Source organism: Castor canadensis, chromosome 9 (genome assembly GCF_047511655.1).
Source record: "Castor canadensis chromosome 9, mCasCan1.hap1v2, whole genome shotgun sequence".
NCBI lineage: Eukaryota > Metazoa > Chordata > Mammalia > Rodentia > Castoridae > Castor > Castor canadensis.
Genome location: NC_133394.1, coordinates 17,758,511 through 17,902,689, shown reverse-complemented (window position 1 = coordinate 17,902,689; position 144,179 = coordinate 17,758,511). Strand labels below are relative to the sequence as shown.

The following is a 144,179-nucleotide window of genomic DNA, read 5'->3' as shown; positions in this document are numbered from 1 at the left end:
ATAGTAAAAATGTCGATACTCCCAAAATAATCTACATGTTTAATGCAATTCCCATCAAAATTCCAATGACATTCATTAAAGAGATTGAAAAATCTACTGTGAAATTTATATGGAAACACAAGAGGCCACGAATAGCCAAGGCAATACTCAGTCAAAAGAACAATGCAGGAGGTATCACAATACCTGACTTCAAACTATATTACAAAGCAATAACAATAAAAACAGCATGGTACTGGCACAAAAACAGACGTGAAGACCAGTGGAACAGAATAGAGGACCCAGATATGAAGCCACACAACTATAACCAACTTATCTTTGACAAAGGAGCTAAAAATATACGATGGAGAAATAGCAGCCTCTTCAACAAAAACTGCTGGGAAAACTGGTTAGCAGTCTGCAAAAAACTGAAACTAGATCCATGTATATCACCCTATACCAATATTAACTCAAAATGGATCAAGGATCTTAATATCACACCACAAACTTTAAAGTTGATACAAGAAAGAGTAGGAAATACTCTGGAGTTAGTAGGTATAGGTAAGAACTTTCTCAACGAAACCCCAGCAGCACAGCAACTAAGAGATAGCATAGATAAATGGGACCTCATAAAACTAAAAAGCTTCTGTTCATCAAAAGAAATGGTCTCTAAACTGAAGAGAACACCCACAGAGTGGGAGAAAATATTTGCCAACTATACATCAGACAAAGGACTGATAACCAGAATATATAGGGAACTTAAAAAACTAAATTCTCCCAAAACTAATGAACCAATAAAGAAATGGGCAGGTGAACTAAACAGAACTTTCTCAAAAGAAGAAATTCAAATGGCCAGAAAACACATGAAAAAATGCTCACCATCTCTAGCAATAAAGGCAATGCAAATTAAAACTACGCTAAGATTCCACCTCACCCCTGTTAGAATAGCCATCATCAGCAACACCACCACCAACAGGTGTTGGTGAGGATGCGGGGAAAAAGGAACCCTCTTACACTGTTGGTGGGAATGTAGACTAGTACAACCACTCTGGAAAAAAATTTGGAGGCTACTTAAAAAGCTGGACATGGATCTACCATTTGATCCAGCAATACCACTCTTGGGGATATACCCAAAAGACTGTTACTCCAGAGGCACCTGCACACCCATGTTTATTGTGGCACTATTCACAATAGCCAAGTTATGGAAACAGCCAAGATGCCCCAGCACTGACGAATGGATTAAGAAAATGTGGTATCTATACACAATGGAATTTTATGCAGCCATGAAGAAGAACGAAATGTTATCATTTGCTGGTAAATGGATGGAATTGGAGAACATCATTCTGAGTGAGGTTAGCCTGGCCCAAAAGACCAAAAATCGTATGTTCTCCCTCATATGTGGACATTAGATCAAGGGCAAACACAACAAGGGGACTGGACTTTGAGCACATGATAAAAGCTTTAGCACACAAGGGAGGGGTGAGGATAGGTAAGACACCTAAAAAATTAGCTAGCATTTTTTGCCCTTAACACAGAGAAACTAAAACAGATACCTTAAAAGCAACTGAAGCCAATAGGAAAAGGGAACCAGGAACTAGAGAAAAGGTTAGATCAAGAAGAATTAACCTAGAAGATAACACCCACGCACAGGAAATCAATGTGAGTCAATGCCCTGTATAGCTATCCTTATCTCAACCAGCAAAACCCCTTGTTCCTTCCTATTATGGCTTATACTCTCTCTACAACAAAATTAGAAATAAGGGCAAAATAGTTTCTGCTGGGTATTGAGGGGGTGGGGGGGAGAGGGAGGGGGCGGAGTGGGTGGTAAGGGAGAGATTGGGGGCAGGGGGGAGAAATGAACCAAGCCTTGTATGCACATATGAATAATAAAAGAAAAATGGAAAAAAAATAAAACAAAATAAAAAGCATTGCAGGGACTAGGGGTATAACTAGTGGTAGTGCACTTGCCTAACGTGTAGGGCCCTAGATTTGCTCTCTAACACCACAAAAAACAAGTAAAACTTTAAAAAAGTTGTAATCTTATTTACATTTGTGGATTATCTTGACAGAAAAATAGAATAGATAAATATAAATTGCATAATTACTACTACTATGTTTGCGCTGCCTTTCAGGGTAAAATATAGAATATGTGACATTTTCATTGTAGTGCCTGTTTTTTCCTCTGGTTTACATCTCAAGGGAAACTTTTCCAATGAACTGTGATTTCTGTTGAAAGCTCTTTTCTTGAAGAGGGTAATCAGTCTTATCTTCAAGTTAAGGCTTTTGTGTTACATGTGAACCCGAAGGGAGGGGAGCTAATTTTGCTAATCAGAAGCAGTTCTGTGGCTCAGGCCTGAAAGATATGGACACAGGAGAAGATTGATGAAACAATCTTTCAAGCCATATTTCCCACATATGTTGCCACAAAGCTGCATTTGTGTTCTGATGAATACAAATCGTAATTGACTTGGTTGAAAACCTGTTGAGTGTGTGGTATCCTGGTGAGAATGGCACTGAGCTGTGGAAAAGCCTTGGCTTTTCTGTTCTCACAGTCTGACATTTGTAACAGGGACTACTTCCCTTGTGTCTTTGACCTCTAATGTCAAAGGACCTGGATTTCTTTCCCCAGGGACTCAAGTCTGCCTACTTTTCTTGCCTGCCATTTTTAGAGCTTGGATTCAGAAGGAAATGGACATAATATTTCCAGGGCAAGAGAGAGTCAGGGTAGGGATATTTTTGTCTTCATATCTCAAACTGGGTGGAGGTGTCAGTATGAGGAAGGAGAGATCAGCTCCAAGACTTGACTCTGGGTTGATGGTGGTGGGAGGCTAGAAGAGTGGCTTAAGAGATAGAGCACCTGCTCTGTCACTAGAGTACGCATGAAGCCCTGAGTTCAAAACCCAGTACCACCCTCAAAACCCCTAAAAACAAGCAAACAAACAAAACACTTGACTCTGGGACTTTCTAGCTTTGTGATCTTTAACAAGTTAATTAATTCTTCTGATCCTACATTGTTTCAAATGTAAAGTAGGACTGACAGCACTTACACCCTTATCATTAAATGAAGTGATATGTTAGAAATATCTGGTAGAAAGTAGTTCTTCTTTTCCTCCCTGGTCTCTCTACTTTACTGGTTTGTTTTTCCATGAGCATGTGACTTTACTAAGCCTCTGTGATTTTTCTTCTGGAAAAATGCTTTCCTTTGGCTCTTAGGAAGAATTGCAGAGGCTTACCTCTTCCTTGGACTACTGTGGGAAGACTGAGATTCTAGTCTGGTGAGATTGCGGAGGTGTGTAGTATGGGGTTGAGGGACTAGGGATGGTAAACTCAGCAAATCTCCAACTACCTGGTTCACTCAAGTACTCGAATAGCAAGAGTGGCCTGGAACCAAGCTGATGCCTGTCCTACTTACCATGTAAGGAACTCATAAACATCTACCATAGGATCGTGACTTACAACAGAGAATAGCACGGAAATTGAGTAAAAAGATCATCTTGTAAAATGCTTTAATAATTTAGATAGTTAAGATAATTTGCCCAAATCAGTGTAATTTTTTGGTCTTTTTTTTTTTTTTTTTTGTCAGAAATCATGTTGCTGTGTAGCCCAGGCTGGCCTGGAACTCAAGATCCTCCTTCCTCATTCTCCTGAGTACTGGGGTTATAGCTGTGCACCACCACGCTCACCTCAGGATAAATTTTTAATAGAAAATGAATGTTATAAAAATGAAAATTTTGCATTGTGCTAAAATATTTTAGATCATTTTCCCACGTAAGAATATTACTTTATTGATGATTATGGTTTACTAAATCTACTAAAATAGCAGCCAAGTCTCTGATTTTTGAATTGAGATCACTAAATCTCTCAGATTCTGTGATTCTTTATAAAAGAGGAGAATTGAGTCTCTGTGGAAACAAAGCCACTCCTGACTTGAAATATATTTTTCCTTTTTTTTGGCAGTACTGGCGTTTGAACTTAGGGCTTTGTGCAAGTGCTCTACCTCTTGAGCCATTCCACCAGTCTTCCTTTTTGCTTTTTGATATAAAGTCTATTAGGATGAGCTACCCAGCGAGGAATTCACTAGTCTTAGGTTGAAAACCTGAACTATAATTGGTTTTTTCTTCTTTCAGTGCTGAGAATCCAACTTCTGGCTTTGTAATATAGTTGGATTTTGACTCAAAAAATCTTGGAGAATTTAGGTCTTCCTTAACAAAAGCTGTCCCTGTCCTATAAAGCAGATATGAAAGCTATAAAACATTTGCAAAAACTCATATTTTTAACACCTGTAACAAATAATAACAAAAAAGGAAATCAGTTTCGATTCAATATGACCTATCTATAGTTTTTTTCAAAGACCTCTCCATGGCTTAATATTCAATCTAAGAAACGTAAGTCTTCTCACTAAATCTTTAAAAACTTTCTTTTTGATTTGTCTATATTCTAAAAGTATTTTGTTACTTAATACATTTATAAAGAATCACACAGTATTATATTAATTACACATTTGTTTTTCAAAACTATTTTTGATAATTATATTTAAGTATAATGATTTTTCTTATAATTCTGTGAATGTTACTTTATACATTTAAAACATTATTGGAAAAGATACCTGTAAACATTACCAGGTTGCAAACAGAGCACACAACATATTAAAAAAAAAAATGCTAAGAACCCTGGCTTTGAAACTATGTCTCAGGATAGAAACTTCTGGTAGGCATAATAGGTAAATTTCCACTTATTCACCCAACAGAATTCTAAGGTCTTGGATATGAAAGTCTTTAGTGGAACATTATGTGTGCATTATTCCTGCAAGTGGTTAGGAATATTAAAGACTTTGGAGAAATACAGGCAAAGTTCTATGGAGGGTCAGAAGAAAGAGGTGGCTACTTAGTGAGAATAGCAGGGAATGTTACCAATTCTGAGGGTTCTTGTCTTTACTAGCAAGAGAATTATACAGAGCATGGTGGCATAGGAACCAGTCTCTTTATTTTTATTTTATTTTTTTAAGTCTCTTTATTCTCAGACTCTAGCATAAGGGAGCTAGTACGTGGGGGACAGAAATCTCAAACTGACTCAAACAAAAGAAAAATGTGCTCAGCTTTTTTACCATCTACAGGGTAGGCAGGGTCCCTGTCTCTTCATTACATCTCACACAGTTTTGCCTTCCTTTCCCTTCCCTCCTGTCCCTTCTTTTTTGAGACAGTCTCCCTACGTGACCCAGGCTGGCCTCCAACTTGATATATCCTCTTGCCTCAGCTTTCTGAACACTGGGATTATGGGCACGGCTACCTTTTTTCCTATCATGTGTTTTTATGGGACCCATGTCTCATACTATGCTAATAACATAAAGGTTACTTAGGTGAATGTTTCACACATGTGTTTGTCCCTTACCACCTGGAATTTTCCCCTTATTATCTGGGACAGTTTCTAATTGGGTTTTAGAACAGGACAGATCACTCTCCTGTCTCAGTGGCCTCTTGACCTCCTGTCTCCTGGTGTGTCATAGGCTTGAAAACTTGTCTATTATTATTATTTTTAACTCCCAACTTCTTGGTGTGTTTGTTAATCCCATAGGACTGGGAGAGGAGGGGCCAGTTTACCTGTCTCAGAAACACATGGAACAAGTGGTATTTCTGCTTGCTTTGCTGGGTAAAGTATTAGTCAGTGTTCTCTGGAGAAACAGTCAATAGGAAATACACATATGAGCTGTTTATTATGAAGAATGGGCTTATTTTAAGGTGCAAGGAGAGAAATCCTGTAATCTGCCATCTATAAAATGGAACCTCAGGAAAGCTGATGGTGTAATTGCAGTCCAAGTTAGAAGGCCTCAGAGCCAGGGGAGTTGATGGTGCCAACCTGAGCCTAAGGGCAGGGGACCGATGTCCTAGCTCATGTATGCAGTTAAATAGACGGAAGCAAAATGGAGGATTTTTCTGTCCTCCACTTGTTCTATTCAGGCCCTCAAAGGGTTGGATGAGGCCCACCTGTACTAGGGAAGGCCACCAAGGCTAGGGATTAAAATGCTAATCTGGAAACAGCCTTCTGTGGTCTGAATATTTACATCTCCTCCAAACTCCTATGTTGAAATCTGTCTGGTCCAGGGCATTGAATGAACCCAGGGCTTCATGCCAAGCCCCCATTCCTTCTGTTTTGTATTTTGTTTTTGAGAAAATGACTCAATAATTTTGCATAGGCTGGCCTTTAACTTTCAATCCTCCTGTCCATACTTCCTGAGTGGCTGGGATTAACAGATGTGAGCCACCACACCTGGCCATAAGTTAAAATCTAAACACGTACAGTGATGCTATAAAGAGATAGGGACTTTGGGGAAGGTGCCTAGGTCTTATTTATAAAAGAGCCCAAAAGAGCTTATTCACTGTGGGGACTCAGCAGAAGGTAGAAAAATGGGAAAATGGTCTTCATCAGATGTCAAATCTCCTGGTACTTGATCTTGGACTTCCCAGCTTCTAGAACTGTGAGAAATAAATTCCTGTTGTTTATAACTTCCCCAACCACTAGTTTTTATTACAGTTGCCCAAACTGACTATAAATGCACAGAGACACACTTGGAAATAAAGTTTAATGCAGATACCCCTTGGCTCAATCAATTTGACTCGCAGCTATCACAGATGGGCAAGATCTGGATATTTTTAGGTGGGAAAATTCATGTGAGGTTCATAGAAACATCCAAGCCAACCTCTGGGCCACTCTTCATTTCTCCTTCTCCCTACAATCATGATCAAGTTCTATGTCTCCTTACCATTTCCTACACCTACCCATCCCCCAGGCTGGGGGATAAAGCATGGCTTCAGCCTTATCACCTGGAGTATTAGAGCAGTCTTCAATCTGAGCCTCCACCTCTCCTCCCACATAGGCTATCCTAACTACAGTGGCCATGATAGTGTGTTTGTGTGCAGCACAATGCACTGTTAGGGAAATGTTGCTTCAATTATAGCATTATGTTCATAAGCCCCACATCAAAATACTGAATATTCATGTTAAAATTGAAAATGCTACTCAGGAGGCAGAGATCAGAAGGACTGCAGTTCAAAGCCAGCCCAGGTAAATAGTTCCATGAGACACTATCTGGAAAAAACCCATCACCAAAAAAGGTCTAGTGGAGTGACTCAAGGTATAGGCCCTGAGTTCAAATTCCAGTACTGCAAGAAAAAAAAAGATGCAGTAGAACATATTTATCGACCAGTAGTTAACAGCTATAGAACTATTTAAAAGTCCTGATGTGGAAGGCTTTCCCCCAGCAATTCTTTTTGTTTTTAAGTGTACAGTGGGAGAGTTTATTGAGCTAAAAAAGAGTGAAGTGGGAGCATACACCTCAGAGTTGGGGGGGACCCCAAGGGAGGGTACTCCTTCCCAAGCAATTCTTAATTCCCAATCAGAACAAGCTCCTGAACAAATATTCGTGACAAAATGTGTATGAGAACCTAACTGGGGATCCTTCTCATCAATTATTTAAACAATCCCCTTGGAATCTTTAGAAACACAGCATTGGAATGCTTCTATCAAAGTAGAATTAAACCCAGGTACCAATCTTTTATTTTGCTTTAGACTTTTTAGCAACATAAATGAGAGAAGTGGCATCTGCTACTTTTACACGGTGGTTGAATCCAGGTGGCGGGCTCTGCAAGTGGTTCCTTCAGAGGCTGTGGGAGAAGAACACTCTGAGCTCCCTTTGCAATTCTGGGCAAGATTTGCAAATGGCTTCTCAGTCAGAAGGCTACATTTGCATTCTCAAATTAGATCAATACAAATATGAATGCTTCCAACCTTGGTTTCCATGTCACACCATCACCCTCCAGCAACACACATCTATCCATCTTGCTTAACACTATAACCGCTTGCTTTGAAAACTTAGCCTTAAATTTTATATTTCTCCTGTTCATGATTTTCCAGTCATTAATCATAGTCTAGAGAAAATTAAGTTCTCACTGCATACTTTTATATACTCTGAAGAATATAGACCCCCTCAAATAATTAAACTAGGGGAAACACTTTTAAATGGATTTATTTCCCAAATAAATATTTTGCTGAATCTTTTATTTTTTCTTGATCTCTGTTTTGTCAGTATTTGGGTATGCAGTGTGCTGTAGTGAAATGTCATGATTCTGAAAGAATTCGTCCTTTCCCAGTGCCTTAGAATCAAATGTAGATTCTTGTTCCTTTAGTGGGAAATTTGTACCTTCAACAAGCATCCCAGGTGATTTCTTTGAGTAATAAAGTTTGAGAATTACTGCTTTAAGCCATTTTGAAAATGACATGCTCCAGATCAAATGGCCCCTGTCATTTTTCTGGTTTGCTGTGCACAACTGTCACTTCTGGCATTTTGGCTTTTCATGCTGGGTTGGTCCTATTTGTCCCTGAAGCTCTGCTACTGACAGTCAAGGAATTAATTGCATTCCTTGAGCCCACAGACAGGTCCTGTCAGATTAACTTCATCGCTCGTTGTTTTCTTGTTATTTCTTTTCCATTGACACCTTTAACTTCACATCTTAGGCTTTAGGTGTGGTTATTCTCTTGGTGACTCAGCAGTGAGGATTTTTTAGAAACGGCAAGAACTCTTTTTCTAAAACTTCATATAAGCCTGTGCCTAATGTCTTAATGTCTGTTCAGCCCCTACCTAGACTCAGCTAGAGAATCTCAGGAGAATAATCATAGTAATGTTGCAAGATCATGGTGATTATTCATTACAGAAATTCTTTGATATTCTCTCATTTCTGTCTCTCTCTCTTTTTCCCTTCATCTCCCTCTTTCCCTTTGTCTCTCTCTTTCCTTTTCTCTCCCTCTCTCTCTCTCCTCTTTCCCTCTCTCTCTCTCTCTCTCTTTCTCTCTGACTCAGGGTCTCATTATGTAGCCCAAGCCAGCCTCAACTCAAGATTCTCTTGCCTCTGCCTCCTGAGTGCTGGGATTACAGACATGTGCCACCATGTCTGGTTCTTTGTTATTTTTGTTTTCATAATTTAAGTGACTCCCCCCCTTAACTACAAATGTGTCTATTATATATTTACTAAAGATTTCATTCACCCAGTTTCGTTGTCCAGTATTTTATAAGAACTGTCAAAATCTACAACTATTGAAATATTTCTCTTTCTTAGGTGAACATGGCTGGAATTACATATTTTTAGAAAAAAGACTCTTCATAGTCTTAAAATTACAAATATACTATGAAGAAAAGCTAGAGTATAGTTACCTTGTAAAAGAGCTCTCAAAAGCAATTTTAACATTTCCTGCCAAATACCCTCACTTGTGGCAATTTTCAACTGTTGTATAAAATGACACACATTCCATATATGAGGTGTGATTAAACATAAGACAAGTAACACATGAAAATGGCTCTCGTTACTTTATACTCACACCTCATACATAATCTCAGGCAATCAGTCATGGATATGATTTTTTAAAACCCATACCCATTGCCCACCTACTACTAATCCACTTCCCCTCTGGCCACCCCAAGGTGAGAGAAAGTAGATTACCATCCAGAGCCATCTGGTTTGGAGTATGGGGGAGCTATCAAACATCTTTGGGTGGGATGTCAGCAGGGATCTGCCACCACTGAAAACTCAGCACTTATGTGGTCCTGAAATTATTTCTGGCTGTGTTGTGTAGGGCAGCATTTTGTGAAGTCTGGTTTCTGCACTTCCTCTCCTCATGTTTTCCAGAGCCCCCCTGCTGGGCTGTACACCACAAGTCTTCTTCTGTGGCTTGTGTATCACGGGCAGTCCTGAATTGGTCTGTCTCATCTCAGCTCCTGCTAGTCAGCGTGGAGCTATCATACGTCTTATCCCATCTTTCAGCTTGTTTCAGTTCATAAGAGTTTATGCTGTGCAGCTGTGTGCATCAGCAGTGCTCACCAAAAAAATGAAAACCTAGGATTTACAGGCCATTTAGTCAGACAAGACAAACTAACAAGTCTAATTAAATGGAGTTAAGACATTGGTTTGTTTTGGCCAGTTGCTGTGTTCTAAGAGCTTAAACAAGGCTTGGTGTATAGTAGAGGCCCAAAATGTATCTGCTGAGGAAATAAAGACAGGCTGAATGCTCAGCTAGAGGTCTGCACCGGGTGCCGTGGGAAGCTGGTGTTCAAGGAACACATCCCAAAAAGATGACATCTGAGCTCGGTTGGGAAAGGATGAGTAAGTAATTCAGCATAAGATAGGCAAAAGAGGTGTTGCAGGCCAAGGGAAGGGTATGAGCAAGGCACAGGGATGGATTTTAAATGATGCAGTGTGCACAAGGACATTTAACAACTGGGTTTTACAGGTATGAAGCGAGGAGTGGTAGATGAGGCCAGGGAGGAATATAGGGGTGAGGCTATATTGTATATTATGTGCCATACTAGGAAGCTTGTGTTCTATTTGTAGTCAAGGGGGAGTTGTCATATTTGAATTTTTATAGACTACAGATACAAATATGTTATAATTATAACTGATTGTATGTTGGGAAATAGATTAGAAGGAGACAGGTGTGGGCCTCAAGGTGAGTGAACATGAAGGAGGCCGTTGTAACAAGTGAAGCTAAAAACTAGTAACAAAGATGATGACCTTGATTTAGCTTCAAGGTGATAGCTAGCTAATGATATGCTTATCCTTGTTTGTGTTTTAACAAGACATCATATGTCAGAGACCTTTTCTTTTGGATAAAATACGGACACTTCTTTGAACACGGTTGCCAGAAAACTCAAAACAGACTGCCAGCTGACTGTCGTCTAGGTGGGTTAGAATGATAAGTGGTAAAGTGATTCCAGTTGCCCCAGATAGTATCAACATGTATTTTTAAATTTTAGACTTTTTAGTTGAGATACTTTATGTACAATAAAATGAATGGATATTATGTATACAGTTTGATGAGTTTTTAAAATTATATACACACATGTAAGCACTATTCAGATTGAGATATAGAATATTTTCATCACCTCAGAATATCAGTATCTCATGCATGACCTTTCTACTGAATCCTCTCTGCTCTGGGCAACCACTTTGTGACTCCTCCTACATGGTTTGTACTTACCATGGGTTTTGGACTTTGTATATCTAAGCCTCACAATACGTACCCTTCTGTGTATGCCTTTAGTCACTTGTATTATGTTTGTGAGGTGCATCGGTATGGTTGATTTCTTTGTGATTTAGTCATTTTTTGTTGTTAATAGTATTCCTTCTCTAATTTCTGGACATTTGAATTGTTTCAAATTCTTTTTTTTTTGTTGTTGTTGTATTGGGGTTTGAACTAAGGGCCTCATGCTTGCTAGGCAGGTGCTGTGTCAAGTTCTTGACTGCTAAGAATAAGCCTGCTATGAACTTTCTAGTAAAAGTTGTTCTTTGTGGATATGCTTTCATTTTCCTTCAGGTAAATATCAAGGGGTAGAATTGCTCAGATATAGGTATATAAATATAGTTCTATCAGAAACTTTCAGATTTTCAGAATGGTTGTAACATTGATCTATATCCTTGTTAATATTCATTTATTGCCAGTCTTTCTGATATTAACCATTAAGTGAGTATGGAATTGTATGTATTTGATTTTTCTTTGTTTTTCTCTGATGACTAATGATGTTGAGTAGTTTTTAATTTACTTCTTGGCCATTGGTAAATCTATAGAAGAGTATTTAAATATTTCGTTCTTTTTAACTGGTTGTTACAAAAACTTTTATTTTGATGAAGTCCAGGTTATTTTTTTTATTTGTGATTAGTGCTTTTGATATCCTAAGAAAATTCTTAGAATAGGCCATTTTTTTCTAACTCTAACTTTTATACTCAAGTCTTTGTCTTAGATTAATTTTTTTTAATATGGAGTGAAGTAGTGGGGCTTGGTCCCATATTTTCATATGTATATTTGATCTATCTAGTTTATTGTAAAGATGTTCTTTTCCCTAGTGCATTGTTCTATATCTTTACTGAACTGAAACTTGACTGTGTACAGGTGGGTTCATTTTTGGACCCTCTGCTATTCTATTTCATAACTATTTGTCTAAACTAGCTTTACAGAGATTATAATAGTTATCCTAATGTCTTTGAAGACCTGTTGGCTTGCACAGCTATTCTGTCTGTCCCCACTGGCCTTTGGTGGGCCACTATTAAGTACTCAAGGAAGTCTCAGAGTCGCTCTGGGGAATCTCTGCAAGCTTTCTGACTTGATCCTCCATGTCCACTGGTTGTTCCCTTTTTCTTAGATAATACCCATACACCACAGAACTCTTTCTGATAGCTCTCTTGCTCTGCCCCTGGCTTTCAATTCTGTGCCCTGGATGAAGGTCTCATGGGACAGAATTAGCAAGTGAGTACAAAGGTATTGTATTAATGGGGCATCTAGTCTGTGATGCTCACCATGTGAGGGGAATAAATAACAGAAGTGACTTTATTTTAGATAAGGGAGACGGAAGCATCTTTAAAAAGAACATCAAAAGAGACATGAGAAGCAGGCTCCACAGAAAAGCAGGCTCCACAGAAAAGCAAAACGGCAATCATCTTGCTGAGATAACAAAAGGTAGCCATAAAGAGTAAATGATGGGCCTCAAGGCCAGGATGAGCTGAGCAGACCCTCCTGAAATGTCCATTCAATAAGGATGGGGATAACCAAGTGGTTGGTTTCAGCAAGGAGCCAACTAGATGACATCCACTCACAAGGTAGACTAGGTGGACCTATGTCAGGCAGAGCCCTATATCACTCCTACACTCCAGCTACACTATAGCTTAGCTTATCCCTAAGCCCCTCCCATCCACAGGGGAGCTTTGCTGTCTTTTCAACAAACTTTGCACTTGCTTTTTACTCTTAATTCCTGGTCCTGCATCTTCAGTCATTGACTTAGCCTAGACATGAACTCAAGAAACCAGTATCAATCACAGATAGCTATTCAAAATTAGCAAGGGGCAGGGGAATGTAGCTCAGTGGTAGAGGGCTTGCCTAGCATGTGTGAGACTGTGGGTTTGATTTTCAGCAGTGCAAAAAACAAACAAAACCAACCAAAAACACTCCCAAATTTACTAAAAGTTAGGTTGGTATTTCCACCCCTTGTCAGAGGTAGTCCTCTTGTTGTTCTGCCTGGGATAAAGGCTGCCATAGGTCTTCCTTCTTTTAAAAAGAGTTGTTCTTTTTTGTTTTGGAATTTACTTCATTTAGGTTTTTTGTAAAGTTCACTTAGGTTCATCAGAGAAAACTCTTAACAGTTTGTAAAACCTATTATCTATTTTTAATTTTTAGTTTATCCTTATTTGTTTTTGTGAGTGTGGGAGCTGTAGTTGTTTCAGGCTTCATCCATCCTAACTAGAAGCAGAAATCCTAGAACTTCTAATTTTAGCATCCTCATAATTGGAAACACACATTTTAATGACTAAGCACTAGACTCTTTTTGAAAGTGACAAGTCCATTGATAAATGGTCACATGTGTGCAATTTAGGCTAGTAGAGTGAGAGCTCTTTTCTAGGCATAGTGAATGGGAAGGTAGTTTTTGGCCCAGGGTTTTCTAGCCATCAGGTAATGAAGCAGTATGGTAGGAGAGGGAGAAAAGATAAGATTTTTCTGCTGCCTCATACTGAATCATAGCTATAGCTGTGAATATATCTAAGGAAATCCTTCTATATTACAAGTAGATAAGTTTGTACTGTACATAGAATTTCCCCAGGGGAGGGACAGCTAGACCGTGCTGCCCCAACTCTTGTCCTGTTCTCTCAGAATTGCATGCTGATCACTGCTGTCACCAGGATGGTCTTAGTAACCTTGTACAAGTGTGGAAAGAGGGTATTGTGTCCATCTATCTACCATTTCCCAGGAAATCCATTCCTTGCATACTTCTGGATTAGGAAGCTATAAAAGGACATTTGCATGAAATTTGCATATTCATTTTAAGTTGGAAGGTCAATCCAGGGGCACCAGGTGCTTTTGCCATTCATGCACATGACTGGCTCATTGTGGTGGCTGGGCATGCAGCCAAGCCTACAGCTCCTTCAGTTTCCTCTGGATCCTATTTCAGTTTCTCTGACTCCTGGACCACGTGCATGTTTAGCTCTATGAGAAAGGGCAACACCTTCTCCTAGAGGGCACCACATTGCATCATCACAATAGGAGGCAGGAGATAGTGAGAAACCAACACAGTTGCCTATGGGTTTCCATTTGTCTTTGTTCTCCTTCACTTCACATTTGTCTTCCCTGCCTAACTTCCTGCTTATTTCAGGAGCCATCATCAGATGCGAAGTCAACAGCCTCCCATAGATGATTTAATCAGATCCTGCAATTGTCTATGGTCAAATCCCTAAGGATTATACATACGTAGTAATTGTTTTGTTTTGCTGATCAAACCTTAACCAATACATGAACCTTCTCAGTTATAGTCCAGTTGAGGTAAGGTTACACAGTTCAGTTAAATTTTACCCATGCTGGGGAACAATAAGGGAAAACTAAAACTAGAGTAATATGAATTCAGATACTAGAATCAACTTAGAGATCTTTTCTCCCTAGCTCCAATTCTCCCTGTCTAACTCCTGTTTCCAAATCTCATTTCAAAGACTTAAAATAACCTTGCTTCATAAAGTGTAGGCTAAGAAAAGGACAACAGGAGAGCAAACTTGAATCTTCTTCTATGTCTGCGTAAGGCCTGTTCCCATGGCCTCTAAGTCCTGCTCAAAGTCAGTCTTCCCTGCATGACATGAGAAATCTCAGCACCCTTCCAGAGGGAAATGAGTGTGATCGAGCTCTTAGACAATGCCACATGATAACCAAAGTAATGCAAAGCCACCACAGTCCAACAGCAAAATCTGCCCCTCCAGTATATTCTTTCCCATGAACAGTATTGTATGCAAATTACAAGAACATGCCCTTCTTTCCTCAGGACAGATGGCATCCTCACTCATTTGTGATTTCTTACTACCCTTGATTTTTTTTTTTAGCCCTAGCTTTATTGGCATAAAACATTGGGGGTTGGGAAGAACATGTGATGTCCCAGGCTCTGGTTTCCATGGATGGAAGCTTTGGTGGGGATATGTAGGGTGAGACATCTTTAAACTCTCCCATGGACAGGCTGTGAACACAATGGCCTTCTCCTTCCAGGACTTTGGGAGGCCTTAGCTTGCTTTTGTGCTTTATATACTTTCCCTAGCTCAGTTATATTTAGTGCTTATACTAGGCAAGAATTAAAGTAATAACACCTAGACTTCAGGCAGCTTTCACCCCAGAGGTGGATGAGATCATAGCATAAATGTAGCCCAACCCAGTCACTCTACTGATAAGAAAAATGACCCACGTAAGTACAGACATGTCATGCAGCTAGCTGTGACATAGTAGCAGTGAAGGGGCTGACTACGGATTTTGATTTACCAATTTACTGCATTTTTGGGGGAGGAGTCTGGGGTTAGAACTCAGGGCTTTGAGCTAGCAAAGGCAGTGCTCTACCACTTCCAATCCATTTTGCTCTGGTCATTCTTTTATTTTTATTTTTTGGCAGTACTGGGGTTTGAACTCAGGGCCTCATGCTTGCTAGGCAGGCACTCTACTACTTAAGCCACTCCATAAGCCCTGCTCTTGTTATTTGCCCTGGCTGGTCTCGAACCATGATCCTCCTTATCTCAGCCTTCCAAGTAGCTAGGATTACAAGCATGAGCCACCAGTACCCGGCTCAAAGACAAGTGATCATATCCTCAATGCACAGCACAGTGCCTGGCACATTGTAGGTTCTTAAAAACGTTTGTTGGATGAATAGATGTGAAATGTACTGAGAGGTGACTTGCCTAAAGTCACAGGTTTAGTAGGTAACTGAGCCAGGATGGGGACAGAATGAACATCTTAACTGCTATTATTGGCAAGGAAGTGACTGGTGTGTCAGACTTTGGCCTGTTGGACTTCTCTGCAGAGGTAGAGCAATGTAAGGGCTGCCAGGCAGAGGTCCTGGTGCAGAACAGACCTGCTGAACTTTTGTGCTTATTCTACTCTTTCTCCTCAGCTGCTTCTTCTGAACTCCCTGACATGGCTTTCACATGTTTGTGCCACTTTAATAGCAGGACCTCCACTCAAAATTTTAACTTTAGACCTGTGGTTCTAAGTGATCTTGATGAATGCAAAAATCTAATTTTAACAGCTGTGTTATTAAGACAAATATTTTCTCAATATCACAGATTTTAAATAAAAATTATTTAGTTCATTCAAACTTGGAGACATCAACCATTGGTTGTTTTGTTTGTCATACGCTTTTTAAACAAAATTTAAAATCCTGTGTCACACCCAAATAACAATTACAGTGTTTCCAGAATTACCAGCACAAAGGTGATTATCTTGAAAACCCTTCTGTTTTAAATTTGTTTCCTTAAAGATGTCCTTAATTTAGGGACAAGAACGTCCATATTTTTTTAGCTGACTCTGAATCTATTCTCTCTCTTTCTCTTTCACACACACACCCACCCACCCACCCACCCAACACACCCATCTTTTGAGAGTCTACATTATTCTATCATGACTTCAAAATAATACATACAAAAAGGAAAATAAATGACTTCTTAAAAATTATTCTGTGCCTTTGGAAGCAGTTTAAATAGAGGGAAATTATTTTAAAAGCTTTGTTAGCATTTTTGCTGGCTTCTGTAGTGGGTAAAAAGGAAAGAAGACATATTCCCAGACCTTTAGGAAGTAATTTGGGCCAATCTGTAGTCATAGGCTTGTAGACAGCTGTCTAGTTGAGTGATTTTGGAATCTTCAGAAGAGAAAAGAAGCAGCCAGGGTCTAATTATGGTCTTTGAGAAAAAGAATAAGTATTGGGGATAAGACTGAACTTTGTTAAAAATGATGCTAATGAATGTCGTGACAGCTAATAATAGTGATTAAGCTGTTTGTGAGGTACTGAGCTGTTTGCTAAGCTGTTTCCACTCTATGGATGGGGACAATGATGTCTGGTACCAAGCAGATGACACCTGACCACTTTCTCAGGGGAAGAATAGTCCTGGAAGTAGAAAGGCAGACAGACATATTGCTAACCCTACTCATAATAGGCAGTGGGTCCCAGCATTAAAAAAAAAAAAAAGGGAGAGGGTCCAGGAGCAAGAAGCAGCAAGAATCTTGACACACTGAGTCCTTGCGGTGTCAGCTAATAACATTAGGACAGAACAATGCTGAAATAATGAACGTGTTAAAAAGGAACAGGGTGGCATCTGGCATAAGCCTTGACAGTGCACACTTGTGAATGTTATTTTCCACTTCAGAATCTCATTTGGATGTAAGCTCCTGCCTCCAGAAAGGGCAGAACAAATCATTCTAATTGTGATGAAAATCAGTGTTATAAAGCTAGGAGAGATGGGAAAAAAAAAGAAAACAAATGTGAAGTTCACTTGCTTCTAAAATTAGGTTATCCTGAACAGTGGGGAAAAGCAAAAGAAATGACAAAACCAGCATTAAAAATACTTTAAAAATGTAGACCATTTTCCCCTCCCCCATGCTATCAGTAGAGATATTTTATTAGGAAAATGTAATACCTTTGTACAGAGATCAAATAGTAACTACTTACTAATAACTCTCAGAAAAGGGAGTAATAAATAAAAGATAGTAAGGTGACCGAAGTGTGCCAGACCAAGCTACTAGCTTCATATGGGTTATCGCAGTTATTCTTCACATCTTACAGATATGGATTTAAGATTTACAGAAGTTGAGACCAGGCATGGTGGTATCCACTGTAATCCCGGCACTTGGGAGGCTGAGGCGTGAGGACTACAAGTTTGAGGTCAGCCTGGGCTACATAGTGAAACCCTGTCTCAAAAAAACCATAAAAGAAAAAAAAAGTTAAAAGAGTAATGCCCAAGAATAGTAAACCAGTGTGTACTGGGGCTGGAGCTAAACTCAGGTAACCAGAAGTAGAAATACAGCAAGTCCCCATAATTCAGCAAGTATTTAATTAGTGCCTGTTGCCTGCAGAGCAGTGAGTTGGGCTTTTCTTCACCTTTCTCTGTCTAGTTTAGTCTCTCTCCAGCAGTGTTTCATGACAGAGTTTCATCTTGTTTTGTTTTCAGGTTAATTTTCCCATTACCCCAAAGGGTAGCAGTTGAGTCTCTCACATCGAGTCTATGAAAGTACAATCCAAACTTCATAAAAAAAAGTGTTCGTTAACAGCCTTAAGTCTCAGTGCTTTCTGGAATCCTTAGGCCACATGAAGTGAGCAAAAATGTGTTCCCCAGGCACAACACCTCACAGAAGACTGCAGGTTTTGATTAACAGAATTCTAGTGCAGCACCAAGTGACAGATTCTCTGACCAAACCCTAGTCAGGCTCCTCTGAGCTCATTTTCAGCTAAGCCTTTTCCTTGGGCATGTCCCCAAGAGACAATCTGATCTGGACTGCCTACGATATCTGATCCAATTCTTCTTCCTCCACCACCCTCCAGGGGATGTCTAATTGTGCTGGTCTGCCTTCAGCCAGAATCCTGCTAGGTCAGTTTAGCCACAATCGCTCTTTAACCCTGATGTTTTCTTAGTAATTTTCCATTCACTGACCCTCGCCCCCTCACAACTGCTCTGTGCGTAACCATTCCCAGTTTTTCTTGCTGATTTTGGGGTTGAACCCAATCTGTCCTACTGCAAACTCCCATTGCTGTAGTCTATATGTCTATATAACTCTGCATCACTGACTTGAGTGTCAGAGTAATTCGTTCTTTTGTTGCAGGAAGTTGCTCGCTGAGATATGGGACACTGAGGCAGTTTAGCAGGAACCAATGTTTTATTGTGCCAGCAGACTCATGTCTGAGGCTTGCAGTTCTTTCACGTGGAACCCCCTGCTTTTATACCAGGCCCTGCTGATGTTGGTGAGGAGTGGGAGGGAAGAGCTCTGCAGTCTTACGATGAGGTTTGTGTTGTGGAGAGCTGCGTCCCTGGTCTATGACCGTCACCTGTGCCTCTGAGTCCCTGCTGCCCTGCCTTAGACAGGACAGGAAGAACAAGGGAGGCTGGAGGTGGTTATTTCTCTCCTCCCAGATCCATCCGGCTTCGGTAAAAACCTAGTCCATCGGGCGTTTGTACACTGGTTGGTTTGGGCAGGCCTTGTGAAGGAGAATCGAAATCTCTAGGTATATTTCAAAATTGTTACTTTTCTCTTCCGTGCAAGGAGCCTTAGGGGATTTTTCTCTGTTCTTCACAGTGGGAACCTTATGGAGTTCCTGGAGATAAAACACATGAAAGTTTGGGAGCCCCTCTAACACTGGGTACCCTTGGAGTTTTTAACTGTCAAGCTGGTCTGTACTGCCCCCAGCAGTTCCTCAATTACAGTTTTAACTGTTGCTATCAGAATTGGTTCCAGATGTGGGCTTCACGTGGACTTCAATGGTGGCCTCTGCTCCTGAGGTCCTAGAAAGATGTGACTGTGTTTCTACCTGTCTCTGCAGTTTTGGAGGCACCGGTTTGCCGTATGACTTTAATTCTTTGATGATCTGAGAAGAGCTGTTGATTTTTAGTTTGTTCAGCTTTTATCTTGTTGTGAGGACAGAAGTGATGGAAGAAGTGTTCCACTCTTTACATGTCAGACTGGAAACGAGAAGTCTTCCCAAAAGCAATTTAACAGAAGGCCCTACATGCTTACAGAATCTTAGGAGGGGCTGAAAGAGTACCAATTGGGGAGTCCATTGAATTCTCACCACCATGCATTTGGTCTTGAGGTCAGGAAGCTGCTGCTACCATAACTGCCTCCACCTCAAAGCTGATCCAGGACTGGGTGTGGGATCCGGCCCGAAGTCCACCACCGCCACAGTTCCATCTGCCATTGTGAACATCAGGACAATCTCGTCACAGACCCAAGCTGAACAACAGTACTCTTCTTCAGTTGTGTTTGTTCTTTCTTCTGATTTGCCAGTTTTTTACTTTGTATTCCATTTTCAGTTACTAGGTCCCCCATTTCCTGATACCTTGAGATCTTGCCCTGTGTCTCTGCTCACCCCACACAGGTTCCTGTCTTCCTCTGACCATTCTGCCCAGTCCCTTGAGAAGTGCTCACAACCCATGGCTTACCTGCCAGGATTCCCACCTACTGCTTGCCTCGAAGTTATGTCTGTTTTTGACACTCAATTTGAGTGGAAAAAGATTCACGAACGTGCAAAGAGTATATTACCAAAGAGTATGAGTATATAATTCAATCTCTGTTTATATGTGTGTGTACACACATATGTATATATATGTGGGGCATGAAGACTAGAATTATGCACACACATCAAGATAGAGCATCTTTCTGTGGGTAAAGTAAGACAAGTTTATTTTTCTTTTGATACAGAAAATGTATTTAGAATTTTTCTTTTTTTTTGGAGAGCCATTCCCTCAATTCACTTGAAAATCAGAAAACATATAAGGTATAGCATATGTACTAGGTGCAAGGAACTTTGGCCAACATTTTTCAGGGATCAGCTAATCTATTTCATACAATAGCACTAAGCTATCGTGCTGTTATTGCCCTTTTCTTATGGACAAGGAGACTGAGGTACAGAAAATCATGTTTTGTATAAAAGAAAAACATCTTCATATGTGGGCTTGTGTTTACAATCCAGTTTTCCAAGCCTGGGGTGGGGGGCAGGCTATATCAACTATCCTAGCTCCAAAGTCCCACAAATGGGGGCTGTAACTGAGTAAGGTATCCTGACTTAGAGGCAGCTCCCAATGAAATTCTGTCTTTTATTCCCCCCGGAGGTGGAACCCTTTGCATAACTTACCATTTATTGTTTTTCAGCAGTTACCTCTTAAAATGCCGCTAAAACTAACGAGTTGTTCATCAAGGAGCTTTTGGAGTAAAATAATAAAAATTTTCATTACACCTGGATTTTTTAAAAAAACTTGCAGATTGGAGTTTTACAAATTCTGAAATTATTTCTAATGCTTGTAATATGAATGTGGGTATCAGTGAAAGAACTCATAGAATTTCCATTTCAATAAAATGTTGAAAGGAAATATGCTTTGTAGGCAACTGTAAAAATGACCTTGACCTTCACCCAACTCAAGACAGAACATGTAAAACACATGGTGTTCTTCTCCAAAAAAGAAAAAATTCTGTATTTCTAGGATTATTTAGTTTCTAACTTTTTTTATTCCTTTTCAAAAAGCATAACTTTGTGTTATACTTTATGGAGCCTCTTTGGGGTATATAACTTCCAGCTGAAGGTCATTGTCTACAATTTCAACTCAAACTATTGGTTTTAAGCTGGAGATGAAACATTGTGAAGAGCATAAACCAGTTTCTTTTCTTTTTCTTTCTTTTTTGGTGGTACTGGGATTTAAACATAGGGCCTTGTACTTGCTAGGCAGGCTCTCTACCACTTGAGCCATGCTTCTAACCCATGAACCCATTCCTTGTTAGTGGTGCCCTCTCTACGGTTAGAGCAGTGCTAAGGCACAAATATGAGAGGTAGTGAGTGCCCAGTTGCTTCCTAATGGAAATCAGTGTTATCCATAGAACATAAGCCAAGCAAAGAAACTCTTGCTATTACCAGCAGGGTCAGGGAGTTTGACAACCACCTCTGTTAGTGGTACTTTTTATTTTGTATTGATCACATGCCTCTTTGGTGATCCTTTCATAAAGGATAATCCTACATCCCAAATTAGCTCACCGTGTAAGGCGTTGTAGAGTCTCTTGCTAAGTGCATGTAGTCTTGGACTTGTTTGTGACCTGGGAGAGTTAACTGCTGATGTTTGGATCCTTTTATTAAAGGCTGGAAATTCTGACATTTTTATCACTTCCCTACTCACCTTTTCCAGATGGCTACATAGATGAGTGTAGGCTTTTCAGGCTTCTCTGACACTGGGTATGGGTGTGGGTACCTGAAGAGCCTAAGGGATTTAAGTAAACATTGGCATGAGTTTTCTGTCCCAAAAAATGCCTTGTGTGAGAAAATTATATTGTTCTTCAGTTTCTCTGAGGGTTCAGTAATGGTTGGCTAAGTGCATTCTCTTTTTTTTGGGTGGAACTGAGTTTTGAACTCAGAGCTTTGCACTTGCTAGGCAGGTGCTCTACCACTTGAGCCAGCCTCTAGCCCCTGCTTAAGTGCATTCTAAAGGGGGGACCTTCACATTATCTTAGCCATATGATAAAGAAGTTGTTTCCATGAGAACAATAAAACTTATGCCTCATAGCCTGGAATGAGGCAGACTTTGCATTGAATAATAAGCCAATAGTACATTTATTCAATAAGGTTTTTTTTGGAGCAGGTTACTGTATATAGTCATTAATACATTTATTTGACATGGTAAGAGACCAAAGCATCTTGATTATTGCAGAGTTTATTGGATTTTGATATATACTAAATTAAAAAGACATAGAAGCTGGGTGCCGGTGGCTCATGCCTGTAATCCTAGCTACTCAGGAAGGAGAGATCAGGAGGATTGCAGTTCGAAGCCAGCCTGGGCCAACAGTCTGAGAGACCCTATCTCGAAAAAAATCCATCACAAAAAAAAAGGCCTGGTGGAGTGGCTCAAGGTGTAAGGCCCGGAGTTCAAGTCCCATAGTGCAAAAATAAATAAATAAATAGACATAGAATACCCAGTAGCTTTGTCTCAAACCTACGCAATAAAACCATCTGTCTTTGAGCCAGGTATGTGTTGTTTTAAAAATTATAGTTCTCTGTATTTTACCTCACTTCAGTCATCCTCAAGCAAACAGTCACACAAAGACCACCACAGGTTCTTAGTTTAGCTCTTAGGTTGAACTCCTCAGGTCTTTTTGTGGTCAGCAGGTTCACTCACAGGACGCAATATGAATCCTGGCTTTGTCACCTAACCTGGGTTTACCACTTACTCTTCCTGACCCCCATTTTCCTCATCTGTGAGAGGATTAAACTAATGACACCCTAAGTAATCCCTATACATTGATGGAAATTCATTACGATAATATGCATTTTTAAACTGGGTCTGAAGAGTAAGTTTCTCTAGGCAAAGAAAGGAGAGAAAAAGGGAGAGGAAGTGTTATATGCTATTACATACACAGGGAACAGGGCATTTATTAGTTAAAACTGTACCTTAGAGGTCATCACTTGCCTCGTTTGGACTATGTACACCTCAAAAGCACCTGCACTGCCATTTAATCAAGGGCGAATTGAAAGGACGACAGCAAGACCTTCAGCTGTTTTTCCCCCTTGTTATCACTTTAGGCTGTTTTAAAAAAAGGAATAATACTTGGGAGGCAGAGCTAGGAGGATCCAGTCCAAGGTTGGCCTGGGCGAAACCATGAGACCCTATTGTAAAAACAAACTAAAAGCCAAAGGGATGGGGGTGTGGCTCAAGTGGTGAGCACTTGCTCAACCCCCGGTAAAGAAACAAAAGTGTAATAAATGTTAGTAATGCTGATGTTTTTGAATAGATAAAGAAAATACTTTGCTGTATTTATACCTACAGTAGAATATTAGAGTCAAATCCTGCCATGTGCACTAACACAGATGACCCTGAAAGGACATTATGCTAAGTGAAATAAGCCAGTGAAACACAAATACTACACAATAGCATTTACATGACAAATCTAAAATTGTCAAACTCATAGAAGCAGAGATTAGAAAGGCGGTTTGCAGGGAGATGGATGTTGACTTGTGTGTGTATGTGTGTGTGTGTGTGTGTGTGTGTGAGAGAGAGAGAGAGAGCTGGGAATCAAACCCAGGGTTTCAGGCATTTCAGGTATTCTAGCACTGAGCTACACCACCAACCTATAATGTTGACTTTCATTGGTAAAATTATTGTCTAGCTAATTAGTATAAAGGATATTAGAAATGCACACTTCTGGTCACATGGGTGGTGTTCAAGGTATATGAATTGGTGGATAAACTTCAGAGATACTCCTACCTTGTTTGAAGTGGAATATAGAAATTTGTCAGCTCTCTGTCTTTTACTGTGAGGAATAGCACCTCCGATAAGATCTCTACTCTGTCCTGGGTCTAATGGCTTAGTCTGATTTTTGGTTACCAGAGTCCAAGCAAATGGTTAGCTCACTTCTGCCACCAGAACGTTTTCTCATTTGCCTCAGGGATCCTTCAAGTTGTTGAATATGCTGTTTCACTGTTCTCTGTCTGCTTGCTAATAAATGTTAAGTGTAGAAGAATTTGGTCTCAGTTTGATTATAAATAAGTAGCCGGGTTGAGGGTGAGTAGAGAACTCTCTCCTACTTCAAAGGTTCTCGGAGGCTATCACTCGCTACCAAAAATCACCCAAGAGTCATAACCGAATTAACCCCAGTCCTGTAAATCTGCTTGAAGCCCAGATAAAGGTGTGAGAGCCCAGGAGGCTCAGGGCACAGCCAGTTGAGTCTTACTGGAGCTTGCGGACATTGTGTTTGAGAACTGTAGTAAGAAATGAGCTTAGAGAATAAGTTTGGGGCCACCTGGTGGAAGAGACTTGTGTTTCAGTTTACTGTGTGAGTTAAAGGAGCTGTCAGAACAGAGGCTTTTAAGAAGGGGAGTTACACTGGGCGCCAGTGGCCCACACCTGTAATCAAAGCTACTTGGGATGCTGAGATTGGGAGGATTGTGGTTCAAGGCCAGCTTGGGTAAATAGTTTGAGAAACCCCATCTCCAAAATAACCAGAGCAAGGTAGACTGGAGGTGTGGCTCAAGAAGTAGAGCACCTGCTTTGCAAGTGTGAAGCCCTGAGTTCTAACCCCAGACCCACCAAAAAGAAAAGAAAGGAAAGAAGGAAAAAAGAAAGAAGGGAGTTACACAGGTTCCAATTTGCTCTCTGGCTGCCAGCTGGAAATGCAGTGAACTGTCAGATCAGGAATTCCTAAACTGTGACCTTCAGACACACCCTGCCTACTATCTGTTTTGATGCTGCCTGTGAGCTAAGAATAGCTTTTACATTTTTCAGTGTGTGTGTGTGTGTGTGTGTGTTGGCTGGTGGTGGGGGAGAAGTGTAAAAGAAGAAAAATGACACAGTATGTGAAAATTAGAAATTCAAATTCCAGTATTCATGCAAGTTTTTTTTTTTTTTTTTTCAGTTTTGGGACAGGGTCTTGCAAAGTATCCCAGGCTGGCCTCAAACTCGCAATCCTCCTGCCTCAGCCTCCTAAACTCTGGGATTACAGCATTCCCAGTTCCATATATTGAGTCTTACTGGATCACAGTTACACCTGCTCAGTTATGTATTGTTTATTGCTGTTGAATGGTTGTTACAAGAGTCGTATAGCTCTCAAACCCTAAAATGTTTGCTGCCTGAGCTTTTACAAGAAAAGTTTGCTAGCCCAAAGTTAGGCAAGGATTCCATAGTCCACAAAGGAGTTATTAGATCTGGTGGCCAGTGTCAGAGTGGGGAGGAACTTCTTGTGGAAATGCACAGACTTAGGAATATATTACATTATTTCTCTGGTAATGAGATGAAACCTGATAACTCCTCCATTGTTTCACTCATCTTGTGATGCCATTCAAAGGGAATGAATATTTGGGAGAAGAAATGATTGGTGAGCCAGGTGGGGTATACCTTAATTTGGATTGGGCTTCTGGAATCAGAGCTACCTGTGAGTAATCAAGGTGGAGGAATATCATATATTTTGAGGGATGCTGGGGCTGAGAATAATTCCTTTGATGTCCCTTTTGAATTTCAAATCTCTCTCTCTCTCTCTGGTGGTAGTACTGGAGATTAAACTGCTTTGTGCTTACTAGGCAGGCACTCTCCCTCTTGAGCAGTATCTCCAACCCCTTTTGCTTTAGTTAGTTTTGGGATAGTCTGGTGTTTTTGACTGGGCCAGCCTCGATTTCTGTCCTCCTTTTTATGCTGACCACATAGCTGGGATAATATGCCTGTACCACTGTACCCAACATTGATTGAGATAGAGTATGGCTAACTTGTCATCCAGGCTGGCCTCAAACCACTATCCTCCTGATTTCTGCTCCTGAGTAGCTAGGATTATAGGTATGAGTCACTGTACTAGAATGACCTCAATCTTTTAAAGGTTAGGCCACAAAGACAAGACAGAGTAGGAAGCAGAGGAGGGCAGTGTTAAGTAGAAAGACCAAGAGCTCTTGTTCAAGGAAAGAACAATGTCAAATGCCACAGGATTCAAATAGCCAAATACTGAAACGGATTTCTTACAGTCAGCAATTATCAGCAGTTCTGAGCAGTTTTACTAAACTCAAGGACAGCCTACATGGCATTTCTACTTGGTCTTCATGGGTACCTCAAAGTCAACATACTCTAATTTGAACTCATGTGTTCTTGACTCTGACACCCCACCTGAAAACAGTGTTTCCCCTTTCAGTGATGACACTGTCTAACCAGTTGTCTAGTTAGAAACCTGAGGGTCAGGCTAGACATGTCTTTACTCTCACCTGAGATAGCCAATCAGTCAGAAAGTCAGGTTGATTCTCCTTAACACTTCTTCAGCATGCATTGGATCCTATTTCACTGTCATCTCTATAATGTAGTTGCTATAGAATACTGTGCTGGACTCCTATCATAGGGTCTTAACTGTTCCTTCCCATCTGTCTTCTCTCTTCTAATTTATTCTCTATCTTCAGTCACAGTGATCCTTTTAAAAGCAAAGATGCTCCACAACTGACAAATGGATTAAGAAAATGTGGTATTTATATACAACAGAATTTTATTCAGCCATAAAGAAGAATGAAATTTTGTTGTTTGTAGGTAAATGGATGGAACTGGAGAACATCATCTTAAGTGAAGTTAACCAGGTTCAGAGGGTCAAAGGCCACATGTTTTCTCTAATATGTGGGAAATAGACCTAATACAAACATGAGCAATATTGTGAAAAACAGGTCATGCTAAAGGGAGGTCACATAGGGGCTGGGGCATGGCTCAAGTGGTAGAGCACCTGCCTAGCAAGTGCAAGGCCCTGAGTTCAAATCCCAGCACCACCAAAAAAAAAGGGAGGTCACATATTAGAGAGGGAGGGTAAAAGAAGGAAGTTAAGAAGGTGAGTATGGTTGATGTACTCCTATACAAGAATGAACATAGAATTTTTAAACCTGTTGAAATCACCATAAGAAGAGGACTAAGGTAGAAAGGAGAAAAATAGAGGTGATGAACCAAGTAGGGTTATAATACATATATACATGGAAATATCACAGTGAAACTCTGTATAGTTATCTTAAACAAACAATAAAATTGAAAAAAAAAACCCAGAGAACAGGAAGGTAAAACAGGTTCTGTCTGGGGGTTGGTATCAGTGGGCGTGGGGAGGATATAAGAAAAGGGTGTAGGAGGGTGAATCTGGTAGAAATATTGTGTACTCATGTATGAAGATAGAAAAGTGAGACCTGTTGAAACTACTCCAGGAAGGGGGAGAAGGGATAAAGGAGAATGATGGAGGGAGTGAGTCAACTATGCTATATTGTAAGAACTTTTGTAAATGTCAAAATGTACCCCCTGTATAGTAATGATATGATAATAAAAAAAAGTAAAAAAAAGAAGCAAGTGTGATGAGGTTGCATCCCTGGGTAATGCCACTTTTTGATTGCCTCAGAAGGAAAGTACAAATTCTCAGCATAGCCCACAAAACCCTCATGATTTGTTTACTGCATGCCCACCAACATCGTCTTGTATCATTTCTCCCCATGTCTCTGCAATGAAGTCACACCAGACCTCTTCTAGGATCTTGGAAACACCATGTTTCTTTCTCCTTTAGGGTGTTCTGATCCACTGATGCTTTAGCCTGGAATCTCTTTCCCCTCCCTCTTCATGTAGTTAATTACTGTAAATTCTTCCTAAATCACTTTCTGCAACTTCCTTGGGAAAACTTCTAATTTCCCAGTCTAGTCTGGCCTCTATCTGCACCCTTGTAGCTTTTGAGTGCCTCCCTACAGCCAAGTGAAGGTATTGTTTAGCATGTTTTCTCTCCATGAAATCAGGAGACATGTCTGTCTGTCTCGCCACTGTGGCCCCAGTGCCAGGGACATACAGTGCCTCTTTTCACTCAGTGATTCCTTGGGAATGAGCACATACCACAGGAATGCAGAGATGACAAGATCCATAGTTTTAGTTTCGAATTTTGTCCATACATTTGGGCCCTACGTAGGAGGACAACTTAGTAATTGCAGAAGTAGATTCAAAATAAAGGTTTTTTAAAAAAATTAATAGATGGAAAACTTGAATATTTGCAGATCAAGACGAAGGAATTCAAAAGGAAAAGAGATTGAGAGAGGGGAGTAACTGGTAAAACAAGGAGGAGAGGAAGCTAGATGTTGGGTGGAAGGTGCAGCCATGGAGGGAGAAAAGAATAGCTCTGTGACACTGCAGGGACATGCATAAAGATTAGGTCACCATGGTTAATTGTGGATATATTATGGAGACATTGGGAGCAATTAATGCTTGGACCCATTGCTGTCTTAGAGGCAGGAAGTCTTTATGTGTTGAGTGTCTTCTCCCCAAAAACATTTGTTAAATCTCTGGTAACTGTGCATGTGCCCATGTTTGAAATAGGGTCATTGTGAATGTAATCTAATTAGGATTAAATCATTATGGTAGGGCCTAAACCAATACAGCTAGTAGTTAATTCTGAGAATTAACTAGTGTACCTATAGGAAGAGGAAAATCACACAAGATGACAGTGAAGAGACTGGAGTGATGAGGCTATAATCCAAGGAATGCAAGAAATGACAGCCACCACTGGAAACCAGGAAGAGACAAGGAAGGATTCTACTGAAAGTCTTATAGGAACTGTAGCCCTGCTAACACCTTCATCTCATTCAGCCTCCAGAACTGTGAGGAAATAAATCACTGCTGTTTTAAGCCACTTGGTTTATGGTACCTTGTTATTGCAGCCTTAGGAATCCAACACAGATTTGTGATCATGTTTTGAGAGTGCTGGAGTGCAGTGTTAGCTTAGGGATATTGATGAAGGTTGAGAAGAGTCACTGTGGGGAAAGACCAAGGGAGCTGTTTAAAACCTAGTGACAAGCTAGCTGAGTTCTCCTGAGCCTTCAAAGTCATGACAGGGTGATCAAATAAGAAATAGAAATAAGAAAGACCATGTGGAACAATGGAAAACATGCAGGCAAATATCAGTTTTTAAAGCACTACATTTAGTTATAAACCTTTTTGTCAGCCACATCTAAAAATAAGACAAGTTGGATATATCTCATTATCTTTTTTTAAAAAAAATATAATGCTTCTTAAAAAGAACAAATAATTTCTTGGTGTTTGTTTCCTCTTTCTCTTTCTCTTCCTCCTTCTCCTTTTTCTTCGGGTCGTTGTTTGTAACACTGAGTCTGATATCAAGGTCTCTGAACTAACTTCCAACACCTTCTATTTCAACCATATCAGGTTGCAAGAATGTTTTTCAGGTAGGTATTTCTTAAACCAACGTTTAATAATTGCCAAGTGCGTAACAGTAAAATGTGAATTTGGTAAAGATGGTTCTTCAGGGGGCTAAGTGTCTGTAGTTCACATGCATAGCTTCTAGAGATCTATTTTGATAAAGAAGACAGTTTAGAATACCTAAAGAAATGAGTGGAAAAACTATGTAGCTCCAATGCCACTTCTCTCGGTTGTCTTTTCGACAGTCTGCAGAGTGGTCTGTTCAGATAAAATTCTGGCAAGGATCCTGGAGTGAAAATATCCGGCATTGTTTGAAAGAAGAATACATGCTTTGTATATCAAAATGCATTAGGCGAGCTTGGTATTCTACTGAAAGTTGAAAAGCTTGGCTTATGTTCTTGCTTGGAGAGAGGGTCATTTCACCTCTATGTCCTAATTAAAAATTTATTGAGTATGTTAATATTAGCAATATTAGCTCAGAAATCATATAAAGAATGCTAGGTTGTAGCTATTTAGAGGAACATAATTGTTCCTAGCCTCACTGCTATTAAACATCCGAATTTCATTGCCTCATCTGAAGGTCAAGAACATGAACCTGATGGAAAAAAAAAAAAACCTTCCTTTGGGGAATCGTTAGAGGCAGTGTGCCCTGGTTCACCACCAGCGATCACAGAGGAGAGGATGCAAACGGTGCACGAAGCATGCTTGCCCTCCGGTGACCCTCAAAGCACCCCGTGGCTTCATGAGTCTTTGACCAAGTTTATGGGTTGCACTGCCTTTTGTGGCCATTGTGAAACACCCAGGGGAGAATGATGGTCTCAGGTAGCCAGGACTCAAACTGTGCAAAATTGTCAAGATCACAATCAGCAGTGCTGATTATTTACATGCAATGCCAAGCTCCTGATCTTTATCTACAAGATCAGGAACCACACTGACATAAATCATCCAATGCTGCTTTTTGTATCACGTGTCTTGAGCATTACGATGGGAAGCGATAGGAACTCCCATAAGGCTATGGATTGAGTATCAACAGGAGACCTGAAAAGTACTGTGGATGAACTTAACACTTGATTAAATCAGAAAATTGAATGAATTATTAAAATAAATATCACATACAGGCTCCTCGGTGACTCTGAAATCTTCTCAGCTAGAATATAAACATCTCCTCTATATTTACCACACTTTCATGAACAAAATCACACTGTTAACTACTCTTTCACTGTACCTCTTTTATAATAGCAATAAATTACACTTGAATTTTCAAAGCAAGAGTTTTGACATTTATTTTACAAGTTCACATAACTTTTTTGGTTTCTCTTTCTTCTTGGTGCTGGTGAGAGGCACAGATTAATGGGGAGAACATACAAGAGTCTGGGATAGTCCACTGATACTTTATCCTAAAATGCCAAGTTTATTTATTCACTCATACATGAAATGTAGACATGGAATAAAAAGTAGGCATAAAAAGTGAAAACAAGTGAGAAAGAATACAACAGATTTCTATCTGAATCAAATGTTGCCACCATTTGAAGATGGAAATTATATAAATGAAACTACTCAATGAAAGTATTAATTTATAAACAGTATTGCAAATAGCCATTAAGACATGGATGGAATTATTCAAGTAGGAAATTACTAGAAACTACTAGAAACCTTAAAAAAAAAAAAACTTGGGCAAGAATTTAGTGAAAACAAATTAGCTTTTCTGTTAGCAAAATGAAAATTGGTGAGAGACGTAGAGAATCAGTAGTAAATTAAGGTAAATTTGTTATTATGATAAGAAATAAGGAAAATTGTTAGAGAAAAATATAAAGGGTAGACAAAATTTTCAGTGTAACCTACTGTGAAAAACATTTAATTCAGAGTACATAACCTTTTGACCTTTATTCCCCTGACTGGGTTAAAAAAATATGAACAGGCTAGATGCTGTTATTTTTAACTAGGCAAATACTTACAGAGTCATCTGTTTTGAACAAAGAAGACTGATAGTCCTGTTCTGCATTTTCCCTGTGTCTGGAGTCTGAACTTAGCCGACTCCAAATTAGGAAGAAATACCCTTGACCTCAATGGAACTTTAGAATCAATTAGGAGTTGCTGTTAGCTGTAATGTTTAAATTTTTGCAAATTACATTATTAAGGCATTGGCACATTTTCTAAGAACAAATGGAAGGAGTAAGACCCTAAAGTGTTGTCTGATGAAAGGGACTCACATTCTGAACAAGTATTTTCAGGAAATCAGTAAAGGATATCACCAATGATTCATCCAAAAGTCTCTTCAGAAAGATCTAATTGTCCTGCATTCAGTGTTGGCATTCATTAGCATCATGAGGCTGTCCCTATGTTCGACCCCCAGCATTGAAAAAAAATTTAGCATTTTAAAGAATCCAATAAAATGGCATCATTTGATAAGAAAGTCTATTGATCATTTCTGATCGCTTATATTTTGTGTTTAGGATCTGTAGCTTGATGTAGTAGGTTCATAAAGGGTAAAAATAATATTTTTGGTAGGGAGCTCATAGTTTAAGTTTATACAGATAGAAGCTCTAATCTTTAGCTTAAATTGTTAAGGGATCCTATTCCTTCTACTTGTCATTCAGGTATGGTGTGGTTGGATCTCATTTTGGTATGACTCATCTCTTTCCTTATTCTTAAGGCATCCCTCCATGACTGTAATTCAGAGCTTGCAAGTTCCTATTTCCTCAGCACCAGGAGGAGAGGCAGCAGGAAAGTCAGCTCTGCTCATCAGAGATGCTGGACATGGATTTTAAGTTCTTGCCTCCTGTGTTTGAGGTTCCCCAAAGATTCCAGTTTTGCCATTCCAGCACTGAAGTAAGGGCTGACAGCTCGCCATTTTCTCTGGCTCCCAGAGTAGATCAGCCTGTGGCTAAACCCCCAAATTCATGTCTGCAGCTCCAAGCAGAAGTGCTAAATGCTCTCAGGAAAGAAGAGAGCCATGCCCTCAGCTCACCTCCGAGGCTACCCTCCCAGGAATTTTAGTCCTTGAAGTTTCCTTACTTCCGCAACTCTTGGATGATTTAAAAAATATGAAGTTTTTATTTTATTTTATCTAGTTTTTCTGGTTGTAGGAACATTGGCTTGCCTTGAACAAGTCTGTTTGGTTCCATCCATACAATTCTTTTCCAGTCTCAAAAGTCTTGAGATCCAAAATGTTCTGGGGAGCTGTTGGAGTGGCTCAAGCAGTAGAGTCTAGCAAGTGTGAGGCCCTGAGTGCAAACCCCAGTACCATAAAAAGAGAGAGAGAGAGAGAGAGAGAGAGAGAGAGAGAGAGAGAGAGAGAGAGAGGAGAGAGAGAGAGAAAGGAAGGAAGGAAGGAAGGAAGGAAGGAAGGAAAAAAGGCAGGAAGGGAAGGGAAGGAAGAACATCCTGAGTTACAGCTCATCCATGGTTACCAGACATGGACTGTAGCTAGAAGGAGCAGAACATGGACAGAAGGAAGGGCATGAAGGGGTCAGGCTGAGTTCTCATGCTGACTGTTCTGTCCTCTGCTGGGACCAGAGACAACTGTCATGCAGGGGTTGGGAGTCCCAGCTCCCGGAGCCAATGGCCAGGGCTCTGTGCCCCTTCCATGACCAGTTGTGTGAAATGGCAACAGTTACTTCACCTCCCTCAGTCTCTGGTTCCCCATTATAGAATATGAATAATCATGGGATTTTTATGGCAACTAAGTGAAATTTAATGCGGAGTACTTGTGTCAGTAAAGCTATCTGCTATTCATACTGGCTTGGAAAAGTTATGTATTTTAATAAGTAGACGTTCCTGAAAAGAAACAATGAATAATCACCTGCCTTGGTGAGAGGAGGTAAGGATTAGATAAAAATGGATGTCCATTTTCTGGATGACATTGTATAAGTGACAATGTAATATAGTATCCTGATTATTGTGGGTAGGCAACAATTAGCTAGCATTGTATTTTACAAACTTTTCCTGAGATAAAAAGAGACAGTTTGCATTTTAAATTCTGCTGGTTACTTCATATGGCTTCAGATTCTTGAGACACTGACAGTATCTTATTCATTGTCGTGTCCCTAGCTCATGGCCCAGACTCTGTAATCATAAGAATCAGTGAACTGGGCATACTGGCACATGTGTATAATCCCCAAACTCCAGAGGCTCAGACAGGAGGATCTCGAGTTTGAGGACCGGACCCTGGGCTACATATCAAGATCCTATCTTACAACAAACCAAACCAAAAACAAATGTCATGCGGTGTTGACTGACTACATGAAATAAAAGTCTCAAATAATATAACCTCCCCACAAATGTAAATTTAAAAAATTCCCTGGCTTCAGTAAAAGTGGAAAAATTCAAGGAAAGTAACTTTTAATGAAATATCATGTATTCCACATGTAAAGTCTGTGACTTGATTACACTAGAAGATTTCATGAGGCGGCGGGATGCTATACCCATCTCTAGAATCTTTGTGAATCTGTCAGTTTTAAGCAGAATGCTATCAGGGTGTCATCAGTACTGCAAATACCAGGTAAAAGAGTTTTTCCAAAATGGCTAAAAATTGTGGTCAAGTTTCAAACCAAACCATGGCCAATCTTTCTTCTATTTACACTCACGTTGAATGTCTGACTCTCAGTTTACATAAAATCCTTGCGAAGACTGCATACAAGCAAAGCACAAGCTAATTGTAAGCAGGCTGTTCACGTGTACCATGGCTGTGGGCTTCTGGAATGCTTGAGGGATGAGAAGTCAGTTTTCCGCTTGTGGGGCGGTTCCACACCTGGCCAGGTGCCTAGTATTCCTGGCTCTCGTGCATAATGCCAGGAACACCTTTCAAATTACTGTGAGACCCACAAAAACACCTCCACCAATTTCTAAATTGCTCACTAGGGTGGTCTTAGCCCAGGTGAGAACTATTGCTCCATTGCTCCATTGAGTTCTCAAGGAAGTACATTGCAAAACCAAGAGGATTACATAGTATTGGGTGAACTAATAAAATACAGGACAGGACTTTAATAATGTATTTAATTACGGGGTGATATCCAAGAGCAGACACAGAATTAGGGTCTAGAAAGAATGACATATTAGGAGTGAAGAATAAGCACTTTCAGAAGAAAGATGTAAAGAAGACTTCTCACTCTGTCACCACCACAGGGCCAGGTTCTCTTTGAACAGCCTGTTACAACATCCCGTGCCTCTGCTTAGGACAATTGTCACTACATGGGTAATTACCTATGACTACTTTAACAGTTGTCTCTTCTGTTGGAAGACAAGTTTTCATACCTGAATTGTTTGCTGAGTGCCATTAATACAGAGAGGCTGCTTTGTGCAGAGCAGTGACTCAGTATGTATTTGTAGAATGAATATTTTTGCCATACTTGCTTGAAAGTTTTGGAGGAAGATTTTGAGAAGTTTGATTGATATGGCCTTGACTCTGATAAATATTTACTAAGTCTACAAAGTCTAAGTCTACTGTACTTATCATGATTCCATTTCTAGCAACCTATTCAAAGGCTGTCTAACTGAACGCTGGCTTCACAGACATTGAGCAGTGGTTTGGCAAGTATAACACTAGTGCCATCTTCTACCTTGCAGAGGAATATGCTCAGACAATTTGCATTCTGAGAATCTGGTTTTGACTCAAACAGTTCTTTATGGTGCAGAATTTATTAAACACATTTTAATGGGTGAAAAAAGTGAGAGTCTACAAATTGCCATCCCAAAATGTAAATTTTGGACAATCTGTAAATGATACTAATGAGAGTAAACAAAATTCCTATCTTCAATAGTTGAAATACAGAGTTTTCTTAGAGAAGACTATGACTTCTGACTTGCTGGTTCAATGTCATTGAGGATAGGTTTAAAGAGCAATTATGACAAAGTTATTGCCCCAGTTATTATGAAAGAACGCACAGTTACTTGCTGTAGGGAAATGGCTTTCCAGATAGAAATCTCATTGGCGCTATTGAGAACAGATATCACAGAGAGAACATTGAACTCTAGTATCTCTGAAAATATTTGATTGGAAGTTCTTATGTCAATTAAGTCTTTTGCCTACCTTAAAAATAAAATTGGTTTCTTTATACATATTCATGGTTTCTCAGTGACTTGATTTCTTCTCTTTCCATGACACTTCTTTTGTAATCTGTGTGCTATTGTGCATTTTAAGAATAAACAGTCATATTCCAAGAAACTCATGGGTCTGGGTCATGGTAAGTAACACTGTGATACAGAAGGTATCTTTGTGATGCAAGCAAAGAGGAATAACTTTCAGTTTTGATTTTGAATAGGAAAGAAGATTCCCACTGGCAGAGCTATCAAACCCTATTCTAATAGCTATAGAAGTGTGAAATAAAAGCCAGTAATTTTTTTCTTTAAAATATCACACAATAAATATTTTAGACTTCGTAGGCCTTAAGATCTCTATTACTACTCAGTTCTGAAGTTGTAGCTTACAAGTAGTCATAGATAAGATGTAAATAAAAAAACATGGCTATGTTCCAATAAAACTTTATTGACAAAAAAAGAGTGAGCTGGATTTTGCCTGTGGGCTATTCTTAGCTTTTGATTTCTATAATAAAATACCTGAGATTATCAACTTAAAGACTCATAATTTTGGAGGTCATAGTCGGGGCATGTGGTAGCTTTGGGGCCTGTGGTAAAGTAGCACAGTGGGGTGTGGAGTACAGCGTGGAGCAAACTCTTTACCCTAAGGTTGGGGTGTGCACAGAGAAAAAGAGAAAGAGATGTAGATCCCACCATCCTATTCAAGGGCACATCCTTGTCCCCAACTCTGATTAAAGTCTCCACTGCCTCCCATTAGCACCGCCCTGTGGACAAAAAGCACTTAACTCCCACAGGTTTGGGGGACATTTGGGATCCAAAGAGTAGTCACTAGCTCCTGCACAGAGCATTGCAACTGCAGCTTCTGAATGGAAAATGCTCTCACAGGGAGAAGCAGAGGGTTCCCCCTGCGAGAAGGGCAGAGCTACAGAGTGTGGCAGAGTGACACACTCTGGGCTTTCCCAGATAATGAGGCTCACTGAGGTAGAGTGGATAAGCAAAGACTCAGAAGCACTGATTCAAAACTATAAAATGACACAGATGACCAAATAAGGAAGGCGGAGCCCAAAGAGCCAGCAACAAAGTACAGACAGAGCTAGTGTTAAAATAAACACCACAAAGCTCTGTGCGAGGGAGGAACAGCAGGCTTCCCTGCTCTTGGTCCCCAGAGGTGGCCTCTTATTCCTGGAGACACTGCCACTCCCCAGTTTTGTGTCAGACCTTTGTCAGAATTGGTGGTCTGATTTTCTGTTGAGGAAAAAGTGCCATCATTCATTCATTCACTCAGCACGTCTCGTGGGCTGTCAGACCGTTCCAGGCACTGCAGAGCTGGCTGAACAAATGCTCAGTCTTCCATCTGCAGTGAGGGTGGACAATGAACAAATGAGCAGGTAGGTGATTTTCAGGTCCAGGGAATCTTTGCATGAACATAGTTTTATGTCTGCATCTCATGGCGCTTTAGCAGGCCTTTAATTTGTCGATATGATAACCTAGGAATTATCATCAATGATCTTCCATTTTCTTGGGGATCCATTTCATTTGCCCAACCTCTTACTCTGCTCCTTTCAGTCACTTTTCCTCCCCACCAAGCATAGCTTCCCATCAAGCAAAGTGGTAGTTGTAGGTAGAAGAAAGTTTCACCTTTCCTTTTTCTATCTTAAAAGAAAAATCATTCATTTGGTTGAGTGTGTGCATTTAACTTTATCAAATCAGGTGTGTGTTATTTCCTTATTATTCCTTCCTCTGTCTTCAAAGCCAGCAGCTTGATATTTTCAAGTCAATCTCTCTCTACTCCTTCTTTCTCCTTCCTTCTTTTCTTCCCTTCCCCGTTCCCCTCTCCCTATGTCTCTTTTCTCTTCCCCTCTCTCTCTCTCCCCCACTCTCTGAGTTTTGCTTCCCTTTGATATGGACCCTTGTGATTACATTGGGCCGTATGGATAAACTAGAAAAAAAAATCTCCCCATTTTAAGATCATAAATTCAATCAACCTATTAAATCTCTTTTACCATATAAAGTAGCATATTATCAAATTCCAGGGATTATGATGTGGTCATTTCAAAGGCCAGTATTTGGCCTGGCATGGCCTAAAGTACTGATCCCACATTTTCATGAGACAAAATACTCATACAGTGTGTGCAAGAGTAGTTTTCCCTATCTATACAAATGACTTTTCAGCCAAACTTTCTTAAAAAATATAGGCAGTTAAGCTTAGATTACTCTACTTAAAACTAATTACTTTCTTTCCCTTTCATAAATTTTTAAAGCTCATGAGACAAACGTAATAAATTTCTGTTAAATAACTGTCTTAGGCTAAAATGGGATTTAATTTCCTAAAGGTAAGCTCTGTGGATTTAATTTAAATAAAAGTTGTACATGAATTTTAATGAATGTTTTCAACATGAAAAATTATTGCTGTTGTTGAATAGCAAAACTGCTAATACCATAACTCTAAACAATATGAATAAATGTAGTCTAAGAGAGTTTTTAATCAAGATTTTGAAGAAACAATTTGTTTACTCCTTGGTCAGGCTTAAATATAATTATAAAATTATTAGGACTTGTTATAAAATTGCTGTACACATGTTGACTTCTTGGTTTCTTTCTTATGCCTTTATTTGCACAAAGCAGCATTTTTGAAAGCAAAAATAAGGGTAATATGTTCTCCTTTAATATGACACTTGTATAAAGTGTGACACTTGTATAAAGTGTGACACTTGTGCTTGCTTTTTTGCTACATAAATAATCAATTCTGTGTTGAGATTAGCACATAAATTTCATTGTCAACTGAAGTGAGATGCTTTCTGTCCTTCATCTTCACATTTGTTTTCCTTCTTTTCCTCCTTCTACATCCCTCCCTCTTTATCTGCTTCCTTCCTTTCCTCCTTCCCTCTCTCCTCCTTCCAATCTCTCCTCCCTCCCTCCCTTCTCCCTGTATCCTTTTCTGTTTTTGTTTTGTCCTTCCTTCCTTCCTTCTTTCCTTCCTTCCTTCCTTCTTTCTCTTTCTGTGTTACTTATTACAATAGGATGCTAACATGACTCAGAAGATTGTACCTCTTCACTGTTAACCTTTTGAGAACTATCCCTGTGGCTAAGTCTAGAATCTTCAGGTGTCCCCACATTGAACAATCAGCCATGTTTAGAAAACAAATGCTAACAACAACAAAACCCCAGAATGTAACAGTAAACTAACAAATAAATAAATATATACGAGGCTAAGATTATGAAAACTCTCAATAATTCACCTCTGGTCTGCATAATCCATGCAACAGTCAACCACAAATTGCCTGTGGGAAAGCTGTGTCATGGTCCAAAACCTTCCGTCTTCAGAATGGACATGTCCCTCTGATTTCTTGTGGTACTAAGTGGAGTTTGTTTTCTTCCCTGGGTCACTTGATGAATAAGGGGACTGGGAGATATAATTTGGAAGAAGTTCTGCTCTGTGGTATTCTATGCTCTACAATAATAAATGGCATGCAGTGTCAAAACTAAAACTAAGAAAGAACCTCATCAAAGGAAATGGTCCTATCTGTGCTACCACGTGGGTGGGAAGACTTCCAACAAAGTATCTAACAGGCATGTGTGGTCACCATCCATTACCATAAGAGTTAGAATTGCAGGTGTGCAAAATTCAGAAATCAGTGTTTATATTATTCACTCATGTTTCTCTCAAAATCCCCAGCAGTATTCTATAGAATTCTAGAATTATGTGGACCCCAGTTAAGAACCCCTGCTAAGTGATGAAAAATATAGCAGGATAAGAGAGTAGATTGTGCTGGGTGGTAGTAGAGGTTGCTATTGAGCTCTAGAGAAAAAATAAATCATGAAAAGAAAAAGATAAGCAAAGTAGAGAGAGGAATAATTTCTTTTTATAAAAAAAGTACATGTTGGTTTTGCAATTGAGGGTTATATAGAACACATGGTTTAGATGGTACATATGAGTATCTGCATACATCTGTCCACTCTTTCCTGAAATTTCACCATGGTGGGAGTAAGGCATAAAAAACGTTCAACGAGAGTGGAAGATGATATGACACCAAATGACATAGGCAATGAACCTTTGGCAGACGGAGCTATGCAGCTGATTTAGCAGAGCTAAATCCTTCAGAAAGCTGAAGCCTGATGCACACAAGGAGAGAAGTCAACAGGAAGAAAACAACTAACTTTACAGAGTCCCAGAACTGGAGACAATAGCTATCTCTGAAGAATGGGTGAATGGGGCTGAAACAAAAGGACCATTAAAAATGTATAGGAAGACTGGTACCAAATGTGGCTATCACAGTATAGCAAACCACTGTAAAATGTAGTTTTTATTTTTTTAAGCGATAAACAGTTATTTTGCTTTGAGTTGTGCTGGTAACTGGTGGGCTGGCTGTAGGACAACCTTGCTTATGCATCTTCAGTCATCTTCCAGGTTGGGTACTCAACTGTTGGTTGTGGCTGTGCTCCCTCACTTCTCTGGAGCCTTGACTGGTGCGACCGAACTCATTAAACTTGGGTCTGTGTGGTCTCTCCTGCTCCAACAGGGCATTCTTCAGGTAGCCTGAAAAAGTTCTTGGTGCCGGGGTTCTTACTCATTCTAGTAGTCAAAGCAGGTCATAAGACCAGATGAGATTCAAGGGTTAGGGAAATCATTTTATTTCTTCATGGAAGGAATTATAAAATCATTTTGCAAAGGTGTGGATACAGGGACAAGAATAGTATTGTGGCCATTTTTGTTATCTATTATAGTCATATGCTACTAATGACGTTCAGTCAACAGACCACATCTATGATGGTGGTCCGCATGATGGAGTTGAAAATTCCTCCTGCCCAGTGATGTCATGATCGTAAAGTTACAGTGTTTGTGATGGTGTTGGTGTAAGCAAACCTGCCCTGCAGTCATATGAAAGTAAGCACATACAATTCTGTGCAGTATATAATATTTGAAAATAAGTGACTCTTACTGGTCTTGGTGTTTACTATACTACACTTGTCATTATTTTAAAGTGTGCTCGTTCTACTTATAAAAAAGTTTACTGTAAAAAAGTATGCTGTGTTCTGCCAGCCACATTCTCTTCCATCTCAGGATCTTTTCTTCCTGGCAGTATTAGGGTTTGAACTCAGAATCTTACACTTGCTAGGCAAGCATTCTACTACTTGAGTTACAAATCCCCAGCCCTAGCCTCACCAATCTCTTGTTTACTGAGTCTCCTGACTGAATCAAGAGACCATATTGAGTGATTAATCTAGTCCATTCTAGTTTGTGTAAAGCTGTGAGGTACAATATGGCTGATACTCACACAATGAGGAAAGTACCCAAGGATGCTTTTCTCAGAACACGTCTATACTGTTACGTGACACAGGACTGTATAAAGAAGTCCTCAGATTATTTTCCATCATTAGAACTGAGTACTATTGACATTTAAAAAGTATTCCGAGAACAGCATTATCTATCCACAATTAAATATATAATAAAAATGTAACCTTTATTTTATTTGTTTTTTACACTGCTGAAGATTGAGCTCATGCATGTGAAACGAGCACCCTACCACTGTGGCTCCAAATTTAAACTTTCAATAAAAAATTTGGAAAACAAAATCGAGGAAACCATCCATTGTTGGTTTCTATTGCTGCATAACAAGTTTTGATACATCTAATGACTTAAACAACATACATTTTTATCTTAATTTCTGTGTGATAGTGTTCAGGCAAATCTTAGCAAAGCTCTCTGCTGTAGGGTCACCAGCGTTGTAAGCCAAGTTCCAGATGGGCTGTAGTGTCTTCAGAGACTCCAGGAAGATCCCATTCCAGGTACATTTATGGTGTTGGCTGAATTCATTTCCTGGTGGTTGCGTGACTGTGGCCCCAGCCATTTTTTCTGGCTGTCACTTGGAGGCTGCCTTCAGGTACCACGTGGGCTTCTTCCATATGGGGTTTCACTGTATTAAGTCAGCAAAGACAAGGTCTCACCCCAGTCTGCTAAGGATGAGGGTCACATAATACAACATAGCTAAAGGAGTGGAATCTCATTAACTTTGCCATGCAATGTAATCTAATTAATAAGGATTACGTTCTGAACTCCCATTGAAGGCAGTTGGTATCAAGAAATAGGTTAAACATGTTATTTAGAGATATGGCTTTGTATTAGGGGTCTCCAAAGAAACAGAACCAACAGTGTGTGTGTATGTGTGTGTAGCTGTGTATGTGTGTGTAGCTGTGTTTGTGTGTGGCTCACACAATTAAGGAGGCTGAGAAGTCACAAGCTCTGCAGTCAGCAAGACCAAAACTAAGGAGAGCTGATAGCTTAAGTTCCAATCCTATTGTTGACAGTCTGAAGATCCAAGAAGAGCTGAAGTCAGTTTGAGTCTGGAGGCAGGAAAAGCCCAACAACCTGGCTCAAGCAGTGAGGCAGAAAGAGTGCCATCAACATGTGATGACTTCATATTAAGCAGTTTATTCATCATTTAAAAATGGATCTAAAAGTTTTCCCTTTGGAGGTAAAGACTCTTAGTAAAAACAATAACAATAAAACTCTTCCCTACACCTCACTCTCAAAAGTGTTTCTAGATTTTTTTTTTTAGGTCCTTTACAATTTTGTCATTGTGAAACTAGAACAAGAACAAATGAATGAAAATAGAGTAAAACAAGTTATTTTACAAATTGCTAATACATTTCCCTCTATAAATTCTCAAGTAAGAGGGTGAGATAAGGAATTGAGAAAGAGGAGGAGGAAGAAAGTGGAATGGAATGAAACACCTTGCTTGTAGACTCATTGGTCCCCATACTTTCAGCAGAGATTGAGTTTTTCCTAAATGATTTTCCAGAGAAGACATCTTAAAGATTATTTAAACTTTATTTGTGCAAGGAACCTTGATTTTCCAAAAGTAATTGCCCTTTAAAAAGCCATTGAAATGTATGTTTTAGACCAAAAGTAAAGAAAATTGGTATTGTTTTCACAATGTTGGTGGCAGAACTCAGGAGATTGAAAATAAATCTTTTTTATGCAAAATTTTATTGCAATGCTTCATGCCTAAAATCTAGGCAATTATTCTCCAAGATTTCTTCTAATGTATACCACATGTTAGACTCAATAACGTCAGCTGCAGGGTAGAGAAGACTGTGTTAAAGCTATTCAGATAATAAATAGCTATCTAGGTCCATTTCAGCTGGAGCAAGTCAACTGTATTGAATGTGAGTGAAACATTAATTCTTTATAAGAATGTATGAATTGCAGACACTTTGACATCTAATATACATGAGCCTACTCTTCTGCCCCCATTGAATCATTTTATCCTTTGCTGGAGTCAGTACTGACAACCTGTCTTTGGGGGTATCACTTACATGTACTTAACAAACATACATTTTTAAACAGACACAGGAATGAGAATGGTTCTAGTTTTTCAAAAGTGTTACTTTATCATTTTTTTTTCTGTTTGTTCTGCAAATATCACATGACTTCCTGCCTTCCTCTGGGACCATGTTTGGGTTCTCTTCTGTCCTCTGGACTTTGACAACTACCCTCTCCTCTTTCTTGTCTAAAGTCTTACAAAAACAGAAGAAAGAGAGTATTACATGTTACGGTTGAACACAAAGCACACCTGGGACTTGTTTTGGCTCCAGAAAAAGGAAATCAAGAAATGAGAAGGGAGAGGCAGAATTGTGTCAGAGAGGGCCACCGAGCTACAGGGGCTAGTTCCATGCCACAAAATCTTGCTTTTGGAAGCCAGCTTTGGGAAGCAGCAAAGGGAAATGCAGAAAGGAATAAATCTGTTAGACTCATTTTGCTATCTGCTTTATACTGGAGTTGTTTTTGTTTTCTCCTCCCCCTCTTCCACCCCAGTTTTTGGATGGAAGCCAAATTTTCCTTGACTGGTATGACTCCTTTAATTAGAAACAGTGAATGGTGCAGTGCTCCCCAAGTTCTCGCTAAGACACTTAAGTCTACCAAACACAGTGATGAGAGGATTTCAGACTTTTACAATGTAGTTGCCTCCTTATTCAGCATTTATGTCATACCTTTTAAATCATGTTATTGTAAATGAGTTTTGTTCACACTTCGAAACACACACTCACACACACATACGCAGAAAAAATTATCTTTGTGGCTTCCAAGGGCTCTTGGGGCTGCCTGCCCTGCCCAAAGGGGCAGGAAAGGTCACCACAGCTTTCTCTTCTCCTTTCCAGATCAACACCAGGGTTTACTTGTTATGCTTCTGTGTGACATTTTGGAGGAAAATGGATTCCAAGCCCTCTGCCTTTTCCTGTCACAAAACCTCTATATGACACCATACCTGACAATAATTCGGGTAGCTTCACTATCTTGGCCTTCACTAAAGGAGCCTTTAATGTCTCTCTCTCACTTGTTAGGGACCCTGTGGTCATTTGAAATTTTGTTGAAGCACAAATTTGAATTTTAAGAGCTTAGTGCCTGCTTGGGATCTAACGGGAAGATTTATTTATTTATTTAAAAGATGGGATCCCACTTTATTGGCCAGGCTGGCTCTGAACTCTTGAGCTCAAGTGATCCTACTGCCTCAGCCTCCCCAGTAAGTGGGACTACAGGTCTACTATCACACCCAGCTCTAAAAGCCTACATTAAAATTAGGATTTTGTACCTCATCTTGGCTTTGCTTTTTATGATAAGCTAAGTAGATCTTCATTTTAGGTCAAGGGTTTGCAGTGTATTTCTTTAAAGGGCTAATTAGTAGATAGTTTAGGTCTTGAGGCTGCATGCGATCTCTGTTGAATATTCTTCTTCCTCTTTTTCTAAAACAACCTTTAAAAATTTAAAAATTGTTCTCTTCTGACAGGTGGGTTTTGAAGAACAGTCTTGGGGGCTGGATTTGGCCTGAGGTCAGAGCTTGCCAAGCCCTGTTTCAGGTAGCACTATCTTTACTTTAGGATTAAGCATCAATGCTCAGAGAGGAAGTAATGGATCCAGGTCACCCAGCTCACAGGGAGGTAACTTGGCTTGCCTGGCTCTAAGTCCATTTGTTTTCTGTTATACTACATATTCCTATAGGAGTTCCTTCTATACTCTTCAGAAGAGTAGAGATACCAGTTTGACCCTTTTTTTTTTATCATTATCATTTTTCTCAAACCTCTTACTACAAGAAAAACATCCAAGACAATGGCCCCATTTCTCAGCAATGTGACTAAAAAAAAAGAATGTGAAACAGACTCTTGAACCTAGGTTAGGTTCTAAAATTCTTTGCAGTTGTCAGCCAATGAAGATGATTTTAACAAACATTGCAGACCTGAAAATAAAGTCATTTTAAAGTAAATTGCATCTAATCAATGAATATTTCTGTTTATCAGTTTTTAAGAAACAAATTCAACAATATTAAACAAAAACTCCCAGCAAACAGGTTAAGGAAGCAGGGGTACAATCCCTGGGGCCTCCCAGAACCACTAGACGCTTGCTGAAGCTTAGATTTTGTGGGTCCCTTGTCCCCTCACCTGCAAGTGGAGGACGAGATGACACCAGAATTGATCTTTCCTGAACCTATGAGGTTTCTTCTCCGTGGGTGTGAGACAGTATCACTCAGTGGTTTTAAGCCTGCCTGGCCTGGGTTCACTTTCTGGCTATTACCTAATATCTTTGTGTCACTGGGCAAATTACTTGGGCTTCGTATCTATGTCTTCCCCTATGTAAATGGGAACAACTGTAGTGTAGATGTCATGGACCGTGTAGATTAGATGGGATGATGTGTGTAAGGCACTCAGCCATCACAGGGCACAATGCTGTTATTTTTCTTATTGCTATCATAAGGGGACCAATAGGCCTGTGCCCAGCATACTTCAGAAAGGTTTTTAGCCACATGGTCTCCTTTACTTCCAAGCCTAGTTTCATCTCTTTATTGCTACTATTTTTGTTATTGATGTTGGATTTTCCTTTCTTCCATATTCTGTGATCTCAAGATCATAACGATCTTCACCTCCCCAATACTGACTCTCAGTTCCTGCACTTTCAGAGGGAAAGGGAATCCAGAGAGGAGTATGCTAATTAATTAAATGACCTAAGAGTACGCTAACCAGCAGAGAATGTCATGATGGGTAAAGGAAATGGAAGATTGTTCTACAAATGGTATGAATAGTAGACTGAGCTGGGTGAAATTGTAAGACTGGAACTAGAGGCTGTTGGCTTAGTACTGTAGACCTGGAGGGGGGTTCCCCAAACTTGCCATGTCACGGATATCCCCCTGGCTGCCCACTGACCACAGGGGTTCCTAGGGTGTCCTGGAGACTGACGGAATAGAACCAGATGGGAAGAGCCTGGAATCTCTAATTTGAACAAGTCTCCTGGTGACGCTTATGTGCTCTGGAAGTGCTATATCAAGGTGAATGGTAATCAGAGGCGCAGGAATGAAAACTGCTGCCATTAGGTTTTGGAGCAGCAGCTGCCCTTAGGCAGGCTTCAGGTGAGGTGAGTGCTGGGGGTCATTCTGAGTGTCTGGAAATTTCCAGATCCTGTAAAGAAGCATCTGTGCTACTGCTCTCTGGATATCTGTGTGAGCCTTTTCTCTGTGCATTTGAAATACTGTGGTGCAAATTCCTCTGCACCTTGGAATCACCTAGAAAACAGGCCAGTTCCTGGACTAATTTCAGACCAATTTAAATTAGAACTTTTGAAGTTCCCCAGTCACTTATTCAAATGTGTGGCCAGGATTGAGAATAAGTGTACTTTGTACTTTATAAGTGCCTCTGGAATTCCAGTTATTATTTTCATTTTCAAAATAAACTTTATTAAGATATTTTACATGCAATCTATTCTAGTTGATTTTTTTACGCCACTAGAGTTTGAACTCAGAGCCTCGTGTTTGCTAGGCAAGTGCTCTACCACTTGAGCCAAGCCCACAGCGCTTTTTGTTTTTGTTATTTTTCAGATAGGGTCTTACATTTTTGTCCTGGCCGGCTTAGACCACAATCCTCCTATCTATTGCCTTGTTGTCGGAGTTTGCTAGCTGAGATATGTGACTTTGAGGCAGATTAGCAGGAAGCAACGTTTTATTGTGCCAGCACAGACCCAGTGGACTCATGTCCAAAGGCTGAGCCCCGCGAACAAAGGGTCTAACCTTATAGATCTTTGCAAGCAGGTTACAGAAGCAAAAAGCAAGGTCTAATCCATATATGGTTATATTTAACTTTATTGGCTACTTTACCCTAATGTTATGTGACTTTCCCCTCCCTGGTGCTACGTGACTTTCCTGTGTTCAGATTTCTCAGGTTTAATCTCTCTGCTATGCCATCCCTACCTCCCTGCTACTTTCTCAGGACTCAGGCCTAGACTGTTTTCTTTTGATCCTCCTCCCTGCTACAGCCTGCCATATATTTGGGACTACAGAGTGCACCTCTACACATAGCTTATTGGTTGAGGTGGGGGTCTCTCTCTTTTTGCCTAGCCTGGCTTGAATCTTGATCCTCCTGACCTCTGCTTCCAGAGTAGCTGGGATCACTAGCACATCTGGCTTCTAGTTCCTTTTATACCCTAATGATCTTTCAAGGATTCAAAATACATGCTGCTGATTGCCATTGGCTTGGAGGATGGGTATAACTGTGGGAATAATTGGGCCTTGTTTATTTCTGTTAATGTGATTATCCATTAAGCTTAAGATAACAGCTTTTGAGTGGTTTTAAAGACAGTAGAGCCCTTTTTCCAGACTCATTGAAGGCAGATGACATGTGTTTGTCTCTCTGGGTCCTCACAGGGCCACTGAGGCAGTACGGGAGCACCCCAGGCATTGCAGGAAGAAGCGTTCAGACTCGACCTGAAGCTTCCTCTTTGAAGAGTTGCGAATTGCAGGAAACAGCATATCTATGGGTTGTCTTCCAAGGAGATCTGGCCAGCCTTCTGGAACGTTCTGAGGATAGTGAATTATGTTGCTCTCTGTTTTTCCACTTTGTGACTCCAAGGCACCCACTGAAGCATTCAGGGACTGCTAAGTGATGATTAAAGAAGCCATAACAATTAAACCATGAAGACTTTTTATGAAATCCAAGCCCTGAAAAAGTAGGTCCCAAAAGGGTTATTTCATTTTAAGATGATATAGCTTTTGGAAATACGTAGATGGAGGTTATTTTCCTTTAGGTATATTGATTTGTTTTAAGTTTAATCTTATACACTGGGGCTGCCTTATTGACTTTCTAGGACATTGGGTACTTTGTGGCAAAGAGTATAATTGTTCTCAGAGTTTGGAGGCACCTACAATCACGTCTTCTGGAAGGCTGGAAATATTACCGCCAAATCCACATGAACTGAAGAAATGCAGTGAAACCAACGTCAACGAGGTAAATGCCAGCTCACCCACTACGGTCACCACAGGCCTATCTGGGTGATGGATCAACAACTGTCACATTGAGAGAGAACAGAAATGACATGGATGTTCAACTTGCATGTTTGATCATAAAACTTGGAGCTGAAGCAATGTCCTATGTCTGTGTCTAACAGAGTAGCTTCTCTCTGCCCTTCTCAAGAAAACCAGCCCTTTCACAAAGAGGTGACAGGTTTCTGTCACTAACTTTCTTTTTATAGTGATTTTATGTTAGCCAATTGATGCAGCTGCTTTAACAATCTTTATGCCACCTGTTGTCATCCATTATTATCTGGGGTAACGGGCATTTATTTGGTTCATGTTGATTTGGGGAAAAACTAGAACATGTGTTGGTCTGATTATTATCTGTAACCGTATGATCAAAATAGAGACAGGTAAAACAGGAAGTTACAAGTTTCAGATGTTTGGTCAGGTAAACTTGACTGGCTCTGATAAATCACTTCAAATTAGATCCTGGTTTCATATCTTCAACATTTTTAGAAAAGTAAAATTCAAATTCTATTTTATTTCCTAATAGCAGTTTCCATAATAATCTATCTCAACATGACAGTGTACCCTGTCTTTGCTCAAATTGTCTAATAATATATACATATAAATAAATATATATATATTTGAGAGTAGTCTCCCTGTGTAACCCAGGAAAGCCTCAAAGATATGATTTTCCTATCTCCACCTACCAAGTGCTAGGATTATAGGTATGTACTGTTGCAGGAGGTTGCTAACTGAGATACGGGACTCTTGAGGCAATTAGCAGGAATCAACATTTTATTGTGCCAGCACAGACTCAGCAGACTCATGTCCAAAGGCTGAGCCCCAAGAACAAAGGGGTCTCGCCTTATAGACCTTTGCAAGCAGGTTACAGAAGCAGAAAGCAAGGTCTAATCCATATATGGTTATATTTAATTTCATTGGCTACTTTACCCTAATGTTATGTGACTTTCCCCTCCCTGGTGCTATGTGACCTTCCTCATGTTTAGATTTCTCAGGTTTAATCTCTCTGCTATGCCATTCCTACCTCCCTGCTACTGTCAGTGTTATGTCCAAGAAAACACATTGTTTAAAAAAGTTAAAACCACCATCTTTCCGTATCAAAGGACATGTTTAGAGCCAGTAAAAATAGTTATTTTGTCTCTATTTAAGTAGAAGACCCTGTCTAAAAATATGAGCTTGTGTCTGGAAGGGCTTTAATGCCTGAGAGCCACACATGTATAAGAACCATTTCTTTAATCCCCTCGGCCTTGGTTATTTTTGAGAGGTTTGGCACCAGTGACTCCATTGGAACTTTGATGGCATTCCCCGCTTGTCTCCAAACTGCTTGTCTCTGAGCAGTCTTTTGTGAAGATCTGTCTTCCATCCAAGTGCTAATCAGGCCCGACCCTGTTTAGCTTTCGAGACCAGACGAGATTGGGCACTTTCAGGGTAATATGACCTCAGACTGAAGATCTTTCTTGATTGGTCACCATCAGGATTTCCTTTTTCCTGGATTTTGTTTGTTTGGTTGGTCTTGGTCCCAAGTCAGGAAGGGAATAACGAGCAGATCAGGTGGGAGTCAGTGCCAACTAGACCCTTTGGGCTAAATTTAAGCAACAAAGAGGCTTAGAAGGAGTGGCTTTTAGGCAGCAGGCTTTTAGACAAGGACAATATAAAACAAAATCTAACAAAAGCAGATGTCTAAAAAGCTAACACATAAGTAGTTATTAGAGTTACCTTTTTTATGGACTTGATTGTAAATGTCCCAGAAGGATCAGAACTGTAATGACAAAAACTTAAGAGTCATGGTTAAAATTCTGATGGACAATTTAGCAACTAACAGAACAGTGTATCAGTACCACTAACTTTTTGTTACCGTGCTTATCTAAATTTTTTATTTTAGAAGGCTTGATATACTTGAAAAACATAAATATATTTAATATTCAGGAGCCAGCAACAGCATCACAGCTCTACAGAGGTTATATACATATTAGTTTAGTTGTTTTTGAAGTAAAACCTTAGATTTTTTCATCATTTGGGGGAGGAACAGTGTCAGTGACCCCAAATACCATATAGACACATATAACTGTATTAGAATCACCCAAGACAACAGTTGTTTAACCATGAGGTCATCTAGAAAGTTTTATATAAACTGTTAGAAAATAAGAGGCCTGGAAGAGGCAGAGAGATGGCTCAAACACCAGTATAGGTTTATTGTTTAGACAGGAGCCCTGTGAAGGGCTTGTATGGCAGCAAGACAGCTAGAGCCCACTGCCATACATAGGCTTGGGCTAGATATAGGGGGCTAGTAGAAAAGTACCAGGAAGATCACTAAGGGATATTATTGCTGGGCAACCAAGAAAGATAAGTTGTGGTGAGGTCACTGTCTGCCCAACTGTTCCTGGCATCTATCCAGTAAGATAAAGGTAAGCCATCTGCAAGGGGGAGGAGTTCTAGTCCTAACATGGCTGTTTTCATTGTTAACCCCAACATAAACCAACTCCTAAATGAACATGACTCAGTTACCTTAGTAGTGAAAACCGGACAAAAATCACCAGAGAACACCAGTAAATATTTATGGGGACTAAGTGTGGAGTTAGGAAACAGTGGCCAAGAATCATGGCTCAGATGTTGAGAAGGGATCACATTCCAGATTGTTGACATTAACACATGGCTCATGACATACTGCAGGATCCCACCAACCATAGTCAATGGAGCCCTCTCCCCCCCAAAATAACAGGCCCAATCTGGCCATCCAAGGCCAAAAATTCCCTCCATCCAACATGTGGAAGGAATAGGACTAACACCTTCACTCTGTTGAGTCCAATAAAAACTGGAGGTCTTGACTTCCAGTGTAGTGCTCCTTTTTGAGTTTTTATTTATTTATTTTTATCCTATCTGGAGGGTGCACTTTGGCTTTACATAAGTAAATCTGTCTCAACCCTCCTATCAGTGCAGCAGTATTCCCTGTGCTCAGCTGCCTCTTGTCTCTCTGTGTTTTAATAAACTCTTGTCTTGACAAATTTGTGGATTAACCTGTAGCATCAAAAATTCCTGGCAGTTATTTTGACACAACAAAAACCATTTTAAGACAATTTTTTGGTAAATGTTATCAAGAACAATACAATATTTTAAAGATAGTCTTGTTGTTATGAGCTTGGAGAATTAAGTTTTTAGTTTAACATCAGTACATTAAATTTTGACCTTATAAAACCTTTAATGTAACTTAGATTTTAGTCAACTTAATGACTTACATAAGCATCTATAAGCTACATCTTTTATGATAACTTACTCTGTATCTTTATGACAACTTATTTTGTATCCCCTGGGGGAGCTTGTCTTTATCCCTTTTTTTAAAATCCAAAAGTAGTTTTTATTTTTTAAAATCATATCTTCAATATCATGTTACTTGTTGAAATTAACTCATAAAACCTTTTAACTTAGAACCTTATATTTGTATGGGACAAAAACCAAGAAAGAAAGCAACCTTAAAATTATTTTTTTATATAAAAACAATTTATGGAAAGCCCATTTGTTAATAGACCCCTGTATTATAAGAGAGAATTAAATTCCAGATTGTATTTACGGCAGAATGAAACATGTGAAGGTCATTTCTTTAACTACTCAAATTCCAAGATTTTTGTTGCAGGCTGTGCCCCACCCCCTCTTTTTTTCTTTTTCTTTTTTCTTTTCCCTCTGGTGTAAGCCAGAGTGTTAACACCTGAATGCCTGCATCTAAGTGAGACCTGATTGAAATAAGTTTGATAACCTGTTTTCTTAAAAGTAGCAGTAGAACAGAGTAATAATTTTTACATTGACTATATAATAAGAACTGTTTTCAAGATGTTTGCATATTTATGTGTAAAAAGCCTAAGCAGTTTATAATAGAGAGCTTTAAAATAAGTACCCTGTTTTTTTTGTTACCTTGAGTATCATACTAACCTTATAGCAGCATTTTAAGAACCATTTTGAAGATGTTTACATGCATACACACACTGAGCACACCATGAGATGGATGCATAATCTGACCAGTCATTACAAGGGAAACATAAGCATCTCATGACTGTCTCAATATCAGACCAAGCTTACTGCACCAACCTTTTGGAACAGCTTTTTTTTTTTTTTACCAGCAACCGTCAAAGTTGCTTCTTTTCTTTGTACCGTTTTAGGTAGGTTCTCCCTGTTTATGCTCCCTAGAAGTAAAGGTGTGAGCAAGTTCAGTATTTCTGGCATATTTTAATAATCCTAAATTGTTTTTTATTTACTTTCTATTTTTAAGACAAAAAAACTCAACTGAAGGAGTGTATTACACCTTTTATCCTTTTCTGTCTCTATTTTATGACATTTTATTTTTTTCTTTCTCTTTCCCTCCTTTTTTCTCTCTCTTTTCTTTCTCTCATTCTCCTCACTTTCCATTTCTTCATTTCCCCCTCTCTACATTCACAACCCTTCTGCAACATTCCTTTTCTTTCAAGTCAGACCAGATTTTATGTATCAGTGCAAGTCCATCCTTCATGTGTCAATTTTTGTAAGTGCTCAGTTAGTGCTGAGCCTCAGTCCTCCTTCAGGATGTCCATTTTGGGTGCAAAGCGGGGCACCAAAGCTACCCATCAAGACTGAAAGACCGATTTCTCCTCTGTCTGCCCAATAAATTGCTACCTGAACTTAAATAAACAACAAAGTCTGTTTTTTAAAGACCAATTTTAGCCTCTTGGCTTTTCCTATGCTTCTGGGTGTAAAGTTTTTTTTTTCCCCCCCACAATTACTGTGCAAACTTCCTTAATCGCAGTATTATCTAGTGACACTTCCAGGGGCCATCCTACACCAAAAGCAGGCCAATCTACTTCACAAAGGACCTTTAGCTTGTTAGGAGTTAACTTAACTCCGTAGTCTCCATTAAATCCCTTTTTAAAGTTGTTAATCACACACTCCAAGGAAGTGTTCTTACTCTGATTTCCACACATCTCCTCCCGTTACCAGACAGGAAGACAGACACAGAGCGGGAGGGGACTCCTCACTTCCCAGCTGGACTGCATCTCAGCTCACATTTTCATATACTCTCATACAGCACCATACTTCCATACTAGAACCTGAGAGACATGATTTCACCCCCGAAATGGCAGTTACTAGGATGTCTCATTGGGAGGTGATCAGGCTCCTCTTCTGCCTCCTAGGGCAGGTCTGAATTTGAACCCAGGTTCTTACCAGTCTGATGAGTGGTGCTCCCCTTCCCTTGCTGGTTCCTGCACCTCACTGGGTTCTGTTGTGCATCTGAGGCCCTCACCCCGACTTGCCAGGAGGATGAGTCCCCCTCTGGATCAAGCTGTCCATTGGTGACTGGTGGGATCTCCTCCTGGCGGTCTGGGGGGGACAAGGGAGGTGGTAACTCACCATCTCCGCAATCCCAGACAAGTCCCCAAGAAATAGTGCAGGAGTTTGCTAGCTGAGATATGGACTTTTGAGGCCATTAGCAGGAATCAACATTTTATTGTGCCAGCATAGACTCAGCAGACTCATGTCCAAAGACTGAGCCCTGAGAACAAAGGGGTCTCACCTTAAAGACCCTTGCAAGCAGGTTACAGAAGCAAAAAGCAAGGTCTAATCCATATATGGTTATATTTAATTTCATTGGCTACTTTACCCTAATGCTATGTGACTTTCCCCTCCCTGGTGCTACGTGACCTTCTTCATGTTCAGATTTCTCGGGTTTTATCGCTCTGCTATGCCATTCCTACCTCCCTGCTACTTTCTCAGGACTCAGGTCTAGACTGTTTTCTTCTGATCCTCCTCCTTGTCATACTACCACTCAGGCAGGGTAGAATTAGGGAAAGTTTGGGACTGATACTCTCCCCCACTTACCTTAAGAGCTCCATTATTTATTTATTTATTCATATGTGCATACATTGTTTGGGCCATTTCTCCCCCACCCTGTCCCCTCCTCCACCCCTTCCCTCTCCCCCCCAACCCCTCTCTTCCAGGCAGAGCCTGTTCTGCCCTCTTCTCCAATTTTGTTGAAAAGAAGACATAAACAATAATAAGAAAGACATAGCATTTTTGGTTTTTGCTAGTTTGAGATAAGGATAGCTATACAGAGAGATTTCTAGCATTGCTTCCATGCACAAGTGTGTTACAACCCGAATTGATTCATCTCTACCAGACCTCTTCACTACTTCCCGGTCACCTTCCCATAGTGACCTCTGTCATTTTAAGGTTGCTATATTAACTCCTCGACAGTGGGCACATCAAATACTTTCAAGTTTTGGGTTTCCTACCTTTCCCTATTCCTCCTATATGTGTCCTCCCCTTAGGGTGTGACCCATGTCCAATAATATTACTGCAATTGTTTTAGGTCTAAAGTCCACATATGAGGGAGAACATATGATTTTTGGCCTTCTGAGCCTGGCTAACTTTGCTTAAGATGATGTTCTCCTGTTCCATCCATTTACTTGTGAATGACAAGATTTCATTCTTCATGGCTGACTAAAATTCCATTATGTATAAATACATTTTCTCAATCCATTCATCAGAAGTGGGGCATCTTGGCTGTGTCCACAGCTTGACAATTGTGAATAGTGCTGCAATAAACATGGGTGTGCAGGTGCCTCTGGAGTGACCTGAGTGGCATTCCTTTGTGTATATCCTTAGGAGTGAGATTGCTAGATGATATGGCAGATCTATGTTTAATTTATAAAGAAGCCTCCATATTGTTTTCCAGGGTGGTTGTACTAGCTTGCATTCCCACCAGCAGTGTATAAGTGTTCCTTTCCCCCCCACATCCTTGCCAACATTTGTTGTTGATGGTGTTTTTGATGATAGCTATTCTAACAGGGGTGAGGTGGAATCTTAGTGTGATTTTCATTTGCATTTCCTTTATGGCCAGAGATAGCATTTTTCGTGTGTTTTTTGGCTGTTTGGACTTCTTCCTTTGAAAAAGTGATTTTGGGAGGGGGGTTTAGTATTTTGAGCTTCCTGTATATTCTGGTTATCAGTCCTTTTCCTGATGTATAGCTGGCACCCACTCTGTGGGTGGTCTCTTCAGTTTAGAGACCATTTCTTTTGTTGTGCAGAAGTTTTTAAATTTTATGTAGTCCCATTTGTCCATCCTTTCTCTTAGTTGCTGAGCTGATGGGGTTCTGCTGAGGAAGTCCTTGCCTATACTATTACTTCCAGAGTATTCCCTGCTCTTTTCTGTGCTAGCTTCAGAGTTTTGGGTCTGATATTAAGGTCCTTGATCCATTTTGAGTTGATACTAGTACAGGGTGATAGGCATGGATCTAGTTTCAGTTTTCTGCAGGCAGATAACCACTTTTCCCAGCAATATTTATTGAAGAGGCTGTCTTTTCTCTGTCGTGTGTTTTTGGTGCCTTTGTCAAAAATAAGGTAGGCATAGCTGTGTGGATTCATATCCGGGTCCTCTATTCTGTTCCACTGGTCTTCATATCTGTTTTTGTGCCAGGACCATGCTGTTTTTATTCCTATTAAGAGCTCCATTTTGCATACAGTAAGTTAGAAAGAAAATGAACTTCCTCCTTCATGGGTGGGGCATCTGAAAATTAACATAGGTGTAAGGGAGTCTGTCCAGCTCCTCCCCCTGGCTCAATGGCCAATGGAGCCAAGTAATGACATGTGATCTCTCCCTGAATTCAAGTTTAAGGTGGTACACTACGCTCAGGGACCACCCTCACCTGGCTGGGAACCACCCTTGCCCTCACTCATTGATTACTGGATGGGAATCACCTGGTTCCTCTGGTCCCATAGGTTAGTGTAGGTTTTTAAAGCATCCAGAGAAGAGAAGCATGTTCTCTCTGCCTCCAGATTCCACCTGGACCCCACCACACTCCCTTTTGTATGTCCCTTCCCTAACTTTTAATAAACTCTATTTACATCCATGTGTCTGGCCATGGATTCTTCCTGGTGGGACACAAAGAATTTGGAAGTCTTCTGATCACAGACTCCACTGGTTGCTGCCAACACCACCACTCCTAGTTTCAGCAATAATAGTACTGGTAACAGTAATATTTGTGCTTATGTGCCAACTCCTACTTTAAACATTTTACACATGGAGTTAGTTCTTAGCCCCTATAAAAGTGATGATATTTTCAATATACAAAAATGTTTTACATTCACTCATTCCTTAAATCTTATTTCCTTTAGTCTTTAACTCCAAGGGTAAGCTAAACTGTGATGTTTATTGCTACAGTGAAAAAAAAGATGATATCATATACAACAAAAGGTTAACAACAATATACCTCTTGTATCATAGGGGTGTGTGTGTGTATGTGTGAGTTTTGAAAGTCAAGCTTTTTGGGCTGTCAGATGGATTTCTAAATTCCAAAGTCCCAACTTTTATGTGCCAAGAGTCAGGACTGGTGGAAGAAAGCAGTCCTAAAGTTGTGATCAGCTGAACAGGGGGCTTAAGGCCCCAGAAGGACTGGAGATGATACCAGAAAGTCTAAGTTAGAGAGGACAGGGAAGGGTAAAGCTTGTCCTTTTATGGGCATGCAGTGGTTGGAATCAGGAGAGAGAGAAAAAAGGGAGGAAGAGAGGGGGGAAGTCAGACAACCAAAGTGTGTCTTAACTTCCCTGATAAAATCCCAGAATGGTTGTGTGTATGTGTTTGTGAATTCTATAGAGGCTGAAGCCAAATGTAGAGATGTCTTGCCTTCTCTCCTACTTAGCAACCCAAGCGCAGTCACACCCTAGTCAAATTCAGGGGGTTACCAGGTAAAGCAGAGGGAGAGCCTGAGTTTTACTTTTTGGATTCTCCTTTATGTCCAACATGGGGTGGGAGGCAATGTGGGGTGCCCTATCCCCTGGAGGGTGATGAATTCTGTTAGTCTCACCATGCAGGTGACTGTGGTAGGTAAGGTGACCTTGGATCCAAAGGCTGCAGGTAGACCATTTGGACAGGAATTGAAGCCTAATCTCAGGACTATGTTCAGCTCAGAACAAAGCCTGGGGCCAGTGATGCTAAACCAGCAGGGAGATCAGCAGTGCCCCATGGAATGGAGAGAGAATGGATGCCAGCTGTGGATGTCAGTGGGGTGCATAACATATGCTCTTACTGCTGGGAACACGCCCAGGAAGGGCGAAGGTTCCTTTCTCCCATCTCAAGAGGCCACCCTAGGGAGGGGTAGGGGTAAGGGAGGAAATTCTGAAAAGTACTGTTGTAAACTAGAAGCATCACTGCTTAATGTCAAATGAATAGTAGTTCTCAGCAAGTTTAAAGTTTTCCTTTACCCAGAAGGAGGCTCACCTAGACAATAGAAAACTTTGCCCATCTCAGGGTAGTGTGAACAAATTGTGCTTCGCTAGGACCCTAGGAAAGAAACAACCTTAGATATATGTTCCAAGAGCTGATTAAATTGCTATTGCTTGGGATTGATGACTTAGAAAGTCAAGTGAGGTAGGAACTTCTGAAGATGCATTTTTGTATCTTTAATTTGCGTATTCATTTGGAGGTCCTTGCAGACCTTAAGACATGAAATGCTTTACTCAGCTTCTTGCTTTTGCTTGTCCAAATATCTCTCCAAGTGTTTTTCATCTTGGTCTCTGGCCCAGAGAGTGGTATGTCATTAAGCATGGGAAACAGGTTTTCCACTGCAGTGACCACATTGTGGGGCCTCAAAGGAAAAAGTTCCTTTTGAAGACACTTAATAAATGACTCTCTGAAGCAGGACATCAGGAAAGATCCCCCATATGTAACAGCAGATGATAAATTCTGGTAATTTACATCCATAGGTCACTCTAAGGACATTTCTGATTTATGATTTTGAACTAAGAAAGTCTAACTCAATTCAGAATCTTGCTAAGGCAGAAGCCAAAGAAATAGCGCTCATGTCTGCCATCTAGTGTAAATGTGAGGTAAATACAACCACATCTTCAGGACTGAACGCAATTACTTTTTCATCTTGTAAACACTGTCTCCTTGATGCCTTTTGTTAATATTCTTAAATTCACAGAAAAACAATGACATGAATTCTAAGTTCCAATGTAATAATTTCCCATATATATTCTATTTTGCAGTTAGACTTTAAAAACTCATATCTAGTAACAGGGTCTTGCAGCCAGGAAGGGCTTGGATTTATAAAACAAGGAGCAGAAAGAAAATAAGAATTCAATCTCAGTGGAAATGTCTTTTTGTAAGGGCACGGGAAACCACTTTCTGAAGAATGGAGGTCAGATTCAGGACATCTGGCACTGACTCCCAATTCTGCTGGGTAGATGTAGAGCCTTGCTGAATTTGGTTCAAAAACTAGCAGATTCAGATATTTGTTAAACTTTCTTAAGTGGGAATACATGATTGTTAGTGTAAGTTCTTCAAGAATGGTAGTGTGCTCATCAGCTTTCCAGAACTGTAAAAAACACCTGAGATAATTAACTTGTAAAGAGAAAGGTTCCTTTTGACTAACAGTTTTAGAGGTTTCAGTCCACACCACGTGGACCAATTGCTTTTAAGCCTGTGGTGGGGATGCCAGGTGGCAGGGAAGGGGAGCACCTGGAAGAGTGAACTGCTTCATGAAGGAAGCAAAGTAGAGAAAGGAGAGGGGCCAGAGTCACACAGTCTCCTTTGAGAGCACTCCCTGTGGACAATCTAGGGACCTCCCACCAGGCATCACCTCCTTAAAAAAATTCTTTTAATTTATTTTTTATTGTTGTGCTAGATGGGGTACATTGTGGCATTTGCAAAAGTTTACAATTTATCAAATTCATTATAGTTGAATTCATCCCCTCCACCATTCTTCTTTATTCTCTCTTTCCTCATTCTTGGAATAGTTTTAACGGGTCCATTTTTCAATTTATATACAATGTGCACACAGTACTTGCACCATATTCACCCTCTTACACCCTCTCCCCACTTCCTCCTCCCTCCCTCCCACTGGTACAACCCCTTCCCCTTGCAGGCAGTACCTGTTCCACCCTCCTGTTCTCTGATTTTGTAAATGAAAAAAAAAATGCCATTTTTGCTTGTTTAAGATAGCTATACAGGGTATAGTTTCATCATGACATTTCCATGTATATTTGTATTATAACCCGAATTGGTTCATCTCCTCTGTTTTTCTCCTTTCTACCTTAGTCTCCTTCTTATGGCGATTTCAACAGGTTTAAAAATTCTATATTCATTCTTCTATAGGAAGTACATCAACCACATTCACCTTCTTAACTTTCTTCTTTTACCCTCCCTCTCTCATATGTGACCTCCCCTCAGTGTGACCTGTTTTTCATAATTATTGCTTCTTTTTGTATTATGTCTATATTTCACATATGAGAGAAAACAAGCAACTTTTGGAGGCACCACCTCTTAAAGGAACTCTGGGGGCACTGACCATCCAAGCTACAGCAATAAGGTTGAGTATAAAGCAATTGACATTTAGGAAGAATTCAACCATTTTGCAGAGTTAGCAGAACTCTACTATGGAGGCCAGTCACCAGACTATGATCCCTGTTAAGGAAGCAGGGACTGAGAAAAGAAAAAAAAAAGGCGAGACGCTGCATCTGTTCTGTTTGTAGTAATCATTCTTTACTGCTTTTAAGTTCATTTCTTCATTCAAAGCAAAAACATACAGTTTACGAATGTATGTTGATGTCTTTCTGTGCATGTGTCTTTTCCTCTAACTTATAGCCCCCTGAATAAGCAGTATGATAAAAGTCATAGTCACTCATTTAGTTTTGTTACTTCATTGTTTTTGTTTCTGTCAGCTAACTAGTTTTTTTCCCCCAAAATAGAAAGATATAAAATGAAAAGGAAAAGCTCTCTTCCTATTCAGTTGAGATAATTCATGTAGCAATTTCTTGCATCACCTCAAAATTTTGCTGTATACAAAAGCATAACCTTTTAAACACACACACACGTGCACTGTTCAAACTAACTTGATTCTCTTTTTTTAAACAGATACAAGTGAGCATCTTTCTGAATATATTATTTTTAAAATGCTACAGTGAATTCTGCTGTGTGAGTGTTCTCAAATTTTTTCCTTCAGTCTCCTGACACACTTTAAGATTGCTTCCAACATTTTATACTTACAAATAAAAACACCGAGACTAGCACTGTACATAGGTCATTTAACATATGTGCAAGAATAGTTGTAAGATAAGTACCTGGAAATGAAATCATCAGGTCAAAAAATTTGATCACTTTTGCCAGGTACTTTCCACAGAGTGTATAAATTTATATTTTTATCAGCAATGTCTGGAAGGACTGTTTTCCTAAACCTCTACCCATACAGCCTCACTAGACTTTTTCATCTTTGCAAATCTGATAGGTTAAAAAAATAGTATTTTAGTATAATTTTTAAAAATCAAATTTATCAAGGTAAAGTTTACATGCACTACAATGTACCAACTTTAATAAGTTTTGAAAATTTTATTTCCATGTGTAACCATCACCATGGTCAAAATTTGAAATATTTGTGTCACGCTCAAAAAGTTCCCTTCTGCCTTATTACAGTCAACTTCCCTCACCCCCGGCCCCAGGTAACAACTGAGCTTTCAGACACTATAAATAGATTTATCTTTTTTAGAGTTTCATATAAATGGAACCCTACTCTTTACATTTTTATGTCTGGCTTCTTTTACGTAGTATAGTGTTTTTGAGACTCGTGCATATTATCATATTAGTAATTCATTACTTCTTAATGCAAAGTAGTAATCCCCTTGTGTAGACATGCTTATTCATTTACCTGTTGCCAAATCTTTGGTTTCCAGTTTTAGGTTATGATGAAAAAAGCTGCTGTGAACATTCATGTAAAAGTCTGTGCAGGCAAATGTTCTCATTTGTCTCACAGCAGGATTGCAAAGTCATGTATGTTTAACTTTATAAGAAACTGTCAAAGACTTTTCTCAATTGGTGCACCATTCTCATCAGGGTGTAGGAGAGTTCTAGTTGCTCTGTGTCCTTGCCAAAATTTGTTTTTGTCAGCAGTGTAAGTTTTAGTAATTCTAGGAATAGGTAGTGGTATCTCATTGGGTTTTTAATTTTTCTGTTGCTGACGACTACCTGCTGTTGAACATTTTCAGGTGTCTATTGCTTATTCCTACCTCTACTAGTATAAATGTCCATTGAAAGACTGACCTACAATGTTTGCTTACTGTGTTGTAAGAGTTATTTATATATTTTGGATGCAAGTCCTTTGTTAGCTATACATTGATGAAATTTTTCATGACCTATGATAAACAAAGACTTCTTAGAAAGGACACAAAAAGTATGAAATATAAAAGAAAAATTGCACTACACAGAAATTTAAAAATTCCCTTTTTCAAGTGTTATTTTAAGAAAAATGGAAAGAAAAGCCAACAGATTGGAAGAAAATATATGCAAAATGTGTATTAGACAAAAGACTCAGGAGTTTTAATGTAAGGCAAAGGAAAACGTGTCTACAAAAAGATTCGTACATAAATGCTTGTAGCAGCTATCTTAAATTGCCACCTGCCAATTGCACCACCTCTGAAAGACTCAAGACAATATTGAATTTTCTAGCCTATGACTGTAGAGTCTCTCCACTTATTTAGGTCTACTTTACATTCTCTCTGCAATGTTTTGTAGTTTTCATTATATAGGTCTTGCACACATTTGCTAAATTTAACCCTAAGCATGTTAATAGTGCTGATGTTACTATAAGTGTTATTTTTTGGTAACTGTCCTTTAACTAGTATATAGAAATAATACAATTTGTGTGTATATATTTATCCTGGAAGCTTTGGCATTGCTAAAATCATTTATAAGCCTTAGAACTACTAACATTTTCTTCAAATACAATCATGTTGTCTCCAAATAGGCAACTTTCCAACTTGTGTACTTTTTATTTATCCATTTTTCTTGTCTTATTGCGATAGATAGGCCCTCCACTACAATGTGAATGAGAGCAGACATTCTTACCTTGTTCCTGATCTTAAGGAGAAAGTATTGTCTCACCATTAAGTATGATGTGAGCTATGGGTTTTCATAAATCTTGTTTTTAATCAGGTGTGAAATTTCCCATTTATTGCTAGTTTGGTAAACTTCTTTTAAAAATGATAAATGGATGTTATATTTGATCAAATGTTTTTTCTCCATCCAATAGGATGATCCTGTAGTGATTGTTATTTTATGACTAAGTGAATTATGTTGATAGATTTTTGAAAGTTAAACCAATCTTCTAGTCCTAGGATAAACTCTATTTGGTCATGATATGCTCTTCTTTTTATGTATCAGTGGATTTTTGACTTGCTAATATTTTGTTAAGAATTACATCTATGTCCACAGGGAATATTGATTCATGTATTACATACTTGAAAAATATCAGAGTAATACTCTCCTTATAAAGTGCAGAAATGTTTCTTCATTAATCTTCTATTTTCTAGAAAAGTTTGCATAGGGGTATTATTTCTTCCTTAACCATTTGATAGGAGCAATCAAGGAAGTAATCTCTAGGCTTGGAGATTTATTTGTAGGAAGATTTTGAATTGTAGATTAATTTAATAGATATAGCACTATTTATTTTTTATTTTTATTTTTTTAAAATTTTTATTTTATTCATATGTGCATACAATGTTTGGGTCATTTCTCCCCCCTTCCCACACCCACTCCCTTACCATCCCCACTTAGTCCCCACACCCTCACTACCTAGCAGAAACTATTTTGCCCTTATCTCTAATTTTGTTGAAGAGAGAGTATAAGCAATAATAGGAAGGAACAAGGGTTTTTGCTAGTTGAGATAAGGGTAGCTATACAGGGACTTGACTTGCATTGATTACCTTCTAGGTTAATTCTTCTTGATCTAACCTTTTTTCTAGTTCCTAGTCCCCTTCTCTTATTGGCCTCAGTTGCTTTAAGGTATCTGCTTTAGTTTCTCTGTGTTGAGAGCAACAAATGCTATCTAGATTTTAGGTGTCTTATCTGTCCTTATACCTCCCTTGTGTGCTCTCACTTTATCATGAGATCAAAGTCCAATCCCCTTGTGTTTGCCCTTGATCTAATGTCCACATATGAGGGAGAACATATGATTTTTGGTCTTTGAGGCCAGGCTAACTTCACTCAGAATGATGTTCTCCAATTCCATCCATTTACTGGTGAATGATAACATTTCATTCTTCTTCATGGCTGCATAAAATTCCATTGTGTATAGATACCACATTTTCTTAATCCATTCGTCAGTGGTGGGGCATCTTGGCTGTTTCCATAACTTGGCTATTGTGAATAGTGCTGCAATAAACATGGGTGTGCAGGTGCCTCTGGAGTAACCTGTGTCACAGTCTTTTGGGTATATCCCCAAGAGTGGTATTGCTGGATCAAATGGTAGATCAATGTTTAGCTTTTTAAGTAGCCTCCAAATGTTTTTCCAGAGTGGTTGTACTAGTTTACATTCCCACCAACAGTGTAAGAGGGTTCCTTTTTCCCCATATCCTTGCCAACACCTGTTGTTGGTGGTGTTGCTGATGATGGCTGTTCTAACAGGGGTGAGGTGGAATCTTAGTGTGGTTTTAATTTGCATTTCCTTTATTGCTAGAGATGGTGAGCATTTTTTCATGTGTTTTTTGTCCATTTGAATTTCTTCTTTTGAGAAAGTTCTGTTTAGTTCACTTGCCCATTTCTTTATTGGTTCATTAATTTTGGGAGAATTTAGTTTTTTAAGTTCCCTATATATTCTGGTTATCAGTCCTTTGTCTGATGTGTAGCTGGCAAATATTTTCATCCACTCTGTGGGTGTTCTTTTCAGTTCAGAGACCATTTCTTTTGTTGAGCAGAAGCTTTTTAGTTTTATGAAGTCCCATTTATCTATGCTATCTCTTAGTTGCTGTGCTGCTGGGGTTCCATTGAGAAAATTCTTACCTATACCTACTAACTCCAGAGTAGTTCCTACTCTTTCCAGTATCAACTTTAGAGTTTGTGGTGTGATATTAAGATCCTTGATCCATTTTGAGTTAATATTGGTATAGGGTGATCTACATGGATCTAGTTTTGTTTTTTGCAGACTGCTAACCAGTTTTCCCAGAAGTTTTTGTTGAAGAGGCTGTCTTTTCTCCATCGTATATTTTTCGTGCCTTTGTCAAAGACAAGTTGGTTATAGTTTTGTGGCTTCATATCTGGGTCCTCTATTCTGTTCCACTGGTCTTCATGTCTGTTTTTGTGCCAGTACCATGCTGTTTTTATTGTTACTGCTTTGTAATATAGTTTGAAGTCGGGTATCATGATACCTCCAGCATTGTTCTTTTGACTGAGTATTGCCTTGGCTATTCGTGGCCTCTTGTGTTTCCATATAAATTTAATGGTAGATTTTTCGATCTCTTTAATGAATATTATTGGAATTTTGATGGGAATTGCATTAAACATGTAGATTACCTTTGGGAGTATAGACATTTTTACTATGTTGATTCTACCAATCCATGAGCATGGGAGATTGCTCCACTTTCTATAGTCTTCCTCAATCTCTTTCTTCAGAAGTTTATAGTTTTCCTTGTAGGGTCTTTCACATCTTTTGTTAGGTTTACACCTAGGTATTTGATTTTGTTTGAGGCTATTATAAATGGAATTGTTTTCATATATTCTTTCTCAGTTTGTTCATTATTAGTGTATAGAAATGCTAATGAGTTTTCTATGTTGATTTTATATCCTGCTACCTTGCTATAGCTATTGATGGTGTCTAGGGTAGAGTTTTTTGGGTCTTTAAGGTATAGGATCATGTCATCTGCAAATAGGGATATTTTGACAGTTTCTTTACCTATTTGTATTCCTTTTATTCCTTCTTCTTGCCTAATTGCTCTGGCTAGGAACTCCAGTACTAGGTTGAATAAGAGTGGAGATAGTGGGCATCCTCGTCTAGTTCCTAATTTTAGAGGGAATGGTTTCAGTTTTTCTCCGTTAAGTATAATGCTGGCTGTAGGTTTGTCATATATAGCTTTTATAATGTTGAGGAACTTTCCTTCTATTCCTAGTTTTCTTAGAGCTTTTATCATGAAATGGTGTTGGATCTTATCAAAGGCTTTTTCTGCATATATTGAGATGATCAAGTGGTTTTTGTCTTTGCTTCTGTTAATGTGGTTTATTATGTTTATTTATTTTTGTATGTTGAACCACCCCTGCATTCCTTGGATGAAGCCTAATTGGTCGTGGTGAATAATCTTTTTGATGCGTTGTTGAATTCGGTTTTCCATTATTTTGTTGAGGATTTTTGCATCAATGTTCATAAAGGAGACTGGCCTATAGTTCTCCTTTTTGGAGGTGTCTTTGCCTGGTTTTGGGATAAGTGTAATACTGGCTTCATAAAATGTTTTAGGCAGTTTTCCTTCCCTATCTATTTTGTGGAACAGTTTAAGGAGGGTTGGTGTCAGTTCTTCTTTAAACGTGTGATAAAATTCAGCAGAGAATCCATCAGGTCCTGGACTTTTCTTTTTGGGGAGACTCTTGATTGCTGCTTCAATTTCATTTTGTGTTATAGATCTATTCAGTTTATTAATATCCCCTTGGTTCAGTTTTGGATGATCATATGTATCTAGAAATCTGTCCATTTCTTTAAGATTTTCAAATTTATTTGAATATAGGTTCTTGAAGTAGTCTCTGATGATTCCATGGTGTTTGTTGTTATCTCCCCTCTTGCATTCCTGATTCTACTAATTTGGGTTTTTTCTCTCCTCATTTTAGTCAGGTTTGCCAGGGGTCTGTCAATGTTGTTTATTTTTTCAAAGAATCAACTTTTTGTTTCATTAATTCTTTGTATGGTTGTTTTTTGGTTTCTTTCATTAATTTCATCTCTTATTTTTATTATTTCTCTCCTGCTGTTTGTTTTGGGATTTGCTTGTTCTTGTTTTTCTAGGAGTTTGAGATGTATCATTAGGTCATTGATTTGGGATCTTTCAGTCTTTTTAATATATGCAATCATGGCTATAAACTTTCCTCTCAGGACTGCCTTTGCTGTGTCCCATAGGTTCCGGTAGGTTGTGTTTTCATTTTCATTGACTTCCAGGAACTTTTTAATTCCCTCTTTTATTTCATCAGTGACCCATTGTTCATTAAGCCATGAGTTATTCAGTTTCCAGCTGTTTGCATGTTTTTTGTCTTTATTTTTGTTGTTGAGTTCTAGTTTTATTGCATTGTGATCAGATAGAATGCATGGTATAAGTTCTATTTTCTTATATTTGCTGAGGCTTGTTTTGTGCCCTAGGATATGATCTATTTTGGAGAAGGTTCCATGTGCTGTTGAGAAGAATGTATATTGTGTAGAAGTTGGATGAAATATTCTGTAGACATCCATTAGGTTCATTTGATCTATTGTGTATTTTAGATCTTGGATTTCTTTATTGATTTTTTGTTTGGATGACCTATCTATTGATGATAATGGGGTGTTAAAGTCACCCACAACCACTATGTTGGAGTTAATATATGCTTTTAGGTCCTTCAGGGTATGTTTGATGAAATTGGATGTGTTGACATTGGTTGCATATAGGTTGATAATTGCTATTTCCTTTTGGTCTATTTCTGCTTTTATTAGTATGGAATGTCCTTCTTTATCTCATTTGATCAATGTAGGTTTGAAGTCTACTTTGTCAGAGATAAGTATTGCTACTCCTGCCTGTTTTCGGGGGCCATTGGCTTGGTAAATCTTCTTCCAGCTTTTCATCCTTAGCCTATGCTTATTTCTGTTGGTGAGATGGGTCTCCTGTAAGCAACAAATTGTTGGATCTTCCTTTTTAATCCATTTCGTCAAGTGGTGCCTTTTGATGGGTGAATTAAGTCCGTTAACATTAAGTGTTAGTGTTGATGGGTATGTGGTGATTCCTGTCATTTAGTTGTCTTCGTTGTTTGAAGGTTTGATTGTGTGTACCTAAGTTGAGGTTTCTCTCTACTTTCTTGCTTTTTCTTTTCCTGTAGTTTGGTGCTGCCTGCCCTTTCATGGTTATGTTGGGTTTCACTTTCTGTGTGCAGAATCCCTTGAAGGATCTTTTGTAGTGGTGGCTTTGTGGTCACATATTGTTTTAGTTTCTGCTTATTGTGGAAGACTTTTATTGCTCCATCTATTTTCAATGATAGTTTTGCTGGGTAGAGTATCCTGGGGTTGAAGTTATTTTTATTCAGTGCCCAGTAGATCTAACCCCACAGTCTTCTTGCTTTTAATGTTTCTGTTGAGAAGTCAGCTGTGATTTTGATGGGTTTACCTTTGTATGTTATTTGTTTTTTCTCTCTTACAGCCTTCAGTATTCTTTCTCGGGTTTCTGTAGTTGTTGTTTTAATGATAATATGCCGTGGAGCAGATCCATTTTGGTCTGGTCTGTTTGGTGTTCTGGAGGCTTCTTGCATCTGTATGAGAATAGATTTCTGTAGATTTGGGAAATTTTCTGTTATTATTTTGTTGAATATATTATGCATTCCCTTTGCTTGCACCTCTTCTCCTTCTTCAATGCCCATGATTTTCAGATTTGGTCTTTTGATGGAGTCAGTGAGTTCTTGCATTTTCTTTTCACTGGTCTTGAGTTGTTTAACTAATAGTTCTTTGGTTTTTCCTTTAATTACCATTTCATCTTCGAGTTCTGAAATTCTGTCTTCTGTTTGTTCTGTTCTGCTGGATTGGCCTTCCATTTTGTTTTGCAATTCTGTTTTGTTCTTTTTTCTGAGGTTTTCCATATCCTGAGTCCCTTCCTCTTTAATGTTGTTTATTTTGTCCTGAGTTTATTTATCTCTTTATTAATCATGTTCTTTGTTTCACTTTGTGTTTATACGGTGCTTCTATGGTTTCTTTTATTTCTTCTTGTGCTTTTTCAAATTCTCTATTTTTGTTGTCTTGGAATTTCTTGAGTGTCTCCTGTACATTTTGGTTGACCCTATCCAGTATCATCTCTATAAAATTCTCATTGATTACCTGTAGTATTTCTTCTTTTAGATTATTATTATAGGCTTCATTGGGTTCTTTGGCATAGTTTATCTTTATTCATTTATTCACATGTGCATACATTGTTTGGGTCATTTCTCCCCCTGCACCACCCTCTCCCTCCCTCCCCTCCTCAGTGCCAGGCTGGTCCTGTTCTGCCCTTATCACTAATTTTGTTGAAGAAGAGACACAAGCATAAGAAGGAAGGCAAAGCATTTTTGCTAGTTGTGTTAAGGATAGCTATGCAGAGAGATTCCTAGCATTGCTTTTGTGTACCCATGTATTGCAACCCATGTTGATTCATCTCTAACTGATCTTTATCTCATTTTCTTGACCAGTCTAGCTGGAAGCTTATCAATTTTTACTGATTTGTTCCAAACAATTGGCATTTTTTATTTCATTAATTTTCCTTTTGTTTTTCTTTTTTATTTCAATGATTTAAACTTTCATTTTTATTATCTTCTTCCTTCTACTTACTTTGGACTCAATTTCTTTTTCTGTTGCTGGAGTCCTAAGATGGAATCTGATTTTGGGTTTTTCTACTTTCTTTGTTTCTAAGCAATAGTTTTTCAACATACCACAGATTTTAGCATGTTATATTTTCTCTTGTGTTTAGTCAAAAATATTTTCTAATTTCCTCTTTGACCCACTAGTGATTTACAAATGTGTTGTTTAATTTCCAAGTATTTGGGGATTTTTTTCCAAATATCTTTTTGGTTTTGATTTCTAATGCAATTCAGTTGTTACCAGAAAGTATACTGTACACTTTCTTTTGAAATTTATTGAGGCTTGTTTTTTTAATTTACTTTTTATTTGCATAAGTTATTTGTACAAAGGGTTTCATTGTGGTATTTACATACATGCGTGTAATGTACTTTGATCAACTTCACCCTCTCTGTTATTCTTTCTTAACACCTTTCCTCCTCTGCAGTCCTTGAGACTTGTTTTATGATCCAATAGGGAGTCTGTTCTGTCAATGTTCTGTCAATATTCTATGCATACTTCAAAAGAATGTCTATTCTATAGGTTTTGGGTGTAGTGGTCCATAAATATCAATTAGGTCAAGTTGATTGATAAGTGTTTTGCAAGTCTTTATCTTTACCAATCTTCCATCTGCTCTTCTAGCAATTATTGGGATAAGTTTGTTGACATCTTCAATAATAAATTATGGATTTGTCTATTTCTATTTTCGGTTCTGACAATTTTTCCCCATATATTTTGAAGATCTCTATTACAGTTTTAATTTTGATGTCTTCTTAAATTGCAATGTGTGAGGCTTTACACATAAAAAATATATTTAAGAATTATTTGGATTTCCTTTTCTTTGAACTTTTTAAATTTGCCTACCTTTTTTTTTCTGTTTGTTGATGTTTTATATAAGAAAATTAGCCCTGTGATTTAGATGTTTGTTGTAAACTTTTTATTATTATTTTTGGAGATTTTTTACTGACCAATTTTTAAAAAAAAATACAATTTATTTTTTAGACCAATTTTAGGTTTGTAGGCAAATTGAGTTTGTACACATGGATAACCTCCCCTACCATTAAAATCCCACATCAAAGTGATAGATTTTTTTTTTACAAGGAACCTACAATGACATATCATTATCACTCAAATTCCTTAATTCTGTGTTTTTAAAAATGTACAATAATATGAACCCATCATTATAATGTTCTATGGATAATTTCACTGCCCTAAAAATCTTCAGTGCTTTGTCTATTCCCTCTCTCCTGTAACCAGTAATCTCTCTCTTTCTCCTTCTCTCTCTTTTTTTACTGTCTCCCTAGTTTTGCTTATCCAGATGTTAACAGTTGGAATCACACAGTATGTAACCTTTTCAAATTGACTTTTTTCATTAATAATAAGGATTTAAGATTCATCTCTATCTTTTCATGGACTAATAGCTCATTTCTTTTAAGCATTGAATTAATACTCTGTTATCTGGATGCACCACAGTTTGTTTATCCATTCACCTCCTGAGGAGATCTTGGTTGCTTCCAAGTTTAGTATTGGTAATAAAATTGCTATATATATCTGTGTCTCCACTTACTTTCAACTCCTTTGGGTAAATACTAAGAAATATGTTTGCCAAATCATATGGCAGAAGTCTGTTTAGATTTCAAGAAGCTGCCAAACTGTCTTCCAAAATGCTTTTCCATCAGCAATGGTGAAATTTCCTGTTCCTTCACATCCTCACCTGCATTTGGTGTTTTCAGTATTCTGACCATTCTAGCGGATAGGTAGTGTATCTTGTTTAAATTTGCAATTTCTCAATGGTGTATAATGTTGACTACCTTTTGATTATTATCTTGTTTCTTATCTGTATCTCTTTGGTGAGATGTCTGTTAGAGCCTTTGGCCCACTGAATTGTTTGTTTTCCTGTTGTTAAGAGTGCTGTGTGTGTGTGTGGTGTGTGTGGTGTGTGTGTGTGGTGTGTGTGTGGTGTGTGTGTGGTGTGTGAGTGTGGTGTATGTGTGTGTGTGGTGTGTGTGTGTGTGGTGTGTGTGTGGTGTGTGTGTATGGGTGTGTGTGTGGTGTGTGTGTATGGGGTGTGTGTGTGGTGTGTGTGTGTATGTGTGTGTGGTGTGTGTATGTGTGGTGTGTGTTGTGTGTATGGTGTGTGTGTATGGGGTGTGTGTGTGGTGTGTGTGTGTATGTGTGTGTGTGGTGTGTGTGGTGTGTGTGGTGTGTGTGTATGGGGTGTGTGTGTGGTGTGTGTGTGTATGTGTGTGTGGTGTGTGTGTATGTGTGGTGTGTGTTGTGTGTATGGGTGTGTGTGTATGGGGTGTGTGTGTGGTGTGTGTGTGTATGTGTGTGTGGTGTGCGTGTATGGGGTGTGTGTGTAGTGTGTGTGTGTGGTGTGTGTGTGTATGTGTGTGTGGTGTGTGTGTATGTGTGATGTGTGTTGTGTGTATGGTGTGTGTGTATGGGGTGTGTGTGTGGTGTGTGTGTGTATGTGTGTGTGGTCTGTGTGTATGGGGTGTGTGTGTGGTGTGTGTGTGGTTTGTGTGTATGGGGTGTGTGTGTGGTGTGTGTATGGTGTGTGTGTATGTGTGGTGTGTGTTGTGTGTATGGTGTGTGTGTGTGTGTGGTGTGTGTGTGTGTGGTGTGTGTATGTGTGGTGTATGTGTGTGTGGTGTCGTGTGTGGTGTGTGGTGTGTGTGTGGTGTGTGTAGTGTGGTGTGTGTGGTGTGTGTGTGTATGTGTGTGTGGTGTGTGTATGGGGTGTGTGTGTGGTGTGTGTGTGTGTATGTGTGTGTGGTGTGTGTGTGGTGTGTGTGTATGGGGTGTGTGTGTGGTGTGTGTATGGTGTGTGTGTATGTGTGGTGTGTGTTGTGTGTATGGTGTGTGTGTGTGTGTGTGGTGTGTGTGTATGGGGTGTGTGTGGTGTGTGTGTGTGTGGTGTGTGTATGTGTGGTGTATGTGTGTGTGTGGTGTCGTGTGTGGTGTGTGGTGTGTGTGTGGTGTGTGTAGTGTGGTGTGTGTGGTGTGTGTGGTGTGTGTAATGTGGTGTGGTGTGTGGTGTGTGGTGTGTGTGTGGTGTGTGGTGTGGTGTGTGGTGTCGTGTGTGGTGTGTGGTGTGTTGTGTGTGTTGTGTGTGTGTGTGTGGTGTGTGTGTATGGGGTGTGTGTGTGGTGTATGTGTGTGTGGTGTGTGTGGTGTGTGTGTGTGTGGTGTGGTGTGTGGTGTGTGTAGTGTGGTGTGTGTGTGTGTGTGTGGTGTGTGTAATGTGGTGTGGTGTGTGGTGTGTGGTGTGTGTGGTGTGTGTAATGTGGTGTGTGTGGTGTGTGTGTGTGGTGTGTGTGTGGTGTGTGATGTGGTGTGTGGTGTCGTGTGTGGTGTGTGGTGTGTGTGGTGTGTGGTGTGTGTGTGTGTGTGGTGTGTGTGGTGTGTGTGTGTGTGGTGTGTGTGTGTGTGTGGTGTGTGTATGGTGTGTGTGTGTGTGTGTGGTGTGTGTGTATGGGGTGTGTGTGTGGTGCATGTGTGTGTGGTGAGTGTGGTGTGTGTGTGTGTGTAGTGTGGTGTGTGGTGTGTGTGTGTGTGGTGTGTGGTGTGTGTGGTGTGTGTGTATGTGTGTGGTGTGTGTGGTGTGTGTGGTGTGTGTGTGTGTGTGTGTGGTGTGTGTGGTGTGTGTGTGTGTGGTGTGTGTGTGTGTGTGGTGTGTGTGGTGTGTGTGTGTGTGTGGTGTGTGTGTGTGTGTGGTGTGTGTGTGTGTGGTGTGTGTGTGTGTGTGTGTGGTGTGTGGTGTGTGTGGTGTGTGTGGTGTGTGTGGTTTGTGGTGTGTGTGTGTGTGGTGTGTGTGGTGTGTGTGTGGTGTGTGTGTGTGTGTGTGTGGTGTGTGGTGTGTGTGTGTGTGTGTGGTGTGTGGTGTGTGTGTGTGTGTGTGGTGTGTGTGTTAGTGGTGTGGTGTGTGGTGTGTGTGTGTGGTGTGTGTGTGTGTGTTGGGCATTGAACTCAGGGCCTTGGGTGCTCTAGGCGTGCTTCCCATCACTAATCTACAAATCATACCCCAGATCCTTTATTGCTGAGTTTTAAGAATTGTTTGTATATCTTGGGTAATGTTTTTTATCTTTTGCAACTACAGTTTATAACCATGTTCTACATCTGCATATCCGCCAACCACAGATAAAAAATGTTGGGAAAATTGTTATCTGTAGAGAACAAGTACAGGCATTTTTGGCCATTGTTTGTACAATAATATAGTATAACAACTATTTACATAGCGTTTACATAATACATTGTATTATGTAGATTATGTATATGTAATCTAGAGATGATTTAATGTATGTGAGAGGATGTACATAAGTTACATGCAAACACGACACCATTTTCTATTAAAGGACTTGAACATCCATGGATTCTGACATCTGTGGTGGGCGGGTGTGGGGGGTCCTGTAGATACCAAGGGAAAACTGTATTTCTCCCAGCAGTGGCTTGCCTTCTCATTCCTTTGACACTTTCTTTCACAGAGCAAAAATTTTAAGTTTTGATGAAATCCAGCTTATCAAACCATTTCTTTCATGGACCATGATTTTTGTGTTGTATCAAAAAGGCATTGCCAAAGTCAAAGTCTTTTTGACTTTTACACTTTTGTGCTTTGCATTTATCTTAGGTAGGCAATGATGGCTTACATCTGTAGTTAATCCTAGCTACTTGGGAGGCTGAGCTACAGAGGATTGAGATTAAAGACCAGTCAGGGCAAATAGTTCATGAAACCAGTGTGAAATGGACTGGAGGTGTTACTGAAGTGTAGAGTGCCTGCTTGCAAGTATGAAGCCCTGAGTTCAAATCCTGGTCCACCAGGAAATGTATAATCCTCTGTTAATTAGTTTTTGTGAAGGGTGTAAAGTATGTGTTCAGATTCATTTTTTTGGTACATAGGTTTGAACTCAGGGTTTCGTGCACTTGAAGTACACACTCTCCTCCAGTGCGAGATGCTAGATATATTTCTTTGAATGTGAATATCCAGTTGTTCCATCACCATTAGTTGAAAAGATTTTTCTTTGCTCCACATTGCCTTTGCTCTTTTGTCAAAGATTAGTTGACTATATTTATGTTGGTCTACTTCTGGGCTCTATTCTGTTTAATGAATACATTTGTCTATTTCTTCACCAACAGCACACTGTGTTATTATTTTAAGTTCATAGTTAGTTGAAGCTGGTTAGTGTTAGTCTTTCAACTTTGTTCTTTAATGCTGTGTTGGCTATTATGGGTCTTTTGCCTTTCCATATAGACCTCAGAATCAATTTGTTGATATCCACAAAATAACTTTCAGTAAGTTAATTGTGATTGCATTGAATCTATAGATCACGCTAGGAAGAAATATTGTCAATTTGAGTCTTTTAATGCATGAACAGAGAATGTTTTTCCATTTATTATTTAGTGTTTTGATTTCTTTCATGAGTTTTATGTTTCCATATATAATTTATTCTCATACAGAATTTATTTTGTTAGATTTATACCTAATTTTTTTGTTTGCATGCTAGCTTGTTTATGTGGTATTGTGTTTTAAATTTCTGTCCCCTCGTTCATTGCTAGTGTATAGGACAGTGATTGGTTTTTGTTTATAAACCTTCTATAACTGCTATAACATTTATAAGTTCTAGGAATGTTTTTGTGATTCGAGTTCTTCAGATTTTCTACACAGACAATCATGCTATCATCAAACAAATTTTTATTTCTCTCTTTCCAATAAGTATACCTTTTCTTCTCTGGACTTTCTCTGTGATATTGAATGTTTTGGTTTTCATATAGCTGAATTTTTCAGTCTTTTAAAAATTACTGGACTATAGGTGTAACTTACAAAGTTTTTCTTGTGCTCTTTCAAAATTAAACTTTATATTTCTTTTTAATACTTTTAGTTTTAGTAGTTTTTTTGTTTTGAGAATTTTATCCATGTAGAATTTATGATGCAAGATACAGTTCAAAAATTGTATTTTTCTGCACAGTACTAAGTCTTTTCAATGCTGTCTTTCCTCTGTGAACTTGAAACAATGCCTTTATTACATACAACAATAGTTGCATGTGTTTGACCTTCTTTCTGGCATTTCTATTCTAATCAGTTACTGTGTTTGTTTAATTATTCTTTACCATCTCACTTTGAATGACTATTATTTTACTACATGTATACGTTTTAATATCTTTCAGGCTAGTTCTCCCTTTTTTATCATCTTTTAAGACTTATCCTGGTTATTATTATATATTATTTTTCCCATATGCACTTTAGAATTATCTTGTCTAGTTTAAAATTGTTTTGGTAGTTTTAATACTATGTTAAATTTACAAGTGTGTCAGCTTCATGAGATAGAGTGTCCCTGTCAAAGAATATGATATATCTTTCCAGTTAGCCAAGTGTTCTTTTAAGACTTTCTATCATCTAAAACATCTAATCATTAGTTCTTATACACTTAAAGATGTATTTTTATGGTAGAATGACCAGATTTTTATATTGGTTATTGGTTTTATAAGAGCTATTGATTACTGGGTATTCACATTTTGCTTACTTACTTAATGGAATTTTCTCATTCATGAAACTTCTTAGTTGATTCTCCTTGGTCTTCCAGGCATATAATACAACCACACACACTTACTTCAGCCTTTTCCTTTCTAATTTTCATACTTTATGAATCTCCTCCTTCTCTAATTCCCCTGGCTGTTATGTGAAGAAAGATGTTGAGTAGTGGTGTGATACAGCCTTGGGATTGGGATGAATAGATTTTACTATGTAACCAGTACCCATTATAAATATTAATAGTAAAAGTTTAATTTTCTAAGAGATGCTAGAGCTCATAAAACCTTTTCTAGAAATTTTGGAGACTGATGCTCTTATATTGAATAACAAGAAACAAAATGTCAACATGTATGTATTTTCCTAGGTTAAAACTTAAAACTTTTTGTCTTTCAAGTGATCGTGTTTTTTTATAGTTGATTAAAATCTAAAGTCACTAAAAAGTGTGCAGTAGAACTTGGAAAATATTATTTTCTGGAAAGAATATATGTTCTATGTAGAAAAGAGAAGGAAAAAAGAAAACACTCCATGCAGTCTATTCCCAGCTGAAATTCTATGTTGGTTTTTCAACTTTTATCTGTATAGTTTGGGAAATTGTTCCTGTATGAGTCCCATCCCAGATAAGGGAAATAGGGCATTCATGGTAACTTCCTGCCTCTTTGGGTGTTTTGCTCCTTTTTGTTCCCTCCACAGTCATCTCAATTCTTTTACTGCAGTTGCATAAGTATGTTTTACAGATCACACATTCCCCCAAAGTCATATTAGAATCCAAATAAAAATCATACCAATACAACAGCAATAAGATCTTGAAACACAGTAATATATCAGTGGCAGAGCTAAAAATGTCTCCTTTAGACTGTTGCCCTAAGAGTCTGTCTAAACCTCCATGATAAAGGAAGCATGTGACTGGTGTCATGAATTTTCTATCTTATACTTAGAAAGTCTTGGGGCAGACACCATGGGAGAGGGCTGAAGGAAAAGCAAGGATAGACCAGGAGGACAGAGAAAAGGAAACAAGGAGAGTGGAAGGGGAGAGGGAAGCCAGGATCTCCAGGGCAGAGACAGGTCCTAGGGAAAGAGCCCCAAGCACAGATGGACCAGCTTCTTTTTCACATAGACCTTGTTTTAACACAAGACCGGACATTCAGCTCTTGACATGGGTGTTCATTAGCTTTCTCCTTAAGAAAGTTACTTCCCCTTTCCAAGTCTTGCTTTCCGTGTTTTAAAATGAGGAACGATATGCTTATTTCCTACGGCATTGTAAAGAAGACAGAAAAACACAACATATGCAAAACTCTCAATCTAGTGCATGGGGGACTAACTAAACAGATGGCAAATGTTAATTTTCTTTCCTATCTCTAGGTTACCTTCTTACCCTCTCCCAATGCCCAGGGATTAAAGGAAGCAAACTCAGTATTTGATTGTTTCACCATTTCCACGGTGAATATGGCTCCTACAAGGCCTTCATTCTAGTGGAAACCAAAGTGGGTTGATGCAGACCCAAGAAATTATAGGAGTGAATGTTCAGAAGGTTCCTGGTACTGTTCCCAGAACATAGTTGGCTTCGGTAAATGAAGCTTATTATTTAAGCTTTTACAGGTGTTGGTTCTCACTGCTTGTTGAGATGCACTTGAATTGGCTTGGAAGCTGTTACCTCCACCAGGGACCACTTCAGGTGGCTTGTACTTCCTTTAGCTCTCGCCATCACTCTAGACTTCCTGCTGGGCATTTTCATTCCTCTTCCAGTATAAGGTCAAGCTGTTTTCTTGCTAGAGGCAGTTCCCTTGATTTTTTAAATCTCATTGTGCCAGTCAGATTTCCACTACTGAAAAGGATACCTGAGACAATCCACTTAAGGAAAGGCTTATTTTGGCTCAGCATTTTGGAGGGTCCAGTCCCTGATCAGGACTGGAATTGTTGCTTTGACCTGTGGTGAGGCAATACGTCATGGTCAGAGTGCAAGGCATAGCAAACTGGTTGACTTCATAGTGAACATCCCGCCATGGCTGGGATGTGAAAAAGAGAGGAAGATGAGGGACTGTGATCCCACAGTCTCCCTCAAGGTCATGCACAATGACCTAAAACCTCTTAGTAGGCTCCATCTCTTAAAGGTTCTGCCACCTTTAACAAGAGACTTTACACGTGGGCTTTGGATGACATTTAAGATACACACTATAACAATCATTTTATTTTTTAGATCTGACTTCTCTTTTAAAAAAAATTTTAATTTGTTTTGCCATTGGGGATTGAACCCAGAGCCTCCTGCATGCTAGGCAAGTACACCATCACTGAGCTACACCCCTACTCTAACTCATCTTTTGAATCTCAGCTTACCTGCCAATTAATTAGGAAACTCTTCCCTATTATCTCCTTGCACTAGGTTAGGCTGATTGTTACATGCTATCTTAATGCTCTGTACATCTTTTTCTTGATACTTATTACAATAACAATTATAAAATATTTGCATATATAACAAACTCTATGTCTTATTTTCTCCCTATTTCTAGTGTTCCAGTAGCTGGTGTAGTTCTTGAACTGTGAGAAGAGACTGATAAATACTCCTGACTAAATATATATGTGAATAAACTGACCATTCTCAGAAATGATGGGTGAAGACATTAATTGGGTCCCCACTTAATTTTAAAATTTGACTTTTTGGTGGGCATGGTAGTGTATACACCTGTAGTCACAGCTATTGGGAAGGCTGAGGCAGAAGGATTGCTTGAGTCCAGGAGTTCAAGGCCAGCCTGGGCAACATAGTGAAACACTGTCTCAAGAATTTTTATAAAAGCCTTTGCATTGCAAACTTAGCTTTAGCTCGATGCCTCCTGGGTACTCCCCATGTTCAATGCTGCTTAGGGTAAACTGACTTAATGGAAGGTAGTTGTGAGGCAGATGATTGCTTATTTTAATGACATATGGGAAAATAGGATGAGAACTTCCTTTATTTTCCTACCTTCCTAACTTGGAATAATTTTCTGTACTCACTGAAAATAGTATCAAGTTCATAACATTTTAAAAAATAAATCAGGGTTTTGCTATGTAGTCCAGATTGGTCTCAAGTTCATGATCCTCCTGCCTCAGCCTCCTGAGTGCTGTGATTACAGGTGTGTGCAAACACACCCAGTTCCATTTTGTTTCTTGAGGCTAATATTCCCCAATACCAAAACTAGACAAATGCTCCCCAATAAAACTATAAACCAATATTTCTTGTGAACTTGATATAAAAATCCTCAAGAAAATTTGAAGACTCAAATCCAACACTGTAGAAATGGAATTTATTCCAGTAGTGTCAAATTGTGGACCAAGTCTTTAACACATGGACCAGATCCAAACTATAGTAGGGAGGCTGGGTGAAGGGTGTAGGAGATCTCTTTGTACATTTCTTTGTACCTTTCTGTGAACCCCTCCCTCTCAATTTTTGATTCAGTAGATGTGGGGCGAAGTTTAAGAACTTGCATTTCTAGTGAGTTCTTATGTGATGCTGCTTCGTATGTTGAAAATGCCTGCTTTTGGCGCAGCAGGAAAGATGAAGACAAAATAAGTGTTTCTATGGTTATTGTGTCCATAATGAGTGAGAATAACACAAGTGAAGTGATAACTACAGTGCAATTGGGTAGCATACAGATGTTTAAAATGCGATCGTTTTCTTGTGCAGCTCAAGGTGGTACTGACTGAAACTAAGGTGTCCAGTGACACCTATGGAAGGGTGACATCAGGGAGGGGTATGAAAGGATGAGAAGAATCAGGTGCACAGGCAGGAAAGGGGGTTTCAGGCAGAGCCAGTGCATGACCAAAGGCAATAGGGAAAGAAAAATATCATTGATTACTCAGGGAACAGTTTGATGGAATTTGAGTGGAGTATAGGAAAAGTGTAGGTAGTAATCAGTGTCCAAAAGAAAGTTTGTAATTCACAGTATTCAGAGTCATACATGCCAGGCTGAGAACATTTTACCCAAAGTTAAAAGGAAGAAGGCCAGTTGAAGCTTTTTGAAAATGTAATTGCAATTTTTCTTTAGTGTTTGAAGCAGTTTTATTAATAGAGACTAAAAGTACAAAAATGTATACCTTGATTGGTATGTTCAGGCTTAAGTGCAGCGTGGTGGACAAAATCCATTAAAGTTGGTTTAGATTTACTGCCTGGTAGCTGTTGACTTATGGGCACCTCACTAAACTTCTCTGACCTCTTCACAGTCATTCTTCATAAAATGGGGGTGACAAAGTTATATTACAGGTTGTCATTAAGGTTACATTAGATAATGGTTGTAAAGTACCTATTATCATCTCTCCATAAATATTGCTATTATTATTATTAGCAATTTAACCCAGTTATCCAGTCTGAAGAATAAAATACAGATGCTCTGCCTCAGTTGATGTGGCGGTGTACATCCCTCCTGAGACAGCTGAGATGTGACATACAGAACTCATGCTTAAAAGCTGTTGTTTCAGTCCTGGGCTTTGAACTCAGGGCTTCCCACTTGGCTAGCCAGCCATGGCTCAAGCCCAGAATTCCTGCTTTAAAACTGTCACGTATGCTTTACTTTATTACTATCGAGCTTTAGCTCGATGCCTCCTGGGTACTCCCCATGTTCAATGCTGCTTAGGGTAAACTGACTTTATGGAAGGTAGTCCAAACTGTTAATGCAATATACTCGATATTTGTATGTTTTGCTCTAATAGATAAAACGTATGCTTCATCTAACCCAAAAGTTAGAATTTGTTGTACTTAGTAACATGTAATAGTAATGAACTAACATTGCATAATAATTTTCTCCTTGTTGCTCAAGCAACAAGAGAACAATAGTTTCTTCCTATCAATATGCTTAACTAATAAATTTTGCCCATTCGATATGTGATAAATGGCTTTAAAATATCTAGGATAATTTTCTGGACTTTCCCTGTTTTTCATTGTCCTCTTCTGCTTCTAAAGTATATTGGAGCCACTTTGGAAGCTTTAAGAAATCCTAATTTCCAGGTCAGACCCTGACCAAGAATCAAAATATCTGGAGGTGGAAATCAGGTTCCAGGATGTCAGGTGATACCAGAGCAATCAAAGCTGAACACCGATGACTCAGAGTTTAGTAGCAGGGTTTTCAGATCAACAGGCAGGTGAGGATGTAGAAACGACCCAGTGAAACTAGTGAAGGGCTAAGTGAGGGGGAGCGGTTGATATTCCATCTCCAGTGACAGGGTGTCAGTCATCTGTCCAACCACAGGTACCAACTCCTTATTGTCTGCCAGCTGCTGTACCAGAAGAGTTATATACAAGAAGCACTAGATGAACAACTTATACATCCTAAATTAATAAGACTAGACTCAACCAATAAAAAAGAGATAAACAGTGCTAGAGTGAAATGGTAACAAAAAAGAGTACTGAAATTAAAGTGTCAAGGTTTTGATGTGGGCTGGTAGAGTGAATTTGCCTCTGAGCATGTTTTCCTTGGTATTTTCACAGACCTGCACTTGTTTCTACCTAAGGGCATTTGCTAATATTGCCCTGTACACCTAGAATGCTATTCCTACTCCCAGCTACCAAGACCCTCATGGTCTTTTTTTTTTTTTTTTTTTTTGGTGGTACTGGGGTTTGAAGTCAGGGCCTCACACTTGCTAAGCAGATATTCTACCACTTGAGCCCCTCCTCTAACCTTTTTTGCTTTAGTTATTTTTCAGAAAAGATCTTGTGCTTTTTCTGGGGCTGGACTTTGGGATCCTCCTTCATAGGTAGGATTACCAAATGTGGTTTATTTGTCGAAACGGGCCCTTGCTAACTTTTTTGCCTGGTCTGGCCTCCAACTGTGATCCACCTGATCTCTGCCTCTTGAGTAGCTGGTATCATAGCTGTAAGCCACTATGCCTGGCTCCAGTTACATATGTTTTGGCAGTACTGGGATTTGAACTCAGGACTTTGCATTCGCTAGGTAGGCGCTTTACAACTTGAGCCACTCTGCCAGCCCCAGTTCCTCCTTCTGGAAGTCTTTCATGCTTGTCTTCAGTTCTCTGTGCACCCTGAGCTCTGTTAACTTCCATGTCCTTCAGGCTGCTGGGCTTGGGTCAGCACAGGGTTGGCCATTCTTTTAAGAGAATCATGGAACACTGTGACCTCATTGGCCACTGGCTGTGAAAGTTGCTACCCTGGAGGATACTCTTGATTTTGAGCAGTGAAAGAGAATAAAGAATATGTTTCTAAAAAATCAGCTCCACGTTAAAGAATCGGGCTTATTTTCCCTCCCATCAATATGAGTCTCAGTCTAACTGTAAGAATAATAAATTCGGTGTAACTATCACCGAAGTTTTGAATAGCACGTTACTTACTCCTGAACCCTGTTCAGTCTTCTAGAGTGGGCTATTCACAGTTGACTGTTAGTAGAGACAAAATTGACTTCCTGTCCCTACAGAGATTGGTAGCGTGAAGACATAACGAGGGAATGATGGATGCTGGCTGAATTGAACTGAGTTCTCTAGTCTTAGAGAAATCCTATCACTGAAAAAGAACATAGCTAATTCTCACGGTATAAGAAGTATTACTTGCAAGTTTTTATTGACGTATTTGGGTAGAGTGGATTGAACACCTACTTTCGGACACAATTAACGATCTGTGTTTTTTTACATTTTTTTCCTTGCAGGTTACCAGGGATGATTCTAGGTAGAATCTAAATGAAGAAAACCATATCTTCATTTTCTTCCTTTTGTGACCTGATACTTGTCCCTTGGCTGGAGCCACTGGACTATCTTCCCCGCACCCCTCAGCCTCATTTCTGTGGCAGGTCTGTTCTCTCTGTGCAATTGCTAAGCTCCAGGCATTTCATGACTTCTCCTTACCTGCATCAAAATATACAGATGTATATGTCTGAAGCTCCATTCTCCCTAGGCCTTTCCTTTTATTTCTTGAAACTGGCTAATAAGATAAATAGAAGACACATCATTTGTTTACTAAAACCAAATCTAGGCTAATGTGTTCTTGGGAAAAGGTTAAAACCCAATCCTGTTTCCTTCTACAGTGATTCAAGCACTTCTTCAAGTCTTCTTGAGACTACACCTTTGCTTCAACTCAAAGGAGTGACTTTCATTATAAGACTTTCAAGTCAGAAGGAAGGGAAAATGGTAGTCTTTTGAAAGAAAAGGAAAAGCAGAGGGAGAGAACTAGTATTCGTGGGCTCTGGGCTGAGCATTTTGCTGTAAGCTATATATACGATTTCATTAAATCTCACACTAGCCCTGTGAAATAGGTAATTATTAGTCTGATTTTTATAAAGCAGGCAACTGAGACTCAGGGAGGTTAAGTAGCCTCTCTAAAGCAGGGAAAAGACAGAGTGAAACTGGAACCAACCAGTCTCACTGTTGGGCTAGACAAAGTTAGTCCCCAGTTGCCAATAATCTGGCTAGCTTGGTTCATATGAGCTTCGCTCTGAGTCTTTACCTGTGTTGTGTGGGATGGCACAGAGGCCCCCTCTTCTGCTTAGCACATTACTCTGTGCTGTGGTGAGGTGTGGGGAGGGCATAGGGGAAGAACTCAGAGTGTCCTGGTCCATATGGGTGTGGAAAGGACAGAAAATCTCCATGTATTATTTTAGAGACACTGAAGGTCAGTTGAAGGAAAGGCATTGCCTGGCTTTACCAGAAGACCACCTTAGTTGGGCAAGAATTTGCTTTCCATCCAAAAGGAGATGATGCAGTGCCTGGTAGAGGTGGAGGGCAAGGGTTCATGAACTCTTAAACCAAGGTCAGGGGGAACTTAACCAAGGACCACCTGAAGGCAGGAAGTCTCATCTTACAGCCTCCAGTTAAGAATGATGGGTGGATGGAACCTTCTCCAAAATAGATCATATCCTAGGGCACAAAGCAAGTCTCAGCAAATATAAGAAAATAGAAATTATACCGTGCATACTATCTGATCACAATGCAGTAAAAGTAGAACGCAACAATAAAAGTAAAGACAAAAAACATGCAAACAGCTGGAAACTAAATAACTCATTACTTAATGAAGAATGGATCATCGATGAAATAAAAGAGGAAATTAAAAAGTTCCTGGAAGTCAATGAAAATGAAAACACAACCTACCGGAACCTATGGGACACAGCTAAGGCAGTCCTGAGAGGAAAGTTTATAGCCAGGAGTGCATATATTAAAAAGACTGAAAGATCCCAATTCAATGACCTAATGATACATCTCAAACTCCTAGAAAAACAAGAACAAGCAAATCCCAAAACAAATAGAAGGAGAGAAATAATAAAAATAAGAGCTGAAATCAATGAAATAGAAACCAAAAAAACCATACAAAGAATTAATGATACAAAAAGTTTGTTCTTTGAAAAAATAAACAAGATCGATAGACCCCTGGCAAACCTGACTAAAATGAGGAGAGAAAAAACCCAAATTAGTAGAATCAGGAATGCAAGAGGGGAGATAACAACAAACACCATGGAATCATCAGAGACTACTTCGAGAACCTATATTCAAATAAATTTGAAAATCTTAAAGAAATGGACAGATTTCTAGATACATATGATCATCCAAAACTGAACCAAGGGGATATTAATAAACTGAATAGATCTATAACACAAAATGAAATTGAAGCAGCAATCAAGAGTCTCCCCAAAAAGAAAAGTCCAGGACCTGATGGATTCTCTGCTGAATTTTATCACACGTTTAAAGAAGAACTGACACCAATCCTCCTTAAACTGTTCCACAAAATAGATAGGGAAGGAAAACTGCCTAAAACATTTTATGAAGCCAGTATTACACTTATCCCAAAACCAGGCAAAGACACCTCCAAAAAGGAGAACTATAGGCCAATCTCCTTCATGAACATTGATGCAAAAATCCTCAACAAAATAATGGCAAACCGAATGCAACAACACATCAAAACAGATTATTCACCATGACCAAGTAAGCTTCATCCCAGGAATGCAGGGGTGGTTCAACATATGAAAATTAATAAACGTAATAAACCACATTAACAGAAGCAAAGACAAAAACCACTTGATCATCTCAATATATGCAGAAAAAGCCTTTGATAAGATCCAACACCATTTCATGATAAAAGCTCTAAGAAAACTAGGAATAGAAGGAAAGTTCCTCAACATTATAAAAGCTATATATGACAAACCTACAGTCAGCATTATACTTAACGGAGAAAAACTGAAACCATTCCCTCTAAAATCAGGAACCAGACAAGGATGCCCACTATCTCCACTCCTATTCAACATAGTACTGGAATTCCTAGCCAGAGCAATTAGGCAAGAAGAAGGAATAAAAGGAATACAAATTGGTAAAGAAACTGTCAAAATATCCCTATTTGCAGACGACATGATCCTATACCTTAAAGACCCAAAAAACTCTACTCAGAAGCTTCTAGACTTCATCAATAGCTATAGCAAGGTAGCAGGATATAAAATCAACATAGAAAAATCATTAGCATTTCTATACACTAACAATGAGCAAACTGAAAAAGAATGTATGAAAACAATTCCATTTACAATAGCCTCAAAAAAAATCAAATACTTAGGTGTAAACCTAACAAAAGATGTGAAAGACCTCTACAAGGAAAACTATACACTTCTGAAGAAAGAGAGTGAGGAAGACTATAGAAAGTGGAGAAATTTTCCATGCTCATGGATTGGTAGAATCAACATAGTAAAAATGTCCATACTCCCAAAAGTAATCTACATGTTTAATGCAATTCCCATCAAAATTCCAATGACATTCATTAAAGAGATTGAAAAATCTACTGTGAAATTTATATGGAAACACAGGAAGCCACGAATAGCCAAGGCAATACTCAGTCAAAAGAACAATGCAGGAGGTATCACAATACCTGACTTCAAACTATATTATAAAGCAATAACGATAAAAACAGCATGGTACTGGCACAAAAACAGACATGAAAACCAGTGGAACAGAATAGAGGATCCAGATATGAAGCCACACAACTATAACCAACTTGTCTTTGACAAAGGAACTAAAAATATATGATGGAGAAAAAGCAGCTTCTTCAACAAAAACTGCTGGGAAAACTGGTTAGCAGTCTGCAAAAAACTGAAACTAGATCCATGTATATCACCCTATACCAATATTAACTCAAAATGGATCAAGGATCTTAATATCACACCACAAACTTTAAAGTTGATACAGGAAAGAGTAGGAAATACTCTGGAGTTAGGTATAGGTAAGAACTTTCTCAACGAAACCCCAGCAGCACAGCAACTAAGAGATAGCATAGATAAATGGGACTTCATAAAACTAAAAAGCTTCTGTTCATCAAAAGAAATGGTCTCTAAACTGAAGAGAACACCCACAGAGTGGGAGAAAATATTTGCCAGCTACACATCAGACAAAGGACTGAAAACCAGAATATATAGGGAACTTAAAAAACTAAATTCTCCCAAAACTAATGAACCAATAAAGAAATGGGCAAGTGAACTAAACAGAACTTTCTCAAAAGAAGAAATTCAAATGGACAAAAAACACATGAAAAAATGCTCACCATCTCTAGCAATAAAGGCAATGCAAATTAAAACCACACTAAGATTCCACCTCACCCCTGTTAGAATAGCCATCATCAGCAACATGACCAACAACAGGTGTTGGCGAGGATGCGGGGAAAAAGGAACCCTCTTACACTGTTGGTGGGAATGTAAACTAGTACAACCACTCTGGAAAAAAATCTGGAGGTTACTTAAAAAGCTAAATATTGATCTACCATTTGATCCAGCAATACCACTCTTGGGGATATACCCAAAAGACTGTGACACAGGTTACTCCAGAGGCACCTGCACACCCATGTTTATTGCGGCACTATTCACAATAGCCAAGTTATGGAAACAGCCAAGATGCCCCACCACTGACGAATGGATCAAGAAAATGTGGTATCTATACACAATGGAATTTTATGCAGCCATGAAGAAGAACGAAATGTTATCATTTGCTGGTAAATGGATGGAATTGGAGAACATCATTCTGAGTGAGGTTAGCTTGGCCCAAAAGACCAAAAATCATATGTTCTCCTTCATATGTGGACATTAGATCAAGGGCAAACACAACAAGGGGACTGGACTTTGAGCACATGATAAAAGCTTTAGCACACAAGGGAGGGGTGAGGATAGGTAAGACACCTAAAAAACTAGCTAGCATTTGTTGCCCTTAACGCAGAGAAACTAAAGCAGATACCTTAAAAGCAACTGAGGCCAATAGGAAAAGGGGACCAGGAACTAGAGAAAGGTGAGATCAAAAAGAATTAACCTAGGAGGTAACACACACGCACAGGAAATCAATGTGAGTCAATGCCCTGTATAGCTATCCTTATCTCAACCAGCAAAAACCCTTGTTCCTTCCTATATGGCTTATACTCTCTCTACTACAAAATTAGAGATAAGGGCAAAATAGTTTCTGCCGGGTATCAAGAGGGTGGGGGGGAGAGGGAGGGGGCGGAGTGGGTGGTAAGGGAGGGGTGGGGGCAGGGGGGAGAAATGAACCAAGCCTTGTATGCACATATGAATAATAAAATAAAAATAAAAAGAAAAAGAAAAAGAATGATGTGTGGTCCTTACTGTTCCAACTAATACACAGGATCTTATAGAGAAGTGGATTTGTCCCCACTCTAGCACTGTGCATTCATCCCCAGAATGAGACATCAGTACACAGGGAGTAAGCAGGGGGAGACAAACAAAAGAGGAGAGAGAACAGGTGACCCCTCTCCTCCATTCTGTGTCCCTCTCCACCTGCCTGGAACTTTGGCTGGGTTCAGGGAAGGACTGTTGTGGATGGCAACACTTGCCGTGCCTACAAACTATGGAAAGGGGCTGTAATCCTGTTACTCTACAACTGTTTTGTCTCCCTGTTTTCCCTGCCTCGTCATTCCAAACAGGCAGGGCAGACATGGGTCTGGAAAATAACACTGAGAGCACTACTACACAGCTACAGATAGTTGTATGCAAGAAATCAAACATTGTATGCAGCAGAAGCTAAAGCAACACCAGAAAACAAAGTGTCAGGGTTCTCAGTGATTGATCTAGCTTCTGGGTATTGTTTGGATGGGTGTTCTCTCCCTTCTCCCTCAGTTCTGATGCTGTTTCTGCTTCCCACCCAAAGTGGTATCCCTCTTACCTCAGCTCCCCAAATGCTTCATGGATGACTGTGTCCTCTGGCTCCCTTCCCAGGTCTCCAGGACTTATTTCTCCCTCTTAAGTGGTCCCCTAACCACAGCTTGCTGTTGTTATTGTCATCAACACTCTTACAAATCTGCTAAGTGCTCCTGCCTTTGTGTCTCTGTTCTCCTGGTTTGCTTGTCTCATTTTTACCTTCAGTGCAGTGTTCCAGGATTTGTTTTGGAAGTGGGTGAATCTTCAAACCGTTGTGACACTCAAATTCAGGCAAGGGTGCAAGCTACACTGCCCAATAACATGGAGGGTCCCAAACATGTCCTTTCATTCTGGAGACCTCTGTAATCAGGCCTGGCCAATTAACTATAACTGAAGATGGATAGTCAGTTACACAATACTTGCAATGTATGGTCTCAGCAAGTGTGACATATCAGTGTGGCATTAAAAATTAGGAGTCATGCTTATTCTTTCTCTATTTTCCCATTCTCTTGACTTCTCTCCAAGCAAGGGAACACCTTTTAGCAAGCAGTGAACATTTGCTGGAAGTTCCACTAACTTCTGGGGTTCAGGTGTGTTAAGGTTGAACTGCTGAAGACATTTTGCTGGGTGTTCTGAGAGGGAGAATGGGATTTCAGGGTCCTGAAAAGAAAGATTCTTGCAAAGAGATTCCTGGGGAATGGGTAGAATGTTGGTGGGGCCTTTGGTCATTCCAAGGGGGTGTCCTGGAGTGGGAACAGCACCCCAGAGGCTTAGAAACTTCCAACTAGAAATAGCAGGGCCCTGGGGTATAAGGGAATTCTTTTTTGGGGGTGGGGGATGGGGAGAATGGATCAGATATTGAAGAAACCTCCTGAGTACTTTCACATCAGGTGAAAATGATGATTATGATGATAGATATTTTCTCATGATAAAGTGTCAGCCATTATTCTGAGAATCTTATATATTAACTCAGTTAAGTGCTACTAAACCCAATGATGTAATTACTATCACTATCTTTATTAACCACCAAAAAGGTTGAGTAAGTTACCCAGTGAAACACCCCAGCAAGTGGCAGAATCAAGATACAAGTTCAGAGGATCTGGTTCTGGAGCCTTTGTGATCTCTCTAAAGGAGGCTCAGAGACCTTCATGTGATCTTGAGTTGGAGGTGTCAGTGAGTAGGAAGAACCGAAAGCTCACTGTGATTAACACTGAATTTCCCACCACCTGATGGGATGGAGATTGAGTTTTATTGAGATTCTTAGAAAGGAAATCAAGAAAAGAGATATTTTTTGTATTCCTGGTTGTGGACCAAGATTCAAACACTTTTGCATATAAAATAACTGATTTTCCAAATATTAGCATTTCCACCAACAAATACAAGGGGGGAACTGACTTCAAGCCTCTTGATTAATTGGATCGTGTATATTTTGTTCTCTCACCAGGCCTAAGTGGCCTATTGACTTTCTCTAGCTGTGGCTCTCTAAAGAGACTTCTCTCCACTGAGACCCAGCAGGGCAAACTCAGCTACATGGGAAGTGAGCTGTGCCTGGAAAAAGATGGATGCCATGGTAACCTCATGAACAAGGGCCATCCATTCTGAATTAGGTGGGTGGGTTTTTGTAGACACACACACAAATACATATTCAATGATCAAACAAGTTCCTGGTGATTTTTATATGTGAAGTGTATCATTACACTAAAACAAAACCAAACAAAGAATAACTTTTGAAGAAAAATTTCCTCCTACTTACCACCAGCTTGAGGCCATGGTTTCAGCAATATTTCTCAAAGAGAAGTGAAAGGGGAGGAATCATTTAGACACTCCAGGAAACTGTGATTTTGAGGTGGCTGTGAGCTGTGGGATAAACCAGGATGGAGCAGTACTGGTTTGCACTTACGTGGGTCTTCTTGCAGTTCTTTGAAAAGGTTGAGTTTCAACCAGCAAAACCCCTTGTTCCTTCCTATTATTGCTTATACTCTCTCTACAACAAAATTAGAGATAAGGGCAAAATAGTTTCTGCTGGGTATTGAGGGGGGGAGCGGGAGGGGGTGGAGTGGGTGGTAAGGGAGGGGGTGGGGGCAGGGGGGAGAAATAAACCAAGCCTTGTATGCACATATGAATAATAAAAGAAAAATGAAAAAAAAAAAAAAAAAAGAAAAGGTTGAGTTTTTCTTACTTCTGGATCTTTGTGTTTGCTGGGACCTTTGTCTAGAAAGCTCTTCCTTTGCTTTTCTCATGGTTGGCTCCTTCTCATCTTTTGTGCTTTGGGCAGCCTTCCTTGGCTACTCTTTCTAAAACAGTTCGGCTCTCCGTGGCCTACTCTCGGCATCTTGCTTATTTCCTTCAAGCACTACCATACTCTTAAATGTTCTCTTTGGTTTCTTCTTAATTAGACTACTTGTTCATTTGATCTGTCTCTCACCTCCCACCTGCTAAGCCCCCTGGGGTTACCGACTGTTTGTCTCGGTACTCAACATGGTGTTTTGTACAGGGAATGCCATCAATCAATATTGGCTGGAGAACGTATGAGTCAATCTCTCAAGAGTCAGATCGGATGTACAGCTGTAGCTCTCTTTTCTTCTACTTGGCAGTGCTGTTCTTAAATAAAAACATCTCTACTTGCCCTTAAGAGAACAATTTTTGGCTTACAAGTATGGCCAGCGACATCAGCTAGCGGGAAAGCAGCGGACTACAAGAGACTGAACTTTATCTGCCTCTATTTCCAGCAGACTCACGTTCAACTTTCGCTCACACACAAAAAAAGCCAGGAAAATATTATTAATACTTTTTTTTCTTAAAAAAAAGATAATATAAACTTATAGCAAAAAAAAAAAAAGGCACCTGGCACCTGGACTTGAGTAAGACAGCTGGAGCAGTCTGCAGTGGCAGGAGAAGAGATTTAAAGTAGTTGGTTTTCTGTAGTTGTTGGTGGATCCCTAGTCTCATGGTGACGGAAGCTGCACATTTTGTCGAAGGGACCAAGGAGCTGCTGGAGGTTTGGTTCTTTCCACAGCAACCCACGCAAACCACGGATCTGGGGATCTTCTCACTATCCTAAGAAAACGCAGTTGGCCAGAGAGAAACATGCACGACATACAGCAAGGGGGACAATATCTAGGAGCTCCTGGCTCACCCTTGGAGAGTGGCCTGTTTCCTGCACAGAGCTCACCAAACAACGCCAACCCATTTGGCTCCACACTCTGCTTTGGTCCCCAGCAGATGATCTTTGAAGTTATGCAGAACACATTGACCCGGGGACTCTGTACAACCCTCCCAGGCATGGCACCCACCTGAGAACAGCAGAGTTCCCCTAGAGACATCACCATCCATGCCCCTCTACTCATGGAACTGAGCATTGCGTCCCACTCAGTGGGTCTCTGTGCCACCCTTCGGGTTTTCTCTGATACCTTGTCAGTTTTGAAGAGCTGTGGGATGTTTTGAGGTGGAACTCAGGGTGAGTGCTCTGCCATGGGACAAGGGGCCCAGATATTCCTCTGTCTGTCCTAAAAGCCTACCGCTGCTGGCAAGAAACACAGACTGCAAAGAGAAGCACAAACTTTGAGCCTGATACCTGGACCCAGGGGCTACTAACTAACACATTAAGGGGGCAAGACACATCAACCCTTGTCCAACATTCATGGGAAAAATGGGGCTCTTCCTGTGGCTGAGGACACAGACACCCAGGATGAGGACAAGGTCCTGCTTTTGGCCCCATATTGCCACATGACCCTTAAAACTAGCAGGTCGCATGTCCACAACACTTGGTTGCAACATTTGCACTACATCCACTTCACTTACTGATGAGCTGGCTGTGGTCACAGTGGCCCACCTGCCCATCCCTGTTCCTTTTGCATACATGCTCCCTTCTAGGCTCAGCAGGCACACCAAACTGGTGGAAATACAGCTTTCTGTTATCCAGGTCTGTGCCCAGGCCTGGTTCCCACTGCTCTTGGAGTCAGCTTTCAGGTTGCCTGTGCCCCTGCTTGGCCCACCCTGGCTGGCAGGGCTGCATGTTTCCATCCTGCTTGGCTCTTTTACTTAATGACAAAATTCTAGCCAAAGATGTGTTCTTCCTTTTGCTGTGGTCAGCATTGTTCTGCTCTGTGGGCCAATTATGTGCCCCAACCCTGGGCAGTGTCATCTGGTCTGGTCACTCAAGGCTCAAGTCCTCTTAGGGGCTCAAAGAAAGCTCAGCTGCTTGGTTTCCTCATGGGTCTTTCTATTAATAGAAAGTAGCATATATGTGCTTAAAAATTCTTAATCCTATTGAAAAGATTTGAGAAGAGAAATGTATAATTTTATCCCATGGTCTAGCAACTTGTGACATATAGATGACAATTTTGTGAGTTTTTCAAATGTGTGTACAGATTTTTGTAAATATGACTTTTTATAATTAACTTGTGCACAGCCTCATCCTGGATAGTTCATGATGAATGTACAAGGGATCTGCCCCAGGTTCCTGAATAGTTTCTGGGCCTATACCCAGGCCTGTGTGGTGTTCCCATGACTTTGTGACTGACTAGTATCTTCCATTTTGGGCTATAGTCTGGCCAGAGACCATGCACATCCCACTATCGGGGTTAGCCAGGACTGTTCCCATCTTCTCTGAATGGGGAAAATTTCTGCATCCTCTGCCCACCCACATTCCCTCTCCAATAAAGCACCTGTGCCCTCAGCAGTGGTCCACCATGTGTGCTACAGGGATGTTTGTCCTAAAAAAAAAAAGAGAGAGAGAGAGAGAGAGAGAGAGAGAGAGAGAGAGAATTCTTTTCATGTTATTGTCTTGATTTGACCCTAGCCTTCTGCTCTGAGGATTACTCTTTGCACCATGTCAACTGGACTCTCCACCACACCTCTCACCTCTGGTTTTTGCTCTTTGATTCAGTCTCTCCCAATTGCTGCTGGTTTCCTTAAGAGTGGCTCCTGTCATTGTCACTCATTTACTGGGCTAAATTTCTATAGAAGATGAGTTCCAATTAAAATAAAATAATTTAGTCAGGTGTGGTGATCATGTCTCTAATCTCAGCAATCTAGAGGCTGACACAGAAGAAGGATCATGAGTTCAAGGTCAGCCTGGGCTACATAGTGAGACCCAATCTCAAAAAACTTTAAAAAAATTCAAATAAAAATAAGCTATACTTATACAAAAGGAAAACAAAAACAGGTCTTTGCATAATTTTATATCAGTAGCCATAGCTCATCTTAATTAAACAGATTTTAAAAATGCATGGATTGGCTTTTCAATTCCATACTCTGGTGGTAAGGCTTCACAAATCTACTTTATTACGAACATTTACATTCAAATCATATTCTCCAAGGAATTCAGAGAGATTACATTCTTTGAACCATCCTATAGACAAGAAATATGCCTAAAATGACCTTATTAAACCTCTCCACTAGTTGGAAACCAAGACCCTGAAGGTAAGGGAAGAAATCTTATTACGAATTGTAAGCCTTAATACAGACTAAACTCTTCATCACTAAATGCCCTTCATCTCAGCAATGGGTCTGGGATTTTGAACTTCAGACCAAAGGAAAAATCCTTCCTAAGATCACAATTTCTTCTACTTTCTGATTGATGCCAAAGTGTTTCTATTTTTGTGTCTGAACTGAAGTCCTGTTATCTGCCTGCTACCTCGTTTCCGAGTCCTCTCAACACACTCTGCATCAATCAAGAACATAAGCATCCTCAGAAATTTCCTTTATCTCACTTGGTATCCCTTCTGGGCATCAGATGGAGGCTTTACGTTATATTTTGGGGGAGCAGGTGGGAGGAGCAGCTGGTATGAGAAGTGAGCAGCCTGACAACAGTGCAATTGAGAAGAGTGTGAGTGTGTGTTGTGTTGTGGAGTGTGTGTGTGTGTGTGTGTGTGTGTGTGTGTGTATGAAGACAGCAAGTACCACAACATGAAAATTTGCCTAGAAAATTATAAACCTTACAGTCTGTTCGTCAGAGTTAACAGTACTGTAAATGTGCCAGGTAAAAAGACAGTGAGACCCTAGACATTGTGAAAAATTCTGAATTAATGTGCAAAATGATTTATAACGGATTTCGATGACATGGCATTGCTTTGTTAGTTGTTTCTTTTGACTATAATTCCATTTATATCTTTAATTCCAAGAACACTTTTGTGTCCCTATTCTGTGTCTGGTTCTGTCACAGGCTCTGGGGATAACTGAGAGTAAGACAAAGAATCTGTTCTCATGGCATTTACAGATTTTCTTTAGATGAAACAACACTGAGAGTACTTTGGAGCCATTTCTTTTATAAAATCAAACAAACATCAAAACTCTAAAATTTCAATTATTAATCATTTTTACATTTGGTCTGTTGCAACAACACAATTATAGAGCTAATTTAAATCTTTTAACTTTTTTAAAATCTGGAGTCACCTGAGGTTGAAAGCCTAAAATTTTTTTCAAACATTTATGTTAGCCAGGGATAATTTTTATCTTTTTCATTGTATGAGATTTTTCTGTTTTCTTTGAACCTAATTAAATAATTAACTTGAACAGACAATATGTGGATATTTGAATTCATAGGACTTGGAGCAGTGACTTCTAAGAATAAGCTTCCTGTTTTTGTATTCTGCAGACACAGAGTAGACCAGGTAATATATAGCGAACAGAAACTTATTTGGCTCATGGTTCTGGAGGCGGGAAACAAAGAACACAGTGCTGGCATCTGGTGAATGAGTACCTTTGTGCTGTGCCATCCCATGGCAGAAGGTGGGCAAGAGAGGGAGAGAGCAAGAGGGACAATGGGGACCAAACTCCATATTACAACAACCTGCTCTGCAGGGGAAGCTTCCAACATCCTGGCTTTGTGGGACCCATTCAAACCATCATATCCCCTGTCTGCACCAGCTTCTGCTCCCTGGAGGCTGCCTATGTTATAAGTTTCTTGTGTATTCTTCAAGATACTCATTACATAAACACACACACATTCTCTGCTTTTGAAAACACAAAAGAATTACATGGCACGTATTTCCTGCCTTTGCAGAAAATACACACTTTGTAGAGACACACAATGTGTTTCTTATACTCCATATCAGTACCTAGAGATGGCATTTTAACAGCTGCAGAGGATTCAGGACTACATATATACTTTATTTTATTTAGCTAGTTCCTATTTATGGACATGTAGTTCCTTTCCAAATAATGCAGTGATATATATCCTTGGCACACGTCATTTGGAATGTTCACCTGTGTTGTAGGGTAAATTTCTGCAAGCGGAATTTCTAGATCAAAGGTTATGTATGTGTATATCACATAAAATACACATATAAAATATATGTGTATATCTGTATTTATAAAATACAGATATACATATACATATATATGTATAAAATATATGTATTTATCTATATATAATATATAATAAAATTGCTCTCAATATGTCATACCAGTTGATACTTAAGCATAAATACCTGTTTCCTCAAAACCTTGCTCTTGCCAGGTGCTGGTGGCTCAAGCCTGTAATCCTAGCTACTCAGGAGGCAGAGATCAGGAGGATCACAGCTCAAGGCCAGCCCAGGGAAATAGTTTGCAAGACCCTATCTTGAAAAAAACCCATCACAAAAAAGGGCTGGTCGAGTGACTCAGGGTGTAGACCCTGAGTTCAAACCCCAGTACCACACAAAAAAACTTGCTCAAAAAAATCAAAGTTTTTTTTTTTTTTTTTTTTGCAATCTAATAAGTAGAAAATGCTACTTCTTAATAGCTTAAATGTGTATTTCTTATGGGTAAAGCTGACCATATTTTCATACAAATGAGGGTGATTCACATTTCTAAGTGATGTGAAACAGTACAGACTCACGGTGTTACAGTTTTGGAGGTCAGAAACCTTCTTCACATTTCTTTTTCTAGAAACTGTTCCTCATCATTGCTAGCTTTTCTATGGGGTTATTGATTGGTTAGCAACCACTTGGGCTACTGGAATTTAGTCACAGTCTATAGCAAAATATTTTACCCAGTTCTTTTTTTTTAAAGCCACACTAATGATGTTTTTCTTTTCATGCAGAATTTTTATGTAGCTAAATTTATCAACTTTTCATAGTTTGTTGTCTAGGTTTTGTGCTATATTTAGAAAGGTCTCTCTGGGGTTTGAACTCAGGGCCTTGCACTTGCAAGGCAGGCTGTCTACCACTTGAGCCACACCTCTAATCCTTTTTTAGCTTTAGCAGTTTTTCTGATAGTCTCCAGATTTTATCCCTGCTGACCTAGGACCATGGTCCTCCTCCCTATTCCTCCCCCATAGCTGGGATTACAGGTGTATGCATCACCAAGCCTGGCCTAGAAAGGCCTTCCTACTTCAACATTATAAAAAAGGATTCTCTCAGGTTTCTCTTCATACTTTTATAGTTTTATTTTTAACATTTAAATATTTAAGCCTTCTGGAATTTATTTGGTGTAAGAATGACATTAGGACAAAGGGAACTGTATTGGTTAGGCTAAATTCAGCTGAGACTAATAAAAACATACAATAATGATATATTAGACAAAACTGAAGTTTCTATCTCTTCTTTGGAGGTCCAGAATGTGTGTAACTTACCACAAAAGGGATTCACGCTCTTGCCATCTTATTGCTTCACTTTGAGAAACTTCACTTCCAAGCTCACTTCATGGTTCACGATTACTGTTGGAGCTCCAGCCAACACTGCTGGCAGGAAGGATAAGAGATGAAGGAAGGTATATCCTTTCCCTCTAAGGATGTTTGTTGGAAGTGTTCATACCAGTTCATATGCATCCTATTGGCCAGGAGTGAAGTCACACAGCCACAGAGAACCGTAAGCAGAGAGGTTAAAGCCATGTACCTAGCTAAAAATCCAGGATTCTGTGACAGAGGAAGAAGGGAGAATGACGATGGAAGGAAAACTGATGGTCCTATATTACAGGATGTTTACTTTCTAGGTGGCTATCCAGTACTAAGTCATTCATTTTCATCCACATTAGCAAATGCTACTTTGTTAATTTTTGTATGCATTGGGTCTATTTCTGGACATGGTTTTCTATTTCATTTTCTGTTCTTTTCTTTATATTCCAGGACTACACTGTTGTGTTCTGAGTTACTATTTTAATCTCATATAATCAGAGAATACTATTTCAACTCATTTTTTCTTTGTAATTTATTTAGTTATTTTTCTGGCCTATTATGGGAACTTTTTAAAAAATGAGGTTGTTCCATGGATATTTGAAAAGATTATTCTCTCTCTCTCTGTCCCTCTCCTTCCCCTGCTTCTCTCTCTCTGAGACAGGGTCTCACTCCCTCTCTTTCCCTGCCTCTCTCTCTCTTTCTCCCTCTCTACCTCTGTCTCTCTCTTTCCAAGACAGGGTCTCTCCCCCTCTCTTCCCCTGCCTCTCTCTCTCTGAGACAGGGTCTCACTATGCAACTAATGTTGAACTTGAGCTTCTGGTCTTCCTGCCTCAGCTCCCCAAGTGCTGAGAGGACTACAAGAATGCATCATCATGCTTAGAAGGATTTTTTTTAATGTGACAGATATATCTATCTTTCTGGGTGTTTTTCCAAGTTACTAGTTCTTATTGTTCTCTTGGACTTTGGTGATCTGGGACACATGAATTAAACAGGAGCACCATAGCTCTCCCTGAGATGCCTTGTACTTTTGCTGAGTAAACCTTGATGATTGATAGTTGGCTCCTTGGTGCACAGGAGTGACTACTTTTAAGTGTTCGCTGTGGAGTGCAGGTGTTATTATGATAAAATATTCTCTTTGTTCTGGCTAAATGTTTTTGGCTTTGAATTCAAGTGGGTTTACCATGAAGGTCACGATTGCTGCTTTCTTTATGCTTGCACGAGCCTGGCACATTTTTGCCCATTATTTCACTTACAACTGCTTTGAATATATATATTTTTTTACAGTTGTTTCTCTTACATCTTAGCACATCATCCAGTCTAATCAGACTTTTTCTTTTCTTTTTTTTTGTGAATAAATGAATTTATTCTTCTCTGACATATTTGTTCTGTTTATCATTTTAGATTTACTCTGTTTCTGTAGCTTAAAAACTCACAAATAACCTGCCTTTGTTTTGCTTTTAAGTACAATTTGGAAGGTTTGCCTTTTGTTCAACTGGTTAGATGAAACTTTATTAAATACTTTTAATATTTGTATTTTGTTTTGCAGTGGTGGGGATCAAACCCAGGGCCTTCTGCACACTAAGCAAGCTCTCTACCACTTTGCTATACCCCCACCAGACTCCTCAACTCCTATTTCTTTAGGAAAAATCTCCTAAGTCCATGCTATAAAGAATGAAAAAAAATGGGTGTATTTCCACTACCTGCACCCAGCCACTTGGTTTCAGTTGTTTTTATTCTTTTTCTATGTGTTTTCTTTTAAGTGGTTTGTACATCTATCATAGTACCCCTTTTATCCATGATTTCACTACCCATGGCTTCGGTATCTGAGTTTTTACTTTATGTGATTTATTACTCAGTCAACAAATTTGGTTTGAAACTATTAAATAGAAAATTCCATAAATAATTTACAAGTTTTTAATTGTGTGCTATTCTGAGTAGGGTAATGAAATCTCCCTCTGTCACTGTTTTTCCCATTGGATCTCCATGTTACTGCCACAGTGCATAAGTGCTTAGTTCAGCTGGAGAAGGCAGTGTATGAGTGAGAGGAAGGCATGTTCAGAAGGGTGTCCCAATTGACTGCGACTTACAGGAAAACACAGAACTGTGTGTGTGGGGTTCAGTGCTATCCATGGTTTCCAGTTGCAGGTTCCATCCTCTGCTGCAGGTCTTGGAATGCATCCCTCAGTCAGGGGCAACTACTGGACTTGACCGACTTCATGGAATCTCTTTGACTCCTGGCTGTCAACATAATCATAGTAGCACACTTTCAAATCCCTAGACCCCTTTTAGCTTTACTCCTGGGCTACAGCCAGTGTTCACAGCCCATTCTTCTTGTTGAGAGGTCCCCATTCATCTCTCAGTTGATTGACATTTGTTCTCTGATGTCATCTTCCAGAAAGATTCAGTGGAAAGTGTATTCCTTGAGTTTTTGAAAGTCCAGAAATGTTTTATAGTTGAGGCTCGTTTGGTTGGGTATTAAATCCTTGAGTTAGTGTGAAAGAAATGTGTATGTTGGTCTCTGCTCTCCTTTCTGGCATAGAGCTCCTAAAAACTCTCCTGATCCCCAGGAGACTGGGGTACTGGAGCATCTTTTGTTCTAATATTTGGCCTTTGATCCTGATTCCTAACGTGGAGCTCCCAAGTCCCTTGGAATTTCCTTGGTCATAGGAATAGCTTTTGTCTGGATGAGGCAACTCTTGGTGGGTTCCTAGTTGAGGCTGTTCACCAGAAAAGCAACTTCGAGCCCAACTCTGGAGTTGGGATCAAAGGTTGGAAATGCAGTTAATAATTGATCATGCTTGCTGATGAAGAATCTGTAAAAATCCTTGGGATTTAGAGCTTCTGGGTTGGCAAATTTGTCACAGGCTGGTTACAGTGAGCACTCCAATTCCATAGGGACAGAAATACGGGCTCAGGACCCTGCCAGGCCTTGCCCTATGTTCTTCTCTCAGTTGTCTAACTAGTTACGGAGCCAATGAGAATTGTGTCCAAACAAAATTCTCCATGACTTAAGTGCAACCCTAAAAATGCAATGAAGACTTATAAAAAATAAGAATTCAAAGCAAGGATACAATGTGTTCTTTTATTGATAAATATGTTTCAGTAATCGAGTTGAGTTGGGTTTGCAGGAACTCTGATTGTGCCATCAGCTCAGAAAGGCAGGTCACGCCTGGGACTTTGACAGGCAGAGGTGGTGATCTTCTGGGGCTGGGCTCCGAACCTGTGGTGTCTCAAGGACATGGTGTCAAAGTTGAACTCAGAGGGCAGTGCAGATGGTGGCCAATGGACAACTGCTTGTAGTGCAGTGAAAGTGTCGCACACATACCTGGTGCTGAGTGAGGAGTGAGAGTGGGAAAAACACTACTGATTTTTTTTCATCTCTCAGTTACATTTTCTTTTCCTTTGGCAGTACTGGAGTTTGAGCTCAGAGCCTAACAAGTGCTACCATTTGAGCCACGCCCTCAGCCCTTTTTTTGCTTTCGGTACTTTTTGGATAGGGTCACATATTTTTGCCCTGGACTGCCTTGGACAGTGATCCTCTTATCTCTGCCTTCCCGTAGCTGGGATTACACGTGTATAGCCCTATGCCCAGCTTGTTGGTTGAGAAGGGGTCTCACTAACTTTTTGCCTTGGCTGGCTTCAAACTACAGTCCTTCTGATCTTTACCTCTGGAGCAGATGAACCATCATCTACTACATAATTTACCAATTATGTATTTGAGTTGAATGTTACTGAGAAGTCCAAGTTAAGATGGATAGATGGCTTGGTTTTTCTTGCCTCAAGGATTCTTTTTTTTTCAGGGGGGGCCACTAGGATTTGAACTCAGGGCTTCCTGCTTGCAAAGCAGGTGCTCTCCTACTTGAGCCAGGCATTCTTTTTATGTCTTTTCATATTACTTGAATATGTTGGCATGGTATGACTTGTGTATTAATACTTGGTGGGACAGTGTTGTGTTCTTTTTCAGTTTTCAAATATTCAAATCTTATTTATTTTTCATTCTTTTATTTATAACTTTTTAAAAATTTAATTTGTTTTTCTTACTTAGAGACACCAAAATACCTATGGTAGATTTTTTTCCTGACTTTTTTTCACTTTTCTTATTCTTGTTTCCTGTGTCTTTGCTACATTTCCAGCATTGTCTTAGTGTCTCAAATGAGTCTTCATTTCTGTGGCATTTTATTTTTATCTTTTACTTTTTCCCTAAGATCTGCCAGTTCATTTTCATCTCTTTCTGTCATCTTGCCACTTTTCTAAACTCTTGTAACTTTGCCTTGAATTCTTATTTTATAGATGTCTGTATGGCTCCTTGATAATTTATTGATGTCATGGAGTGTTTGGGTCATATTTTGACTCTGTGGTACATTTATCTGATGAGCGTCGTGTGGTATTTCTTTTCCCTGTCCCTTTCTTCTTTCTTCACTTACATTGGAATGTGGCACCTGGGTGTAGAACTGGTGGCGGAACATTTTAGATGTTCAGTTTTGCTCCAGGAAAGAGTGTTCTTTTTGCACCAGCTTTTTGCAGGACCTTTGTCTTGTGGAGGAGTCAGTGCTGTGTTTTAGATTGTGCTGGCAACAATGGCTATCTTTGAGATTATCCAACCAGACCACCCCCCATTTGTCCCGAGCACACGATTGTAGGGTTTGTTCTTCAGAGTGGACCACTGAGCTTGCGATGCTGTTCTGCATTGGTTTTGCCTGAGATATTTTCCGGCGGGTGTTGTCTTCTACTTATTCTTCTGGTCGGGAATTTGACTTTTAAAAAGCAAAATAGAATATTTGCTAGAAATTAGGCTCTAGAACCGGATTGATTCCCGACTCCTTTGTTACCTCTCTGTGACCTTGGGACATATTTCTTAGCTTCCTGTGCCTCATTTTCCCATCTGTATGGCAAGTACAGTAACACTGAACTTAGAGGGTCACTTAAGTGACTCTAAAATGTAGTAATAATTCAAGGTGCTTACAAGAGGACAGGCAAAAAGGGAAAGACCAAGTTTAACACCATTTAGAAAGTGCAGCTACAGATTGAACGGTTTCTTTTTCTATTTTAGACTTGCTGCTCCCACTCACTCTCTGGGCTTCTTCCTGTTCTGCAGTGTTTGGGAAACATTTGCATTTTGGTTGAGAAATAAATTTGGACATTTTTCTCCAGCCTGTCTGGACTGACAACCTCCAGCTGTGTTGCTAAGCAGAGTGTGTGGGTGCTCATGAAATTATTTATAAAAGAGAGCAATTCACTCCCAAATGATTTTGTACCTCCGCAAAAGTTCCAGTCTGCTTGTCCTTTGCTCATGTGCTCTCTCTGTCAGGCATTCTCTCTACAATCAAGTTTACTCTCTCATTAACACTGACCCAAATATGCTTAATTGATTTCATTTGATAGAAAAAAGATTTTCATTTGATTTTGAAAAATAAATTTTAAGAGAAATGTTCTTATTTTTCTTACATGGCTATTCAATAAAAAGTTAAGAGTTGAAACTTTTTGGTAGTAGGAACATGGCATTTTATTTTTAATTTTGCATGTCTGTATTTTCTAACTTCCCATAATATACGTATACAGCTTTTGTAAAACTTTGTTAAAATAAAGGTCGGTTTCCATTGACTCACGCCTGTAATCCTAGCTACTCGCGAGGATCGTGGTTCGAAGCCAGCCTGGGCAAATAGTTTATGAGACCCTATCTCAGAAAAAAACCCTTCACAAAAAAGGCTCAAAGTGTAGGTCTTGCGTTCAACCCCAGTACTTCAAAAGAAGAAAAAATAAAGGAGAATTATGGACCAACTCAAAGTTATATATTTGTACTGCTATTATCCTATTATTTGATTTGAACTTGATCTTAAGACAGAGAAACTTAAAAATTCTTTAGTCCGGATGCAGACTAAATAAAACTGAACCTTCAGTAAACTCTTTTTTCCCCCTTAAATTACTTAAACATAAATGGCTGGCATGAACAATGACAAGACTTTTTGTCATTCTGTAACATTATTAAATAAAATTATTCTTTTATTTTGCCATCGATAATTCAAATGCTTGCATATTGGATATTTGTCCTTGGGTGATGCATGATAATTGAGACAATTATGGTTTGAATCTGAAATGTCCCTCACTGGCTCAGTTTTCAAAGGCTTGGTCGTCTGCTGCTATTCCTATCTTGGGAGGTGGTCAAAACCTTAGGAGGAGAAGATGGGCACTGGTGGCTCACGCCTGCGATCCTAGGCACTTGGGAGGTTGAGATCTGAAAGATCGTGGTTTGAGGTCAGCTGGGTAAACAGTTCCAAGACCCCTTCTCCAACATAACCAGAGCAAAATGGACTGGAAGCGTGGCTCAAGTGGTAGAGTGCCTGCTTTGCACTCTGAGTTCAAAACCCAGTCCCATACACAAACAAAAATGAAAACAAAAAACCCAAACCTTTTCTAGGAGGGACCTAGCTGGAGGACGAAGGTCACTGGAGTTGTGCCTCTGAAGGTTGCTTCCCAATTGCCATGAGGTGAGTGGCTCTCACCACCCTGTGGTTTGCCTCTCTACAGGCCCACAGCAATGGAGCCAGCTGAACCATGGACTGAACCCTCTGCCATGTGAGCCAAAAGAAATCCTTCCTCTTTTAAATTGTGTGTCTCTCTCTCAGGTATTTGGTCACAGTGATGAAAGAGCTAATTAGCACAGAGTCATTCCTAATAAATAACTTTACTCAAGGAAGAAGACTCAACATGGACTTTGTAAAGATGGTTTCACAGTGGAGGTAGAACAGATAATGACAGAGACTTGAATGGCAGAGTTTAGGCTTCAGATGGAAATCTTTCATAATAGCAGTGCTTAAGTCACTGGAAATTGTTGATTAAGGGAGATTATATAACAAAAAGACTAGGCATGTTTTTCTTTTGTAATTCTTTGATTTTGATATACAAAAAATCAAACTGTCTTTGTAACATGGGTACATATTAAGAAATGGAATGTATGATAATAGAATTTCATTGGGCTCAGATAAGCATAACCTTGAAAAATTGAAGGCAGTACTGTTGCCTCCAAGTCAAACTTACAACTTTTTAAAACACTAGTGGTTGCTGTTCTAATCATGATTCATTGCATTGATCTGGGAGTATTATGGTTTGGAGGAAAGAGAATGAATTTTGGAGAAAGATCAATATTTGAATATTAGCTTTGTCATCTTAATAATTCTGTGATTTGGGGCAACATCTAATCTATGTTACCATTTCTTCATTTTTCAAATGTGGAAAGTATTTTTATTATTCGTTATGCTATTATAAATGTGATTGTATTCTTGATTTTCTTTCAGATAGAAGATTGCTGTTAGTATGAAGAAATGCACCTGGTTTTTAAAAAAAATTATTTTATTTTTGAATTAGCATGCATTAGTAATATAAGGGGATTTCGTTGTGATAATTCTATACATGTGTACAGTGAATTTCTTTGAATAAGTTCACCCCTTCTGTTATATTCTCACTCCCCTCTCCCTCCTTCCCCCCTTCTCAAACAGTGTTTGGTGTGTTTGATTAGGGCGTCTTTATGTGTAAATACTCAGTGTACTTCCATCCTCTTCACCCCTCAGTAGCCTTTCCTTTCCCCTCCCCCCACTTATGTACCCCTAAGCAGTTCCCGTAAACATTCATGTCCCATCACGACCATCATTGTCATCATTTTAGTTACAAGTCGTTGTCTCACTCACAAGTGAGTGAGAATATGTCACCTTTAGCCTTTTGACCTCTGTTTATCTTGCTCAGCCTGGTGATATCCAGCTCCATTCAGTTTCCTGAAAATGACACTTCATTTTTCTTTACAGCTGAGTGGTATTCCATGATATGTACATATATGTATATGTACGTATATATGTATATATGTGTATATATAGGTATACATACATATATACCTATATATACCTATAGATGTATGATATATATCAGCTATACATATATATGGCTGTGTGACATTCTATGATATGTACATATATGTGTGTATATATATACATACACACATACCATGGGATATACCATATTTTCTCTATCATTCATTGGCTGTTGGGGACCTTGGCTGCTCCCACAGTTTGTCTATAGTGTACAGAGATGCAATAACGTGGGCATGCAGATATTCTCTTGTATATTAACTTGTACTCATTCAGGTATATACAAAGTAGTATGGCATGGTCATAAGGGAAGTCTATTTTTAGTTTATTGAGGAACCTCCACACTGATTTCCATAGTGTGTGGGGGTTCCATGTTTCCATAGTTTACATTCCCACCAATAGTGTGTGAGGGTTCCTTTACCCCCCGCATCTCTGCCAGCACTTGTTATTGTTTGTTTTCTTGATGATTATCAGTCTGATTGGGGTGAGATGGACTCTAAGTGCAGTTTTGCTTGCCATTTCCTGTATGGCTCATGTATTTATTAGGCATTTCTGTTTCTTCTGAGAACTGTCTGTCCAATTCTTTTGCCCATTTATTAATAAGACTGTTTGTTCTTTTGCTGTTTAATTTTTTGAGCTCTTTGTATATTGTGGATATTAATCCTTAAATGTTGAATTGTTGGAAAAGATTTTCTCTTATCCCATGATTGCCTCTTGTTTCTGGTAACTGTTTCTTTTGATGTGCAGAGACTTTTTAACTTGATGCAGTCCCATTTGTCACTTCTTGCTCTTATTTGCTGGGCAATTGGAGTCCTATTCAGAAATTGTTTCCCAATGCCTATATCTTCCAGTTTTCTCTTGTAGTAATTTCAGAGTTTCAAATCTTGCATTAAGATTTTTGATCCACTTGGAGCTGAGCATTTTTTTCATTTTCATACTGGCCATTCATATTTCTTCTTTTGAGAAATGTCTATTTATGTTTATTGTCCATTTTTAAACTGAGTTATTTATTTTTTATTGTTGGGTTTTTAGAGTTTCTTATAATTTCTAACTATTGCTCCTTTGTCAGACTGTAAATATTTTCTCCCATTCTGTAAATTGATCATGTAACTTTAATCTTTTATTCTGTCAATGTGGTATATTGTATTGATTGATCTGTGTATGCTAAACCAAGCTTGCATTCCAGGGATAAATCTTACTTGGTCATGGTGTACACTCCTCAAATTTATGTCATCTCATATAAAAAGAACATTCATTTCAGTAGCCCTCCAAAGTCTTGGTTCATTCCAGCATCAACTTTAAAATCTAAATTTAAAGTCTCACCTAAATATCATCTAAGTCAGATATAGGTGAGTCTTATGGTACAGCTCATCCTCAGGTGCTGTACTCCTGAGCCTTGAGCCAGTGAAGTCAAACACACTAAGTGCTTCCAAAATGGAATGTTGAGATTAGTATGGGATAGTCATTCTCATTCCTAAAGGAAGAAATGGGCAAGAAGAAAGGGGCAATAGGTTCCAAGTGATTCCAAAATCCAACAAGGCAGAAACATTAATTGTTTTTAGTTTGCATAACAAGATTACTAGTGTTACTCTTATTATTGTAGCATACTAGAGTTTGAACCCAGGACTTCACATTTGCTAGGCAGAGGTTCTATCACCCGAGCCATGCTTCCAGTCCGAGATTATTTTCTAAAGGTATATAGACAGCAAATTAAACATTTAAACAGATCTTAACTTCTGTTGTGGAATTGTTCCATTAAGTTCCAGTCTCTAAACATTTTTAGTTCAGTAATTGTCACATTCATCAGAGTCCATTATTTTTCCTTTGTTGAATTTAACTGCTGTTTTCTGTTTGTTGGCTGACTTTTTCAAGGATTTCTTCCCACTTACTTGTCCATATCTTGCCATCTGTATAAAGTAATTCTCTACTGCTTTACGTTTTTCAGGCTTTACAAGTGCTAAGTTACTTAACCTGGCCCTGGCTGACTGAACCAGAACACAGGCCAAGATCCTGTTTCTCATTTCTCCTTCTCTGTGCTTTGAGTCCTGCTGTGCTGAGCAGCAGGACCCCGGTGCTTCGACAGCAGCTGACCAGCTTCTGCTTCCTCAGCGCCTCCAGCTCCTGGTCCACGGTGCTGCCATGCCCTGTCTTCTAGACACAAAGGGTGGGAACTGAGTCTTGAGACCTTGCCCTTGTGGCTTTGCTGGTGCAGTCCATGTCACAGTTCTCACTGATTGGAGGCAGGTTCTTGCATTTCCCAGGCTGGCATTGCATGCTGGTGACTCTCCTGAGTTGGGGCTCTGGGTTGGCATTGTCTTTGTGGAGTCTTTCTGTGGTGGCTCCAATCACATGTTTCTGCTAGGCATTGCTCTTGTGGCCGCTTTCTGAAGTGTCCTTTGCAATGCAGGTGGAGGTAGGCATGCCTCCACAGCTCTTGCACTCTGTACTCCTACTGTTGGCACTGCCTGGATGCCAGGCATGGATTTGGGGAGCTGTGGGTTTGTAAAAGAATTTACCAAGACGGAGACTAGGAGAAGCAAGGATTTATTAGGATGCCCTTAAAAGGGGAGACAATAGCAGGCAGCTATGCAAAGGAGCATTGCCCGCCAGTCCAGGATAGGTTTTATACCTTGGGTTAGGCTACTTTTGATTGGCTGTCTCCCAATGTGACCTTACTGATTGGTTGTCTCTTCCTGGGATCATAGTTTGAATTTTGTGAATGGGGAACATCGCTGCAAGCATGATGTTCCATGTGGGCTCCCAGCAGGCCCAGTCCACCCCTACTTTCCATCTGTCCTTTGTCCACGTGTCTCCTTAAAAGGGGGCCTCCTTCACATCAGGCTTATGGTGTGTGTCTCTCCAGGGGCGGGGTTGGGGGGCGGCATGAGTTGCACCTGGCTCTCTCGAGCCACAACTTGCAGAGCCAAAGAGCACTGGGGGAGGGGCAGAGACTGGAAGAGGGCCTGGGCAATAAGTCCCAATGTCCAAGGTACACCAAGCCCATCCCCTAACACAATTCTGTCTGTAGGGCCCTGTCGCTCTGGACCAGTGGTGGAAGGGCCAGTACAAATCCTCTCAGGAAAGCCTTCAAGGTCATTTTCCCACTGTTTAACGAATAGCAGCTGAATTCCTTGTATTCCTACTAACATCCCTGTCAAGGGTAGGTGGCCTATACCCTCAGTCTTTTCTCTTAAATATGTTTTGTTTTATTCTTTACAGGAACAGACTGAAAATTTCCCAAATTTTTCTGTTCTGTTTTCTTTTTGATTATGCATTTTATCTTTAACTAATTTCTCTTCTCTCACATTTTTCCTAACTGGTTAAGGGAAGTCATGCAGCACCCTTTACATTTTGCTTAGACATTTCTTCTGCCAAGTATCCCAGTTCATGGTTCTTAAATTCTGCCTCCCACAGAGCAGTAGGACACAGACATAATTAAGCCAAATTCTTTGCCACTTTGTAGCAAGGAGTCCTTTTCTCCAGTTTCCAGAACATAGTCCTCACTTCTGAGACCTCATCAGAGTGGTCATTACTGTCCACATTTCTGTCAACATGCTCTTTGATTACTTTGGTAATCTCTAAGATGGAAGCTCTCTCTATAGCTCTCCTCTTCTGCTGGGGTCTTCACCAGAATTGAGCTTAACTCTCCATTCACGGCATTCATTGTAGATTCCTCCAAACTCTTCCAGCTTTCACTACTATCCGATCCTGAGCTGCTTCCACATTTTTAGGTATTTGTTACAACAACAATGCTTCTTTTGGGTACTGATTTCAATTTTAGTCTCTTTGTGCTGCTAAAGCACAATTTCTGAGACTGGGTCATTTAGAAGGAACAGAAATTTATTTTTTCACACTGTTCTAAATGCTGAGAAGTTCCAGGTCAAGGTCCTGGCAGGTTTGGAGTCTTGTGGACCTTTTCTATCACTGATGTCTACTCATGGTCACGTCCTCACACTGTGAAAGGCCCCAAAGCAAGAGGCCAAAACTCTGCCTGTAACCTCTCTCGTAAAGGCAGCGCTCACTTGACTTAATCAAGAGATTAATCACCTCCCCAAAGGCTCCACCTCTTAATACCAGCTCTATGAGCTTCCTAGCCTTTTTTGCTTTCGTTATTTTTGATAGGGCCTTATATTTATGCCATCTGGCTTCTAACTGTGATCCTACAGACCTCTGCCTCCCAAGTAGTTAAGATTACAGGCATGAGCAAATACATTTGGCTTAAAACATTTTTCTTCTTGCTCTGAGCATCATTGTACATCTGGCTGAGCCAAGGTTTCTTCCTTTGCTACTGGTCTTTTTTTCATCATAGTTCTGGTTTAGTTTCCACATTGCAAATTTTGCAATAAATGGTTATAGTGGTCATTTTAGGATGAAGGGGATTATTGGTAAATTTAACTTCTTTGTGCTTTTCTGTCACTTACAAGTTCTACTGCGTAAGAAATATGCATTAGTTTTGCAATTACTAAAGGAGTTATTAAGAAAAAAGGTAATCTTCCTCTTGTCTTTGTAAGTCTCCACACTTCATTAACATTTTAACACAGAAAACCTACAGCCTCCCCTGTCTTCTCAGATGTTAATGTAAGTGTTACAGCCCACAGTTTTCTGGGAGGTGCTAGTTTTCCATCTTTACAAGATGGGGGAGTTACCCCAGGCCCTTCATGGTTTATGCTCAGCAAGATCACTGCTCCATCTGAGGACTCTTCACAGTCCAGAATGTTTAAAGACACAGAACTCATTCCAAATGCCCCAGGAATCTGTGTGGTGTGACCCAGCAATCACATATCCAAGAGGGGCTTTAGATAGTTTTTTGAGAAGCAAGTTGGTATTAATTAATATGACTATTTTCTTGTCAGCTGCTTTGATGCTTTATGAAATTATTCATTAGCTAGTTCACTCTTTCCCCAATTCTCTTTACTGTGTTTGCATTAATTGAATTTGGAATTGCTACAACCATTGCCATATTTTTCAGTGTGGCTAAATTGTCATCATTAAATCCAGGGACCTGTAAAGTTCAAAGTGACAGAATATTTAGAGTGTGTTTGACTATGTTTAATATACCTCCCCTGTGTAGTAGATACTGGTTATTTCTAAACCCAGCTTTCTCTTTTCACCTTGCTTCTTTTACACCTCTAAGCACCCACCCACTGTAAGATGCAATATTATCATCTTAAAGTGGTGGTTGTAGGCATGGAATTTATTTTGAGCACAGGTCAAACTTAAAGTTACTTTCCTTAGCAATTGCCATGTTCTCTCTTACCCCCTTTCATGGCTACTTACCTATTTATAGTAAAGAATTTTCTTACATTTATTTTTTTAAACATCCTTAGAGTTTTTTAAATTTTATTTTATCATTTTTACATTTGCTTATATGTGTATACATTATTTGCAGCACCGTCCCCCTACTCCCACCTCTGGGCAGAACCTGTTCTGCCCTCTTTTTCTCCCATTTTTGAAGAAAAAACATAAAAGATAAAAAGAAAAACATGGCATTTTTGCTAGTTTGAGATGCAGCTAGCTATACAGGGAGATTCCTAGTGTTGTTTCCATGCTCTTGTGTATTACAACCCACATTGGTTCTTCTCTACCAGACCTCTTCAGTACTTCCTGGTCCCCTTCCCATAGTGGCCTCTGCCAGTTTAAGATTACTATATTCACTCCTCACAGTGAGCACATCAACCACATTCAAGTTTTTTTTTTTAACACTTTCAAAGGTTTTTATTAATCACCTATAGTTACAGGTGTACACCAGAAACAGCTTGAGCAAAAGGTTGTTTGCAGAGCTTCACGTTCTCCACTTTTCTTTTCTTGCTGTCTCCTCCCCTGCCAACTCTGTAGACCAATATCAGATGAGACTGCTTTACTGGTTACATAGATCTATAAAATTAAAAAGACACTAATCAAAAGAAAACTCCCAAACACAGTTATTAGTCAGTAGTCACTACATTAGCTGTCCAGAGCTTCAAGTTCATGTCTTCAGATTTTCCCCATTTTACTGGAAAAGAGGAAATAAATTCTGAGAGAATTCAGTCCTGTTTGAAACTAGCCTGCATGCTATATGCCAGGCCGCAATGGCGGGAGGCTAGCTTCAGTAACATTCTCCCTCTTTTTATGACCACCAAGATCCAATGGGAGAGGACATTCAAGTTTTTGGTTTCCTTCCCTTTCCCTATCCTTCCCATGCATGTTCTCCCCTTAGTGTGTGATCCATGTCCAATAATATTACTGCATTTGTTTTAGGTCTAAATCTGCATATGAGAGAGAACATGCAAGTTTTGGCCTCTGAGCTTGACTTCACTTAAGATGATGTTCTCTAGTTCCATTCATTTACTTGCAAATGACAAAATTTCATTCTTCTTCATGGCTGAGTAAAATTCCATTGTGTGTAAATAACACATTTTCTTGATCCATTCCTCAGTAGTGGGGCATCTTGGCTATTGCCATAACTTGGCTATTGTGAATAGTGCTGCAGTAAACATGGGTGTGCAGGTGGCTTTGTTGTAACCTGACTCACAATCTTTCAGGTATATCCCTAGGAGTGGTATTGCTGGATCATACCGCAGGTCTATGTTTAGTTTTTTAAAGACGCTTCCATATTGTTTCCCATAGTGGTTGTACTAGTTTGCATTCCCACCAGCAGTGTGTGAGGGTTACTTTTACCCCACACTCTCGCCAACATTTGCTGTTGTTGGTTTCCTTGGTGATAGTTATTCTAACAAGAGTGAGGTGGAATCTTAGTGTGGTTTTGATTTGCATTTTCTTTGTGACCAGGGATGGTGAGCATTTTTTCATGTGTTTAGTAAATAATTTTTAAAACTTCATTTTTTTCTGGTGCTAGGGATTGAAATACTTTAATTTGGATTACAAAAAGAAGCTGGTCCTAGGATAGACTTAAACCAATATCCAGGTAACAAACAGATGAGTATCATAACAGATTTGTTGACTTATTCTTCTCCTACATGGAGATCAGTATGTACAAAAGCTGTATTGTAACAGGTTGCTGTTTTTCCAAATCAGTGTTTGGCACATAGTGGGTCTACATTCTTTTAGGTAAATGGATGTTGGAGTAGAGAGCAGTAAATAGTGAGAGAGTTACATGAGATCACAGAATGGTCTCTGCTTGTGAAACTTGGCAGACTTTTTAGAACTCTCTGCCAGGGCTGAATCAGATGCTTCTTTAATGCCCTGGTCAAGCTTGTGGTTCCATTAAAGCTATGCTTAGAAATCTGATCACTGCATATAAGATATCCAAAGACAGGTCCCAGAAATCTCACAGAACTCTAATGTGGGTATATTCAGTCCATGTTAGAGAGAAGGAAATGGAGGCGTATGGGGTTAGCACCACACCTGAGGGTGTAGATCTGAGTAGCAGAAGTAAGACTTGAGCCCCTGGTGTCTTGACTCCGGAAGCCATGTTCATTCCACTGCACTGTGAAGAGTTTAGGGATCAGGCTATGGAAGCACTGTGGTTTGGATACTGAATGTCTCCCAGAGGCTATGTATTAAAGCCTTGCTTCCCAGGATGATGCTACTGGGAGGTGGCAGAACCGTTAATAGGTGGGGCCTACTGGAAGGTCTTTAGGTCATTGGGGGCATGGCCCTGATGTGAGACCCTGATCGCTTCCTCTTTCTCTTTTTTGCACCTGGTCATGAGGTGAGTGGGTTTGCTTCACCATGTGCACCTGCTGTGATGGTCTACTCCATCATTGGTCCATAAGCAATTGGGCCAATTGGTTGTGGACTGGACCTTCTAAAACTGTGAGCCCAAATAAAACTCTCTCTCTCTCTCTCTCATGGTACTGAGGTTTGCACTCAGGGGCTACTCCTTGAGCCACTCCACCAGCCCTTTTTTGTGAAGGGATTTTTGAGACAGTGTCTTGCAAACTATTTGCCTGGGTTTTCTTCGAACTGTGATCCTCCTGATCTCTGCCTCCTGAGTAGCTAGGATTACAGGTGTGAGCCACTGGCACCCAGCTCTTTTTTTTCTTAAGTTGGTTATCTCAGGTATTTGTTGCAGTGATGGGAAGCTGATTAATAATGGGGGTTCTGTGAAAAGAGGCCTTTGAAGACAGCCAGGCTTTACATCCTTATTATTCAGTTTACCCTTTAAAGCCAAATTGGTAATTGAGAGGCTGCTCTTTGAATCCTGGGATGGAGGAAGTCACCAGGTGCACAGGACTACTGACTTGTATGGTACATTGAGAGAGTGCCTAGTGGTGCAGTTGGCTGTACTCCAAATCTCCTCCCTACTTGCTCAGTTCAGACTATCCATCCTCAGACTAATCTTCCTGGTCCCCAGTTTCCTTGACTTTCAAACAGAGGCAGTGAACTAACCAATCTCTAAAGACCTCCCTTCTGCAAATGTTTTCTGCAGCTGATATATCCTCATTCTGAAGAGCAAGTGATTCATCAATTCATTACAAATTGAATTGCTTGTTAAGAAGTTCCTCCATCTTATTTTGGTTGCAGAAATATGTAACACTGTATTGTTTTGGTAATATTTTCTTCCTCTCTGGGTAGATATAGTAGATGATGGAAATTAAAAGAAGTCTGTGAATAGAAGTGAGAAGAGTTGGGACAGTGAATCAGGTGGCAGAATGTCTGGAAGCTTCTTGCAGACACAGATGGCTGATGTAAACTGTTGTGTCAGGGAGTTTCTGCCAGACATCCCATGGAGTTTATTACTAAATGTGGGATCAGTAAACTTTATAAAACATACTGTGCATATAAAATCATTTAAAATACTGCAAGTGCAAAATCTTTTTTGTTTCACCAATACCTAATCTTTCCCTTCTGGCTTTATAAATAATTTAAATTAAAATCTCAGCTTTGGTGTTGAATGATTTTATTTTATTTTTTTATAAAGTTGTAGAGCGACTCATTAGGAAAGGCAAAGATTCTGAATGTTTGGTGATTCCTGGTTCTCAGATATGTTCCTTTGACCTCCAAAAAATATTTTTTAAAGACAGAACTATTAAGGACAATTAAAAAATATAAAATGAATGTGAAACACTAGAATAAAAGGAAAGGATATTGTGCCACAGTGTGTGGTCTGAGTAAAAGGCATTAAAGTTGAGCCAGCTGCTAAACTCAGCACTCAAGCATAATAGTCGATTTTATAGTGTAGGAAACAACCGTAATTAGGGAATGGTTAGATCTTTAAACTGTAACTCACTGTGGTAAAATCAGGCGGCTTTGCAGGTGGAAGCAGGATTTTATGGAACATTAGAAATGTTCCAATGCAAAAGGCCCAGCTGCAGAAATTTGTAATTGAATATGTGCTTTTTTTCTCTCCACATGTACTGGCTAGTATTTACAGTTTATAAATATTATCACATGCTATCACATTTGATCTTGGCACCTCAATAGGTACATTGGAAGTATTACTGCATTAATAGCTTCACTTTATTTTTATCTAAAAAAATCTACTGATTATTATCTTAACTGTATGTATTTATGCAATACATTGTGATAACTCAATAAATATATACAATATGTAATGATCAAATCAAAGTAATTAGGATTCCCAGCTCCTTAAACTTCAAGAAATTGGGTCACACATAATATTTCCATGTGTTTATGAGGCACGGTGTATACAATGTATCCTGATCAGATCAGGGTGGTTAGCACTCCCATCTCCTTACTGTTACTCTGTGTTTGGAGCTTTTGGGCTTCTGACTTCTAGTTATTTATAAAACATATGATAGGTTTTTGGGAACTATAGTCACCTCACTGAGCTGTAGAACATGACAACTTATTACTGCTATTTGTTTTTGTACTGATTATCCAACTTCCTTTTATCCCCCATCTTCCCCACAACTTCCCAATCTCCAGTAAAATCGCTATTTACATCCAGATTGACTTTTAAAAAAAATTCCCCACATATGAGAAAGTGCATGTAGTATTTGTCTTTCTCTGTGTGACTTATTTTACTTAATGTCCTCTAGTTCCATCCAATTTGCTGCAAATGATAGGATTTTGTTCTTTTCATAGCTGAATAATATTCTGTTCTGTACAGATATCACATTTCTTTATTCATTTGTCTATTGATGGACACCTTGATTGATTCCATATCTAGCTATTGTGACTAGTACTTCAATAAACACGGGTGTTCAGGGGAATAGATTTGCTGTGAATAGCTTCATTTCAGAGATGAAAAATTTAGCTCCATAACTTGCTCAAGTTAAAACAAGCAACATAATTGGTGCTCAAAGCCAGTTTCTATTGGGAGAGTCTTTTCAGAAGCTCCATTAAAGAGCACATAGTAGTACTTGGTTTGTCCTAACCTAAGTTGTAGACATTTGTAAGAGGCAGAGGGAAAGAGGAGGGGGAGGTAGATGAGGAGGGGAGGGGAGGGGAAGGGAGGAAGAGGCAAAGGTATGAATTAGTTGTATATAGAAAAGTACCCATCACAACTTCAAAGTTCTGTTGGGTTTTTAATACCTGAACCAAATGTTCCTGAGAACCAGCCACATTTGTCAACTTGGTACCCAAAAGATGCCTTCAATAAGTTCTCTTTTCTTAAGGTAGTTTGAATCATGCTAATATTCAATAATATGCCAATATGTAAAACAGGAATTTTAGACTTGTCTATTGGTATCACAAACAGTAGAGAAGAACCCTAGAATGTGAGGTGGAAGACAGGATTTTCTTGTGATTGACTTTGGCACTGCATATGAATTTTATTTGGCTCACATAGTATTAAAAAATTAAAATAGTAGCCAGATTTTTAAAAATTAGAAAAATGCATATATGCTGGTTTTCTGGCCTGTCTTGAAAAGCTAGAAGATCTGGTGGCCCTGGGCTGGCATCTTGCCTGGAATTAGGCTGGAGGTGGAGACCAGTGACCTCAGAAGGCACCCTGGACTCCCGGGTTTGCTTCAGTGCTTCCCACCCCACACTAATTGGAAAATGAGACCAAACTAGTTATACTCATCATATCCCTTCCCCATTAAGAGTAACTTTAAGAATAAGATAAAATTTGGGGGAAACCTTACTAAAAAGGAAATAGTTTACTTAAATAAAGCTTATTTGTGAAAGTAAAGGCTAGTCGTATGCTTGCCATACTCCTTTCATTTATTTAACTGCCATGCACCCATAGGCATATAAGTCTGGAAAGACGCCTGGTAGAATGGAGAAAAGATAGGTCTTACGTAGGGAAATGGCCAGTGAAATGACTTGCTAGGGAAACTGGTGTTTAACAACCAGTTTAAAGTTGCTTTCAACTTTAATTATCCTTCATTATCTTCAGTAAACATGTTATAAGTAGTAGCCTTGGGGTAAGGCTGTTGGGTGAGAAAAAGGCAAAGGGAGCCCTAGTCTGAGAGATCAAATCTCTAGTGAGCTGAGAGCAATGGTTAGAAGCAAAGTGACATAAGGAGGACTGAAACAGATGCAGGAATGAGAAAAACTCCATTCCCTAAAATATACTAGAAAAAGGTTACAAGATTGTGCTATTGTGTGGACTAAAAATGCAACTGATAGGATGGAATTCATTGTTAAATGTGGTTACTTGAATTGCTACCTTATGATTTTTCCTGCCCTATAGTTTGGATTTAATGTTTTGTTTCTGGAGTTTTGCCCTCACCATCACTTGTTATTAACACTTTATAATCTGTCTTATATTCAGACTCCTGAGAGAAATCTGATCTGGTCAGCACATGTCTTACCTGGGATAGAGATCTCCTGTGGCTAGAGGTCTTCTCCCAGATCCTTACGTAAGTGCATAGGTAGCCTGTAGGTGCCTGTGAGTGGGTCAAATGGTAGGCTTTCATGGAGTCTCCCGAGTATAGTATACTTGACTCTAAATATACCAGAGCACATATTTCCTATCATTTAATTTTGTGAATTTTAGTTTGTAGGGTCTTGTCTAGTTTAAATTATTTTTTTGGAATTATTTAAGAAAGTATAATTAATAAAAATTAAAAATCTGGGACTAGAGGTATGGCTCAAGTGGTAGAGCACTTGCTTTGCAACCCTGGTCCCACCAAACACACAAACAAACCAACAAAAACCACCACCAAAAAAAGCCCTAAAAATCTATATACTAGACTCAAAGATGGGAATAATTAAATCCAAGGTTATAATCATATCTTAGTTTGGGCTGCCATAACAAAGTACCATAAACTGAGTGGCTTATAAACACAAGAACTTTATTTTTACAGTTCTGGAAGCTGGAATTCCAAGATCAGTTCCCAGCTCTGGTTCTGCTGAGGATCCTCTTCCATGTTGCAGACAGCTGATTTCCTCTTATATTCTCATGTAGTGGAATGAGAGTTATTTAGTTTTTTGTCTTCTTCTTCTAAGGGCACTAATCCCATTCATCAGTGCTTCACCCTTATGACCTAATCTCTTTCTCTAATCTCCACTTCCAAATATGGTCACATTAAGTTTTGACAGAAACCTGGGAAGAACACACAATTCTGCCCATTGAATATTATTTCCACATTGTTCAACATTTCTTTAAGCTTTGGTCAGAATAGAGATCAATACATTCAGAAAATACAGTCATCCCTTGGTATCTGTGGAGGATTGGTTTCAGGATTCCCTGTGGACACTAAAATCCTCAGATACTCAAGTCCCTTGTGCAAAATGATGTACTATTTACATATACAATGTATGCAGACATGCATTGTTTAACAATGAGAATATGTACCTAACTATCAGTAGGTGATTTTATTGTTGTATAATGATAGACTGTACCTTCCCAAGTCTAGATGGTGGAACCTACCATGTACCTAGGCATAGCCTACTGCTCTTACCCTCCTGAAGGCTCTTCTTCAGAAGATATCACTATTTTTCAGAGATCTGTTCATGGTGATTTTTTTCTCTTTTTTAGTCATAGATTTGCTTACAGGCAGATAACACATCATGAAAGTTCCTCTTTATTAATGAAAGCCTTTGGTCTTGGAGTCTATGTTTTCAAACTTTTCAAAATGCCTGTTGAGGTCTGCAGAAGCTTCTGCTAACCCCTTCACTGTGGATTATATTGGTGAGGGTTTTCTTGTTCTTCTCCAGTAGTTTTCCTTTCCCTTCTTCAGCTATGCATCTTGTTCCAACTCCAACAACTCCTCATCCATCAATTTCTCAGGAATCTCTCCCAACTGCTCCTCAGTGTCATCCTCTTTCACACCGAGGTGTGGACTTTTGCCATTTACCAGCTCAGCCACAGCCTTATTGACTTTTGCAAACTTCTCATCCTTAGCAAATCCTCTGAGGTCATGGACAAACCTCTCAGTGTCTTCATCTGGGGAAGCCACTCACGTGCTCTTTGGTGATGTCACTCCAAGACCCAGAAAGCTTCCTGATGCACTCAAAGATGTTGAAATCCTTTCACACTGCACCAGTGTCTTCTCAGTGTCTCCCTCATTTCCAGCAATGGCCTGGACAAAGATCCTCTACAGGTACTGGAACTTAAAAACTGCAATAACTCCTTGATCCATAGTTGGATCAAAGAAGACATGTATGCAGGAAGAAACAGCACTTTCATATTGGGATCCGAGCTTCCAAAAATTCTGCAGCTGCCTTTGCATGGGCTCTTGCAGACTCACCACTCACTGTCACATGACACAATGAATAATGATTTTTGAGTAATTTAAACTACCTGAACCTAACAGTAAGTTCAACATCATAGTTGGGTACAGCCTTTTCTTTCAATACAACTGTCCCTCCTTTTTTTCTTTTCCTTCCCTTCCCTTTCCTTTCCTTCTTTCTGTGGTACTTGATATTGAATTCAGGGTCTTGTATTTGCTAGGCAAGTACCCTACCACTTAGGTAATACCCCAGATTCTTCAGATAGAGCCCCATGCTTTTTCCTTGGTTTACCTTGGACCATAATCCTTCTACCACCATCTCCCAAGTAGCTGGGATTACAGGCATGCACATATAATGTACTACAACTCCCAATGAAGCAGGCCCTTTTTTAACAACCTCTCACTTACAGCTGTAGTGGAATGGGACATGCCTGACTGGTGAGCAATAGCCACTACTGACTTTCCACCTTCATAGTCCTTAATTACTTAAAAATTTTAATTTAATTCTAATTTTATTTTTGAGTTAACATACATTAATAATGTGAGGGGATTTCATCATCTTAATTACTTTTAATTTCATTTCTAGGTCAACTGCTCTTAGTGGAAATGTCAGCAATGGATTTCGTGCGATTTGGGGCAATGATGAACAAAACAACACAAGATGAAATGAAGAAAAGAGAAAAGCAATACAACAAGAGATGAAATAAACACAAAGATATAGAAGGCTGCTGTCAGTGTAACATTTTTTTAATAAGTAGAAGTAGAGTGCACTCTAAAATGGTAATAAACACATGACCCAGTAACTTAGTTGTATATTATCACCATCAAATATTATGTGAATGCATATGTACATATGTACTCTACTTTCTATGACAGGCAGCACAGTAGGATTATTTGCACTGGCACCACAAACATGTAACACATTGTTCTATGACATCATGATGGTGGTGACATCACGGGGCAATAGGAATATTTCAGCTCTGTTGTAAACCTATGGGACCCCCATTACATATGCATTGGTGGTTGACAATGCTATTACGAGTGCATGACTGTACTTTAAATCATCTGCAGATTACGCATGAAATACATTGCAAATGCTGTGTAAATAATTGTTTAGGAAATAAGAGAAACGTGTGTACACGTTTAATACAGAGATGCAATTTTTGTCAAATATTTTCAATGTGAGATTGGCCAAATCCATGGGTGTGGAACCCACGGATATGACTACACTTTATTTAAAGATGAATAAACTAAACTTTATGTCCAAACGGTTTCATATTTTATTGATGTAGTTAGCTCATTTTATATAAGCACAAAAATGTTATCAGAAAAGATCACTCAGGTACTCTAGTATTTAATTTATGGACTGAATATCTGGAAATAAACTTTCAGGGCCATTTGATTTGAATAAGAATTAATCAGCATATCAGCACATGAACTTATTTTCATTATTTTATCCAGTGCTTGAGTCCACTTAAAGCATGTTTGACCTGACCTCACAATTTTTGTTTATCAGAGAACAGTTTAGAGAATACTGATGGTGAAGGAACAATCATTGAGCTGTCTTTTAACATTTATTCTTTAAATGAACAATGAGGTGGGAAGCCATTTTTGCCTTAAAATCTCAGGCACTTCATTGTTGAAATACTACTTTGCACGGAGTTAAGTATGTTTAGTTCCACCTCACCAACTGCCTAGTGTTTAACAACACTGTTGATTAGAATGCCTTCCCAGCAAGTGTAAAATCAAATATTCGAAAGTCAAGTGAAATGATAAGTTATATTTCTGGGCTTAATGTGACATCTTGAAAGTGGTTTGTGACATTTTCTGCCTGTTCCCTAACATGACAAATTAGAAACCAATGGTTCTGTTCTGAGGCATCTTTGTGGTATTGTTATTTTTCTAGTAAGAATGTGGAAACTGGACAGAAGTAACATTAATAATGTTACATTTGCCCTTGAGTGTCTTCATATCTGATACACAGGCGCTTCTCCTTTTGAGTATTCCATATTCAAAATAATCCTGGGATAAATATTTGAAGTCACTAATAGCGATGACTGTTTGATAAACTCTGAGTAAACAAATGGTTTTGTGTCTTAGTAATTTCTGAACTCTTAAATATTTGGCTATAAATGTAAAACCTGGAATAAAGGTAAAGCTTTATCAATTTTGTGTACCAGGATGGCAGTGAATGAACATTGGTTCTGGTCTTGACTACGTGCTAGTGTAACTCATCATGCAAATCATTTTAAATCCCTTTTGGCCTATTTTCTTTATTAGCAAAATAAAAAGAAATGGTTTGGTGGATCTCTGGAACCTTATCCTGAAGTTATATGACTCATTTTTCTCTCTCTCTCCCAATCTCTGTCTCTCTCATCATAGCTCTTTATGATATTAAATTTTTCTCCTTTTGGGGAAGATTCTTCTTGTTTTGGGTCTGCACAGGGCTAGAAGAGGTTCAGAATTTGGCCTATTTTTGGAGACAGTAGATCTAGCTAAGGTGTCCAAGTGGGAAGCCCTAAAAATTCAGGAGGAAGCATGAGATCATGGTAAAAAGGAAGAGATGGAGCCACTGAGGATAAACTTTACCTTGTGCATAGTTTTGCTCAGGATTCTGTGATTTCCATGGGAGAGAAATCTGAGGAAGTAGAATAATGGAACCTAGAAGCATGATAATGATTCTGCTTTTCTTTTGTCATAATGGACACCTTTCTAGCCACCCGTTGTGCTGAGCCCTATTGGAGCCAAAGGAAGAGGGAACAATCAGTAAGACTAATTCCATCTTTATTTAAAAATTTGATATGTTATATGAATATTTTTGCATTAATTTTTATTTAAAAAAATATTGTGTTAAAATATCATTTATCTCAGTTACTAACATTTTGGGCACCCAAGAAGTGCAGACCACCTGCCTCACCCTAATCCAGGCCCCGCTAGCTCTTCAGTAGTAGCACTGTGATTACTTTCTCCTAAGTAGGTTGGCAAGGAGAGAGGGCACTTTACGTTGTGCATCGAGAACAAGTGGAGCGCTTGTTCTCTAAGGACTTGGCTGTGTGATTACAATCCATCAACACATAGCACAACACGGACCAAAAAGATGTCGTATCTGGTGCAGTTTTTTTTTTTTTTAAATGCCATCTGTGGCCCCTTTTGTCGCAATACCTTGCAATTCACATTCCTCAAAACCATTAAGTTGTGTATATAGTGGAGTTATCCCTGAAATTTTAAGACGAAAGATTAATGCAGCAGAAATTCTTCCTATAGGCAAAGCAAAACCACACCACTAGACGAGACAATCAATCTGCCAGAAGCAGGAAGCACGGCCTGCAATTGCTCTGGGAAATGACCTGGGAAAACTCGTTAAAGGAGGAAAAAGACAGAAAAGTGTAACCACGATCTGGTGAGGTGGAAGGATCTGGGTATTTAGGCAAGCAGAAAACAAATCCCAGCATGCATGAAGGGTAACTAATCATAGGCTTCAGACGCGTTTCCTTCCACTCAACCAAAGTAATGCTTTCCCATAGCCCTGCCATGGAAAATGGAAATAGTGTGGGCTCGTGAACTAAAGGGAGAAATATGTCCTTAGTTACATGTGATTGTGTAACAGAAAAAAATAAAAACAGAGCCAAGTGTTAAAATGGGGGCCATTTATCAAAGCCAGGGGGACAGTGTGACACCATTTAAGGTTGCCTATGCTGGCTTCTTGAGATACAGACCAATTCTGTATTTCTTTCCTTCCCTTCTTGACTATTCTGAAGTTTAATGTAAAGTTGCGGGTGGGTGGGAATGTAAAATGGTGCAGCCTCTGTGTAAAACAGTTTGTAGATTCCTCAAAAAAAGAGTTAAGCCTGGAATTACCTTATGCCCCAGCAATTTTATGCTAAGGTATAAACCCAAAGGAACCAAGAACGGACACTCAAACAGATACTTGTATGTCAATGTTCATTGCAGAATTATTTATGATAGTCAAAAGGTAGAAACAACCCAAGTATCCATCAACAGATGAATGAGTAAAAAATATGATTTATGCATCATGAAATATTATTCAGGCATAAAAGGAATGTGGTTCTGATATAAACTGCAATGAAGGTGAACCTTGAAAACATGCTAACGGAAGTGAAATAAGCCAGACACAAAATATTGCATGTTTCCACTTAGACTGGACTTTAGGGTAGGCAAATTCATAGAGACAGAAGTACACAGAGTTGCCAGAGGTGTGCGGGTTGGGGGGCTTAACTGGGTTAATGAAAAAATTTTATTAATAGATATGGTGATGGTTGTATAACACTGAATGTAATCAGTGCCACTGAAATGTATGCTTAAAAATAGCAAAAAAAAAAAGAGCTGGGGATATTAGTTCAGAGGCAGATTGTTTGATTATCATGTGTGAGGCTCTGGTTTCCATCCCCAGTACCACAAGAAGGCCAGTTTTATTTTATATATGTATCCACAATAAAAAGTAAAAAAAAAAAAAAAAAAAAGGAAACTATGACAACATGGACAGGCATGAAATACAAATGCTGTTTGTATAATATTCAATTAAAGCCAAGTCCTGCCATATTCTTAACTAGATTTGACCAAAGCTGCCTAGTATTAGACAGCAGAAACCTCAAAAAAATTTAGTGGAAGAGGTTCTAGATACATGAAACATTGTCTGAGCTGTTAAACTGGTATTTAACATGAATTAAAGCACACACATTGACCATGTTGGTTTCACAAACCTTCTCTTCAGATTAAGGGTAAATTACACCCTGACTGCAGAACCATCATTCTGCAGTTCATCAATAAGTTTGTCCCCTGGGAAGGGAGGGGTGATGCACATGGCCCTTCCACAACTGCTCTTGTGCTTTCTGGCAATGCTGTTTTGTTCTATGCTTTGTTTTTGGTGCTGGGGATGGAACCCAGGGCTGCACTTGGTAAGCACGCACCTCACGACTGAGCTCCACCCTTGCTTTTGGAGATGCTTTCACATGAAGGCAGAGTCAAGGGGCCAGGGGGTGGGAAGTGAGCATCATGACCCCCCCTGCCAAATGGTGGATGCCTATTGAGCTTAGTTTTGATATACTGTGACCTTAAAACTCTGAATACATTAGGGTGGGGAATTTAAAGCATTTATACTATAGATATTCTGTGACTAAGCTTAAAAAGTGTGTGGTACATTATAGCTTTAAAAATATATAATTTGAATTTGGTATGCAGTTATAGTCAGTAAGAACATTTGAGCTCTAGATAAGAAATTTTATCTATTCATGAAATCCAGGTTATCCATACTAATCATTTATTGGCCCTTTTGGAGTTTTATAGATAGTGGAAAGCTTAAATTACAGGTTCATTAAAAATAGCTCTTCCTGTTTCAGTCTGGACGTGCTAGCTGGTGGTCCACGAGGGCTTGTTTTGCTTCGTTCACAGCTGCTGTAAGCTGAGGGTCAGTTCTTCATGTTTGACAACTGAGAGAGGTCTGGGAACCAGAGGAAGAAATGTGACTCTCCCCTGCTGTTAGAGAATTTTGTTCCCTTTGAGTCTTACTTTTAGAATTTTCTCTTTATTTTCTTGTTATTTTTTGGCTCTCTGTCAAGTCTCTCCCCCTCCACCCTTTGATTGCTGCATATTCTTTGTGCTCACACAGGGTGAGGGGATTTTATTACACAGTAAATCACTTTTGGATGTGCTGCATGTGTAGACTGTCTACCTACAGTGTAAGAACATGCTGGGTGTGATGCAAGTGAGTGGGTAAGTCCTTTAGATGTGTGTGGAAAAATGCCGCTTTGTGCATTTCCTATGAAGAAATGGGGGCCAGAGAAAATAAAAGGCGGGTGCCACTTGAAACCAACAGGCTAAATGTGCAGTGCTGACATCTGTACTGACATGTAAACCATGATGTAATAATGCACCTTTTATAAAGACATTTAATTTGGGGTACATTTGCAGTGTTATAAGCACACGTGTTAACCAATAGAACTGCCATTTTCAAACATTTTCAGTGTTTTATTGTTTGGATGCCTTAGCACTCTAAGTGTGTGATCTTTGGTGTGAACTTTGATTGGGTTTGGAATTGATGAATTACCTACAAATCAACATGTTGCCCATGACCTTGAGCTGCAAGGAGTCTTGGGAAATAGTTTTGTGTGCATACTTACATCACTAGCTTATTTGGTTATCAGAGTTGAGTCTGAAGGACATAGCTGCTGAGGGTAAAGACCCAACAATTGCACTTCTAAGTGGCGGTCCTGGAAGAAAGCCCATCTGTAGCAGTAGGAGGGTGACCTGCCTTCATTCCTTTATGAAAGTGAGGATGAGAGTCAGAGGGAGGTACTGTGACACTTTGTACACATTGGTGCTCCCCACCCCTGTCACCCCACCCTAGAAATGGAGCAGTTGAGTCTGTTCCTCAGGTAAAAGATATCCTGGAGAACAGGGAAACGCTGGCATTGCTTATTGAACACACACAGAATACTTATTCTGGGTTGCTTACATGTTCAGCGTGCTAGCTCCTCAGAATTACATGTCTTTTTTTTGTTGTTGTTGAGTGTAATTTCAACAACTGTATAATATCATAAACATCCATGGAATATCTGTGCTTCAAGAAAGTAAGGTCCTGTTTTATGCAAATATTAACAAAGTAGTTAAGAAAACACAAAGAAGTAACAAAGAAGATATGGCTTGTAGGCAGATGGTTTCTGAAATTATGTATTTTTCTGTGAAGCATTAGTTGTCTTACAGGCATTAACTCTGATCTTTTAGAATGTGGGTGTATAATTTAAGGTAAAACACTTTCATTGCACAATGCAAAGTTTACTTTGCCAAGTACTTAATTTATAGTGAATTTTTTTCTTGGAAGATATTTCTTCAAACAATTTGTAGTAATCTTTTTATGAAAAGATTCTTATTTGAAGGCTGACAGAAATTTTGAGAGAATTATCCAGGGCAGAATAGAATATAGAATACATTTTATTAAAAAACCTCCTTAAAAGGGTATGCTACAATTTCTCTTACAAATTCTTTCTAAGGTTTATCACTGTCAGGGAAATCATTAAAAAATTTTTGATATAAGTATCTCATGTCACACATCTCAACTTTTATGTTCTTTTCTCTATGATGAAGACCAGCTGGCCACAAAATTCTGAGTAAGCCTTTTGTATATGTGAAATGACTTACTAATACTTTCTCATCTGGATCTTAAAACTACTGGATCTTAAAATGATTTTTCTCAGAGGTATCATGCTAAAAATGGCTTGCTGGTTTTGAAGAATCTCTCCATCCTTGTTCGTATCTTCATATTTAAGGGTGAAGGAGAAAATGGAGGGTAGCAAGTTCATTGTCAGGGCAGTGTTATATTTTCAAATCCCCTTATTGTACTGGGTTTTCATATCATAGTGACAAGAACTGTTCAAAGTTAACTGGATGTCTTTTCTGACCTCTAAGTTCATATCTACTCTTAAACGATCAGTCAGACTAAGAGAGCATCTGGATGGTGTCCATGTGATTGGTGGCCAGGGTGGGTTTGCCTCATTTGACATCACAAAGATGACTGTAGAGAAGCCGGGTCTCTCCTTCCCTATCTGTGGGTCTCATAGCAATTTGATAGCTTGATGGAGAATCACCACTGATCTTCAGAACATTGTTCATGTGAAGGGCTATGAACTATACTGTATAGCTGAAACTGCAGCTTTTCAATCTTCTATTTTTTAGAAAATTAATTTCCCTCCTTTAGGCGTACTACTCTTTTGTCATCTCTCTTAAAACATCCTCAACTTAAGAAGTAAGTTCCATATTACAGAGCTCTTCTTGTTCCCTCTGAGGTAGATGGCAACTGTGTGTTTAGCCTCTATTTTACCTGAGCTGGGAGACTAGTGAACTTAGTTTGCCTCTAGTTTTGTTCATGGGTCTTAAGGAAGAAGGATCCCCCATGGGCTAGTGTGCTATGTCGTTTTGTGCCATCAGCTGGTTCTAGGCCCAGACTGTGCTATCCCCATTTTCTTTTTTTAACTTATCTTTCCCTTTCTTTTTTCTTTTCTTTTTATTGATGACAATACCATATGGCACAGGATAAGAGTTCTTGCTGAAGTTGGGACATTGCCTTATCTCCTTACTCTTGATCTGCCAGGTCTGTCATTCTGTCATGCTACAAAATTGGGTTAATTTGATGAGGATTATTCCTTACAGATCATTAATTCTGATGTCTTTGAGGTGTTTGTGAATTTATTTTTCCAATCATTTTTCAAACAGAGTTCATGAATTTTAAGATTCAAAGGTGTTTCATTTTCAAATATACTTACTCTAATTGCCCACTCCACGCTTATTTTAAAGAAAGGGAAATATTTGGGGCTGGTCATGGTGACATACATCTGTGATTCCAGCACTTGCAAGACTGAGGCAGGAAGATCATGAGTGTGAGGCCAGCCTGGGCCACATAGCAAGACATTGCCTTAACACCTCCTCGCTCCCCAAAGGAACCAGATAACAGAATAGTACCCCATAGTTTAACCACACAATTCTAACCAATTCTTTCATTGATGGATACATGGGTTATCTTCAATATTTTGCTATCACGAACAGCAGTGCAAAGCATATTGTGTGGGGTTCTCTTTGGTTACCCTTATAAGAGTTTCTGTAGACTGTGCATAAGAGTGGAATTTTGAGCAGAAAGTATGCCTATCTTCAGATTGTCAACTTTTCTTCAACATTGTACCAATTTGTAAATCCATCAAACATTTATGAGAGTTCATTGCTTGTATTCTTGTAAACATTCGGTACTGTCTTTCCCTTGACTTAATTTCTATGCTCTGGCTAGCTTAGCTGTTAGCTAGGTTGCAATAACATTTCTGATGACTGACCTGGAGATATAACTTAGCAATAACAAATTCACAGATTCAATGCCAAACCAGTTATTTGCATAATATATAAAATGCTTGGTAATGTTATCTACAAACAGCGGGTATTGGGGAAATAACAGTTGTTTGCATAGAGATTAATACTTAGGTAATTGAAATGATGGGAATAGAACAGCAGATAGTGAGGGGGGATTGGGTGAGGGGAAGAAGAGGTGTGAGGTGTGGGGGCTCTGGGGTATGTGTGTAAAGGTGTAGGTCAGCTGTTGTGGGGAGGCTGCTATTGTCAGGGATTGCAGAGGGATAGGAAGGATTGGGGCAGTAGGGGAAAAAGGAGAGGCAAGGGAGGAAGAAAAAAGAAGAGAACAGAAAAAAATCAGGGAAGAGAAAAGAAAGTGGAACAAGAGAGGGCTGAGCAAATTAAAAATTTAACAGAATGGGAAAAGGAGATAGGTAGCAAAATAAAAATTTAAAACCATTTGGTACTGTCAGTCTTTAAATTCATCGTTAACTTGATGGGCATGAGGTCGCATCCAGGGCTACGTTTGTACTGTCTAGATTTCTGGTGGATTGAGCATGTCTTCATTTTAAATTAGCTATTCATGTTTCTTTCTCTCTGGCTTTCCTCTTTGTATCTTTGGCCTACTTTTATGTTCAGCTTTTGTGTTCTTATTTTTCGGAGTGCTTGGTAAATTCTGGATACCACCCACTGGTTGTTGTTTTTGTCCTGTCTTCTCCTGGTTGGGCCTTGTCTGTGCTTATTCATTTATCTTTCATTTTTTAAATATAGTCAATAGCATATGTATTTTCTTTATTGTTTGTAAATACAAAACAATTTTTTTACATTTCTGCCAAACTTGCTATCCTACCAGCTTAATTGCACACATGGGGTCTACACTGTACAAACTGAACCTCTGGGTGGAGCTCCATGTGTCTGGGATCCCACTGTCCTTCCAGCATTTTGAGCCAATGTGATTACATAGGAGAGTGCCGAAAGTCAAGTTCGTATGTTATAAAGCACAAATCATACTTCAGTGTGCATCGCAACTATCTCATTGGGATGAAAACTAAGGACACAGCATGGCGAGCATACGTTCACACTGAGTACCCCCCCACCCCCTCCCAGACAGTATTTCACTGTAGGGCTATGAGGGCTTTTCATTTGAATGTATCCATTCCATCAATTTGGCTTTTTATAAGCAAGTATTTTTGAGATGTTGTCTCACTATATAACCCAGGCTAGTCTCAAACTCCTCAACACTGGCAATCCTCCTACTCCAGCCTCCCCAATAGCTGGAATTATAGGCAGGTGCTGACTTACCAGCTATTGTTTGTACTTGGGATGATCTGTTTCACAAATATTTTTCTATTCTTAAGACATAAAGATAGCCTCCATTCTTGTAAATCTTTTATATTTTTATTTTTAAAAATGAGTATTTTTTGTGCTTATTTTTGGTTTAAAAATAAATATCCATATGTTAAATCATTGATCTAAACCACAACCATTTATTGAGGAGTCGTGTTCTGAGCATTTCATTTACTTCTATTTTTATTTTATTGTGTTTTAGTCTCATTTTCTAATTTGTCAAGACTCCATTATGTTAATTTCTGGAGCTTTGTGGTTAATGTTGGCTTCTCACTGCTTGTCAAACTACTCCAACTTGCTCTTTGTCTTTAAAATGGTCTTGGTTCTCCTAAATAAATTTCAGGACTAGTTTTTCAAGTTCCACAGAAATCTGTTGGGTTATGAATTTCTGAACAAAATGAAAATCTTTATACTTTGACCCTTCCTAGGTATGGACATCATATTCTTCGTTTACTTTGACCAGCTTTTCTCCCCTTGCATTATGTGCTGTAAGGTTTATTTCTGGGAAGGTGCTCCCAGCCTTTAAAATACTGTGTCTATGTATTTTATAGTTTTTGTTGCTTTTATAAATAGAATCTTTTTTATTCATTTATTCATATGTGCATAAATTGTTTGGGCCATTTCTCCCCCCCACTCCCTCCCCCCACCCCTCCTCGCTTCCAGGCAGAAACCGTTCTGCCCTTTTCCCTAATTTTGTTGAAGAGAAGACATAAGCAATAATAAGAGAGACAAAGCATTTTTGCCAGTTGAGATAAGGATAGCTATACAGAGAGATTCCTAGCATTGCTTCCATGTACAAATGTGTTACAACCCAGATTGATTCATCTCTACCTGACCTCTTCACTACTTCCTGGTCACCTTCCCATATTGACCTCTGTTGCTTTAAGGTTTCTGTATTAACTCCTTTGCAGCGGGGACATCAAATACTATCATGTTTTGGGTTCTTACCTATCCCCATACCTCCCATTTGTGCTCTCCCCTTATCATGTGACCCAAGTTCAACCACATTGCTGTATTTGCCCTAGATCTAAAGTCTGCATATAAGGGAGAACATACGGTTTTTGGTCTTCTGAGCCTGGCTAACCACACTCAGAATGATGTTCTCCAGTTCCATCCATTTACTTGAGAATGATAAGATTTCATTCTTCTTCATGGCTGAGTAGAATTCCATTGTGTATAAATACCATATTTTCTTAATCCATTTGTCAGTAGTGGGGCATCTTAGCTGTTTCCATAACTTGGCTATTGTGAATAGTGCTGCAATAAACATGGGTGTGCAAGTGCCTTTGGAGTAACCTGTGTTGCATGCCTTTGGGTATATCCTCAGGAGTGGGATTGCTGGATCATATGGCAGATCTATATTTAGATTTTTAAGAAACTTCCAAATTTTTTCCAGAGTGGTTGCACTAGTTTGCATTCCCACCAGCAGTGTCCAAGGGTTCCTTTTTCCCCACATCATCTCCAACACCTATTGTTGGTGGTATTTTTAATGATGGCTATTCTAACAGGGGCGAGGTGGAATCTTAGTCTGGTTTTGATTTGCATTTCCTTTATGGCTAGAGATGGTGAGCATTTTTTCCTGTGTTTTTTGGCCATTTGAATTTCTTCTTTTGAGAAAGTTCTGTTTAGTTCAGTTGCCCATTTCTTAATTGGTTCATTGATTTTGGGAGAGTTTAGTCTCTTAAGTTCCCTGTATATTCTGGTTATCAGTCCTTTGTCTGATATATAGCTGGAAAATATTTTCTCCCACTCTGTGGGTGGTCTCTTCAGTTTAGAGACCATTTCTTTTGTTGTGCAGAAGCTTTGTAATTTTATGAAGTCCCATTTGTCCATCGTTTCCCTTAGTTGCTGAGCTGCTGGGGTTTTATTTAGGAAGTCCTTGCCTATGACTGTTGATTCCAGAGTATTCCCTGCTCATTCCTGTACTAACTTCAGAGTTTTGGGTCTGATATTAAGGACCTTGATCCATTTTGAGTTGATACTAGTACAGGGTGATAGACATGGATTTAGTTTCAGTTTCTTGCAGATGGATAACCACTTTTTCCAGCAACATTTGTTGAAGAGGCTGTCTTTTCTCCATCGTCTGGTTTTGGCACCTTTGTCAAAAATGAGGTGGGCATAGCTGTGTGGATTCATATCCGGGTCCTCTATTCTGTTCCACTGGTCTTCATGTTGTTTTTGTGCCAGTACCATGCTGTTTTTATTAGTATTGCTTTGTAATATAGTTTGAAGTCAGGTATTGTGATACCTCCAGCATTGCTCTTTATGCTGAGTATTGCCTTGGCTATTCATGGTCTCTTATGTTTCCAAATAAATTTAACGGTAGATTTTTCAATCTCTGTGATGAATGTCATCAGGATTTTCATGGGAATTGCATTAAACATGTAGATTGCTTTTGGGAGTATAGCCATTTTTACTATGTTGATTTTACCAATCCATGAGCACGGGAGATCTCTCCACTTTCTATAGTCTTCCTCAATCTCTTTCTTCAGGGGTTTGTAGTTCTCTTTGTAGAAGTCGTTCACATCCTTTGTTACGTTTACTCCTAGGTAACTGATATTTTTTTGAGGCTATGGTAAATGGAATTGTTTCCATATATTCTTTCTCAGTTGGTTCATTATTGGTGTATAGAAAAACTAGTGATTTTTGTAAGTTGATTTTGTATGTTGCTACCTTGCAAGATGTCTAGGTAGAGTTTTTTGGGTCTTTAAAAGAGATATAGGATCATGCTGTCTGCAAATAGGGATATTTTGACAGTTTCTTTACCTATTTGTATTCCTTTTATTTCTTCTTCTTGCCTGACTGATGTTGCTATATGTTTGTCATATATAGCCTTTACAATGTTGAGGTACACTCCTTCTACTCCTAGTTTTCTTAGAACTTTTATCATGAAGTCATGTTGGATCTTATTGAAGGCTTTTTCTGCATCTATTGAGATGATCATGTGGTTTTTGTCTTTGCTTATATTAATGTGCTGTGTTACATTTATAGATTTTCATATGCTGAACCACCCCTGCATCCCTGGGATGAAGCCGACTTGGTCATGGTGAATGATCTTTCTGATGTGTTGCTGAATTCGGTTTGTCATTATTTTGTTGAGGATTTTTGCATCAATGTTCATTAAGGAGATTGGCCTATAGTTCTCCTTTTTGGAGGTGTCTTTGCCTGGTTTTGGGATGAGTGTAATACTGACTTCATAAAATGAGTTAGGCAGTGTTCCTTCCTATTTCGTGGAACAGTTTAAGGAGGGTTGGTATTAGTTCTTCTTTAAAGGTCTGATAGAATTCAGCAGAGAATCCATCAGGTCCCGGACTTTTCTTTTTTGGGAGACTCTTGATTGCAGCTTCAATTTCATTTTGTGTTATAGATCTATTCAGATGATTAATGTCATTTTGGTTCAATTTTGGGTGGTCATAAGTATCTACAAATTTGTCTGTCTCTTCAAGATTTTCAAATTTATTAGAGTATAGGCTCTCAAAGTAGTGTCTGATGATTTCCTGGATTTCTGTGGTGTTTGTTGTTATCTCACCTTTTATATTTCTAATTTTACTGAATTGGGTTTTTTTCTTTCCTCATTTTAGTCAGATTTGCCAGGGGTCTGTCAATCTTGTTTATTTTTTTAAAGAACCAGCTTTTTGTTTCATTGATTCTTTGTATTTTTTTGTTGTTGTTTCTATTTCATTAATTTTGGCCCTTATTTTTATTATTTCTCTCTTTCTGCTTGTTTTGGGATTTGCTTGTTCTTGTTTTTCTAGGAGTCTGAGCTGTAGAATTAGATCATTGATTTGAGGTCTTTCTGTCTGTTTAATATATGCACTCATGGCTATAAACTTTCCTCTTAGGACTGCCTTTGCTGTGTCCCATAGGTTCTGGTTGGTCGTGTTTTCATTTTCATTAACTTCCAGGAATCTTTTAATTTCCTCTTTTATTTCATCAATGACCCATTGATCATTGAGCAATGTGTTGTTAGGTTTCCAATTGTTTGCATGTTTTCTACTATTGTTTTTGTTGTTGAGTTCTAGTTTTAATGCATTGTGATCAGATAGAATGCATGGGGTTATTTCTATTTTATTATATTTGCTGAGGCTTGCTTTGTGCTGTAAGATATGATCAATTTTGGAGAAGGTTCCATGGGCTGCTGAGAAGAATGTATATTGTGCAGAAGTCCTATGAAATATTCTGTAGATACCAGCTAGGTTTATTTGATCTATGGTGTGATTTAGTTCTAGAATTTCTTTATTGATTTTTTGTTTGGATGACCTATCTGTTAGTGATAGGGGGTATTAAAGTCTCCCACTACCATTGTGTTGGAGTCTATATGTGCTTTTAGGTCCTTTAGGGTATGTTTGATGAAATTGGGTGCACTTACGTTGGGTTCATATAGGTTGATAATTGTTACTTCCTTTTGGTGTATTTCACCTTTTATTACTATGGAATGTCTTTCTTTATCTTATTTGATCAATGTAAGGTTGAAGTTTACTTTGTCCAAGATAAATATTGCTACTCCTGCCTGTTTTTGGGGGCCATCGGCTTGGTAAATCTTCTTCAAGCTTTTCACCCTAAGCCAGTGCTTATTTCTGTTGATGAGAGGGTCTCCTGTAAACAACAGATTGTTGGATTTTCCTTTTTAATCCAGTTTGCCAAACGGTGTCTTTTGATGGAGGAGTTGAGTCTGTCAACATGCAGTGTTAGTATTGATAGGTATGTGGTGATTCTTGTCATTTAGTTGTTGTTGTTTAAGGGTTTGATTGTGTGTAGCTGAATCAATGTTACTCTATTTTCTTGCCTTTTCTTCTCCTGTGGTTTGGTACTGCCTGTCCTTTCATGGTTTTGTTTGCTTTCATTTTCTGTGTGCAGAATTCCTTGAAGAATCTTTTGTAGTGGCGGCTTGCTGGTCACATATTGTTTTAGTTTCTGCTTATCATGGAAGACTTTTATTGTTTCATCTATTTTGAATGATAGTTTTGCTGGGTAGAGTATCCTAGGGTTGAAGTTATTTCTATTCAGTGCCCAGAAGATCTCACTCCATTCTCTTCTTGCTTTTAAGGTTTCCATTGAGAAATCTGCTATGATTTTGATGGGTTTACCTTTGTATGTTATTTGTTTTTTCTCTCTTACTGCCTTCAATATTCTTTCTCTATTCTCTGTGCTTGCTGTTTTAATGATAATATGTCATGGGGTAGTTCTATTTTGGTCAAGTCTGTTTGGTGTCCTGGAGGCTTCTTGTACCTGAATGGGCATAGCTTTCTCTAGATTTGGGAAATTTTCTGTTATTATTTTGTTGAATATATTATGGATTCCTTTTGCTTTCACCTCTTCTCCTTCTTCAATGCCCATGATTCTCAGGTTTGGTCTTTTGATGGAGTCAGTGAGTTCTTGCATTTTCTTTTCACAGGTCTTGAGTTGTTTGACTAATATTTCTTCAGTTTTTCCTTTAATTTCCATTTCATCTTCAAGTCTGAGATTCTGTCTTCTACTTGTTCTAGTCTGTTGGAGTGGCCTTCCATTGTGTTTTTTATTTCTGTTTCATTCTTTTTTCTGAGGTTTCCATAATATGGGTCACTTCCTCTTTAATATTGTTAATTTTCATCTTTAACTCATTTATCTCTCTATAGTGTTCTCTGTTTCACTTTGGTGTTTATTTAGGGCTCCTATGAGCTCATTTATTTGTTTCTGTATCTTCTCATATTCTTTATTTTTGGTGTCTTGGAATTTCTTGAGTGCCTCTTGTATGTTTTGGTTAACCTTGTCTAGTAACATCTCCTTGAAATTCTCAGTGATTACTTGCAGGATTTCTTCTTTCAGAATGTTCTTGTGGGCTTCATTGGGTTCCTTGGCATAGTTTATCTTTGTTTTGTTGGAGTCTGGGACTGGGTATCCGCTTTCTTCATTTCCCTCTGAATCCTGTATTAAATTATTTTTGGGGGGAGAATGGTTTCCATCCCTTTTTCATCTTCCCATTGCTCCACTTGGTACTGTATAACTATGTTCTTGACAGGCTATTGGTGGTTTCAGTCACCTGTTTTCTTTCCCTTGGTTTATTTTTTGTTTTGTGGGTATGTTGGGTTTTAGGTTACTGTATGTATGCTATTTCTGTCCCTGGTCTGTGGGTAATTTAGTATTAGCTAACTCACAATAGTAAAACTTACAAAACAAAATAAAACAACAACAAAAAAGAAAACCAAAGAAATCAACAGGGAGAGATGGACAAATGCACACAAAAACCAGGAAGCAAAACAAACAAGCAAACAAACAAACACACAAAAAAATTCCAGATTCAGGAACAACAGAATTCAGTCTTAGTAGTTCTGGTGTTACTCCTTCAGCATCCAGTCCTGGAGTTGATATTTTAGCAGAGGCTCTGTCTTAGACTCGCCAGGTGGTTGGGGAGTCTCATCAGCTTTTTTTCTGTCTTTCAGCAGCAGCTGCTTAGTCAGTTCCTCCCTCAGTGAGGTGTGGCAGCTTGATTTTGTATGTTGTCCTCAGGTTCCAGAAAACAGCTCTGTAGCCCACTTGCCATCCTGCTTGGAGTTGGGTTTTTGCTGTGTTGGTTTATTGGGGGAACTTATTTCTTTGCCTTGCCACCTTTCTCTGGGGCTAGGTCAGAGATCTGTCAGCTGGTCTCCTGCTGTCAGTGTGTTATGATGGTTTTCTGACTTTTTTCAATTTTGCAGCATTGTTTGACTTTGGATGTTGCACACTGGCTCAAGAGATGAGCTTTGTGGACTGCTCTCTGCCCTATTTCAGGCAGTGGCTTATCACCTGCCAGCTGTCAGCCCTTCTGCCTTTCCAGGCTTTGTTCACTGAAAGTTCCTGTGGAGATCAGCTCCTTGCTCCTCCCCCTGCTCCAGTGCCTTAAAGCACCCCACCACCTCTGTTGCTTGTTCCTTTTCAGTTCCTTGTTTATTCATTTTTTTGTGGGGTAGGGGCTCAGTCTGCCCAGGGGGCTATGCTGATTTATACTCAGGGTGGTTGTGGGAATACCACATGATGCTTGGTGCTCACCTGTTGGTCTGCTGGATGTCACCAAGCAGGCTTGGAGCTGGTGTCTGTGGCATGGGAGCCCTTCTGTTTTCTCAGTGTAACATGGTGTGGAGAAGTTTTGTACAAGCTGGGGGTTCAGGGTGTCAAATTTTTTATTCTTCTTTGTGCTCCTTTTCTGCCAAGTGTGGCTCCAGTGTCTCAGCAAGATTTTTGATTTACAGAGTTAAGCTGCCTGTTTCTGCACTCTAGTGGCCATCTTGGTGGAATCTTTTTAAAGATTAAATTTTCCACTTGCTACTAATGAATGGGAATACTATGGATTTAACATATTCCTCTTTGTTTTTCACCTTGCAATTCTGCTAAATTTTTTTAGATTTTTCTCTTCCTTTTCTTTGTCTTTTAAAATTTTTAGACTTTTTTATTGTCTTGCTGGGTGGGGGTACATTGTGGATTTAGGAACATTCTTACAATATATCAAATATATCATATTTGGATTCACCTCCTTCTCCCCCTGGAATAGTCCTGGAACAGTTTCAATAGGTATCATTTTTGCATTTACATATACATGTAAGCATATTTTGTACCATATTCACCCTCTTAACCCCTTTCCTTGCCACCTCCCCCCTCCCAAGGGTACCAACCTCCCCAGGCAAGACCTCTTCTGCCCTTCTGTTCTCTGATTTTGTAGAGGAAGAAACAAAAAAAAAAAAAAAGAAAATTAAAAAATGACATTTTTGCTTGTTTGAGATAAAGGTAGCTACACAAGGAGTTTCCTTGTGATATTTCCATGTATCTATGTATCATAACCCTGCTTGGTTCATTTCCTCTATTTTTCTTCATCATTCTACCTTAGTCCTTTTCTTATGGTAGTCTTTAGATTTTCTTAGCGTTTTTCTAGGCAGAAAAATCATATCATATGCAAAATAATAATACTTCTGGTTACTGCTTACCAATCCTTAAATCTTTTTTTCTTTTATTTTACCGTGTTGGCCGGACTTTTAGTATAAGCCTAATAGAATAACTGATAGAAACTTCCTGTGGTATGCCTGATTTTAGAGAGAATGCTTCTAACTTTCCACACTTTCCATTAATAAGTCTGATATTTACTGCAAGTTTTTGGTACATATCATTTTTAGATTAATGAAGTTCGTTTTCAAGTTCTATCTTGCTAATTAAACATGGAGAGGATAAATGTTACCAAGTGTTTTATTTTTCACTCAACCTATTGGGGTGATTATATAATTTTTCTTGTTATCTATTAATACAGCCCACTACATAAATAGATTTTTATCAAATTTAACTCTTCTTATTCTACAGTTACAAATAAAAGATTTTAAATACACTACTGGATTTCATTGATAATAATTTGTCGGGATTTTTTGTTCACAATTGGGAGACTAGCTCATAATTCTCCTTTTAAAAATATTTTAGTTTTTGCATTAAGGTTATCTTTTGATATAAAATGAGTTGGATAACAGCACCTTGGTAAAACAATTAGTATAAAGTTAGAAGGATTGGTTCTCTGTGTGGTGAACTTACCTTTCTTTGTAATGACATTTGAGTCTGGGGTGATATAGTCCATGATTGAGCATAACCTTTCAATAACTATTAATATGTTTCTTAATGTCCCTTCATTTAAATTGGTAAGTGTTGTGGAGAATGAAATGTGATGTGTGCATGAAAATATTCAAATATATGTATGATACAATTCTTGTTGATATATACATTAAAATATAGGTTATGTATATTTTTATGATAACTATATAATTTTGCACATAACTTTAAATTCTTGGCACCTATGTAAACCCTGAGCCCTTTAAAATTTGGGGAATTTTATTTTATTTTATTTTATTCATATGTGCATACAATGTTTGGGTCATTTCTCCCCCCTTCCCCCCACACCCTCCCTTACCCTCCACGCTCCCTCCCTTACCCCCCCTTACCCTTCGCTACCCAGTAGAAACTATTTTGCCCTTATCTTGAATTTTGTTGAAGAGAGAGTATAAGCAATAATAGGAAGGAACAAGGGTTTTTGCTGGTTGAGATAAGGATAGCTATACAGGGAGTTGACTCGCATTGATTTCCTGTGCATGTGTATTACCTTCTAAGTTAATTCTTCTTGAACTAACCTTTTCTCTAGTTTCTGGTCCCCTTTTGGAATTTCTTTTAATTTAAATTTGTAAGGTTGAGTAGATTGGTGCTATGACAACAACTAATATTTATTGGGTTCCTATTCAGTGTCAGAAAGTTGACCAACACTTCTGAACATTTAAAAACCTGCCAAAATCATGTAGAAAATGGCTAATTCTATTAGACATGAGTATGCTGAGGATGAGTAGGTTGTAAGGGAATAGATAATATGCACAAAATCTCATGGGTAGCAAGTGGCAAATTTGTTGAGATTTAAACTAACTGTCTGAAGGAAAGTTGGTGTTCTTTTCACAACATGTTACTGGGAAATGAATGATGACTCAGAATCAGTTCTGATAATAAGTAACCATAGATTTTTATTGCTGTTACTTTTGATATTGAGGCACATGATATAGGATAGTGCAAAAATTGATCACAGTAAGTTTAAATACTGTTAGGGCTCTCTTGTTCTATTTTGTATGTTGTACACTGCACAACTCCAAGGGACATCATTTACATGGGTTCCAAAGTGAACAGTGCCTCTCTGGATTTGTACAGTAGGGTGGCATTTAATGTTATAATTAGACAGCTGCATTGCAAGGTTCTGAGGAAATCATGAGGCCTGTCCAATGGGGTTATACTTACTTTGCCATTAGTACAAGATTAATTGCATTACTGGGCTGAGTTTTAGGGTTCCTGTTAGTACAATGGGTGAGATGTGTTAAGAGTCTATTTTATAATATTTGCTATGCTTAGTTTGGTATACCATGAAAAAAAAAAAAGAGAAAAATATGTATCAGACCAGGGTAGCTACTTAATCTCCAAAATTTTAGTTTGATATTGGTAGTGATATTAAGGAAAGATGTCCTAAAGGGATCTCACAGGATTGGTGACTCTCTCCTGGACAAATTCTTGCAATGCAATGGAAAAAGAAAGCAAATATGCTCTCTTAAGGAAGTCCTGAGTTTGGTTCTTATTTATTTTTCCTTAGTTAAATGCAATTTGGAGTTTTTAGTAATGTAGAAAATATAGTGTTGTATTTTGTTATGATGCTGGCTTTGAAAACAATGAGTACCCCAATGAAATGGAATTTCCCTGTATGAACATGTTTTATAGACACTAGAAGTAACATAATTTTTTCCTCATTGTTTATTTCTGGCCAATATTGTGTCCATTATGTTTTATGTTTTGAATGCAAAAACTCCATAGCATTTCTGATTTCCCTGGACCCATCCGTTCTTCTGTGCTTGTTTTTCTATTTTCCATTACACGTGTACCATTCTTCCCCAGGACATATTTTTTCCTTCTAAGTCCTTTCTTCACAGCAGTACCCATTCTCCCTGCTGGCTGTCAGTTCTTTTCCTCTTCTCAAAGTCATTTCAGTCATTGTTCTTTATGCCTCTCAGAGGAATAAGAAAATGCTGGTCTCTGAATGAGTATTTCTTTTTGAAACAAGAATGCAGAGTGTGCTAAAAATCACTTTAATTTAATAGGCTCCCAAAAATTGAATTCAGTTCTTCTCTCAATTACCATTAAAAAATTTATTTACCCTGTCATTTAAAGTTTTAACAGATTACAAAACTTAACATTTCAAATGACTTGAAAGCTAGGCACTTTTCTTTTTTGGACTCACCTTTAGGCAATATATAAAAACAACATCTAATCGTGGTAAAATTTCTGACTTCTCAAGACAAAAGTGTCAGTGCACTGTTTCTCTTGAGTGATGAAAAAGTTAGCTTTTCTCCCCTTGGATTTAAAACAAAAAAAACCTTTGCATTTATTCCCAAGGAGAACCTTTAGGTCTTTCTTAACTATCACACATATATGTATGCAGCCCCCAACTCGCACCTCCCAAAAGCCAAATTGTTGACTTTTGGCTAGTATGTGGGGCCTAGGACAACCATAAAGTGGGAGGTAGTTTTGTCCTTTTAAGTCCTATTCACCCCTCATGTCAGTACCCATCACTGTGCCTAACTTCCACTGGCCGGTTTGCTTCCATGAGCAGGAAAGTCTAGGTCTGGTAGAGATGGTGGTTACCATGGTGAGATGGGCAAGATCTGTCAGTGACACCTCCCTATGGAATGACCTTGAAATTCAGTGTGAAGGGGGAATGGTGAAGAAGAAGGGGTTAGTCAAGCACAATAGCTACATACAACTTTGAGCTGATTTTAGTTGTTATTTGTATAGAGCATGTATCTTAGGAAAACAGAATAATCTTTTGGGAAAAAAAAAACCCCAAAGCCACAGAGGACCCTCTATTTGTAGTGAAAATTAGAAGAGGTTATAGTATAACATGGGTCACAGGTTTCAGGCATACTATAAGCACCTAAGTGCATTCACATAGTTGAACAAAAAATGTCATTGGGGTTCCCTGAGAAACACATTTCTGTTTTCAACACTAGCCACCAATGCCCCTTTAATTTCTTTTCATAGTCAAATCATTTATAACATTGAGCTAAAGAATACAAATTTTTATTGTCTTAGAAAGAAATGTGAGAGGAGATGAAGCGTGAATGGGGTATTAGTTTTCTTCATTATTCAGTCTATCTTTTTTTCTGGCCATGGCATGCTCCTCACCTGGCCCCAGTTTTTTTCCTGTAGAGTCTAGAATATATTTCTATACAGATTTTGGATTATAATTTAACTTTCAGAGTATCCTATTTCAATTGCTCTCTTCCCTCTTTTTCTCCTCCCACATTTCTGCTACATTCAGTTCATCTTATCCACTTTACAAACTTGCTGATCTTTAAATATTATGCCTGTATGCAATTTCAGTAGTCTTTTAATTTTTGTACTAAAATTGAAGACTGGTGAACTTAATGTACAGATTCATATGAAATGATACAAATTTTATTTATTTTTCCTGTGAATCTAAGACCAATCGTACATGAGCTGTAAAAATAGTTTTCAGAATAGTACTCCTCCCTTTGTGAGCTGACTAGGGTTTGCTTGGAGACTTCAGCCTTGTTTCTGAATCTAAATTCTTCTGTAGTTCTGGATTCAATCTGCTCTTCACCTGAGAGTTACATCACAGAGCACTTCATTCTACATAAAATGAAACATGAAAAATTGGTAATTAAAACAAACTTTATTATTATTCTTGTACTAATTATTTATGAAGGGATCAATGACAAATAAATTACCATCAGGTCTTATTCAAGACAAGAATGCCACTGAAGTGGTAGACAATTTAAACCAAAGCAAACCTAGGAATTTGGACAGTAGGAGTTAATTGACTTTGAGTCAAAGACCTCTACCATTAATGAGTTAGTTACTTTTATATGCCTGCTCTGTCTTCCTCATTGTACGACTGTATTCTTCATCCTCCATTTTTTACCTGTCCTTTCTCTACCTTATGTCTTCTGCTTACTTACAATTTTGGTTTACTCATAAATATAGCTTTCAGTTTCCTCCATCTTGTATTTTTCTATGAACCTCTCATGGCCTTTTCTGAGCCCATAATTTTTTTTATACAAGTTTAAATTCCCTGGGATAGAGGCTAATTTTTTTTTTCATGTCAAAGAATACTATAGATTGCTGGCTAGAGTGTGGGTTGGCTTCTTATGGGCCAGTCAGAAATTGCTGCTTAAACTTTGAAACACAGCTGCCTTGGGCTGCCACTATGCAGAAGCTGTGGGCTCAGCTCCATTTGAAGGGGTTGCTGCCATTTTAGGTACTAGGATTAACACTGAGCAACCCCATGATTAATACTGAGTTATTACCAAATTTTCAATTTCCTTTCTCCACACACATATACAATCATATAATGTAATGATCACTGTTGTTAATGACAATGGCCTAGAAGCATGAGATCTGAAGCTTCTTAACATCCAGCAAACAATTAAATTATGTTCAATAGAGTTTGGGTGTTAACATGAATTATACTGTGTTTCAATGGCTTGAAAGCTGATAATTTCTCTATGTCATTGTATGGTAGGTCCCAATCATTACGATCTCTATCAATTAGGACACACCAATTTTCAACAGAAAACTCATTTCCGCTCTGAGAAATCTTGGAGGTTTAGAGATACGTTCCCCAACTTCCCTGGGCTATGACATTATGAATGGTGAGGGGCTGTTTCATTTTATACTATGGCTCTTATACTGTGGATGTTTTTTGTTTTCCTTTAAGTTTCTGGTTGGAGCCAATCATAGTTTCTGTTGATCAATAATCAACCATCAGAATGTGTTCCTTATCATGCATTAGGAGGTAAAAGCTTCTCAGCAAAGGTCTGATCTACTCAGTAATGCTGAATATTTTCTTACAAACAGTCATATGAATATGGGTGATCTCACAGGAAGAGTATCTGAAAATGGTCACACTTCCTAATGACTCTTTAGGATGAAGAATATTTCATTATAATGCGATTACAGTTTTAGGAGTAAATACTTTATTCTCACCACCATGAAGCATACTTCCTTGTTTAACCTTAATTAATGTTTGCTGACCACTGTCACCAGTGACAATACAGTGATTATGGACTACACAGTAAGCAATCTGATTGGCTGCTGAAAAAACAATGAAAAATAATGGGATTAAGACCATCTATTATAGAATCCAGATAATTCTACAAAAAAAAAATGCCCTTATGGACTATGCTGAAGTCTATTTGGGAACTATATCTGCTTTTCCTGATAACTATTTTCATAATTTATAAGCTGAATTGTATGACAGAAATGTCCTTAATATGCCAATAAGTTAATCCAGTTGGGTTGGAGGTGGTTAAAGGGAATCACTATTAACCGCCTGCTGTGTATCATGAAGTAAGCCATATATATTGACTAAACATTTATAATGCTTGTTTTACAGATGAAGCTGGCTGAAATTCTGCCCAATGTCACACAATTCCTAAATGTAAGCTCTAGAATTCCAAACAAAGCACGAGTCTTTTCTTCGTGTTCAAAGTCTGTATCTTTTGACATTCTTCGGCTTTACTTTGGGTCCTGTTCTGATATTCTTCCCCTCCCCAATATTTCTCAGTTAATGATTTATTCAGATGTTTAATGGTAGTTTTAGTACTCCCAGCAGGTGCAATAAGTATGGACTGGTAGGGATGAAAGAGATGGAAAACCAGCTAGACTTCTAGACTATAAGAACTTGCAAAGTCTTGGCTTTGAATGCAAAGAGAAGAAGAAATGTACTTGTGGATATTTCTTGACCCTCTGCCATCCCAGTCAAATTTTATTTCACTTTGTAAAGTATGAGTAATTCTTAGTTTTACTTTTTATTTTTACTAATCTTAAATTTCAGAACAAATTTCTAGTGATCTTTTGGTTAAGAGTTCTAATCTATGTTTTCATGTTTTGTGCTTAACCATTGCGTTTCAGAGCAATAGGAAATCATATGGTCTTTAGCTTTTAAACTGCTTTGTTCCTTTAAGCAATGATATTCAGCTATGATTTGATAATATTCCACTGTGAGTACAATGATATACTATTTATTAAAATAAAATTTAAATTAAAATGTAAATGGTAGTGAAAGCCTATAATTCTAACTACTTGAGGGGCAAAGGTAGGAAGATCTTAGTCCAATGTTGGCTGGGCAAAAAGCATGAGACATGAGACCTTATCTGAAAAACAAACTAAAAGCAAAAGAATCCAGGATGTGGCACAAGTACTTGCCTGATATAAAAATCTATTAACAAACTTGATATATGTGTTCTCTCTGAATCTGTTTTTTTTTTTTTTTTGTCACACTGGGGTTTGAACTCAGGGCCTTCACTTTGAGCCACTCCACCAGCCCTTTTTTGTTAAGGGTTTATCTGAGATAAGGTCTTGAGAACTATTTCCCCTGGACTGGCTTTGAACCATGATCCTCCTGATCTCTGCCTCCTGAGTAGCTAGGATTACAAGCATGAGCCACCGGTACCTGACATGTGTTTGTCTTTTTTTTTTTTGGTGGGACTGGGGTTTGAACTCAAGGCTTTGGACTCACAAAGCAGGCACTCTACCATATGAGCCATACCTCCTGCCCAACTTGGTATATGTGTTATTGATAGAATGGTAATCTAGCTAACAGCAGAATGTGCATTCTTATCAAGTGTGTATGAAACATTCTCTAAGGTCATATGCAGGATGATAAAACAATTCTCAACAATTTCAAAAAGGTTGAAATTACGCAGAATTTGTTCTGTGACCACAACTTAGTCAAACAAGATATCAATAATAAAAAATGCTTCAGAATTTTGAAGTTAAAAATCATAGTTACAAAAGCCAATGAGTCAAAGAAGAAATCATAAAAGAAACTAGAAAATAGAATTGAATAGTAGTGAAAATGCAATATCAAAGTTTTTAGACATCCATTTATGTCTTTAAATGCTCATATTTGAAGACTACTACCATAAGAAATTAGAAGAAGAAGACCCCAAGGTAAGTAGAAGGAATGAAATAATAGAAAGCAGAAATTAATAAAATTAAAATCAGGCAAACATTCTATAAGCTTACAATTATTTACTTTTAAATATATCTGTAGTTTATAAAAAGCTTCGCATAGCAAAGGAAACAGTCACCAGACTGAAAAGGCAGCCCACATAATGGGAGAAAATCTTTGCCAGATATACATCCGACGAGGGATTAATAACCAGAAATTACAGGGAGCTTAAAAACTAAACTCCACCCCAAATCAATGACCCAATGAAGAAATGGACAAATGAACCGAGTAGAGCTTTTTTAAAGGAAGGAGCCCAAATGGCCAAAAAACACATGAAAAAATGCTCAATGTCCCTGGCCATAAAGAAATACAAATCAAAACCATGTTAAGAGTCCATTTCATCCTGTTAGAATAGCTACCATTAAAAAACACAAACAATAACAAGACGTGGGAAAAAAGGAATCCTCATACACTGCTGGTGGGAATGTAAGCTACTACAACCACTATGGAAAACAGTATGGAGGCTTCTTAGAAAACTAAACATAGAACTGCCATAGGATCCAGAAATACCACTCCTAGGAACCCTAAGGAATATGTCAGGTTCAATAAAGGCACCTGCACACCCATGTTTATTGCAGCATTATTCATAATAGCCAAGCTATAGAAACAGCCTAGATGTCCTAATATGTGTGTGTGTGTGTGTGTGTGTGTGTGTGTGTATGTATACATATATTAGTATGGAATACTATTAGGCCATACTGAAGAATGAAATTATATTGTTTGCAGGTAAATGGATAGAATTGGAGATCATCATTTTAAGTGAAGTAAGCCATGTTCAAAAAGACAAAGTCACATTGTCTTCTCTCATATGTGGAAGATAAATCCAAAAGATAAACATATACATGACTACAAGCACGGTAATATATACATATCTATCTATCTGTCTTAGAACATGTTTCCAATAATGTGACTGTTAGGGGAGGAAGGAGAGTAAAAGAGAATGATAGAGAGTAGAAGAAGGCACAACAAAATGAACTGACAGCTGTTGAATAGTTGGGGTTGGGGAAAGGGTAAGGAGGAGCAATAGAGGAGGGTTAGAGTGATTACAATACATTCACAGGTATTTCACCATAGTGAAAACCCTTTGAACAAAGAACGTACCCTTAAACAATGAAGAACAGGGATGTAAAACAGGTCCTGTTGGGGGGAGGATACCAATGGGAGGGGGAGGGGAAATGAAGAGGGCAAAGGAGGGTGAATATGATTGATGTGCTTTATATACTAGTATGAAGATAGAACATTAAAACCTGTGGAAATCATTTTAAGTGGGGGGGAGAGGATGAGAGAGAACGATGGGGATGAACCAACACCAAGTACACTGAAAGTCTATGTGGAAATGTCACAGTGAAACTCCTTGTACAGCTAAGATATGTAAATAAAAATGTTTAAAAGATATGTAGTTTTGCTAAGTATTTTAATCTTGGAAACACAATTATTGTAGTTTGTTCCTGTAAGAAGTTTAGGATATAGTTTGTGATATATTTCTTTCCTTTGTTTTTCTAAAGTCTTCTCATTACCATTGGCACTAAGCCCAATTTGAAAAGGAGTTTTCATAACTAAGAAGGAAATGAACCTCTCGAGAAGGAAGGAAAATAATGAAAGTTAACATCTGCTTTTCTGGCCTAGAATAATTTTTCTATTTAAAGCCACACTCTCTCATGGTAAGCAAAAAGTACCAAATAAAAATCATCTAAAAATCTCATGCTTAGAGAAAATTGTAACCAAGCTCTTGAGATAAGTTCTCCACTCTGCGATGTCATAATAAATCCTGGGAAGAATCAATAACCTGTGTTCTGAGTGGCAGATGAGTCAATCCCATGGGCCTTTGTTTCCTCACATACAGTGTGGGATTCTGAAGAGACACTCTTTATGGTTTCTTCCAACTTTAAGGATATACAAATCCAAAGTAAATCTGAGGATACTGAAACCAGAGAGATAAAAATGTCCACCCTGAGCAGAAGGTGGCAGTGTTGCTGAAGAAAAAGCCTACATCTCAGCATGCCTAACTGCAGGTGGATTGCTACACATGGTGTTTGTACCTTGATAAAATT

The 144,179-nt window shown here is 39.0% G+C and overlaps 1 long non-coding RNA gene and 2 pseudogenes across 1 annotated transcript; 1 reads left to right on the top strand and 2 right to left on the bottom strand.

Annotated features, from left to right (window-relative positions):
- The first annotated feature begins 36,333 nt into the window (after positions 1-36,333).
- On the top strand, positions 36,334-118,642 carry LOC141410721 (uncharacterized). The gene is made up of 3 exons (XR_012435511.1): positions 36,334-36,592; positions 114,488-114,575; positions 116,977-118,642. It is a non-coding gene; the product is annotated as an uncharacterized lncRNA (long non-coding RNA).
- On the bottom strand, positions 104,646-105,591 carry LOC109675138 (programmed cell death protein 5 pseudogene; annotated as a pseudogene).
- LOC141411253 (small nucleolar RNA SNORA61) lies at positions 108,889-109,008 on the bottom strand (annotated as a pseudogene).
- Positions 118,643-144,179: the final 25,537 nt, after the last annotated feature.